The following is a 144,179-nucleotide window of genomic DNA, read 5'->3' on the forward strand; positions in this document are numbered from 1 at the left end:
CGAGGCGGCCGGCGGGTCACTTGGACGTATTCGGGAGCCGAATACGGTGTTTTGGAGCCAATATCTGGGAAACCTTACCCGTCCAATGCGAGCTTTTAACCCTCGCCCTGGCAGGGCATTTTTCATAACACCGCCTGGAAGGGGGGGTCGATGCGACCCCCCCTCGCGATTGGCTCCTATGGCACCTAGAAACACCAAATTTGGTAGGTAGGTGGGCCCCCTGGAGTTCTCGCCCCTGTGCCAATTTGGTTGCTCTAGGTCAATATTTAGGGGTTTTTTGGGGATATAAATATAAAAATTTCGCTAAAAACAGGTCAAAAGTTTTTTGCTTATAACTTTTGATCTAGTTAAAATAGAGCCAAAATAAAAGCACCAGTGAACTCAGCACATCAAGGCGCGTCGAATGATATACTATTTAGCTTGCTTAAGTGTACTTAAAGTTTTTCCTAAATTTTAACCCGCGCACCGACGGGGGGGGCGGATATCCGCCCCCCCTGAGGTTTTTCGCGGATAGCGGGAAAACCGCGGCGCGTAGCGCCGCGAAATTTTATATGACTATAACCTCATCAATTTTACACAGGGTGTGCAAGTTTGAACCTCCTAACTTTTAAGGTCAGGTCACCAGGTCACTTTGAATGACCCAACCTCAAGTCACTTTTTTGCAACTTTGTCACCGGGCCAGAGCTACAGTAGATGTCGGAGGCCTTTGAAAGTCGCAGGATGTTATTAGGTCATTAGTAGCTACAATTTGTATATCTCGGAATTTTGATGTCGGTGACCTAAGGTCAGGTCAATTTCGCGACCTCCCCATTATAAGTCAATGGGGGAAAAATCAACTCCCTGTTTTTACCACTAAAACGGGTCGGAATGGCCCCATATACCATACATGACTTCACATACGATCAACCTTCACTACCTTGAGTTCTGTTTTGCTGTTGGGCAGCTGTAAGGTCATGTGACGTCATCAAAGGTCACCAAAGGTTTTTTGCCAATAACTCCTTACAGGAACAAGATACAGCCGCGCGGATGGTCTCATTGTGTTCAGCTCGTCAAGACGCATCGAATGATATACATGATGACCTCGAGGTCACGTGACCTGAGGTCAACCTTTGACCTTGACCTTTCGAGGTCAACATATATATCATTCGATGCGGATTGACGAGAGGATCACGATGATGCCCTTAGTTTGTTCCTATCTTGACTACTTCGAAAGTTATTCGAGAAAAACCCTCTCCATATCTAGCGCCGCCATTTTGACTTTTTCGACCCCTGTGACGTCATCTTTGACCTGACCTAAAAATGACCTTTGTAAAAATTGTAGACCTTGTCCGTGCGTATCCGATGCCGTTTACCGCTTGTCGCTATCTTGCTTCGTTCTCGAGATCTCAGGGGGGGGGGGCGGTCATCCGCCCCCCCCGTCGGTACTAAGGTGGCGCAGACCCCCGTCGGTGCGCGGGTTAAGTAAACTTAAATTAATAAATTAAGTTCAAGTTAACCAAATTGCATCATATCGCATATCATTCGATTCGGCTGATCACGACGAACACAATGATACCATTTTTTAAGCTCTAGCGTCATTATGTGCAAAGTTATTAGAAAAACGTCATTTGACCTCAGTTGACCTCATTTGACCTGACCCATGGATAAGTACACCGAACAAAGAAGCACCAAGTGACCTGCTGTTAAGTACTGTGGTTTCAAAGCACAAAAGTGATAGAACGAAGCGGATATCTCCAGTATTTTCCGAGTTTAGTATTTTCCCATAGGCTTAACATTACGACGTAATGACCTCTAACTGACCTCAGGTCAGTGACCTCAAAAACCCGAACTATATGTTATACAACTCGGTGAACCTAGCACATCCTGAAAGTTTGAAGGAAATCAGTCAAAAACTGTGAGTTGGACAGGTGCAAAAAGAAAATTGAAATTTGACCATGACCTTGTACCGGTTTTTCTGACCTGGTGACCTGACCCAAGGTCACCCGGACCTGAAATTTTTAGGTCATATGTAAAAAGGTTGCCCCATAGGCTGTGCCAAATTTGGTGGCGCTGCGCGCCGCCGTTTTTACGCTATTTTCGAAAAACCTTAGGGGGGGTCGCATCGACCTCCCCCCCCCCTGCCAGGGCGAGGTTTAAGAGTCTGCATGCCCAAATTAACGTTGAGCGCGGCCGTTTTCGGTCGGTTCTCCCCGACCTTGTGGCGAAATCGCCTTATTTATTCAACCAGGGTGGGCTAATTCGTTTAACTAGGAATGAGGCGTTGAAGAGAATTATTCAAGGAATAGAGCTGTGTAAAAATATTTTTGTATTGTTAAAACTGTATCCGCCCTCGAACGATAAATATTGTTGACCCATCAGTTGCACGGCTGCCGCCGGCCGCCGCGCCGCCGCTCTGGCAGGGTGTTTGGCTTCATAATCTGTTGCTAGAAAAGTTGTGGACCGATTTACATGATTCTTGCATAAAAAGATCCGCCATTCAATTCTTAGCAGATAACGAAAATTTGACGTCAATTGCACGATGCGCTGCCCATATTGTGGTACTGCCATCTATTGACAAGGCTGGCGAACTAAAGCCGGGCGGCTATTTCCACTTTTGACACACCATGAAGTACCTACACTAATCTAAAAGACACAATTGTAATATTACCAACTCTAAAAAGGTGTCATTACTTCAGCCGTAAATCATACCTACTCACTGTGGATCGGTCCGGCTCTGTTCTAACCACACCGCAATTGTCCCAAAGCCGACACCGTCCCGTTCCGACTCTGACTCTACTGTCGACTCTACTCTACTGACTCTACTCTACTGTCTTCGACTCTCTCTGTCGGTGGGAGAACGTGCCCGAGGCTATCCCCCTCTCCCCCACTCATCCACTCCCTGCGCATGCGCGTTGGTGAGTTGACGCCCAGCGATGGGAGGATGGGGGCGCATGAGCGGAGTGAATACACATTCCTACAACATAGCGGGTCGGGATCCAGTGTTGTCAGGACATCGAAGTACTTCACGCTTGTCAATACTTTCAAAAACGAAGTATACATTTATTGGTTGTTTATCGGTAATAGCTATTTTGTTATTAACCCTCGCATGTGTAGGGGGGGGGGTTGGATGGACCCCCCCATGGTTTTTCGCGAATAACTCGCGTAAAAAGCGGCCGATCGCGACGAAACTTTCAGTACCCTCACATTGATCAATTTTACACCTACCCTGACAATTTTATTACCCTGACCCAAATGACCTTTGACCTGTGACCTCTTTTCCGAGACCATGTTTGGCCGGAATCGCGATTTTGCGTATGTCGGCTCGCATTAGCCGCGCGTTTGCAAGCTTTTCGTGGTTTCAAACGTTCAAACATGCGATTTGATGTTGCTTCCATGCATTAGGGTGGGTGTCAAGGTCACCTGAAGGTCAGGTCAGGTCATTGACCTTTGGTGACCTCGGGTGACCTCGGATCACTTTTTCGAGTTTTACATGTTTCTAGGCTAGTTTTTGGAGCTGAATTCGAATTTAGCAACCATTTGAACATTTACGAAGTAGTTTTGGTGCCTTCGTAACATGTTACGAAGCTGTCAGAGGCGGTTGACACGTACTACGAATACCCGTCACGACGCCTACTGGTTGACCTGACCTGACCTGACCCGACCTGGTCTAAATGCTTAAAGACATCATCTGTGATCAAAACTAACACGATATTCGTGATCAGCACCCCGAAAAACCCCTTAGCAGCCACACTTTACGACTTTCTAACAGGTCCCGATTTTCCCGACTTTGGGTCATTGACCTGACCTGGAAGGTCAACCAATGACCTAGGACCTTAAAATTGGGTATCATCGGCTTCCTCTCGTCACGGGCAACACGCTCGTTTTTTCCGCGAAGCTGTAGCTCGATCAGGGGCCAAACGGCAAGGGGGGGGGGTCCAACCGACCCCCCTACACATTAGAAGCTGGCAAACGCCGCACACATGCGAGGGTTAAACTAACACCAGTAATGCTTAACCAACCAGCTACTGGGAGGGGGTACATAAAGTTGACCCCCTTTACGTTTGATGTTATATCTCCGAAACCGAATTACGAAGCTGAAACTTGGCATAGCTTCAAATAAATACCTAGACATATTTGAGGAAAGCTCGGTGGTTGTAACACCTATGATGACATCACAGTGACGTCATAAACTTTTGTTCTTTTCCGATATGGAGCGTTTCTGATGTCGCTGAGCATGAAACGCAACGGTAAACACTGAGAAAAATCCTGACTCCGCATGACACCCCCAGGGGGAGCTCACCAAAACAACACCCCAAAACTCCCAGGTGGTACTCCTCATTACATATTGGGTGCCGTTGCGTGAGCATTGATAAGAGGTGAAAGTGCACTGCGATTTGACGATGAGAGGTTGTGTTGTTGTGTTACTATCACATTGTGTGTTATGCAAAAAAAACTACGTGTTATGTATGCAGGTCTTTGTCTATGATTCCGGGATAACCCGTCGACCGGCCCTTGCACTGTTGCAGGGCCGGTTGGCGGGCCAGGCCTGCGGCGCGCCGCTCAAGCGAGCCGGCGCGTCGCAGGCCCGGCCGGTGACAGGGGCGCCGCCCCGTGGCAGGTGTATCACGGGGCGGCGCGGGCGGGGGTGCGGCCCGTGCGGACCTCAGCTCTGGAGAGGTAATCTATAGCACTCCCCAGACGGGGAGGTAACCAACAGATCTCCCCGGGGCCGGGACGGTCCGAGCCGATGTTACCGGCGCCGTTCTCGGCCCGGCAGGACGGACCACACACACCAGCCGATGAAGGCCAGGACAAGTAATGTGTCGAATGATAAATGTATGTTCGTATGTGGAATAAATGTTCCTCAATCTGAAACAAACTTAACCCGCGACCAGGTGGGGGGGGGGGGGGCTATTTTTTGCCCCCCCCCCCCTCCAGACTTTTCGATATATCTCCAGAACCGCTGCGCCGATCGTCACCAAACTTTCAGTACCCTCCCGGACATCAATTTTACACATTGTGACCAAAAATTTTTCCAAAGGCTATGATAGGTTGGCCGGAAATGACGTCAGAGTGACGTCATGTATTGCCGTTTTCGACCCAAAAAAGGGTTTCGCGGGAAGAGCTGTCAGGCCTATAGCTTTGCAAATACAGAAAAATGATAACACATAAAAGCTGTAGATTGGACAGGGCTACAAAACTGCTATCTCGGATTTTGAAATTTTTGGATTTTGACCCCAAAAATTAAAAAATAGATTTTTTGGATATAATAATCGAAAAATCCAAAAAGTTTTTTGAATTTCGCAAAAACCGGAATACATGTGATAGTCCTTACCACCTTCCATCCACATACCAAATTTGAGATTGATACCTCTTCTTTTTTGGCGAAGTTATAGCGAAAAAACTGTTCAAAATTGATGACGTCAAATTTTCAAACTCAATTTTTAGCAATTCTAGACCCCGTAGCGCAAAACAAAGACCACCATAAGACTCCCCGTGACGAGCTGCATCGAATCAATACCCATTTTATGCAACACTATCAACTTTAAAATTTGACCTTTTTTGGCCTGACCTTGACCTGACCTTGACCTGAACTTCACCAGAAAGTGACCTAAGCCGTACCTGATAGTCTTATAACCAACACCATTGAGTTGGAAATGAAAAATTGGCCATAAAACATGTATCACACAACCTCAGTAAAGTTGGGCTCATGTGACCTGACCTGTGACCCTTGGTGACCTGACATGTGACCTGACCTGGTATTGCAATGTGACTTCTAATAGCAATATATCTACTAGGCAACTGACGCCCTACCGCTGATTCTCGACAAAAGGCGTTTTCCTCGGTGTTATAGTGCATTTTTTAGAAGACCCGTGAACGGTGAAACATTTCATCTTTGACCTGACCTGTGACGTCGTCGGTGACCCCGAGGTCAATGAAATTTGGTTTCCTTCGACAAATTTGACAGGCCTTTCGAACGCCGTTTGAATTTTGATGATCCGTCCAGTAGTTTCGGAGATACGAGGGGGGGGGGCAAAAAATAGCCCCCCCCCCACCAGGTCGCGTTATAAACAGACCCTACCAGGGCGCGGGTTAATCGGAATATTGCACCCGTCACCCCTCTGTATGAACCTGAGGTCATCTCTGGTCATGAAAGGTCACCAGCCGTTTTTTGACGAATTTTTGGGAGACGTGCCAGAGCGGTGAAAACACGTCGGATGTGTTAAGCTCGACGATACGGATCGAATGATATGAAACAAGGCCCTTTCCGGTCAGGTCATGACATTGACCTGAGGTCAAATTTTCAAAATGACCTTTTAAGGTCAACTTATGGTTCATTCGACGCGTCTCGACGAGAGGAACACGATACTGGTAAGATAAATGACGGATATGTTTTGTGCGCGGCAAACTGCCCCCCCCCCCCTGGGGACGCATTTCAAAACTGGGGGGCATGAATAGCCTCCCCTCAGTAGGGGGCGCGGATTAATATCGCAATCAGCATGTGCCGTAAAACGCAAGTGGTCGAAAACGAGCTTAGCATATTTTGAGTAACAGACAATACTATTACTTTATGCTTAGCAGCCTCGAGTCGACTCCTACTCCGCCTTGGGCCGGAAACGTCGTTCGATCCGACTCTGACTCCGACTCTGACTCGGAAGCACTGACCCTAAGTCTAAAAATGTTCTTTGTCAAGATATTCGACCTGACACCGGTTCTCGAGACCACGACACAGGCTCTATCATGATCATGCCACCGGCGTCGGGACCTTGCACGGAGCTGATAGATTGACCATGGTACGATAGTGCTATCAAAGGTGACTGCGATAACAGAGTAGAACGTCGGCGGACAGGAAGGGTCTCCCGGGTGGGGCACTTCTCCTCAGACGCTGTGACTGTATCCATCGAGGGAATCTTTCTTACCTACTGGTCTGCTGGAGACTGAATCAACTATCTTCTGCTTCGTGCCGGAGGCTCGGTAAGTAATTCATTATATCATTTTTTATAAGGTAATGATTAGCAATTGAGTTACCATCAACAATATCATCGTGAATCCGTGTTAACTCAGTTAAATATGTGAATTTAGTTAGTTATCATTGGATAAAACTAGATAGATCTCGAGGCAGTTCTACACTTTAAAATCAGGATTCTTTTTTATTTATCTACTTAGCTTTTCTCTACACTTGCAGTAAGTTCTTTGCGGAAAACCTCCAACTAAAATAGTCCCAGTAATTTTCACCAACACACACGGAATAAGATCTGAGCCTTGACCGGGAGCAAGTGTAGTTTTTTTATGGAAAAGTACACTTCTAGTATAAGTTTTAACTCGCCCAAACTGTGTTTTTTTAGTATTGATGATAACTGTACGCTAACTTTGGCATCACTCAATAGTGGGCTTATTGACTCCTGTCTTATGCCTCTCAGAACTCTCAGGCTGAATTCAAAGCAGGTCCAATGGCCCTACGTCGGCCTCTAAGAACCCCACGCCAGTCTCTAAGGGCTATACGACGGCCTCTGAGGACCCCACACCAGTCTTGAAGGACCCTCAGTCGTCCTTTGAGGGAACACATAAGGCCCAAAAAGCTTAACCCGGCAGGGGCGATGGGCCTCCCGGCCACCTTCCGCGCGGTGGCCGGTGGGGGCATTTTTTGCCCCCTTGTATCTCCGAAACTACTGGACGGATCCGTAAAGTTCGAACAGCGTTCGAAAGCCCTGTCAAATTTGTCGAACGAAACCTAATTTCGTTGATCTCGGGGTCACCGATGGCGTCACAGGTCAGGTCAAAGATAAAATGTTTGACCGTCCGCGGGTATTCTACGGAATGCGCTACAACATTGAGTCATAAAACGCATTTTGTCGAAAATCAGCGATAAGGCGTAAGTTGCCTATTACATATGTTGCTATTGAAGGTCACTGATGATACAAGGTCAGGTCAGAGGTCAGGTCACCAAGGGTCAGCACATGAACCTAACTTTACTAGGGTTGTGCGATGCATGTTTTATGGCCAATTTTTCATTTCCAGCTCAATGGTGTTATTATAAGACCATCAAGCACGGTTTAGGTCACTTTCTGGTGGAGGTCAGTGTCAGGTAAAAAAGGTCAAATTTCGAAGTTGATAGTTTTGAATAAAAAGGGTATCGATTCGATGCAGCTTGTCACGGCGAGTCTAATTGTGATCTTTGTTTTGCGCTACGTGGTCTAGAATTGCTAAAAATTGAGTTTGAAAATTTGACATGATCAATTTTGAACAGTTTGTTCGTTATAACTTGGTCAAAAAAAGAGGTATCGATCTAAAATTTAGTATGTGAATAGAAGTCACTAGGGGCTATTACATATATTCCGGTTTTTCCGAAAATCGAAAAACTTTTGGGTTTTTTGGCCATTATATCAACAAAAAAAAATTTGGGCGGGGTCAAATTCCAAAATTTTCAAATTTTCGAGATAGCAGTATCGTAGCGCTGGTAATTCTACACCTTTTATGTTTTTTTTACATTTTTTCTGTATAATCAAAGCTGTAGGCCTGACAGCTCTTCCCGCAAAACCTTTTGTTGTTCGAAAATGACAAAAATGACGTCACTCTGACGTCATTTGCAGCCAACCTATCATAGCTTTGGGAAAATTGTTTGGTCACAATGTGCATTAGCTACTCCCGGGAGGGAACTGAAAGTTTGGTGACGATCGGCGCAGCGGTTCTGGAGATATATCGAAAAAAACTAAAGGGGGAAATGCCCCCCACCGCCTGGAAGGTTAACCCGCGACCGCCTGTGGGGTCGAATCCGACCCCCCCCGTTTTTCACGAATAACTCACGAACCGCTTACGCCTCACGCTATCAACCTGAAAATTCGTATGCCTTCTCCTTCATCAATTTGACGGCTTTTGTCAAATTTTTATGCAAATTTTTCAAACACTTTTTTGAGATATATCGATTTTATTGATGTAACTACATGGATTTTTTATCAAAAAATGGTAAATGTTTGAAAAATCGCGAAAAATCAACGATTTAAGCAAATTGCAAATTAAAGACATGAAAAGACGCAGCTCAATGAGTTCTTTAAAATGGCTATCTCGCTTTTCCCATAAAGTGCGTTTTTGACCCCTAAAAACTAATAAAGACTATTTTTTAAACAGCTAATGAAATCAAAATTTTTAAAAACCTTAAAAAAACGGAATCTATGTTATAGAGCTCTATTAGAACCTTACATGTTTCAAATTTGGACTTTTTATCTTGATTTTTTACCCCCAAATTGTAAAAAAATAGCTCCAACATGTAGGTATAAGGCATGGTGACGTCATGCGCATTTTCGTGAGTTTGAGCCATTTCTGAACATCGCATGTGAAAACAAATGGCAGCATTAGATTCCTGGGACAAACCTCGTCTAGAAAAGTGCATTTTTATGTCAAAATAAAAAAATGAAAAATTGATTTTTTTCTTGACGTATAATATAACGTTAGGCGGCACGGGCGGACATCGATAGCAGCGCCTCTATCGGTCACTAGGGAAAGCTGGGCTGTAGGCGACGAAATACCGGCTGAGTTGTCACACGTTGAATAGGTTTATAGACATCCGTCTTGTGAAAAAGTTGAACTTTTGCCTTCGATATTTCTACAGGCAATTTTAGAAGTGTCTTCACATAGATTACAACACCGTTTAGATTATTGTATTCACTTCAAGCCTTCCCTATTGTTCTTGATGATGCGGGAACTATTTCTAATTAGTGTTTCTAGCCTAATAAAAGAACATATTGTGCAAACGATGAAAAAAGCATAGATGGAAGATTTTTAAATGCAATTTTCTCTAGCAATTAATGGTAAATTCTCTACAGATCAAGGAAAAGGTGCATGCTAACTGATAATTTAAAGTTCTTGGGGCCAGTTGTTTTCTTCTTTTCTTACGTCGCCCCAATGGCCGCGAATACACTTGTGATAACGCCTATCGAACGACTTTTTATGCTTGCTGATGACCAGAACAGTGACTTTGGGTTACATATAACCATGACCATCGGATTCGGCGTGAAAAATAAGCCATTGTCGCCGACCTTGTCGTGCCTCTGGCATTACCTCACCACTCTGGTCAAAGCGGTTTTGTAAAGTCCTGAGGGCTTGGTTGTACTATTGGTCTCAAGAGAAGGGTCCAGGCGGCCTGTAGGTTTGATGCGGTGAATACCCTCACCCTCGCCACAGCTGGAGTGGGGGTAGGGGAGGGGGTGCGTTCGGCCCGAGTCTGACAGCGGGGTCGCTCGCCGCAGTGTGGTGTCCAGCGGTGCAGTCGGAATCAGGCGGAATTATGCCGGCGGCGGTAACCGGTCGAAGGGCCTGGCTCAGTCGCGTCTCGAGACGAGTTACCGAGCAGGGTGTCAGCGATAGATGGGAGGGGTGTGGTCAGGGCGCTGTTTGATCACCAAATCAGCATGCTGTCAGTTTGCTGGCGTTTCTCATCTTCTCATTAGTCGTTGATGAACCACACGTGGTGTGTGCGATTGACCAATGAGAGACTAAGAGACGCCTGTAACTGGCTTCCATATATTGGAAAACCGACAGCAAGCTGAAAACACGACAGTGCATGGGGCGCGCTAGCTTTGAAGGTCGCTCCGCAAAAGCATAATTTTCCATAGATGAGGGTGACGGGTGTTACCTACCCCAGACTTCTTGCGATTGCTCTCAACAAGGAAACCTGAAAGCTGAAAAATAGCACACTGACACCTGACTTGATTCAAGCCGATTCTCTGGTGACACCAACGACCAATTACATTTTCAATTCTTGTCGAGTCACTGACCTATGACGTCATAAAAGACTTCACTCGGTCCCAAAATATTGCGGCTTGGCAACTCCGCCATTGCTAGGTCAACTTCTGCAGATTAATAAAACTCACATGACTTCATATTCTTCCGAGACCTTGCAACTTTTATGTCTCGTAATTTCTAGAAGTTCACGTAAAGCTAGGTCAATGACGTGACCTCCCTCACCATCATAATTCAACAAGGGAAATATTAAAATTTATGTTGATGACAAAAACAAAATGACTTAACCCGCGCCCCGCTGGGGGGGGGGCAGAATCTGCCCCCCCCCTCCCGTTTTTCGCCAATAACTTCTAAACGCGTTACGCCAGCGACGTCAAACTTTCAGTACCTTATTATACATCAATTTGACACGTTCCCTGAAAATTTGAACGAAATACGTCGGAAAATTTTTGAGAAATTGACGTTTTAGTGACGTCATGTTCGCCATTTTCGCCTCAAAAACGGCAAAATTTCAAACGCCGCTAACATCTTCATTTTTAAAGGAATCAAGACGTAACAAAAAAGGTTATACGTGATTCCACGTTGTCTATCAAATGGCTATCTCGGTTTTTTGAAAATTTTGGATTTTGGCCCAAAATTTTCCAAAAAACTGATTTTTTTGGGAAAATAGTTATAAAATTTAAAATTTTGAGTGTATCGAAAAAACCGGAATATATGTCAGAGAAGTGGTCAATGTGCATCTACATACCAATTTTCAGAAGAATCGGTTCAAAAATGTGGGAGTTATTCAAAATTTTATGACGTCACGACACACAAAATTTTTGAAAAATGATTTTTTTGGAAGTTCTAGACCTCGTACGGAAACTAAAATAGCACCATTCGATTCGCCGTGAAAAACTGCATCAGATAGACACCTTTTTGGGCCTTAACAACCAACTTCAAAATTTGACCTCACTTGACCTGACCTTGACCTGACCTCGACCTGAAATTCATCCAGAGGTGGTCCATATCACTTATTGAGTGTGCCTATTGAATTCTATGAGTAAAATGAACCATAAAACATGTGTCGCATATGCCCTTTTTTATATTTTGTTTTTGGTGACCTGACCTGACCTGACCTGACCTTGACCTTGACCTTTGAAGGACATTGTATGCAACGAATATTGTCTTGGTAGTCTAAGAACACGTTTTGGGCAATCAGTCTCAGTCCATTCTTCGGCAACTACGGTGCAAGGCCGATACTGTAGAAACTTGCATTTTGTACCCTTGACCTGACCTTGACCTGACCTCTGACCTACTTAAGCAAAAAATTTTGGGCTCTTAAGATCCGCCTTGTTGAGAGCTTTCGTTTGCCGTTTTCCCCGTCTTTCTACGACCATCGGTTCGGAAGTTAGACAGGGGGGGCAGAATCTGCCCCCCCCCCCCCAGCAGGGCGCGTATGGCTGAATAGCCCAGCGGGGCGCGGGTTAAGACTATCGTTTGCACATGGAGGGCTCGTGTCGCTTCACTCCTTGCAAGATCGATGCTCAACTTTTGCGTTGTGAACCATGTGCAACATCATAAACGACGTCACATTGATATTGGAGTTTTTTTGTCATTATCCCGCGCACCGTAGGCAGTGTTTACAATTGCTTCACGTGCAAAGAGAGAAAATTGTCAGCAGATGTCGTTTACCTCATTTTTTAAACGTCTAGACGTTTAACCAACTGTTAAACGTCTAGTAGACATTTTGTCTAGCCTGAAATATGCCGTATTTTTACATAAAATGTATTTTTTAAATTAAGTGACCGAAAGATGCCAGCGGTACGGGATAAAATTATTAAACCACTCGTAGGTAGAAAAATATTTTAAACGTCGAGCCGATAGGCGAGACGTTTAAAAAATTGTTCTACCTACTCGCGGTTTAATATATATTAACTACCGTTCCAACTGAAATACAAGGTGGTTATATATTAAACCTCGAGCAGTTAGAACAAATATTTTAAACGTCGAGCGGTTAGGCGAGACGTTTAAAATATTTTTCTACCTACGAGCGGTTAAATAATTTCATCCCGTACCGCCGATATCTTTCGGGCGCTTAATGGTAAAGAATAGATTTTATATAAAAATACGACATATTTCAGACTAAACGAAATGTCTACTAGACGTTTAGCAGTTTGTTAATCGTCTAGACGTTTAAAAAATCAGTTACACGACATCTGATAATTTTATCTCTTTGCACGTGAAGCAATTGTAAACACTGTCTACGGTGCGGGATAACCGCATTTAAACATCCACGCGCTATCCTCTAAATTACAGGGTCATCAATAAAAGATGACATAAAGTCAGCCCCGCCAGAGGCGTAAGACATATTGCATAAACAGCTCACCGTTGCAATGATAAATCTTACACATTTTACATAGCACAAACAGAAATCAGTTGTGTCGCTCGAAGAAAACTTGCTTCTCCGTGCGGCAGACCTCGGCCAAGACCTTCGCTCCGTGCACATCCTTGTATGGAATCAACTTTTGTGGATTCTTCGACGAAGGAGCCTGTATTATTCTTGCGGGTGCTTGCTGTAGCGCGAGCCACTTTTCGTCACTCAATATCACCCTTACGAACCATTCTTCCGCTTCACTGAGCCGTGAGCCAAAAGGTGCACGCTTCCAGCCTCGACACCATGCTGTCAGGGAGGATGACGGTCATTAGGATCGGACGATAAGTTCAGTTTCTTCTTGTGGAGGATTGTCCATATTAGAGATGTCAATCAAATACCAACTTTTTGGCATACCGATACCAAACCGATACCAACTTGGTATTTGACGTTTCGAGGCTAACACATTTGGTATTTTGTTGGTATTGTGAATCCTCGCTACTGTAAAAGAGACTGTGACTTTGGTAAAAAGTTGGCATTTCCCTGATATTCCCAAGTCGGTTCGGTTTCGGTATTTTCCCACGGTTCCTGTTGGTATTTGGTTTGGTATCGGTATCACGACTTTCTGTAATTGACATCACTAGTCCATATATTTAAAAATGCCTTCCCAGGTTTCTTAAGCCATTGCGAACGTGAATACTGGACAGATTACTGAAGAATTGCTAGACTCTCTTCACCTTCCAGCAACTGAATAAGATCCCAGCACCCCTGGTCACTCTGCAGTCTGCCGATTTTTCCTGCTTGGACTTCACCGTTTAACCTCAAGCAACTCAAATTGCGGAGCGAACTCAATGCACGATGGCCGGCGATCATTTGGGGCTCCAGCGGGGGCTTACTTTACGTCATTCGCTAATGAACACCCTGCATTTGTGCACGTGACCTGACCTCAGAGGTCACATGTTGATCTGACACTTTTAACTTTATTGTGAATCGCTGGGTGCAAGGCTTTTAGCTTAATAATGGGCGAAACGGCGGCGGGGTCCCCCCCCCCCCAAACACACACACTAGACCCCTCTCGGTATTCAGAAAGCCGATAGGTCCGACGAGGAATAACGGATACAACGACAACGAGATACGTGCACTCTTGAAATATGTTTGTTACGTGTGGATTTGATTTTTCAGAACGTTTCCTTGTCTTGTCTACAAGCTGAAATTCGCCAATCAGCCTTATGCATTACCTAGCTGCATCGCTTCGAGTCCCATCAGTGGGAATGGCTTCTACACTCTACACTATTAGTGCTTTCTTGGAATGATATCACGTTTGATAGAATTATAAAGCGAACTCATAGCGAACGGGGCTAGAGCAACACTTAACATACTGGTTATTGGTTAACCCTACCGGAGGTTTAACAATGCAGTTATTGAAATGAACTGTTCAACACTTGTTCAGCGCCATAAATGAAATTATATGAAACAGTAGGAAATTAAAAGTTATGAAGGTTGACATATGCAACAGCTAAGATAATAATGTAAATAGTTACGTTCTCGGTGGTATGCCGATCATGACAACATTAATTGCTACGTCCTAAACAAATTGCCACGTCTTACAGTCTAAGGTGAAACTGCAATGAATGATGCGTGAGCTACATGGTCCGGCACAAGTTTTATCCTAAAAAAAATGTTCTCTCTAAGTTACTACATAGGGGACAGCGATTCTCTTTAGCGTTCAGTTTATTCCCCACGAACAGGGACTTACATACGAACGCAAATTTGCATGTTGGCAACTAGGTTGTGCAGTAAGTACGGCTGGATTTTTTATCATGCCCGTTTGAGCTGTAACGACAAGGCGCCGAGGTTGGCCGCCGGCTTCTGTTTGTCCAGGTCCTGCTGGACGACAGCTCGAAGTTCGTCGATCAGGATGAGGTCCGGAGGGCAGCCAGCTAGCATCTCTTTCCTTCAGAAGTCTGGCACGTTCAATTCGCACCACTGCTAGGCCTTGGCAGAGCGATGAGCTGGCGCGCCGTCCTGATTGAAAATGCATGTCAACATGCCATTGACCATGCGTTGGCTTAGTATTGGGCCGAAGGTAGTTAATGAGCCTTGGAGAGCTCTTCCAATAGCGTCTCATGGTCCTGTTTGGAGATGTGATAGCGCTTCAGCGCGAGCCGCTTGGCCAATTTTGTCGCCAACTACTGGCCCCTCTTCCCGGTCGCCTTTTTCAATGCGATTTCTGTAACGTTTGAAATGGTAGGCGCACACCGGCAAACTGGAAGGATCAGCAACACTGCCAGCAGCCGTATGCTTAACCCACCAACACCGGACTGTGCAGACAGTTCGTCTATAATTAAGGCTTGCAAACAAAAACAACAGGCAGATGTCCCAACCAATCAGCAATGGCACGCTGTGTCAGTTCGGCCTGGAGCATGCCGGCTGTCTGTCTGGTTCAGCTTCCTTGATAGAAATTTCAGACATTCACGTAGCGACGCAGCCGTTCAGGTGGACAATCTCTGTGAAACTGGCCGTAGCTCGGTGATCCGTGACCCGAGGTTCGTTCGTCACCTCATGTTCTGCGGCCAAGGACCGTGCAATGCAGGAGTGCAGCCTGAATCGTCATCCCTCAGGTGTGGACACGATTAGGAACAGGAAAGTGTTGTCATAGGTAGTGGACATAACTTTTGCCGAACCCTATATTGTCGTCCTGTAGTGTCTTTCATTGTCAGCGAGACGCTCCATGGAGTCAGAGGTCAAAAAAACTTATTTTGTGTCGCCTACAAAATTTTTCAACCCTATTTGTGTCCCCTGCCCCCGGAGGCCGGATAAGTGTTGCACTAGGGTGGTAAAATTTGAAAAATTCTAGGGTTCATTAGGCCAATGTTAATGTTAGTGTCGTCAATGTAGTGTGGCCCTAAACCTGGATAATGTATTATTACAGTGTCCCAAAATTTGTTGATTTGGATGGGAAATACTGAGATTCATTTGCCACTCTCACCCACTACCAATTTCTAAGAGCATTAACCACTCTCAGCCAAGAACACCTTGTTACCTCAAAAGGCAGTTCAGGTCTGGTGGACTTGGACAGGTGGACAGGTGTGGTGGACTGAGTTGTGTGGATACTTGGAGTTGGTTTATGATCATAGATACTCATGGATAAAAATAAATGCTATTGATCTTTTCCCACTCTTTTTGTATCTAATCTAACCAGCAGTTTCCACCCTCTACCCCTTCTTGGTGGATAATATCCCCCTCTGATACCCCAGCCAAAACTCAACTTTGGGACACTAAATGCATTTGTGACTAATCTTGTGCAGATGCATTTAAGAATTGCTGACATTCTATTTTACATTTTTCCATAAAACCTTTAGATTTGTGTTCTATATGGTGAGATTTCACACCTGTTATGACATAACAAATAATAGGTGCCTATTGTATAATACATTATACCTACCTATGCAACATGTTGCAAAAGGTTCCTTTTCTACATCAAGGCCACTAATATTGTTAAACCAAAATTCTAATCATTAGATTTTTGGTACTAGTACACAATAAGTCAAAATAAAATAGGTGTAGGTGCTAGGTAGGTGGGTTGATGCTTCGGAGCTTGTCGGTTGGCAGGTTTAAGGTAGGGAAGTTGTAACTTGTAGGTAAAGGTAGGTAGAAGGTAGAATGATAGGCTGTAGGCTGGTAGGTAATAGGTGATAGGGTAGAAAGTAAGATTAGGTTAGGTAATGGTAATGTTTTTCTTTCATTCAGACTTCTTAAACACTTTACGCAAGAGTAAAAGAGTAGAAGTCGGAATGAAGGAAAAACAATTAAGCCTGAACCAAGCTTACATACCTACTAACCTACAACCTACCTACAACATACCAACACAAAACAGAAAACCTACCAGCCTACAACCTCCCAGCTTACAACCTACATAAGTACATACCAAACTACAACATTTTTTCGGATTCCTTGGACTGGTACTTTTACCAGCTAATGAAAATTGAAATTCCTGCTCTTCCAGGGCTGAACAAATTAAAATCAAAATGAAAGTTGTGTCAATATTAACACTAAAAACACCCATTCATTGACAACTTTGGCAAGTGTTTCAAAATCAGGCAACAAATCCACAGCCTTGCTTTTGATGCCCACCGGGCTAGCGTGTCCAGCTTTCAAGTACCTAAACCAGCAAAATTAGACAACCAAAGATTCCTTACTTCCAGTGTTATGTCCTGCCTTCCTTAAAACAGAAAACAATCATAACCACAGTAAACTCAGCTTTCATCACGGCGCCAGCCATTCCCCTTCTTCAGCATTCAAACTTGTTTGAAAATTGGACAAGCACTGAGCGCTACTCGCGGGAGTCCACTCCTGTTTTGCTACGTGTTCATGATCACAGTATACCTCTCATAGACGTGCGCCGAAAAGGCCCGCTCAAAATCTTTGATGCGTTGGCTCCTGGGGACTACAAAATCCACAGTGAAGGCTCCCTGGCGGCTGGGGCGTCAGCTCAGCGTTGTCCCCTCGTGTCACCAGCACCCGATTGGCTCGCTCGGGGTTATTCTCGCCGCGGATTGGCTGGTTAGTCTGTTCGCTAGCAGTGTGCGAAAACGCCGTCAACAAATGCGATGCAGTGTGTTAACCATTTTTGTGACTTTGTCACCAAATGTCTCTGATGCCTGTCAGCTTCTGTCGCCTACAATGTAAGCGAGTAGGAAGTTTTTTTTACCTCTGCATGGAGTTAAAATGGCGAGCGGCCCTCCCGCCGGAATGGTGAGCGTCCTTCTCTGTCAAACGCGGCGCTAGTTTCCGCCTAAGCTCCGCTGGCCCGCTCGACTGCTATGTCATGCGGCACAGTCTACAAGTACAGGTGACCGGTCGCGAGATCGGAGCTCCGTAGCACCGAGCGAGTGTGGCGAAGGCGGGGGTATTCACCGCATCAAACCTACAGGTCGCCTGGACCCTTATCTTGAGACCAATAGTACAGGGCTCCGTCATACAGCATGCCCGCGATCGCCCGCCTCGCCTTTCCCGCCACAGCTGCCTGTAGATGGGCCGTTCGCTCGGCATCACTGAGCGACGGTTGATTGTGGACGAGCGCGTGGAACAGGCCGATCCACCGCGGCCATTCTGAGGAGTCTCTTGTGTACACCGGAAGCTGGAGTTTCGGTATACTTTTCGCAAACGCAGATGCGTGCACCGATGGTCGCATTTCGGGCTGCGCTGGTGTCTGGTGATTGGGGAGTTCATCGATCCATGACTGCCTGCTCCGTTGGGGGCTAGCTGGGACGGGGTCATTGAATGATAGTTGAGGTTGTAGGAATCTCGCCACTGTCTGCTGTCTCCCCCGCTCGTCTTCTACGTCTTGTGGTGGATCGGTGTTGATATTCTCTCCCAAAAAGTCATCCCTTCTTTCGGCGTTCAGCTGATCAGCTGCGATCTGACTTCGAAGTTGTGCCTCCAGCTCAGCTTGTTCCGCTTCATGCTTTGGCGATTTGCAGCTCACGTCGTCCTCTTACTTCATCTTCTTGGCGCCTCATCTCCTCTTGCTGCCGCCTCAACTTCTCTTGCTGCCGCATCAACTCGTCTTCTTGTTGCTGCTTCAGCTCCACTCCCTGTCGCTCCATCTCCAGTCGTTTTTCCAACCGTTTCACATGCAGAGCCTTTTTTCGCGCCGTGATCTGAGCCTCAGCGGATGCGCCGGAGGCTGACGAACTGGAGCTCACCCGAGACGACGCGCGGCGGGCTGGGCCGTGACCCAGCTGTGAGTCAGGGCGCGGCTGCTGGAGCGTCGAAGTCTCCATGGTTTCTTCCCTTTCTTTCGTGACAGGAACTCCGCCGATAGCGCCTTCACTTTGCGGTTTCCCTTCTTGTTTTTCCATTTTCGATGAAGTTTCGTCCGCTTCTGTTTTCTTCTGGCCTGATCCGGCCCGGAGGACCATTAAATGTCGCCGACCTTGTCGTGCCTCTGGTGGAGCCCGGGACATTTATTGTAGCGGAGGAAAAACGTAGATGAATTTTGATGAATGTATTGAAGAATTCCGAACGATAGATGATGTTGAACGGTAGACGAGGGTGAAATTGAAGAACGCAGAGTAGACAGGTAGACCAGAAAACACACTAGCACTGTCGATGGTCACTGTTGTCCGCCGAGGCGGACACACCGGCGCCGCCGCGGACGGGGGCGCCGTCGGATTCACGCGCCGGTCGGGGCGCCGGCGAAATCGCGCACTGCCACTGCGCTCAGTGGCGTTCAGTAGGCACCGCGAACGGAGGATGCCGTCGGAATCGTGCTCGGTGGCACGATTCCGTCACTGTTCACTGTTCACAGCACCGGCGCACCTCGGGGCGCCGGCGGAGTCGCGCACCGCCACTGAGAACTGCACTCGGTGGCGTTCAAGAGACGACTGCCCGCAGCGACTCGAGGAGCCGCCGCGGGCACAAAGAGAACAATTAGGTTGTACAACTAAAAGCACTCAGAAAGCGAAACTAGAAAGTGGTGCGAAAAGTCAGAGCAGGCTCGCGCGGCACGTTCGGCTATACGATACGGTGCGCGGCGAGCACGAACAGCCGTCAAGTGAGAAGCGATAGCGCGAGTGACAAATTGTAGGCAATTAGAACATGAGACGAGAAACTAACACAAGAGCTGGTCCAGGCCCACGGGGCACGATCAGTACTGCGATAGTTCACGCGTGGCTGTCAAATGTAAAACGAAAGAGAAGAACAACAGGGCAGTTCATTTCGTCGGTGACGGCCATAAAACATGTGTCGCATGCCCATGTAGTAGAAAGTGAAAACCGTGACCTTTCGTGACCTGACCTGAGCTTGACCTGTGCTTAGTTGGACCCCTTTACGCACATGGTATCTTCACTAGGCCTTTGAAGTCATTTTTGGTGAGTTTCGAGCAGGAGCTATCGATTCCGCTGTCCGTAAGCCTCATCATGCAAAACCCCAAAATTTGACCTTTGACCTGACCTTGACCCGAAAGTTGACCTCAATCTTAAAATCTTAAGAGTGCTTTGGGAAGGTCACGCCGCCTCGCGGGGATCGATACGACCATTGGCTTTCGAGATAATGGTGCCGGGCTTAGCACTAAGCAGGGGGGGAGCATTCATTCTGGCCAGGGTTCATAATGTCCAGGGTACGCTATGCCCAGTGTCAAAATGGCCAGTGCCTTGAATGGGCCAGAGTTCATAATGTCCAGGGCCTAAATAATACGCACCCACCTGGTACCTGAGGCATAACCACGTGGAGCTCTGAGAATGAGTGCCGGCCACTGATGGCCCCACATCGGTCGTTGAGGACTCAATTTAGGACCATAGTGGTCCCTTGAGAACTATTTTATCAATACTCCTTACATTATGCAGTACCAATTAACCCGCGCCCGGCTGGGGGTCCTGGATTTCCACGCCCTGCTGGGGGGGGGGGGGTGTTTGAACACCCCCCCCCTTCTAACTCGGCTCCTGGGCCACGTAGCGATACGCGGAAGGCGGCGTTCGAAAGAGCGTCAAAAATAATGACGAAATCACTTCGGTCAATTTTTTGGTCAGGTCAAAGGTCAGGTCACCAGAGGTCATTGAAGGCAAAATTTCGCCGATTTCCAGGTCGAATGTCGAAAATTTCCAAGAAGCCAACGCATAACTCGAGAACCAATAGAGCTACAGCGCCGCGGAAAAGCGCATTCGATAGCCCTATTAAAGCCCTTTCTGAGTAATTCTCTCAGATTTGACCTAACGTCAACGGTTTTGCCTGCAGGGGGCAAAAACTGCAAAAATAGCTGATTTTTTCGGAAACAGTTTTTCTGCAATAACTTTTGATCCAAGCCTTGTACGAGCTTACTTTTACCGGCATTGTGTTCCTCTCGTCAAGACGCATCGAATGAACTATAAGTTGACCTTGAAAGGTCAACTTGAAAATTTGACCTCAGGTCAAGGTCATGACCTGACCGGAAAGGGTCATGTTGCATATCAGTCGATCCGTATCGTCGAGCTGAACACATCTAAGGCGTTTTCATCGCTCTAGCATGCCTCTATCAAAAGTTATTTGCGAAAAACTGTTAGATACCATTCGTGACCTAAGATGACCTCAGGGCATAAACAAGGGTCACGGACACCATTTTCATGTTCAGTGTGTCTAAACCACTTGTAATTCGGTGTTTGGGAGTGTTTATAATGTCTTTCGTCCAAAAGAGGAGCATTTCAATTTTCTCCCATTGACTTATAATGGGGAGGTCGCAAAATTGACCTGACCTTAGGTCATCGATATCAAAATTCTGAGATATACATTTTGTACATGCTATTGCTCTTAGCAATCGCTGAAAGTTTCAAAGCGATCGGTCACTCGGTGTAGCTATGACAGACATTGAAACTTTTTATGAGGTGAGGTCACTTCAAGTGACCTGGTGACCTGACCTTGAATGACCTTGGTCTGAAATTTTCACAACATGTGTAGAATTGATGTATGATAAGGTGTACCAAAAACGGCGGCGCTCCGCGCCGCCGTTTTTGAGATATTCGCGAAAAACCACAAGGGGGGTGTTCAAACACCCCCCCCCCCAGCAGGGCGCGGGTTAAAAAGGAACTACCGCAGAAAAAAAATCAAGGTCCAGCCTTCACTTTATAGCTTGTCTGTGACACACATAATATGATTTGGTATAGAGTAGGTGTGCATATTCACTTGGTCTATGTAAAAGAATCCTGCATTACAACAGCAAATGTGTATGTATACTAGTAATTATATGTAAGCTCACAAATAATGCTAAAAAAACTCCTTTTGCAGGATCATACCCAAGTTCCTGGGAAGATTCTAGCATGGCAACAACTGGTCAACCTTCTTCAGAAAGGAACACCCTGCCTATCACTAGCAATGTAAGTGAATGGGTGCGTTGTGCTTGCGAGCAATGTGTGTAAAAACATAACATCCCTATTTGACGAACCTGGCATTGTTTTCATTCTTCCGTATAAAATACAAAATAATTGAAACATTAACAGAAAATGTAAATAGTTACATAAAAAACGGTCGACGTACATATTTAAATTGAATGAAAAATGGCCTATGTAAGACATTTCACCTCAATAAACATTTCGACAGGAAAAAATCGACGGAGACGTTACCACCATTGGGAGCATGACGTTCGCCCAAAGCGGCTTCTTGGGAAAGGGTGCCTTATCTACTGTCTTTCGGTAAGCAGTAATTTCCGTCATAGAGCTTCTTACAGCTTTGATGTCGACCGGCTAGGGGCATTGATGGCGCCGTTTCTTGTTCTAGGCCTACATGGTCTCGGCTCATATCAAGGCTATATCAGCCCCCTCCAAAGTCATATGGCAGCATGGGCGTGACTTTTCCTACTAGCCCATAGGGTTGCGTGTTAAAATGAGACTTTTTGCGCTCGGTTTTCAAGGTCTCGTAGTGTGGGCAGCCACGTATAAGGTATGTTAAAAGATAGCTACAACATTTTTATTTCCATTTTTGGGACGAAAAGTTCAAGCCCATCCAACCGTTTTCGAGATATTCGTCCATATATGACCCCATGTTTTTGACTCATCCGAAGGTGCTGTGTTCGAATCTCGGACAGACCAAAACTTTTATCGTAAATGTGCGGCAAACCATGGCTGCAATGCAAAGTAGGGGTAAGCGCGCTGGTGATGGAGAGTTGTAAGCTGGTACACCTGACCTTTGACTCAAGCCGAATTTTGTGGCACCAACCTCATTTTCAGGTCAGGTCAGGTCACTGACCTATGGCGTCATAAGTTAACCTCTGCACGGTCGCGAAGACGTCGCAACATCGTAACTCCATCAATGCAAGGAGAGCTATCACAGGTAGATGAAACTTACAGAACTGATCAAACTCCCTAATTTTCAAAAGTTGTTAGCTTCGGATTTCCCCTAAGGGTCACGTAAGGTCAGGTAGGTCAGGTGATCTGACCATTACCGATAAGCCAAAGGGGGAATAAAGAGTTGTTTTGGCGCTGACAGTGATCTTAGACGGAAAAGACACGAATGGACTCAGAAAGACCTGCCGAATTGAATCATGTGCAACTTGACCTAATCATGAGGTCATGACCTGACCTGACCTTGAAACATCCTTAATTGATCTCACCCATACAAAAAGCATATCATTCGACGTGGCTGAGCATGACGAACACGATGGTGTCAAAATTGCAGCTCTGATACTATGCTGGACGACCACCGACCAATCCATCTACTGGTATGCTAATGCTTTTATTATCTATCGACGATGAACACTGAACATTCTCATATATGTAAACATCCCACTTTGGGTTACAGAGTAAGTGGTTCCCAATCGTGCAAATTACTTGTTCCACACATCACATTACCGCTCGTTCCAATGCAAATTAACTTTGGCTCTTTACAAATAAACTTTGGCATTGAAAGATGTCACTGTGTTACACTAAAGTTAAACATTGATCACAAGATACAGCTCATCCTCAACACATAAGACGGAGAACACTATGGTAACCCTCTCAAAAAAGTTTCGGCCATGGTAGGCAATGAGGCATAGCTGCGAGCACGATATTCCATCTGGGAACACATCAAGATGAAATTACATGAATCACACTTGCAATAAAAACAAATTCAGGTGGTACTTATGCTTCAAAAATCAGGATGAAAGAACGTGTACCTATCTGAAAACATGGCAAGCATTATCAGAGGAGTAATGCATGGTTATTTAAGTGACCTGTTAATCTTGGGTAGTTGAATGTTAAGGGGATCTTAGAATCTATAAGGTCGAGAGATGTTGTCTTCATAAGGGTTTCCATTTGTGGTCACACATTTTTGATGTTTACGGAAATGAACACTGGGTGGGCGGTGCACACCCTGAAAGCCACAAGTTCACACAAGCTGGTACCTATGTTGAAAGCTCAGCTTCCATCCTGTTCTGATTTATACAGCCGATCCGATGGCGCCCTTGGTTAGCTTTGTTTGAGGAAGCATTTACTCGAGGTTCGAGGTGCAGGTCTTATCCTGAAAAAGGATCAGAGGTATTTAGCTAGGGAAGTAATGAATGAAATTGATTCAGGCTGCTCTGAGGATGATTGACCACAAAGACATGGCTATTGTGAAAGCCCTGAAATAACTTTTAAACTGGTATGTGAGTTAAGTTGAATATCAAGAACGGCAAGAGAACTAAAAATTGACCTAAAAATTATCTTCCATGTTTAGCTTCAATCAACTAAATTTTACATTATTTCACTTAATTTAAAATTACAAGATATTGCATGATTATCACTAACAAGTGGCAACAAATGCTACTTTTTACATACTATCCACTTTCACCCGGATATAGAATGCATGTGTTTTGATTTCATTATCGCACCAACACAGTTGTACGAGATACTTACACAAAGTATGATGTAACACGTTGATGGTATTCATCTGGGACAGTTATTGTTGACAGATATTATTAAGTTTGTTCAAAAGACCAGCTTTATTTCTTAGTAATGATAGCTTTTGGAAGACTTCAGTCTTCCTTCGTCAGCTTGTCAGAGCTCTAAAAATGCATACAAACGACCAAAATAGAAAAGAAAATACACAAATATTGTTCGTAAGCTACCATTGCAAGTAGAGCAAGATAAAGCTGGCGTAAACAATCCTTGCAATACAATTATACTAACCGTGCTCAAGTTAAATCGAAAGATGTCTTCAGGTGTCCTTTGATAAAATTCACTGAACCTTTTTTATAAGCACATTGCTAAGTAACAGTGAGAGAATGAGAAAGCATGAGGCTGGCCCATCACCCAAATCAAAATTCAAGCTCAGCAGTTTGCAGATTTGCACACAACTGCCCGGAAAGCCCTTTCAGACTTTTCCATGCACGATGAAGAGCGGATTTTTATGCATACGATAGTTATTGATACTTAGTCAGCACAATTCTTAGGCCTTTAAATAAAGAGAGAACACCAATGAACACCCCGCGCGAAACCACAGGCCGCATTGTGTATAAATATTAGGCGCAATGTATCGAAACGCGAGCGCCAGCTGCGCCGCGCTAGAGCGCAGCCATATCCTGGGATTATTTTCGGTAGATAATTGTAAACTCTCAGTTCTAGTTGTTTTCTAGATGATATAGTAGGATTCTAGTATATACTAGGAACAACTTTGGAGTACCCGACTCTTTAGTGCCCTGGGCTATATAAGCCAGTTAGAGTTTTCCGGTTAAAAAATAGGCGATTCTAATGTCGCTTTTGGAGATCACTCGCGAGTACTCGCATGGACCAGATTTGTGTTGAATGCTACATAAATGCAATGAACGCCTACACTGGTTTCATATCTGTTTTTGCTAAGTCCGCTGCTTTTCTCCACTGTTACCCTTGCTGGACACATATGACGCCGTATTACAACTCTTCCCTGTACAGAGGAAAATGCGACAAGCGGAAAGAAGTGGCAATAAAGCGCATCCATTACCGCACCGAAGAGGAGCGACTGCTGATAGAAAATGAAGTCGACAACCTGTTGAAAGTCGAGGACTATGATGTGAAGGTCATCAGGTAAATCTGCTGTAGCAAATACAATAAACTCAATTGACCTGCATCTGAAGGTTTGCATATTTATGCATGTACGTAAGCACATATCTGTGCACATATCTGCAATAAGTAAGTCTGTGCACACAAGCACATATCTGCAAAAAAAAAAATTGTAGAAGGTCAAATAAAATGTCAACGCAATGAGGGAGCCTGCTTGTATACTTATCTCTTGTACTCGAGCTACTGACGACTTCTTTTGATTTGGATATCATGCGCATGTCCTCAACTTGCGAACAAAACACGAGATTGTGATTAACGATCATTGTTAGGGAAGATACATCCTGAATTGGAGTGTCTTAGATTGATGATTGTTTATCCCAATGGGGAAAAATGAACCAATTAAAAAACACTCCAATTTAGAATGTATGTTCCCTGATAATGACACCTGACCACAGTCTTGTTGATGTCGCAAGTTGAGACCATGCGTATTATATCCATTATCCATCTCAAAAGAAGTAGCCAGTACCACCCGTACAAGAGATACATATAACAGCGGCTCGCTCACTGCGTTTGCATTTATTTGACTTTTGTAATAAAAAAATCGGGCACTGTAGGTATTGGCGGAAACCCACAAGGTGGTGTTTAAACACCCCGCCAACAGGACGAAGTTAAAGGGACATGTTCATGTCTAACATGGGAAATGAAGTTCAGATAGCAGTTTTGTTCGTTACTATGCTAAAACCACGTAATCCGGAGCCATTCGTCTCAAAAATATAATTTGACAACACTAGAGAGCAAATTCGATGGTTTTTACCAGATCGCCAAGGTCTTTACCAGATTCGACCAAATGTGTATGACGTTGCCACGAAAGGACTAGATTTCAAGTTAAGGTGAGCCGTTCCGCCTAATAAATTCGCCACATGCTATTCAATTGTAAAGTCACTTTATCTTGTATCTTAAGAGCTATTTAATATACAAAACTGTCAATTTACAGGGTAGGTAGATAACGAAACGAAATACACCTTCAAAACGCATGCGCAATTATCGAAACTCACGCGCCATAACTCTGTAGCCAGGGCTGTCTCATCCCTATCTCCGTAACGTGTCGTGTGCGACCAATGACGTCACGGCATTGCGGCGTTCTGATTGGGCGACAGCTCTGAATCGCCCGACTGGTGGTCCCCGCTCGACAAGCGCACGTGCGCCGACTAGACATTTGTAGTGGCATTGACGGCAGAAAAAGTGAGGTAATGCAGAGCTCTGAATATACTTGAATAGAGTCTAAGCCGTTAGTAATACGTAAAAACGTCAGATAGGTTTCTTGTTCGTCTTGATTTGAGCTTTTATGTGATATAATTTTTACCTTAGTGTCGAGGTTGGCAGCTATGTGGGAGAGCCCTAAAGTTGGGTCATTTTCCATAGGATTGCATTACAGCCGTCCGACCCTTCGTACCAGTGACGTCACGGAAATCGCTGCTTCGGCCTAATGAGCATACCTTCTATATAGGGCCTTGCTCTGTAGCATTCGGCGACTAGGCTCCGACGGGTGCGGACGTGTTCTGCCACGGTCCGCATTAGTTAGGTTGCTCCGATCCGAATTGTGCGCTGGTTGGTTTGTTTCAGACAACAGACCGGTGCATTTCCCTCCCTTCTCCGTCATCTTGTTTTATTCAAGTCTATATTTCACTTTGTCTTCTAAATTATAACATTAATATTCACATTCTCGTTCTCCCTCCATCGGTTTCCGGCTCCACTCCATTCCTCGTCGGTTGCGGCCGGCCGCGGTGATTGGCCGACGCCGGTCACGTGATCGTGACGTCAGCCCGCCGGCTAGCGGCGTTCGCGCGGTTTCTTGGCGCGGTTTGTTGGCGCGCTTTTTTTCTAACCGCAGGCGCGCCTGGGCACATCGTCGCGGGTAATTCCAGTCCTGTTTTGGCCGTAATAATTTGTCAAGCCCTCTATTTTTGCCACTGAATTTGATCATTCTAATTTCTATTTCTAAGAAAACAAGGATGGCGCCCACGCTGTCTCGCCCCCGCCCACCTCTTGTCCTCCCTCTCATGGGCCCCTATCCATCTGAGCCTACCCCCGAACCCTTCCCTGACCCGATGATGGACCAAGTTCCAGAGGGCCAGTCCTTCATCCATTTGACTCCGGATGGCTCGTTCCGCCGCCTCTCCCCATTTAAATTGCAGAGGGAGATGGACCTACTAATCGGCCCGTGCGTAAACGCAAAAGTGATCCGGTCAGGCAACATATTGATCCGGGTTTTTAACAAGGACCAGGCTCGACTCGCCCTGAGCATCACCACCTTCTGTGGCACGGCCGTTACGGCCGCCCCGGCTACCCGCCTAAACACCGTGGCGGGCACTTGCTACTCCCCAGCACTCCAGTACATCGAGGAGGCCGAGATTCAGGCGGAGCTCCGCTCACAAGGAGTAGTAGAGGTGACGCGCCTCCGATCTAAGGGGCCTAACCCAAACCCGCTGCTTAAGCTGAGGTTCCTTGGCCTCGAGTGTCCCCCTGCCGTGTACGCCGGCTACGAGGTCCTGACTGTGAGCCCGTGGGAGGTGAACCCGCGACTCTGCCGGCGCTGCGGACGTTACGGGCACCTCCAATCGACCTGCCGTTCCAAAAAGGCAAACTGTCTCCGCTGTGCCACACTGGGACACAGTTCGGATGAGTGCCAGAGTGAGGAGGTCCAGTGCGCCCACTGTGGCGGCCCTCATCCCGCCTGGGATAAGAATTGCCCGGCGTGGCACTTCCACAAGGAGAAACTGAACCGGAAGTCGCCCTCCGCCCCTCCACCCCGCCCGGCCGGGCACTCTATCCCGAGCGAGCGTCGATACGCCGACGCCGTCCGGGGGACTAACCCCCGCTGCTCGGGACCTCAGGCTGGACCAGGGCAGCGCTCCGACCCGAATCTGACCCCGCCGCTCAGTACGGCAGTGGAGCTCCCTCGTCCGTCGCACACAGAGTCGACGGAAACTGTCACGGCACCAGTCCCCCAGACTGTCCCCACCCTCGACGAGACGGACACGGTCACAGAGACTCCGAAGGGAGCAGCTCAGCCTCTGGCCGAGGTGCCAACTGAGACCCAGCCAGACCACGTCCACATGACCCCTGCAGCAGAACAAACTGACGCGGTCGCTGTAGCCAAGGCATCTCTCGACGACTCAGAGTCGGTGACCCCTGTCAAGGAGATGCCCATTGAAACCCCTCAGACTCCGCTTCCCGCAGGCTCCGCGGTCCCAGAGACCCCAGACGTTGCCAGCACGTCTGTTGACTCCGCAGAATCTCTAGATTCTCTTGACTCGCCCAACGATACTGTCGTTGAGGCACAGTTCACACAGGAACTTTTCGAAACCCTCGTCTCCGCCGACCACCCAAAACCCAGGCCCATGTCTTCTCGAGCACCCTCTCCCGCTCGTATTCGAGAAAGGTCTTCATCTCGCTCCAGCTCTCGCTCCCTTTCGACGGGAAGACGACTTACTCGTTCGCACGCTTATACCCAAGAACACCAGTAAACAAACACACACACGGTAAATGACTCAATTTTCTGAATTCTTTCTCCAATGGAATACGAACTCGTTGGTATCCCATTGGGGGGAATTCAAGAACTATATGTTAAATAAAAAACCGTTACTAGCCGCCATCCAAGAGACCCATTTTAAAGATTCAGATACATATAATTACAATTTCAACATTCGTGATTTCTCTTTATATACAAATAACGTAAATGAAACCCACCGCCGGGGCGGCTCGGCTCTTTACGTTTCAAATAAACTTTTGCATCATGAAATTTTCCTCCGAACTACGCTTAACGCAGTCGGAGTAAAAGTTAAAATTGCACAACTAGACCTCACTGTCCTTTCGATCTACCTTTCACCTAGCCTCCCACTTTCCTGTCCTCTACTCCTAGACCTTTTCTCCCAACTTTCTCCGCCTTTTATAATCATGGGGGACTTCAATGCACACCACCGCACATGGGGGTGCACAGAAACAAACTCGCGCGGAACACAACTTCTTAACGTAATTAACTCACTCGATTTAATACTCATTAACAATCTCACGCCCACATTCACACGCACACGCAATGGAGAGGTCGTACACTCCGTCCTAGATCTCGCCATTACAGACACAAACACCGCGACACTTTTTACACAACACGTTGAAGATGACTCTCTTTTCAGTGACCACTACCCCATACATTATTTACTCAACGTCCCTTCAGGACAGACAAACTTTAATTTTTTGCCAAGGTGGAACTTTAAGAAGGCCGACTGGGTGTCTTTCCAAAAGTATATTGACGAATCATTGTCTACACCTCCACCAGATATAAACACATTTCTTAACGTCATTCTTGCCGCTGCGCATCAAAACATCCCCCATACTGGCCCCCCAAAAGAACATAGAAGAGCTCCCTGGTGGAATGCAGACTGCCAACGCGCCGTAGCCCTTCGGAAACGCGCACTCCGCCAGTTCCACCGCCGCGTGTGCGAAGCAAATGCGGAAGCCTATCGCAAAGCAAAACATGAAGCCTCTTTGATAATTAACCATGCTAAAACCACCGGCTGGCAAAACTTTTCAAATAACTTTAATCGTTTTACTCCTTTGTCCAAAATTTGGTCACTAATAAAATGTTTCTCGGCAAGACGCAGCAACCCTTACAAAATCCCTCATCTTCACATTAACAACACCCACTACACTATCCCTTCAGACGTTGCAACACTCTTCGCACAGCATTACGCGAACATCTCCTCAGCACAACAATACACACCGCAGCTCACCGAAACACTCGCACACGAACTGTCTACACTGAACTTTCACTCAAGCAACCGTGAACTGTACAACACACCATTTACGAACCACGAACTTACACATGCCATCTCGCGGTGTGGCAACACATCAGTAGGACCGGATCAGATTTCTTACTCCTTTTTCAAAAATCTGACTGAATCCGGTCTCAATACCTTTTTGTCTTGCCTAAACTCTCTATGGGAGAACAACAGCTACCCAGAACCCTGGCGCACCAGCACCCTTATACCTATCCTAAAGCCTAGGAAACCACCTTCTAACCCATCTAGCTATCGTCCTATCTCTCTAATTAGTTGTGCCTCTAAAATAATGGAACGTATGGTCAATTGGCGAATTAGGGCTTACCTAGAAACGAACTCCCTTCTCTCTCCGTTTCAAAATGGCTTTCGTCACGGCCGATCAACTGCAGACAATATAACATACATTGTAGATGATATCCAACGTGGTTTTCAAACAAGAAAATATACCTTTGCTGTCTTTATTGATCTCCAAAACGCATTCGATAAAGTAAATAAAATTGCCCTCCAAATAAAACTTCATAAAAAAGGATTGCGGGGCAGAATGGCCTCATACATTACGAACTTTCTGAGCAACCGAACTTTTAACGTAAGATGCGGCAACACATATTCACCTCCTTTCCGACAGGAGCACGGGCTACCACAAGGCAGTGTGTTGTCCCCGACCCTTTTCCTTGTAATGATTGATGACATAATAGAAACACATAATGCTAAACTTAAATTTTCAGTATATGCCGATGACATAGCCGTCTGGGTTACTGATTCATCTGTACAAACGGCGTATGCTTACATGAACACAGCACTTGATGATATTAGAAAGTGGTGCGACAAATGGGGACTTACCGTGTCCCCAATTAAAACAGTGGCAATGATATTCGCTCCCCCTAGAAGCCGTTTTACTAACCCCCCTAGACTACAGATAAACAACATACCTATTGAATATGTAAACCAATTTAAATATTTGGGAGTCACCCTAGACAATAAACTCACATTCAATAAACACTTCGAAGATATAGCCCAACGCTGCGAAAGACGTATAAACATACTTAAATGTATAGCTGGTAAGAAGTGGGGCGCAGATAGAAGCACACTTCTCAGACTATACATTTCCCTAATTCGCCCTATCTTGGACTATAATGCTTTTCTATTTGATGATATAGCTTCTAAGAAAATTGAGTCATTGCAAATAATCCAGAACAAAGCACTCCGCATAGTTGCGGGCGCGATGTCCACGACAAACATAATATGTCTCCATATTGAACTAAATCTGCCTCTACTTGTACAGCGTCGGAAATACCAGCTCCTTCGGTTCTTCGCTCGGTCGTGTTCCTTCCCCTCTCACCACACATATAAAATACTAAATAACCGTTACACTGAAGATCTGCAGCCGACTGCTCCTCAAAGACGCTTCCTGGTTATCGCCTCTCGAATTCAAATGGTACTCAACGTCTTTCGAATATCCCATCCGAACATCATGCCCTCACCTTCACTTTCCTCTTTCTTCTTACAACAAATCAAGCATATCGATTTCCTATTTACCGATAAAAAGACAAAAATTACAAAAGAGGAAGCACAACAGCTGTTCTTTGAATACAAAGAAGAACATCAGGCAGACGCATATATTTATACCGATGGTTCACGGAAAGACGGACACTCTGCCGCAGCTATAACTTCGCAAAATTATGAAAAAACAAACAGACTTCACGACAGCCACAGCATATTCAGCGCTGAATTGATAGCGATTAGTTCAGCTCTTAAATATATTGCAAGCAAACATTTTCAGAAAGCAGTGATATGCACAGACTCGGCTTCCTCTGTTAGGACTTTGACGACAAGAAAAACGGAAACACATCCTTTGGTATACAAAATAAAAAAGCAGCTGATTGCTCTACAGAAAGAACATAAAGAAGTAAGAATCCTCTGGATCCCCGCACATATGGGGATCCAAGGTAACGTACGGGCAGATAACCTTGCCAAAACTGGACTCCTCTTCTCGTCTCGAAATCATCTTCCTCTTCCAGTTATAGATTTCATCAACCATATTTACGTCTCCTTTATGCAACTTCGACAAAGAGACTGGGACACAATCAAACATCCACATCTCTATCCGATTAAACCATCAATTTCTCATTTCTCTTCTTCAAATCAACCTACAAGACAAAAAGAAACCGTGCTGGCCAGACTGAGGCTAGGACACACGTATCTTACACACTCGCATATATACGACCGTGTACCACCTCCAATATGTCACTATTGCCCCACACATCCAAGATACACAATACAGCACTTCATACTCCACTGCCCACGCCTACAGCACCACAGAAGACACATTATAAGACACATTACCACACATGGCCTCAGTCTGGATTTGCCAACTATCCTTGGCGACCATCATCCAGAGCTTCATGATTTGCTTTTTATCTTTCTCCAGGAGGCACGTCTTACTAACAGCATATAGAAACCACCTCACTGAGACAAAAGGAACCCCGAGCACGGGCATGAGTGGGCGCCGTGGGGACGATAGTAACGCGGCGCCCAGTTCCTTACTCGTACAACCTAAATCCCGGTCGTTTATTTACATTCTCCTTTTGATTGCATCGTGTGCTCGCGCTCTAGCCATTGATGTTTCTTGCACTGTGTAACTGGCATGTGTAACTGGCGGCCCCCTATTGCGCTCTCCGACCCGCTAAGGCGGAGTCGTTGAGAGCCAACGCCGACTGGCAGCCAAGGTGTTTACGCCTGTGGTCGCCGGGCGCCCCTCCCCAGCACGGGGCCGTCATTATCCCTTCCCTTTTACCTCCTACACATGAGATTAAACAACTGTAGGGGTTTTTCCCCCGCGCTCTTTGGCTTCAGCGCGGGGTTTTCCCCTTTGCAATAGGCGTCAGGTTTTTTGTTATTTAGGACTTTTTCCCTGACCAATACACCCCACACCAGTACACTGACACCTTACACAAGTGTATGAATATGTGATGTAAATAAATGTTACCGTTTCTTCATCTGTGTTTTGTTCCGGCTTTTTCGGCACTTCGGCAAAAGTAAGTTCCCCCATTAGATTTGCTCACACACACTAAGGATAGGCTCCCACGTTGCTATTGCTTCCGGGTTCACATAAACCGGCTTAACGTAAAACTTTGTTCCTGGCCAAAATTGCCAGATGTAATGACCCCCGGCTCCAGACTGGCTTTTGGCTGGCGGGGCAAAAAAAAAAAATAAAAAAAAATAACTCTGTAGCACATGGTTCATCATAACTTGTAGCGACTTGTAGTTCGCTATATTCACACCAGGTGGCTTTGTGTTGTTTATGACGTCTTTGCGATAACATACGTCATCATTTTGATTGTAGTTATTCGTTGTTTTCATCAAAATTCGGCTAATCAATGGCATGCAACCACCTATTTAGGTATTATTATCCATTTTCAAGTGTTCTGGAATCATCCACTTTATTTTTTCAAGGTGAACATATCCCTTTAATCTGAAAGACCTTTTCTACTCATTCTTTAGATACTTTACAACGCAAAGGACTGCCAACTTCTACTATATTGCGATGGAGTTGGCACTGGGTACAGTGGAAGACTACGTGGCGAGGAAACAGGACGTGGCCAAATCTGGTATGGACGAGCTTGATAATCTCGATGCGATCAGCATTCTCCGAGATTCATCCAATGCACTTGAATGGCTGCACGAGAAAAGTATCGGTGAGTTTTTAATCACTACTTTGCAATTCAACTCCAGCCTTCGTAAAAATTACAATAATGCATGACATGGTGGCTGCCCGACGCCCGTTGCAAGCGACGGAGGACGGTCAAATCTGAAAAAAAATCAGGATCGTCTGACCATTGTTACTTACTATTTGTAAAAATGCCATATGTAGTCAGGCTTGAGAGGTAATGATAATTTTACCTATGTTCTAAAGCAGACAGTTTTAGCGAGCTTTTGAGCTCTTGTTGCACATCCACTTAACCCGCGAGTTGCTGGGGGGGGGGCGTTAAACGCCCCCACTTTTTTCGCCGGGCCATAGCATAAAAACGGCGCGCCGCAGGCGCGCCAAATTTTAGGTACCTGTAGGGAATTGATTGAAGTTTATTGTGACAAAGTTTCAAAAAAATCGGTCGGAAAATTTTTGAGATATCGAGGTTTTAGTGACGTCATGATTTCTGAGTTTTCGACCAAAAACGGCATATGTTCAAAAAATCATATAAAATCACAGAATAGACATACAGACATGCCGTAAACGCCATTAGACTGCCAATACCATGATCAATCAAATGGCTATCTTCGATTATTGATTACCGTTCCGCATTTTCCATAATCTTGAACTGAATCTTGGCAATTTTTCGTGACTACTTTACGACCATGATACATACATGAATTTCTTAAATTGAACTTTTTTAGCCAAACACGTACACATATGATAAAATGAACGTCATCATCGTGTTCTACGCCCCAAATTACCTATTAAACATGTGTCACAGGCTGCGAATATCAGTTTTGATTTTCGGGGATATGTGCCTACCCGGTTGACCTGACCTTGACCCTGACCTATGCTTGACTGACCCCTACATGGAGCTGACACTCTTGTAGGCCTTATAAGATGGATTGTGCACCGTTTTGACAGAGTTTATGGCGAGAGGCGCCCATTGCGAAGTCCTGAAATCCATGCTACTGAAAGCCCGATTTCAGGTGTTTGACCTGACCTTGACCCGACCTGTGACCTCAGAATTCAACTTTAAAGTACTCATCTGAAGCGTCTCGTCGCGCTCTTTCGTTTGCCGCCTCGTGCGTTTCGCTGCGCCTATTGGTTCTCGAGTTATCGGCTGGGGGCGTTTAACGCCCCCCCCCCCAGCAAACGGTGGGTGGCGAAATACCCCAGCAACTGCCGGGTTAACCCGCTCCGTGCTGGTGGTCTGAAGTCCACTTCCCATGTCGTGCTGGGGGAGGGGGGGGCTCTAAAATTCCGTGAAACTCGGCTTCTTGGACACGCGGTAAGCGGCATGCGAAAGAGCTAAAAACACTGACGGAAATACTTGGGTCATTTCTTAGGTCAGGTCACAAGAGGTGATCAAAGGTCAAATTTGGTCTATTTCAACAGTTTTCGAAACACCCGACGAATAAGTCGGAAGCCAATAGTGTTACAGCGCCAAGGAAAACGCACTTCGATAGCTCTTTCACGGGCCTTTCTGATTATTGCCATCATATTTCACTTCCGGTCAACGGTTTAGCCTTCCGAGGGCAAAAACTAAAAAATAGTCGTCGAAAAAGTTTGTTCGGTAATAACTATTGACAAAAAAACGACATTTATTTTGCCAGCATCGTGTTCGTCTTGTCGGTTCAGAAGGTTGGCTGTCCAGCAGTTGGCCCCTTAATGCTGAAGACTGGTGAAATGAGCGACGATGCCCAAACCATGTCTGAAATGTTCGCATGATCGTTTGTTTATGTTTACTCTCCTAACAGCCCAAGGAACCCTGCTCCCCATCAAATGTTCAATGGAACGCTTAACAGTGTTGATTTCTCAACGGACGATGTCCTATCGGCACTGATGATGCTTGACCCCCATTCTGCCATGGGGCCCGACAGATTGCATCCACTGGTGCTGAAGTCTTGTGCTGCTGAGGTGGCATATCCCTTGCACTTGATCTTTCAGAAATCCCTGCAGGAAGGGAAGCTGCCAGCTCTCTGGAAAATGTCTATTGTAAAACCTATCTTTAAAAAGGGCCACAGATATGACCCCCTGAACTATCGGCCTATCAGCCTGACCTCGGTTGTCTGTAAGACTATGGAACGCTTGATATGTACTAAACTTAGAAACTACCTTGAAACTAACTTCCTACTAACTAGCCAAGGCCATCTATAGAAGGTACAGTCACTCCCCCGCCGACCAATCAGAGACAGATCCTGAGTGACGTCACCCCTGATGCTCGCAAGGGGTACTCCATTCCCTTACAACGTAAAAATGACTAACTTCATTTGAAGATTGTTGGCGACACTCTACACATATCGCTCAGCCGTTGATGTCATTGGAAAGTCCAGCTAATTTTCTAGCGATAAAAAAGAGCAACAATAACAAGCAACAATGCTAAGAAATGGCCAGTTTTGAAGATATAGAGGATTTAAAAATCCTCTGCAGTTGCAGGAAAGCAACGTAAAAACGCATCGAGCTTATATTTTTACTATGAATAAGTCATTTTCAGCAAGTTTCTAGATATGGTATCGATTTATTACAATATTTTTATTGCCTGGAACTTTATTTCAAAATAATATTTTCAAAAATGGCAACTGTTGGCAAGTAGCTTTGAAGCGATTATGGCGCATTATTGTCCTCAGGCCCCCTTATAATGTCATCAAAAGTGGAGTGACATGGGTGTGAACGTTTATGTTCGACCCGTGAGTGCGAGCTGGGTACGCCTCTGCCATCGGAGCGGCGCGGGGCGCGGTCGTGGCCGGAGTCAGCTGTTACAAGGGGTGTGGGTCACGGGCCAAGACCAAATACACAGATGGGTATCGACTCTCGGTGTGTGTGGACCGCGGTCGTACGTGCGGCGTTCAAGGAAGTTTCACATGGTGGCAGCGTGGTTGTGAACCCGGCATGGCTGGTGGTAGTGACCAGGACTCGGACAAGTCGGGCGACGTGAAGCACGGTGCGACTCCACCCTCGGTATCGCGCGCGGCGGCGGCTTTGAGCGTCAGCATCGCGGATTTTCCGAGCTATGATGGCTCTGTGTCGCCGGAGGACTTTTTGGCCCAGTGCCGTCGTTTGGCTGGGCTCGGTGACATCTCTCGTGACTCGCTGGCGTCCATCGTTGCTGCGCGATGCACGGGACGCGCCCTCTCCGTCGTCAACGAGTTGGAGCAGCGCCTCGGGCGACTCTCGATGGACCAGCTGGAGGCGTTACTAACGTCACATTTCTCGGCGTTACCGACTGCTGCACAAGCGGCGATGCAGCTATCCCGTCTGGTGAAGGGTGATCTGAAGGCTCGGGACTACGCCCAGCAGGTACGGCTCTTGGTGCGAGGAGCGTGCCCCGAGTTTTTCACGAAGGACGGAACAGTGAAGAACATCTGTACTCCGGCCTACAATGCGGCGCTGTTCAGACATTTTCTGGTTGGTCTGAGCGCCGAAGAGGCCTCTCTGATCTCCCGTCTCAAGGTTACGACGTTCGAGGCGGGGATAGACGAGCTGGTTCGGGAGGAGTCTCTGCCAAAACCTACAGTGGCAGCACCGGAGCCCTTATGGACACCTACACGCGCAGCGGATCGTGTGCACTGGGCGTCACCCATACGGCGCGCATCTCGGGACCAACCTGACTTCGACGACAGGGATGAAGGAACCGCCCCAGGGATCTACAACGATCGTCAGGGTTCTCCGCGGCCCAGCCGACGGTTCTCGGAGCAACATCGAAGCAGCGGCACCATCCGGAGCCGGGGGAGCATCTCATGTTCTCCGCGGCGCTCTGCCTCCCCCTCTGCGCGGTGGCGGCGCGCGCGCTCTCCCGGGCGGCCGGGGCCGCGCGCTGGCGCGGCAGCTGGCGGCGGGCGGCCGCCGCCTGCTGACCCGCGCGGGGCCGGGGCAGCGGCGGCGCCAGGGACGGCCGAGGAGGAGGATCACGACAGACGACCCGTCTGCTGGTCGTGCGGTGGAAGAGGGCATCTCAAGCGGCACTGCCCAAACGGGTGGCTGGCGGACGGGCGATAAAGTCACTCCCAATCGTGTCATGTACACTGAACGGCTTCCAGGTGAGCGATTGTTTAGTTGATTCAGGCAGTCAGCTTACTTTGATTGATTCCAAAGTGCGTGGCACCATTGCACCAAATGGGGAGTTGGAAGAGCCTGTCCGCCTCATGTCAGCGTCAAGGCACAATTTAAATGTGATTGGTACATGTCGTTTGTTTGTTGAAGTCCAAGGATTCCCACCGTGCGAATGGAAATGTTGCGTCGTTGAAAATCTCACTCATGATTTCATTGTGGGTTTTGATTTTTTGCAGGCCAATAACGCAGTCATTGATTTTTCACCCCAGCAGCAGGGGCCTAAAGTAAAGTTAAGGATATGCAAGGCTGTATCAGTTCCAGCACGCACTGCTATGTGTATTACTGCCAAAATCGATCAAAACTTATCTACTGATCATGCGTATTTATTAATGGGACAGTGCTCAGACCATGTTGAAATCCAAGATGCAATTTTTCAACCCTTTTCAGAGAAAGAAATCCCTGTTTACATTCGTAACAGGACCGATCAACTTGTTACCTTTCATAGACGTAGTGTGATTGGATTTATTGAAAAGCTCGAGGGTGATGTGAACTGTTTTTCGGTCGATGCTTCCGGCGCTGACTCGTCCGCTCCGTGTGAACCAGTGTCTGTGAATGTTGTGTCTGCGGCGGATGAAACGGTACCTGGTGCGCCGGCTACGCAGGGAGACAGTCGGCACTCGGTGTGCGCAGATGACAGTCGCTTTTTGGGGGCTAATACTGACGAGGTGTTAGCAGAGTTCAGCGTAGGAGATCAGATAGGCGCGTCACATCGGGACAAATTGGCTTCCTTGCTGAGATCTCACTCTGAAGTTTTCTCGCGGGGCTACGCCGACATCGGCTCTTACAAGGGAGAGAAAGTGGATCTGGAGCTGGAGCCTGGGACTCGTCCCCAATTTTCCCGACCATACCCGGTTCCGTGGGCGCGGGAATCTCAGTTGAAAGAACAGTTAGACGAGTTACAGGGCTGTGGAATCATTGAGCAGGGTCCTCCGTGCGAGTGGAACTCACCGATTCTGCTCATCGCTAAACCGAACAAGGGTGGAAGATCACCTAAGGAGTATAGAATTGTTCAAGATTTACGTTGTATTAACAAATGCTTGTTGGGGAAGAAGTTTGTGTTTCCTTCGATCGATGAGTTTTTGTTTTCGTTGCATGGGTGGCGTGTGGCGAGCTCACTCGACATTAAGCACGCGTTCTGGAACTTGCACCTCACTGAGAGCTCGAGCAAAATCTGTGCCTTTCACGCTTTAGGCAAAACATGGTACCCAAAACGTATGGTGATGGGCTGCCAGCAGTCTAGTTATTTCCTGCATAAAGCTATGCACAAAGTACTAGGTGATATCCCTGGTGTGTACATATATGCTGATGACGTGCTATGTGTGAGTGACGGACTAGATTCCCATTATAAGTTGCTGAACACTGTGCTGAGCAAGCTGAGAGAGGCAGGTTTCAAATTAAGCCCCGCGAAATGTAAATTTGGTGTCTCCCGTCTCGATTATCTCGGTCATCAGATCACACCAGACGGCATCTCCATCTCACCGGAGCGTATTGAATGCATTCAAAACCTCCAACCGCCACGGACCACTAAAGAAGCGAAGAAGCTTTATTAATGTTTGCCAGTGCTCTGGCGAGGAACATGATAGATACAATTATAAGAAAGAAAAACATTGACCTTTTTCCTCGAATCTATAGCAAAATTAATGAAAAATCACCTTTTTATTTACGTGATATTTCGGCCAACAGACCATTATCAAACGAAAGAAAGAACAATGTAGAAGACAAAAACGGTTACAGCAGACAGACGGCAGCCTATTTTCATATTTCGAAATTCATCTCGCGGTATTTGTTTACAGAAGACTTCAATGGAAAAACATCCTTGGTTATGCTAAGATGTTTCGGATGTACCGTACACACATATATAAAACGAGCGATAAAAAAAAAAAACGAGACAAAATCAGGACATATAACTCATCATAACACTTTTTGAATATTCGATACGATCGATGACTCGAATTCACACGCTGCATACGCTATCTTACACACTTACATGATAGGCCAAGACACAAGACGTTCGTTCAGGGAGGGCTCCAAATCTCTGATAGTGATGGACTCTGATATCTTTCTGTCTGGGTAGTCCAGAGCCTGGTGCAGTATCTCCACCGTAAGTGGTAGATCCGCCCCTCTGTCTAATGACAGCTGACCGTGAGCCACTCTGAAGTGGTCTCCGAGGGGGGTGTCGGGAGTCGCACTCAGCATGTTCCTCACATGTTCGTTAAAACGCAGTCTGACAGGACGTTTGCTCTCTCCCACATACACCACCGGCTGTTCCTTGCAGAGAGTACACGTGATCCTGTAAACCACATTTTTGGTCGTGCATCTCCCTGCTAAGCCACACTTACAGCAGTAGCACCCGCGACTGGCACCCGGACAGAGAGGAGGTGAGAAGGCTGACCTGACTAGCGCGTTTTTCAGTTTGTTTTTGTTTCGCCAAGCAAGTCGGATGTTCATTCCCGACCTGCGCACCACACCTTTCACCCGGCTCAATAATTTCTCGTCCACATATGGTAGAGTCAAGAAGCCATCTACATCCTCTTTTGAAAAACCCCGTTTAGTGCCCCCAGCTTTCGCTTCCCTTAGAGTTCTCCTAAGCACGTTTTCAGGGTACCCGTTGCTAGAAAGGAGATTCCACATTTTTGTCACGCTCTTTTCTTCCCTGTCCTTATTCGACGATACTGCTATGGCCCTTCTAAACTGGTTCCTAGCCATGCTAATTTTGGTCGAGGACGGATGAGCTGAAGAGAAATGAAGCACTATGCCCGAGTTGGTAGGCTTAATGTACAGTTCAGTGGCCAGAAATGTGATGTCATTGTCAGAAACGACAGAGACCAGGGTATCTAGGTATGGGACCCCCGAGTCCTGCTTCGTGAACTCCATCGTGAATTTTACTGTAGGATGAAGTGAGTTCAAATACGCTAGGAAATCTTTCAGGGCTTCCTCCCCGTGGGTCCAGATTCCCCCGTAATCATCAATGTATCGCAAGAGCAGGTCGGGCTTAGCCTCCCTGTTTTGTAAAGCCAGTCTCTCCAGCCTGTCTAGGAAGAGGATAGCAACGGGAGGGGCGCAAGGGTTACCCATCGCGATTCCCACTTTCTGTTTGTAGAAATCTTTGTCAAAGCAAAAGACGTTATTCCTCAGACACTGGTCCAGGAGTGTGCATACGTCATCGGGTGTCAAACCGAACATGTTGATATCAGTGACATGCTCCTGCAACTTTTCCCGAACAGCCTCCACTGCCTCATCTAAAGGAATGGAACCATACAGGTTTACTACGTCTATGCTGAAAAATATGATGTCACTTGGCATCGTGTGTTGTCGCTGGTAGTCAGCGAGATGGTCCAAAAAGTGTTTGGTGTCGCGTAGGTGAGTAGGCACATATCTCAGCAATTGGCTCAAAACACGTTCAATGAGACAAGATGTTTTCTCTGTTGGGCCTCCACAAGCTGAAATCACGGGACGAAGAGGGACCCCCGGTTTATGATCTTTGGGAAGCCCGTAAAACAAGGGGATACGGCTATGGTTAGGTGTTAGGTCATGAATGACATTGTCATCAAGCTTGTTACTGGTAACCTGCTTTAGGGTACGTTTAGTCAAGGCCTCTACCCTGGGAACTGGATTTCTTTTCAGTTGTTCGTAGTTGGATCGATCTCCTAAAATGTTGTTAGCTTTCTCAACATAGTCAGTTTTGTCAAGTATCACAAAACCCTTACATTTATCGCTAGGTTTTAAGATAATGGCATCATCTTTTTTTAGCATTCTCAAAGCCGACATCTCATCCTGGGTGACATTGACATGATCTGTTTTGTGGTGTTTATAGGTACGGAGTAAATCATCTTTAAGCTGTTTCAGGTTTCTCTCTGCCTGATTATTTGTCGGGGGAGGAATCCGTTTGTCCAAGTCGGGAAAACGGAAGGTCAAGTTTGGTTCGTCATTTTGTGACCGATGCGTACCGGTTGTCGCTGACCCCTGGGCGCCTGCACCGGTGCTATCCAGCGGACGCAATCGGTCTCTACAGATGCACAACAGGCACCAGGAGCTCCATCCGACACCCAGCGAGCACCGTCAGCTTCTGCAGGCGCCCAGGGGTCAGCGACAACCGGTACGCATCGGTCACAAAATGACGAACCAAACTTGACCTTCCGTTTTCCCGACTTGGACAAACGGATTCCTCCCCCGACAAATAATCAGGCAGAGAGAAACCTGAAACAGCTTAAAGATGATTTACTCCGTACCTATAAACACCACAAAACAGATCATGTCAATGTCACCCAGGATGAGATGTCGGCTTTGAGAACGCTAAAAAAAAGATGATGCCATTATCTTAAAACCTAGCGATAAATGTAAGGGTTTTGTGATACTTGACAAAACTGACTATGTTGAGAAAGCTAACAACATTTTAGGAGATCGATCCAACTACGAACAACTGAAAAGAAATCCAGTTCCCAGGGTAGAGGCCTTGACTAAACGTACCCTAAAGCAGGTTACCAGTAACAAGCTTGATGACAATGTCATTCATGACCTAACACCTAACCATAGCCGTATCCCCTTGTTTTACGGGCTTCCCAAAGATCATAAACCGGGGGTCCCTCTTCGTCCCGTGATTTCAGCTTGTGGAGGCCCAACAGAGAAAACATCTTGTCTCATTGAACGTGTTTTGAGCCAATTGCTGAGATATGTGCCTACTCACCTACGCGACACCAAACACTTTTTGGACCATCTCGCTGACTACCAGCGACAACACACGATGCCAAGTGACATCATATTTTTCAGCATAGACGTAGTAAACCTGTATGGTTCCATTCCTTTAGATGAGGCAGTGGAGGCTGTTCGGGAAAAGTTGCAGGAGCATGTCACTGATATCAACATGTTCGGTTTGACACCCGATGACGTATGCACACTCCTGGACCAGTGTCTGAGGAATAACGTCTTTTGCTTTGACAAAGATTTCTACAAACAGAAAGTGGGAATCGCGATGGGTAACCCTTGCGCCCCTCCCGTTGCTATCCTCTTCCTAGACAGGCTGGAGAGACTGGCTTTACAAAACAGGGAGGCTAAGCCCGACCTGCTCTTGCGATACATTGATGATTACGGGGGAATCTGGACCCACGGGGAGGAAGCCCTGAAAGATTTCCTAGCGTATTTGAACTCACTTCATCCTACAGTAAAATTCACGATGGAGTTCACGAAGCAGGACTCGGGGGTCCCATACCTAGATACCCTGGTCTCTGTCGTTTCTGACAATGACATCACATTTCTGGCCACTGAACTGTACATTAAGCCTACCAACTCGGGCATAGTGCTTCATTTCTCTTCAGCTCATCCGTCCTCGACCAAAATTAGCATGGCTAGGAACCAGTTTAGAAGGGCCATAGCAGTATCGTCGAATAAGGACAGGGAAGAAAAGAGCGTGACAAAAATGTGGAATCTCCTTTCTAGCAACGGGTACCCTGAAAACGTGCTTAGGAGAACTCTAAGGGAAGCGAAAGCTGGGGGCACTAAACGGGGTTTTTCAAAAGAGGATGTAGATGGCTTCTTGACTCTACCATATGTGGACGAGAAATTATTGAGCCGGGTGAAAGGTGTGGTGCGCAGGTCGGGAATGAACATCCGACTTGCTTGGCGAAACAAAAACAAACTGAAAAACGCGCTAGTCAGGTCAGCCTTCTCACCTCCTCTCTGTCCGGGTGCCAGTCGCGGGTGCTACTGCTGTAAGTGTGGCTTAGCAGGGAGATGCACGACCAAAAATGTGGTTTACAGGATCACGTGTACTCTCTGCAAGGAACAGCCGGTGGTGTATGTGGGAGAGAGCAAACGTCCTGTCAGACTGCGTTTTAACGAACATGTGAGGAACATGCTGAGTGCGACTCCCGACACCCCCCTCGGAGACCACTTCAGAGTGGCTCACGGTCAGCTGTCATTAGACAGAGGGGCGGATCTACCACTTACGGTGGAGATACTGCACCAGGCTCTGGACTACCCAGACAGAAAGATATCAGAGTCCATCACTATCAGAGATTTGGAGCCCTCCCTGAACGAACGTCTTGTGTCTTGGCCTATCATGTAAGTGTGTAAGATAGCGTATGCAGCGTGTGAATTCGAGTCATCGATCGTATCGAATATTCAAAAAGTGTTATGATGAGTTATATGTCCTGATTTTGTCTCGTTTTTTTTTTTATCGCTCGTTTTATATATGTGTGTACGGTACATCCGAAACATCTTAGCATAACCAAGGATGTTTTTCCATTGAAGTCTTCTGTAAACAAATACCGCGAGATGAATTTCGAAATATGAAAATAGGCTGCCGTCTGTCTGCTGTAACCGTTTTTGTCTTCTACATTGTTCTTTCTTTCGTTTGATAATGGTCTGTTGGCCGAAATATCACGTAAATAAAAAGGTGATTTTTCATTAATTTTGCTATAGATTCGAGGAAAAAGGTCAATGTTTTTCTTTCTTATAATTGAAGAAGCTTTATGGTTTTTTCTCTTGGTTCCGGAAATTTGTCGAGTCGTTCTCCACTATTTCGAAACCACTGATAGACCTAGCAAATTCGTCGTCATTTTATTGGAACGAGGAACTTGAGCAGACATTCATTCAGCTACGCGCGGCCTTGTTGAACAGCCCGGTTTTGGCTTATCCGAGACAAGGTGATTGCTTCATTCTGTATAGCGACTCGAGCATGACTGGGTCAGGCCAGGTACTGACGCAGATGCAGAACGGCCAGGAGAGAGTTATTGCCTTCAACGGCAGCAAATACAATAAACAGCAACGAAATTGGACCATTTATGAGTTAGAGATTTACTCATTCATGCAGGGGCTGCGCCGTTTTTACAAATTCTTATCTGGAGAGAAATTTATCTGGCGATGCGACTGTAAAAGCGCCTTGAAAATCTTGTCAAATCGAGACAACATGAATCCGCGTCTTGCTCGATGGCGCTCATTCATTGGACAGTTCAATTTCACAGTTGAGCATAAACGTGCCTCAGAGATGCAACACGTAGACTTTCTGTCTAGGCTTCATGAAAATGACACTGAACGTGATGACGTTCAAACGGACCATCAGCCCGCGAGCAGCTCGAACAGTGCGGTGGCGCCACCGGCGCAAAGCGCTGAGGCGACCGCACCAGTTCTAAGGGGCCAGCAGCCCGCGAGCAGCTCGAACAGTGCGGTGGCGTCACCTACGCAAAAAGCTGAGGCGACCGCCGCGACACCTGCAGGGCACGGTCACTCTGATTCGGCCCAGCATCTGCTGACTGACAGTGGAGATGCGCCGGAGCTTGACTCGATCCGCCTTGGGCAGCGACCACACAGACCCGGTGAGTCTGTGCCTTTGACCGGTGACAGGTCACAGGCAAAGTTGGTTCAGAGCGCGGGTACTATGACAGATAACAACCAAAACGACAGTGGTGACGCCTTTGACGATGACCAATTCGTTAATTTTGTCGCCACAGATTGTATCGCGGACATAGATATTGATCCGGCAGCACTAATATGGTACCAAAAGCATGATACGTATTGCCGCGCTTTGGCCTTTCGAATCAGTAGGGGTAAGTGGCCAAAGTACTGCCCTCCGGCGTTGAAGCGTGAAAATGCCGCTCAATTTCAGTTTGTGAATGGCATTTTATGCCGTTGCATTCCCGGTGCCGAGCATATGCAAGTGGTCTGGCCGGTCGCCAAACGTTTTGAAATTTTGTACAGGCACCACGATACTCCATTCGGATCTCACTGCGGCGGGGAAAAGCTTTATGAGGTCGTATCTCGACGGATCTGGTATCTGGGCCTTCGAAAGGACTGCCAAAATTACGTGGCTAGCTGTGCCCGGTGTAGTGCTAAGAAAGATGACCGTGGCCCACCGCCACCTCCTCTTTTGCCACAGCAGCCGGCCGGTCCAGGAGATGAGCTGGTCGTTGATGTAGTGCATATGCCAGCTAGCCGTATATCAGGTAGAACGCTGGTTCTAACATGCATTGACAAGTTCACCGGCTTTCTGACGTTTTATCCCCTCCAGTCCGGCTCAGCAGACGATGTGGTCCACGCACTCTCCACTCAGTTTCTCATGTTCGGCCCACCGCGCCGTCTCGAATGTGACGCCGGTAGCAACATGAAAAGCGGGAAGGTTCGCCGTTTTTGTCATTTTTGGGGAACAGAGCTCAGAAGCGCGGTCGGGGGACACCATGAAGGAATCGGAAAGGTAGAGAGACGTCACCGTGATATAAAGCGTAGACTGCGAACGCTTTCAGACGACTTTGGTGTAGACTGGGAGACACATTTGCCGGGAGTTGTGTTTTCGTTAAATCACGAAATGTCTGAAAGTCATAAATATTCTCCGTTCTTTTTGTTTTACCTCAGGCATCCCAATTCTCCCATCGACCGACTAGTTTCCCAGACGATCTCGCCGTATTCCGGGGACTTTGTGGAAGAGAAACTCAGGCTCCTTTCCAGAACACTGAAACGGGCTCGCGACAATTCACTGACCTCGCAGCAGAAACAAAAGGCCAGATATGATTTGAGACGCGGGGTTAGAGAGCCATTTATTAAACCCGGCGATCAAATTAGAGTTAAAACCCAGAGTTACCGACCGGGAGTCTCAGTGAAAATGGTCCCTCCGTGGTCACCGATTTTCGTGGTAGTTAGGTGGATTAGCAGACGTCATCTGGAATGTATGGACCCTGCTACAGGCCGAATGTGGACGACACATGTAAAGTTCGTTAAGCCGGTCACGGAAAGAACAGTTTAGTTCAACGATGTGCACGACGTGACATCGTTTAACGACAAACGGTGATGCCGTTCGTTTCCACCGTTACATGTGAACATTATGTTTAGTGTATCGCCCATGTATGTTATTGTGCTTGTTGAATTGATGTATTATAGGTAGCTGTATGTGGTGCTAAGAAGGAGTCGCTTTGTTCCAGTGAACTGCTGCCTTATCTTACGGGAGACAAGCAGGAGGAGATAATGTGAACGTTTATGTTCGACCCGTGAGTGCGAGCTGGGTACGCCTCTGCCATCGGAGCGGCGCGGGGCGCGGTCGTGGCCGGAGTCAGCTGTTACAAGGGGTGTGGGTCACGGGCCAAGACCAAATACACAGATGGGTATCGACTCTCGGTGTGTGTGGACCGCGGTCGTACGTGCGGCGTTCAAGGAAGTTTCACAATGGGCCTGTAACTAGCAACCAATTCGGTTTCAGACCAGGCAGGTCAACAATGGTCCAACTATTATTAGTGTATAACACAGTCTCAAAGATGGTGGATGCTAGACATGTCGTAGATATAATATTTTTTGACTTTAGGAAGGCCTTTGATGTAGTTAACCATGAGATCATGCTCGTAAAACTGCGATCACTGGGACTGCAGGGTTGTCTGCTTGACTGGTTATCCTCCTTCCTACTGGGTAGGTTGATGCAGGTCTGGGTGAAGGACTGTCTCAGCAAACCCCGTGCAGTTAGTAGTGGTGTACCTCAGGGAAGTGTTCTGGGACCCCTCTTGTTCCTTGTGTATGTGAATAGTGTTGCCTCCCAACTGAAAAGTGACTAAAATATTCGCTGATGACATTAAACTTTATGCCTGTGTGCCCTATGATCCATCCTCCTCCTCTCCATCCCTTGCTACACAGCAGATCCAGAAAGACATTGACACTCTACACTCAACGGCAGCATCATGGGGACTAAAGATGAACTCAAAGAAGTGTGTTGCTTTAAGGTTTAATGGCTCTAGTCCTAACATAGACCTACCGGGATACTTCCTTGATGGCCAGCAAATCCCTTTCTCTAAGAGTCATGTTGATCTTGGTGTGACTGTTGACTGTCGCCTGAGATTTCACGAACATGTGCACACAATTGTTCAGAAGGCAGGTGGCCTTGCCCAGAGCTTGCTAAAATCTACGGTCTGTCGCTCACCTGACTTCATGATGTTTCTTTTAACCACACACATTCGACCCTTGATGGAATACTGTTCGTGTATCTGGAACATGGGCTATATCGAAGACTTGCGTCTCCTAGAGAATGTACAGCGTAGGTGGACTAAACGAGTTGATGGGCTTGCTAACAAGAGCTACTCTGACAGATTACGGTCACTTAACTTGTATTCAGTACAGGGCAGGCTCCTTCGCTCAGACTTAATCCACTGCTGGAAGATATTTAATGGAAAATCCTGTATAGAGCCCATTGATGTGTTTAGTCGACCTCCGCAAACACGAACACGAGGACACACACACAAAATATTTCCCGTTTTCACCAGGCCCTGACACTAGGAAGCGTTTCTTCTTAGTGCGATGCATGCCTGCTTGGAATGCTCTGCCTCTGGAGGCTGTCTCAGCCCCAAACCTAGCAAAGTTCAAGGAAATGCTCCATCTGCACTTGCACGACAGACTATTTGACTTTGTGTAATTTTTTTTTTGAATCTTGCTTCCCGGTTGACCTGTGTAAAAACTCTTCTACCTATATGCTGCTTATCGTTTGTCTTTTTATGACTATGTTGCTGTTTACCGTACCGTACTCTTGTGTTCGTTACTTTGTGTTTAAGTGCCTTGTATTCATGCGTGTCACCTTGGAAGACGCTCAACTCCAGCCTTCGTACTTCATAATCTTCCCCAGACAAGAACTCAACTCTGGCTGGTGCGTCTAGGATTCAGGGTTCCTGTTCCTCATACCCACTTCTCACTTCCTTCCTGACTTCCTAAATGACACTGGGAACCCAACCAGGTGAGTATACCAGGTGAGTCGAAATGCGTCGAATGAATTATAAGTTGACCTTGAAAGGTCATTTTTAAAATTTGACCTCAGGGCAAGGTCATGACCTGACGGAGAAGGGTCATGCTGCATGTCAGTCAATCTGTATCGTCGAGCAGAACCCATCTGACATATTTTCAACGCTCTAGCACGTCTCTATAAAAAAAATATATAGGTAGTAAAAAACTGCTGATGACCTTTTATGACCTTAGGTGACCTCAGAAGCACAGAGGGACGACGGGTACAATTTTGCATTTCAGTGTGTCATGTTTACCTACAAACTGATGTTTGGAGTTTTCTTTTTTAGAACGACATTCATCCAAAAGAGGCGCAATTCAGTTTTCTCCCATTGACTTATAATGTAGAGGTCGGAAAATTGACCTGCCCTTAGGACATAGGCATCAAAATTCCTAGATAAACATTTTATGCTTACTGTTACTCTGAACAATTGCTGACAGTTTCAAAGCGATTATTCAGTCTGAGTATCTACAGCGAGCCTTCAAACTTTTTCTAAGGTAAGGTCACGTGACCTGGTGACCTGACCTTGAAAGACCGGGGGGTCTGAAATTTTTACAACATGTGCTGGAATTTTGTATGAACAGTTGTTTTTTAGATAATCGCGAAAAAAATGAGGAGGGGGGCGGCAAAACATCCCCCGGCACGGCTCGGCTTAACCCGCCCCGGGCCGGTGGGGGGGGGGGTGTTTGAACACCCCCTGCAGTTTTTCGCAGATATCTGAAAAATGGCCGTTTTTGGTATACCTGTTTGTGCATCTTTTCCACACATGTGAAAATTTCAGACCCAGGTCGCCCAAGGTCAGATCACCAGGTCACTCCAATTGACCTCACCTACGAAAAAATAGGACTCCTCGTCCTAGCTACACCGACTGAACGATTGCCTTGAAACTTTCAGCGATTGATAGGAGTAACAATATCTATAAAAAGTTTATCTCGGAATTTTGATATCTGTGACCTAAGGTCAGGTCAATTTTGCGGCCTCTCCATTATTAGGTAGTCAATGAGAGAAAACTGAAAAGCGTCTGTTTTGCACGAACGCCATTCTAGACACTCTCAAACATCGAGATGCTTGTCAAATTGACACACTAAACCGGAAAATGGCATTTGTGACCCCTCGTTATGTCCCCGAAGGTCATCTCAGGTCACGAATAGTTTTTGACAGTTTTTCTCGCTAATAACTTCTGATAGAGGCATGCTAGAGCGATGAAAACGCCTTAGATGTGTTCGGCTCGACGTTGCGGATCGGCTGGTATGCAACATGACCTTTTCCGGTCAGGTCATGACCTTGACCTGAGGTCAAATTTTCAAGGTGACCATTCAAGGTCAAATTATAATTCATTCGACTCGTCTCGACGAGAGGAACACGATGCTAGCAAAAGAAATGCCGTGGCACTTTAGAGTCAAAAGTTATTGCCGAAAAACACTTTTCGTAAAACGGCTATTTTTTAGGTTTTCCCTCTGGAGGCTAAACCATTGACCTAAGGTCAAATATGAGGGCATAATAACGAAAGAGCGTTAAAAGAGCTATCGAATGCGCTTTTCCTCGGCGCTGTAGCTCTATCGGTTCCCGAGTTAGCCGTTGGCAGTTTCCAAAATGTTGAAATAGCCAACATTTTACCTTTGGTGACCTCTGGTGACCTGACCTTTGACCTGACCTAAAAATTGACCAGAGTTTTCGACCTGATTTTTCCGTTCTCTCCGTTCTTTTTGCCGTTCTTTCGAATGCCGCTTACCGCGTGTCGCTACGTGGCCCAGGAGCCGAGTTAGAAGGGGGTGTTCAGACACCCCCCGGCCCGGCGCGGAAGTCGCGGAGCACCGGGCCGTCGCGGGTCAACCTTCGCCCCAGTGGGGGGGGGGGCATATGTTACCACCCTGTCGCGTTTTTTGCGTGTAAATAAAAAACCGCGGCGCGTAGCGCCGCGCCGCTTTGAGTAGCTTTTGGTACATCAATTTCGGACAATGTGTGAAATTTTGACCCCAGGTCATGTCAGGTCAGGTCACCAGGTCAAGTTAACTGACCAAGCCTAGAAAGAAGTTTGCAATCATGTCCAGCCTGCAGTGTTTGTCAGAAAGGTTTTAAACTTGGTGGATTGCATCATGTTATGGGCGCCTACAATTTGTATATCTCGGATTTTTTTATATCAGTGACCTAAGGTCAGGTCAGCGGCGTGACCTTTCCATTACAAGTCAATGGAGAAAAATAATGAAAATGCCTCTAGATCCGTGTGTACGCATAGGAGCAGTCCAAATATTTCAGAATCACAATGATTTGGACCACCCGTGATGACCATGGTGTCATTTTTGCTGATAGCCTCTAGAAAGGCCATCCGAGGTCATTTGAGGCTACAAACATATTTTTGCCAATAACTCGCAATTGGAAAGAGATAGAACGCTGGGGATGGTCTTATTGTGTTTGTCTTGCCGAGACGCATCGACTGATATGCAACATGACCTTTTCCGGTCAGGTGATGACCTTGACCTGAGGTCAAATTTTCAAGTTGACCTTTCAAAGTCAAATTATAGTTCATTCGACGCGTCTCGGCGAGAGGAACACGATTCTGGCAATAGAAATGTCGTGGCTTTTTGTAGTCGAATGTTATTGTCGAAAAACACTTTTCGTAAAAACAGCCACTTTGGAGTTTTTGCCCTCTGGAGGCTAAACCCGTGACCTGAGGCCAATATTGATAATAACCTTTTCAAAAGAAGAGTTCAAGAGCTATCGATTGCTTTATCATGCGTTTTCCTAGCTACCATAGTTTTTTGAGATAACGGCATGTTTTCTGAAAAATATAATGACCATTGGCAAATTTTGACCTTTGATGACCTCTGGTGACCCCAATATTGCTCTAAGATGAAAAATGACTAAATACTTTCAAACGTGCGCATTGAGAGCTATCGACTGCTTTTTACCGCGTCTTTCTAGCCCTCTTAGTTTTTGAGTTAGAGGTGGGTGGTAACATATGCCCCCCCCCCCCCACTAGGGTGAAGTTGGCTGAGACTGCCACTGGGGCGCGCGTTAAGGTTTGGCGTTTATACATCGATGATACTTTTGTATTGAAGAAGGGACACATGCTGAACAGCCTTCGCAAACGCGCTGGACAGTCAGGCAGCACTTGGGTTGCTTTCATGTTAGAGAGGAGGAAAAATGATGTTTAGCCATTCATGGATGTAAAAGCGGGGAGTCGGGATCTGGAAGACGAAACAGATGACAACAGCGGTGTAAAATGAAGCACCACAAGAACACTTATCTAAACTTTAACTCTTACCATAGTAAACAACACAAAGAGTCTCTGATTCGGTCGTTGGATATATTGCACGTAACGTTGCCGCTATTTTTTTCAGTGTGAGCGTTGTGTATGGTTAATCGAATATGTGTAAAATGTACATACATACACCTACATATATGTGCAAGTCAAGAATAAAACCAATCATATATGCGCCTTTGCAGTTCATCGTGACATCAAGCCGTCCAACCTGATGCTGGTGAAAAGCAAAAAAGGCGAGATCGTGACAAAGCTGGCCGATTTTGGCATATCCAAGGAGATGACAGCTACCAAAATACAAATGACCGCTGGCATCGGTACCCTGGATTGGATGGCTCCGGAAGCCCATACGGGTGGATATCAACAGGGAACCGTAAGTACATACATTCTAAGCCTCCATGAGAAGTGAGAACAGATGGGAAAATACCGGCTTACGACTTCCCAATAGATGTCATTTTCCGTTGGCGGAAATGGTAGATAATGTTTTGAAATTAACCCGCGCACCGACGGGGGTCTGCGCCAACTTCGTACCGACGGGGGGGGGGGCGGATGACCGCCCCCCCCCTGAGATCTCGAGAACGAAGCAAGATAGCGACAAGCGGTAAACGGCAAGGAATACGCACGGACAAGGTCTACAATTTTTACAAAGGTCATTTTCAGGTCAGGTCAAAGATGACGTCACAGGGGTCAAAAAAGTCAAAATGGCGGCGCTAGGTATGGAGAGAGTTTTTCTCGAATAACTTTCGAACTAGTTAATATAGGAACAAACTAAGGGCAGCATCGTGATCCTCTCGTCAATCCGCATCGAATGATATATATGTTGACCTCGAAAGGTCAAGGTCAAAGGTTGACCTCAGGTCACGTGACCTCGAGGTCATCATGTATATCAATCGATGCGCCTTGACGAGCTGAACACAATGAGACCATCCGCGCGGCTGTATCTTGTTCCTGTACGGAGTTATTGTCAAAAAACCGCTGGTGACCTTTGATGACGTCACATGACCTTACAGCTGCCCAACAGCAAAACAGACCTCAAGGTAGTGAAGGTTGATCGTATATGAGGTCATGTATGGTTTATGGGGCCATTCCGACCCGTTTTAGTGGTAAAAACAGGCAGGGGCGGTCGCAGACTTGGCGTTGGGGGGGGGGCAACTTGGCAAAGGGGCCCCTGCACTGACCCGGGGGGCCCGGTGCTAGCTTAAAGGGGCCCACGGGCGTAGTGCATGAGTGCAGAAATCCAGCCATGACGTACTATGTCGAAAAGGTAAGTTCATTTGGAAGCATTGGTAATGTCAATAATTCACGCAACTGTGAATTGACTACCGCAAAAAGTAAAACCGGCTAACTTAGCCATTTTGAAGATATCGTGCTAAAACTTTTGACAGTGGGTCATCGGTATGTGTTCAATCACATGTGTTCCGTTTCTTATTTTTCACTTGAGCACACATGTAAGTTTTGAAGACCATCACAGTAGCAAATGCATCGAAAGATGGATAGTACCTAGTGGGCAAAATATCCTGAATTTGTCGTGCTGCATCGAAAGTAGTGTTGATGAGAAAATGGGTTTTATTCCTGATTATTGTGGGTAGAGAATACATTGTCTGCACCCACTGGAGAATTATTGTTGGTGCAACTTCACCCACTGCACCCGTGGCTCCTACACTAATAGGCCTATGGATAACGCTTCGGCGATACCTATCGCATAGAGGCTGCAATGTGGCCCTTAGAGTACAGTGTCAGACCCCCAGAGGCCGGCGTTGGACCCAAGGGTCAGCGAAGGGCCTCAAAGGCCCCAGATGGGGCCCCAGAGGCTGATGTGGGCCCTCAGAGGCAAATGCGTGACGCCCAAAGGTAAGTCTTGGGCCCCCATAGAACAAAATACGGCCATCAGTGGCCGGTGTAGAGACCTCATAGGCCAGTTGGGGGCATATAGAGGCCAGTTTAGGGCCCTCAGAGACCAGTACAGGGCCTGCAAAGGGCAGTTTGAAACCATCAGAGACCGACTTGGGCACTCAGATGCTAATGTGGGTCCTTACAGGCCAGCATGGGGCCCTCAGAGGTTAGCGTGGCCGCCGTGGGGCCCTTAAAGACCAGCTTGGGTCGGCGTTGGACCCCAGAGGCCAGCCTCAAAGGCCAAAGATGGGCCCTCAAAGGTGATGCGGGCCCTAAGAGGCCGGCATCGGGTGTTCAGAATCCAGTGCGGGGCCCTCAGAGGCTAATGTGTGCCCTTACAGCCCAGCATGGGGCCCTCAGAGGTCAGAATGGGGCCCGGAAAGACTGGCATGGGCCGGCGTTGGACCCCAGAGGCCAGCAGAGGGCCCTCAAAGGCCAAGATGGGCCCTCAGACGCCGATGCGGGCCCTTAGAGGCCGGTATCAGGTCTTCAGAATTCAGTGCGGGGCCCATAGAGGCTAATGTATGTCCTTACAGGCCAGCATGGGGCCCTCAGAGGTCAGTGTGGGCCCTAAAAGACCGGCATGGGCCGGCGTTGGACCCCAGAGGCCAGCGGAGGGCCCTCAAAGGCCAAGATGGGCCCTCAGAGGCCGATGCGGGCCCTTGGAGGCTGGCATTGGGTCTTCAGAATCCAGTGCGGGGGGCCTCAGAGGCTAATGTGGGTCCTTATAGGCTAGCATGGGGCCCTTAGAGGTCAGTGTGGGGCCCTAAAAGACCGGCATAGGCCGGCGTTGGACCCAAGAGACCAGCGGAGGGCCCTCAAAGACCAAGAGGGGCCCTCAGAGGTCGATCCGGGCTCTTAGTGGCCGACATCGGGTCTTCAGAATCCAGTGCGGGGCCCTCAGAGGCAATTAAAGGCTAGTCTTGAGACAGAAATGAGGCCACCAGAGCCTGTGTGAGGCCCTCAGCCGCCGGTTGGGCCCCTGAGACCGGTTTAGGGGCCCTTAAAGGCCAGTGGAGGGCCGTCAGAGGTCAACGTGGGTCCTCAGCGGTTAATGTGGGCGCTTGACCGCCACTGAAGGGCCCTCAGAGGTGAGTGTAGGACCCTCAAAGACCGGTATGGGAGCTGTTAATAGCTGGCGTGGGTTTCGCGAGCCTCGTGACAATCGAATACGGGCCAGGGCCCAATACGCCCATGGGGGCCCATCGGTTGTTTGGGGGGGGCCAAATGATATGATGGCCCCCCCTGATTTGCCTTTGGGGGGGGCATGGCCCTGATGGCCCCCCCCCCCCTGCGACCGCCACTGAAAACAGGGAGTTGATTTTTCCCCCATTGACTTATAATGGGGAGGTCGAGAAATTGACCTGACCTTAGGCCATCGATATCAAAATTCCGAGATATACAAATTGTAGCTACTAATGACCTCATAACATCCTGCGACTTTCAAAGGCCTCCAACATCTACTGTAGCTCTGGCACGGTGACAAAGTTGCAAAAAAGTGACTTGAGGTTGGGTCATTCAAAGTGACCTGGTGACCTGACCTTAACCCGCGCACCGACGGGGGTCTGCGCCAACTTTGCACCGACGGGGGGGGGGCGGATGACCGCCCCCCCCCCTGAGATCTCGAGAACGAAGCAAGATAGCGATAAGCGGTAAACGGCATCGGATACGCACGGACAAGGTCTACAATTTTTAAAAAGGTCATTTTCAGGTCAGGTCAAAGATGACGTCACAGGGGTCGAAAAAGTTAAAATGGCGGCGCTAGAAATGGAGAGAGTTTTTCTCGAATAACTTTCGAATTAGTCAAGATAGGAACAAACTAAGGGCACCATCGTGATCCTCTTGTCAATCCGCATCGAATGATATATATGTTGACCTCGAAAGGTCAAGGTCAAAGGTTGACCTCAGGTCACGTGACCTCGAGGTCATCATGTATATCATTCGATGCGTCTTGACGAGCTGAACACAATGAGACCATCCGCGCGGCTGTATCTTGTTTCTGTACGGAGTTATTGGCAAAAAACCGCCGGTGACCTTTGATGACCTCACATGACCTTACAGCTGCCCAACAGCAAAACAGACCTCAAGGTAGTGAAGGTTGATCGTATATGAAGTCATGTATGGTATATGGGGCCATTCCGACCCGTTTTAGTGGTAAAAACAGGGAGTTGATTTTTCCCCCATTGACCTCCCCCAATGGGGAGGTCGCGAAATTGACCTGACCTTAGGTCACCGACATCAAAATTCCGAGATAAATAAATTGTAGCTACTAATGACCTAATAACATCCTGCGACTTTCAAAGGCCTCCGACATCTACTGTAGCTCTGGCACGGTGACAAAGTTGCAAAAAAGTGACTTGAGGTTGGGTCCTTCAAAGTGACCTGGTGACCTGACCTTGAAAGTTAGGAGATTAAAACTTGCACACCATGTGCAAAATTGATGAGAGAATAGTCGTACTAAATTTCGCGGCGCTACGCGCAGCGGTTTTCCCGCTATCCGCAAAAAACCTCAGGGGGGGGGGGCGGATATCCGCCCCCCCGTCGGTGCGCGGGTTAAAAGATAGGAGGTTCAAACTTGCACACCATGTGTAAAATTAATGAGAGAATAGTCGTACCAAATTTCGTAGCGCCGCGGTTTTCCCGCTATTCGCGAAAAACCTCAGGGGGGCGGATATCCGCCCCCTCCCGTCGGTGCGCGTGTTAACCAGGTAGGTAAGTACGTACCATTATTCGTACTAGTATCCTTTGCACAAATCATATATTTCAATATACCTAAGTCCTTTGCCCAAATCCTCTATTTTTAAAATCCGTATTTTCTGATCAAATTGCAAAGTGCCACGATTCGGCTATTTCTATTCCTATTCAGCATTCGGTCCTGTGGTGACAGGTCATGTTTTTTTTTTTTTTTTGGCCGGTCAGAAACAAGCCTTGACACGGCTGGTCACTCAGCCTCGGAGCTTCTATCCCGAGAAATAAACCTGTGTTTGACTTGCACTACAGCTTCTTACGGGAGGCGCATTTCTTTCAAAATGTGCAACATAGCTGTTTTCAGAGCCCAGAGGTTTGCTCTCGATGGTCTTGGCTATTTTCGGTAACGTTTGACAAGTTCATCCTAATCGTTTCCACCAAAAATCATTGAGTACCGTTTTTTGTTTGTTTGTTTGTTTGTTTGTTTGTTTGTTTGTTTGTTTGTTTGTTTGTTTGTTTGTTTGTTTGTTTGTTTGTTTGTTTTTTGAGATTATGGCCCTTTCATTTATTCCAGGACCACGGCAATTGAACTTTTGTAAACAAAACTGTAAAACAGAGCGAACCGAAGACAACGTATTTATCTTGATTGGCTCTATGCTGATGCTGATGATCATGATGCGGTTTCTTGATGGTGAAATCATATGCTTTGTTTCTTCAGTGTCATCAGCATGCTTCTTTTAGACAATCCACTAATCTATTCCCTGTGCATGTATATTTCTTGTTCTCAATGAATGTTCTAAAGTACCTCATTCATAGTCGGTCATCGTGATCTTTACCGTTTTGCACTAATATCTGGCAAAAACATTTTTTCTAGGAGAAGACAGCTGACATCTTTTCGCTCGGATGTGTCTTCCACTTCATCATCTTCTCCGGAAAGCATCCTTTCGGCGATCTGTCCGACAGGATGGCAAACATCCAACAGGGAAAACCGTGGTGAGTATACGTCTTCCTCTTAAGAGGGGTTTTGCTTATACATCCGCGAATGGCTTTGGTGATTTACCACTTACCAGGCTAGAAAATTAAAACAAACTAAATTATGCGATAAGCTATTACGTGTTTAGCTATGAAACATTAAGTACTAAATAGCAAACTAAACCTACATATATCTTAATAAATAAGCAATGCAGTTTTTTTATTTTTGGCAGAAATTCGACGCTGTGCACGGGCTAGTTAAAATTTGAGCAGCATACCGTGTCCTTCAACAGGGGCATCCATACAAAAGTTGTTTTAGCATTTGCTCTGGTGCTCATTTCTGCCGGACTTGGGGCTTATTATCCATTTTTAGGAGGAAAATCCACGGCACGTAGCGTCGCAAACCTTGAAATAGGCGAGACCGGGCTGGAGTGGATACCCTGGCGCTTTTCTCGAGGCAGCGCTTCATTTTTGAACTTGGTGAAATTCTTTCTATGTCAATGTGATCATCATATTGACATAGAAATAGTTACCCAATTTGATATGTCGTGAAACGCCTTCCTCCTCACAATAATAACCACCCGACTGGGTAATGCGTGACACTACGTCTCCCGCAACGGTCGGCGACCGTCGTTCCAATGCAGTGGTCGCTGAAAGTGATTGCGGCAACGCACACTCTAGGAGTTCGTATGACGCGTCCACTTCATCACCCGAATCAAAATCAGTCCCGTAGTGATGTCGACGGCACTTGACGGTGAACGTCACGATCCATCAGACACGGCGTCTCATTGTCCCCGCTGATCACGCGAGGCGCACCGCCCGCCTCCGCCCACGACGGCTCCTTGACGGTGTCCACTTGGAGAGCCGCTCGTCGTGAACTCTGGTATCGTCATCCAGACGGTACAGGACCGGATCTGTCTGCTGTACATACGTACGGTTTGTTGGCGTTCTGAAAACGAGCATGAAAATTGTCTGCTATGGCGTTGGCCTTCTTTTCTTTTTTGGTGGTGGGATGCGTACGCATGCAGTTAAAGCGCTTTTCTTCTCTTTTTAATTCTTTTCTTTTTAATTTGTGTGCGTCATTTTTTAATTTGTGCTTTCTTTTTTACGTAAAGTTTTCAGTGGCGTCGTGAGAGGTGGGCGGTGCTGCCTTTTTCGTTATTGTTTCTTTCTTATTTTCGCGTTGTTTGCGTTGGCGCTGTTCGCGGCACGGGTGTGCGGTGCGGATTTTTTTCTTGTTCATTGTTTTTATGTTCCTTTTTTGCTATCCCTTCAAGCGTTTGGCCCTGCGATGCTGTATCATAGCCACTCCGCGAAGAGTGACAATTGTTAGGTGATACATAACCCACTTCACATATATTTTTCCTAGTTGCTCCCGTGACTAACACATTCTAACCCTCGCCCGTAAAGGGTGGGGGGGGGGGGTCAAACGGACCCCCCCCCTCGGTTTTTCGCGAATAACTCGCGTAAAAAGCGGCCGATCGCAACGACACTTTCAGTACCCTCGAGTTAATCAATTGTACACCTACCCTAAGAATTTCATGACCCTGACCCTAATGACCTATGACCTGTGACCTACATTTCGAGACCATGTTTGGCCGGAATCGCGATTCGGCGTTTGTCGGCTCGCATTAGCCGCGCGTTGCGTTTGCAGTCTTTTCGTGGTTTCAAGCGTTCAAACATGGGATATGATGCTGCTCCAATGCATTAGGGTGGATGTCAAGGTTACCGGAAGGTCAGGTCAGGTTATTGACCTTTGATGACCTCGGTTCGCTTTTTCGAGATTTACATGTTTCTAGGCTAGTTTTTGGAGCTGCATTCGAATTTAGCTACCATTTGACAATTTACGAAGTAGTTTTTGGTGCCTTCGTAACATGTTACGAAGTTGTCAGAGGCGGTTGACACCTGCTACGAATACCCGGCAAAATCCTTGCTGGTTGACCTGACCTGACCTGACCCGTCCTGGCCTAAATGCATTCAGACGTCATGTTTGATCATCACTGACATGACATTCGCAATTAGCACCCCGAAAAAACCCATAGCAGCCACGTTTTACGACGTTCTAACAGGTCCCGATTTTCCTGACTTTTGGGTCATTGACCTGACCTGGAAGGTCAACCGATGACCTAGGACCTTTAAATTGGGTATCATCGGCTTCCTCTCGTCACGGGCAAAACGCTCGTTTTTTCCGCGAAGCTCTAGCTGGGGCGAAACGGCAAGGGGGGTCCAACGGACCCCCCCCCCCCCTTATACGTTCGTGGCTGGAAAAACACCAATACGGGCTAGGGCTAAGATTCCAATGTCAGAAGGAATAGCACTACCGTTTAGTAACATGTAACATTTAACAAGGTATTATCACGCGCACCGACGGGGGGGGCGGATATCCGCCCCTAAGGTTTTTCGCGGATAGCGGGAAAACCGCGGCGCGTAGCGTCGCGAAGTTTGGTACGACTATTCTCTTATCAATTTTACACATGGTGTGCAAGTTTGAACCTCCTAACTTTTAAGGTCAGGTCACCAAGTCACTTTGAATGACCCAACCTCAAGTCACTTTTTTGCAACTTTGTCACCGTGCCAGAGCTACAGTAGATATCGGAGGCCTTTGAAAGTCGCAGGATGTTATTAGGTCATTAGTAGCTACAATTTGTTTATCTCGGAATTTTGATGTCGGTGACCTAAGGTCAGGTCAATTTCGCGACCTCCCCATTATAAAACAAATGGGGAAAATCAACTCCCTGTTTTTACCACTAAAACGGGTCGGAATGGCCCCATATACCATACACTGTAAAAAAAGTTTAGCATTTGGGGTACTAACGGCTGCTATTCGTAGCACCTTTTAGCGTCAAAAGAACCCTACGACGTATTTACAAAGAAGCATGGTGCTAATACTGTGCTAATGATAGCTAGCATTCCCATGAAATATTATAAGTTTAGATCACCTATTCTTCTACTGAGCTTAACGTCTACTTCTGCTAGTACCCAGTCCATCAGTGAGTGCTTTTTCAAGCTGGATTTCTAATTAGAACCCTAGCACGTTTTGACGGCGCAGAGCGATATGCGCATGCGCGTGCCAGCTGTTTCCGGCCAGGTGTTGCGCCATTTTAGTGCAGTCCGTTGGTCGCGTGGTGGGAGTGTGTGCACGTGCTCCGGGATGAAGTGAAATGAAGTGAAGTGAAGTGCTCCGGGCACATGCCACCGAGTGATAGCTCTGGAATGATAGCTTAAATCAGCTATTATCGGTGGAATCCGTTGTGCGTGGCATGGGAGTGCATGCCCCTGCTCCGGGATGCAGTGAGGTAGAGGGAAGTGCAGTGCAGCAGTGCAGCAGTGCAGCAGTGCAGTGAAGTGAAGTGAAGTGAAGTGCTCCGGGGCCGGGTGGTACATGAGCATTTGCCACCGACACATGCCACCGACACCGACGTTGATCGACATTGGTGAGTCTGACACATTATATCTTTCGACATTATCTTATATTGTTTAAGTGCTTCATATTCCGACTTTGGCAAATCGCGCTTCTTGTCTGAAAGGAAAGTTGTGTTGTTTGTGAAAATAACTAAAAAAAAAAATTGGAACTGATCCAGTTTTTTTTGCTCCAGACATGGGACCTGGTCAGTTCTTCCGTCGACTGTCACTTATCAATGGAGGACAACTACGACAACAACACGGGGTCTCCGGTACCGTCTATCACTAAACGCCGTCTGGTCGTGGATGGGGTCGAACTCATGGCCATGAACGGAACGTCGGTTCAGCGACCCCCCCCCCCCCCGCCTCCCCCAGTCGATCTCGCGTTAATCGTCGGTCACTCATACTGCGAGTGAGCAGGAAATGAGCGACCTTTTGTTCTTTCCCGTGCGTTTGTTTTGTGTGTATATTTACACTTGTTTTTCATGCAGATGATATGAAGTGTTAATAAATGTTCTATTATTATTTTTCTTTTTTAGAATGTTTTGGATGCTTGAAAGATGCACTTAAACGGGAATGTTGCAGAATGTAAAACACAATTATTGAGACTGTAGTTATCACTGATCTAGGATATAACCGTGTTTTGCACGCCTTTTCGGCTTTTTACAATTTCCTTTTTGGTAATTGTTGAGTCCTTTTTGCAGTAACTAGTGAAAGTATATGCTGCTAAAGAAAGCAGTTTTTGCGAACTTTTCATGCAGCAGCTTTAACTAGTAACGATATTCTACTTTCAGCCCCATTGCTTTCGTTAGCATTATTCTTCTTGTCGTGGGGTAACAATAGCGCTAAAACGGTTCATATGTGAGTACGGAAGGTACTAACTGCATGCTATTCTTAGCACCTTTTAAAATTTAGCACCGCTAGGGTACTGAAAATTGGTCTAGCAGGTGTAGGGTACTACAATTAGTACACGGGTGCTAAACAAATATGAGTACTTATATTAGCACCTCGATACTAAACTAGATCTCAGTTAAGTACTAATAAAATGCTTAGCTTAGCACCGCTAGGGTACTGAAAATTAGTCAAATGAAAAGTACCTCTATGGTGCTAAACTTTTTTTACAGTGTACATGACTTCATATACGATCAACCTTCACTACCTTGAGGTCTGTTTGCTGTTGGGCAGCTGTAAGGTCATGTGACGTCATCAAAGGTCACCAGCGGTTTTTTTGCCAATAACTCCGTACAGGAACAAGATACAGCCGCGCGGATGGTCTCATTGTGTTCAGCTCGTCAAGACGCATTGAATGATATACATGATGACCTCGAGGTCACGTGACCTGAGGTCAACCTTTGACCTTGACCTTTCGAGGTCAACATATATATCATTCGATGCGGATTGACGAGAGGATCACGATGCTGCCCTTAGTTTGTTCCTATATTGACTAGTTCGAAAGTTATTCGAGAAAAACTCTCTCCATACCTAGCGCCGCCATTTTGACTTTTTTGACCCCTGTGACGTCATCTTTGACCTGACCTGAAAATGACCTTTGTAAAAATTGTAGACCTTGTCCGTGCGTATCCGATGCCGTTTACCGCTTGTCGCTATCTTGCTTCGTTCTCGAGATCTCAGGGGGGGGGGCGGTCATCCGCCCCCCGTCGGTACGAAGTTGCCGCAGACCCCGTCGGTACGCGTGTTATAATTACAGCGTTTAGTAACATGTATTGATTGTATAATGATACCTATCAGTGTTGGCAAATGAATTTTTGAGTAAATTTACCAGCTGCTGGTTTCGTCAATAGGTACATATAAGGTGGAATCAAATGCGAAAAATGCTTTTTGATTTTAGAAGTGTTCTCTATAGCTAAACTTAATCCAGTGCTGCTAATCTTTTCATAACATTTCTAACATTTGTGTTCTAATCCTTGCATTTTCAGCCTCGCGAACATTGAAGATCCCAAATCAGTGAGCGTAGCGACAAGGCATCTGATAGAAGAAATGCTACAGATAGATCCAACAGAAAGGCCATCGAGTACGTACGTGGTCAACCATCCGGCTTTGTGGACAACAGAGAAAACGAAGGAGTTTTTTCAGGTTAGCATTTGAGTAGTAAAGTAATATTGAGAATTTGACACATAACCCTCGCCGGCCGAGGAGGGGGGGGGGGGTGCCGCCCACCCATAGGGTTTTTTTTCGTGATAGCTCCGAACACGCTGGTGATAGAGAGCTGAAACTTGGCCTACCTAACTTTTGATGCAAGCCGGATCTTCTGACATCAACCGCATTTTCGAGTTAGGTCAGGTCACTGACCTATGACGTCATAAGTGAACCTCTGCACGGTCTTCAGATGTCGCAATTTCGCAAAGCCCTCAATGCCAGAGGAGCTGTCACAGGGAAATGGAAGTTGCAGGACCTGGTCTAGTATCCATTGGGAGTCTCACAACTTGTATATCTCGGATTTTCGCTTAACCCGGCCGGGCCCGGGGGGTAATCCCAACCACCGCAGCCCGGGGGGGGGGCGTTTTTCGCCCCCCCTGTCTAACTCCGTAAATAAGAGAGCTACGGAAACAAAAGCGATACCAAACGAAAGGTCCTTACGAGACGATTCTAATGCACCTAAAATTTTTGACCTCAGGTCAATTTTCAAGGTCAGAGGTCAAGGTCAAAGGCCAAAACCGGCACATGTGTAGTGATCTCAAAGTAAGCCTTCTAGAGGACGGCAGGCTGCATCAAACCGGCAAAATTGGGTGTCAAACGAAAGAAGAGAATCTGAGGATTCTGAAAATGTGCTCTAAATTAAAGGTCAAGGTCAAGGTCACGCTCAAAATTGACCTCAAACTTGGCACTTTTTTGCACATCTTGCGTGCTAACTTCCAAGATGTTTTGAAATGTTTTGAGGCTTATCAGTTCCCTATTTGTGGTTCATCTTACGATACAAGGCTGCTCAAAGGTCAAGGTCACACAAGAGTATCCCTGCTAGAGGCTATTTCACTTATTAAGTTAGTAATAATAAATAAGACAATTTTGCCATCCGGAAGCTCTAAATGAAGGCTTAGAGGAAAATAGATGCCAGATTCGTGATCAGCGGGTACAAATCCATCATAAACGACCTTTCATGTGTCAAGGTCAACCAGAGGTCATTCGAGGTCACATGAGGTCAACATGAAACTTGACCTTTTCCGAACAAAATATATATCATTCGACGCGGCTTGACAAGGCGAATGCGATGGTACCTTTGCCCTAGCTCTAGGACCATTTTTGTCGAAGTTATTTGCGAAAAACTAAAACCACATTTCGGGGTCGTTGACCTGACCTCTGACCTCAGGTCACCAAAACTATTTTTATATTTTTCTCTAGGTCAAACGCTACACAGCCGTGCTCGTAATTTGTCTTTATCTCTAAAACTCTATTTTTAGCAGCTATTTGAAGTTTGCGTCTGTGACGCCGAAGTTTGCCGTGCAGGGGTCTAAAAAAATGGACCTTGTGACGTCATCAAGGGGGCTAGGTCCAAATTTTTTACTTCAGAAGATGTCAAATTGATGGGAGAAAAGGTACTGAAAGTTTCGCCTTCCTATCCCTAAGCGTTCGGGAGTTATCGCAAATATTCGCCAGGGGGGGCGAAAAACGCCCCCCCCCCGGGCCCGCGAGGGTTAAGGTCATATGAGGTCAGGTCATTTTCGTGACTTCATCAATCATCATTATACCTAAGTCAATGGGGAAAAAATGAAAACTGTTATTCTTGCGCCGGGAACTATCTCCAACAAACTCAAGCACACATAATCATGATTTCAGGCACTACCTGCAAGGTTCCATGCATCACTTTTGCAATGTTGACCTTGCGTGAAGTCATATATGACGTCATTAGGGTCATATTAGGTTTTCGTCAATAACTCCCGATCAAAATGAGCTAGCGAGTCGGGAAAGCCTCCAATGGACTCAGGAAGACCTGCAGAATCGAATGATATGCGGCATGTACTTTATTCGACCAATTTCGTGACCTGGGGGAGCTGACCTGATCGTGATCCGAGGTCAACGCCCTACGTTGACCTCATCCAAACAAAAATATATCATTCGACGCGTCTGAGCGAGTCGAATACGATGCTGGCAAAATCGTGGCTCTGCGGCCGTTTTTCGCGAAGTTATTCACCAAAAATGGAACCGTACCTTGGGCCACTTGACATGACATCAGAGGTCACGGGGAATCCAGTGGTAGCCTTTGTTTTACGCTAGGTGGTTTAGAATATAAAAGTTGAGTTCGAAAATTTGACTTAGGTAATTTTGAGTAGTTTTTAACTTTGCTAAAAATTGAGCCATTAACCCGCGCCCTGCTGGGGAGGGTGTTTTTACGCTCCCCCTCCGGTTTTTCGCGAATGCCGTTTTTGCACACCTCATCAAACATCAATTCTACACATGTTGTAAAAATTTCAGACCAAAGTCATGCAAGGTCAGGTCACCAGGTCACTTCAAGTGACCGCACTTCATAAAATGTTTCAATGTATGCCATAGCTACACCGAGTGACCGATCGCTGTACAGTATGTACACAATTTATATCTCGGAATTTTTATATCGGTGACCTAAAGTCAGGTCAATTCTATAACCTCCCCATTAGAAATCAATGGGATAAACTTCAGAACCGTTTCTTTTGGAACTAAAGTCATTCTAAGCACTCTCAAACACTTAATTACAAGTAACTTTGACACACTGAACATAAAAATGGAACCCATGACCCTTCTTTATGTCCCTGAGGTCATCTCAGGTCACGAATTGAAGCTCACAGTTTTTCGCGAATCACTTTTGATAGAGGCATTCTAGAGCGATGAAAACGCCTTAGATGTGTTCAGCTCGACGATACGGATCGACTGATAAGCAACATGACCCTTACCGGTCAGGTCATGACCTTGACCTGAGGTCAAATTTTCAAGCTGACTGTTTAAGGTCAAATTATAGTTCATTCGATGCGTCTCGACGAGAGAAACACGATGCTGACAAAAGCAATGTCGTGTCTCTCTTGAGTCAAAAGTTATTGAGGAAAACATTTTCCTAAAAAGCGGTTTTTTTTGGAGTTTTTGCCCTCTGGAGGCTACACCGTTGACCTGAGGCCAAATATGAGAGCACTATACAGAAAGACCAGTAAAAGACCTATGGAATGCTCTTTTCTGCGGCGCTGTAACTCTATTGGTTCCCGAGTTGTCCGTTGGCAGTTTCGAAAAATATTGAAATAACAAAATTTGACTTTGATGGCCTCTGGTGACCTGACCTTTGACCTGACCTAAAAAATGACCGAGATATTTTCGTCATGGTTTTTGACGTTTCTCTAATGCCGTTTACTGCGTGTCGCTACGTGGCCTAGGAGCCGAGTTAGAGGGGGGGAGGGTGTTCAGACATCTCCCCCGGCCCGGCGCGGAAGTCGCGGAGCACCAGCCCGTCGCGAGATCAAGTGACCATCCCACCTTAAAGGGACCCTCCCAAAGGGGTGTCGTTTTCCAAAAATGATTGGTAGGGCCCAAAGGCGGCGGCCGGCCATATGTGGCGGGGCTTACAAGGTAGGGTACCCCCAAATCTGCCTTTCTCATCGGATTTCGGCCAATTATTTTTTCGCCCTGGTCATTGACAAGACAAACCAAAATCTAAATAAAAAAATCTTTGGATGTCTAGGTACTCACTGAGCCCCATGCACAAAACGTGCAGTTATATAGGCAAAAGTGTCGGAGGAATGCACACCATTCTGAAAGAGGCCCACGCCGACTTAACCCGCAACCGCCTGGGGGGAGGGGGTCGGATCCGACCCCCCCCCTCCGTTTTTCTTGAATAACTCATGAACCACTTGCGCTATCAACTTGAAACTTGGCATACCTTCTCCCCCATCAATTTGACGTCTCCTGTGCAACTTTTAAGAAAAGTTTTTCAAAAATTTTTGAGATATATCGATTTTAGTGATGTAACTACATGGCGTTTTCAGTCAAAAAATGGTAAATGTTTAAAAAATCGCCAAAAATCGAGGTTTTAAGCAAATTGCAAATTGAGGACATGAAAAGACGCAGCTCAACGAGTTCTTTAAAATGGCTATCACGGATTTTCCATAAAATGCGTTTTTCACCCCTAAAAATTCAAAAAAACTATATTTTTTTGGAAAACAGCTAATTAAATCCAAAATTTTGAGAATTTCAAAAAACCGGAATATATGTTATAGAGCTCTATTAGAACATTAGATGTCCCAAATTTCAACTTTCTATCTTGATTTTTGACCCCCAAATTCTAAAAAATAGCTCCAACATGCATAGGGCACGGTGACGTCATAAGCATTTTCGCGAATTAGAGGCACTTCTGAACATCGCATGTGAACACAAATGGCACCACTAGATTCCTGGGACAAAGCTCGTCTAGAAAAGTGCATTTTTATGTCAAAAATAAAAAGTTGAAAAATTGACTTTTTTCTTAGCCCTCGTTTAGTTATGTATGGTATAAACGATTTTTTTATGCTTTCAATGCACACTTATCACCAGCACTGTGACTTGGGGTCACATATAACCATTACCATCGGATTTGGCGTGAAAAATAAGCCATAAAACATGTGTCGCACGCCCATGTAGCAGAAAGTGAAAACCGTGACCTTTCGTGACCTGACCTGACCTTGACCCGTACTTAGTATGACCCCTATACGCACATGGTACCTTCACTAGGTCTTTGAGGTCATTTGTGGTGAGTTTCGAGCAGCAACTATCGATTCCGCTGTCCGTAAGCCTAATCATGCAAAACCCCTGAATTTGACCTTTGACCTGACCTTGACCCGAAAGTTGACCTCAATCTTAAAATCTTAAGAGTGCTTTGGGAAGGCCTCGTAGAGACCTTTCGAACACCGCCTCGCGGGGCTCGATACGACCATTGGTTCTCGAGATAACAGGGGGGGGGGGTCGGATCCGACCCCCCCCCCCAGGCTGTCGTGGGTACGGAAATAGCCCAGGCGGTGCCGGGTTAAAAGGACGGCTGTTCTGAAATGGGCCATGAACGGCTTTGAAGGCCCCAGCCGATCAAAAAAGGCGGCTGAGGGGCTAGGAAATGCTTTGAAGACCCACGCCAATTGAAGGGTTTGACAACTAACGAGGTCTCGAAACACCACGATAGTTAGAAAGACCTGCTTGCCAAAATAAAAAATGACAGTACGAGGGGCGTTCAGAAAGTAACGGACCCGACCATGAAGGAGCAGAGAGATACAGCATCGACTTATTAGACCAAAAAGTTCATTTATTCAAATAACCACCGTTAAGACAAACACATTTCGCGCAGCGCTTCGCGAGAGCACTCAAGTCTCCATAAGTAAGTGGGTCTTGGACACATCCTGTACGTCCAAGACGGCTGTTTTCGTCTCCCTGCTGTCAGCGAAGTTGCCACTGCTAATTTCCTTATGTTCGGGAAGAGGTGGCAACCAGAGGGTGGAGGGTTCTAAGAAAAAAAGTGGATGCGACAACTCTAAGCCACAGCTCACCGCTTCACTGATCGTCAGTCGTCACCCCGCGCATGTACGCAGATGCGTGGTCGTAGATCAGGTGCACACCTTATGTCTGCTTCACTATAGCCTCTCCTCGAAGTCTATCGAATGGACACACATCATCAATTGTGCGCCCCTGTTTTAGAAAGTTGACGAGTCAGCATCCCAAAATGCAACCACTATCACCTTGCCGACTAACTTCACCTCGTTGCACTTATTTGGTGGCCGTTACTCAGTGTCCTTTCACTTGCGCAACTCGGTCACGCCCTTAGGGTCAACGTGTGACACCCACAAATCCTTAACGGTAACAAGTTGCTCAATGACATTAGGGGCCAAAAACTTTGCGCTAAGCCTTACTTTCGAGCTTGCCTTTTTTGCCGAGTCAGCAAACGGGGGTACATCTTGCAGAGATATTAAACATACTAAGACGCTGATGAATTGCTTTGAGAAACCCGATAGACACCTCTGCTTCTTCACTGCGTGCTTCCAGACAAGAAACATTCGTCATTTTCCAACAAAAAGTGTTCATTTTTCATATTTCCTTGAATCATAGATAACATGATATATTCATGTTATATATGCATGAATCAATGCTGTTGATGGCTGACCACTGCGGGGGTCACATTCAATGATCTGTTGACCAAAATTGAGCAGGACGCCCACTAACTATTTGACGCTGCTGTAAGAAAGACAAACCTTGACATGTGTTGTTACTTGTCAGCTGTCACTAACTTTTCGTGAATAACGCTTGGTGCCTTTTCTGCAGTACCTACTATGAACCGAATCACTGCTCTCTTCTGGGCGTCGCCCATCCTATCCGAAATGGCAAACTATGTTACGATTAAATATAAGCAGCCCGAATCAACCACAGGGCAAACTTAAAGGGACCATCCCACCTTCAAAAAAGTTAATGAATTGGCATAAAAGTGATGTCCCTTGGTTCGGAAAGATCAAAAATGAATATCTACTAAATTTCAACGAAAATATTCACTGGTTTTCAAGATATTAGGCTTTTACTTTGTTTACTTTTTGGGATCTCCGCTGTTCCTAGCGACTTATTTGGAAGCAATATTTTGGCAGCCTCGAAGTGCGGCAGACGTTGCGCGCAAAGCAGTGTATACCACCACGTGTGTACGATGGTTTTAGTCTAAGATTTAAAAATCGTTAGATCTCCGCTGACGTCACAAATTCTAAGGGGGCATCCCAATGCATTAGCCCCTTAGAATCCGAAAACTGCAAGTCTGAAATTCCATATCTCCGAATTAAAGCATGTTCCGATGTTGTGAGTGCCCAAACCGGTATTTTCAGGCCATGGCCACCAATTTTGCTATCTCTCAAAACTAATGTTAACCCGCGCGGGGCTGGGGTCTCCAGCCGAACGCGCGGGGCTGGGGGGGGGGTAAATTTTACCCCCCCCTGTTATCTTCCGAAGTAATGGTCCGATTTGGAAAATTCAAACGCCAATCGAAAGATCTCATCACGAACAACTTAAAACATGTACTTAATTTAAAGTTTGAGGTCAAGGTCAAGGTCAGGTCAAGGGTACAATTTGCAAGTGTCTACAGTATCGGCCTTGCACCGTAGTTGCCGAAGAATGGAGTCATGGACTGAGACTGATTGCCCAAAACGTGTTCTTAGGCTACCAAGACAATATTCGTTGCATACAATATCATTCAGAGGTCAAGGTCAAGGTCAGGTCAGGTCAGGTCAGGTCACCAAAAAAAAAATATAGAAAAGGGCATGTGCGACACATGTTTTATGGGTCATTTTACTCATAGAATTCAATAGGCACACTCAATTAGTGATATGGACCACCTCTGGATGAATTTCAGGTCGAGGTCAGGTCAAGGTCAGGTCAAGTAAGGTCAAATTGTGAAGTTGGTTGTTAAGGCCTAAAAAGGTGTCTATCTGATGCAGTTTTTCACGGCGAATCGAATGGTGCTATTTTTGTTTCCGTACGAGGTCTAGAACTTCAAAAAGAATCATTTTTCAAAAAATTTGTGTGTCGTGACGTCATAAAATTATAATTAACTCCCACATTTTTGAACCGATTCTTCTAAAAATTGGTATGTAGGTGCACATAGACCACTTCTCTGAAATATAGTCCGTTTTTTTCGATACACTCAAAGTTTTGTATTTTATAATTATTTTCCCAAAAAAGTAAGTTTTTTAAAATTGGGGCGAAAATCCAAAATTTTCAAAAAACCGAGATAGCCATTTGATAGACAAAGTAGAATTACGTATAACCTTTTTTGTTACGTCTTGATTCCTTTAACCCTCGCCGGACCTATTGGTTTTCTACATACGCGCCGGCCGAGGGGGGGGGGGGGGCGGGTACGACCCCCCTCGCCGTTTCGCCCCTGGTGGAGCTAGCGCGTCGTGGAAAAAACGAGCGTGTGCGCCGTTACGAGACGCAGAGATTGGTACCCGATTTTAAGGTCCTAGGTCAACTGGTGACCTCTGAGGTCAGGTCAAGTGCCCCAAGGTACGGTTCAGTTTTTGGTGAATAACTTCGCAAAAAACGGCCGCAGAGCGCCGACTTTGGCAGCATCGTGTTCGCCTCGCTCAGGCGCGTCGAATGATATACTATTTGTCCGGGTCAGGTCAACTTGGGGTATTGACCTCAGGTCAAGGTCAGGTCAATACCCCCAGGTCACGAAGTTGGTCGAAAGAGGTCATGTCGCATATCATTCGATTCGGCAGGCCTTCCTGAGTCCATTGGTGGCTTTCCCGACTCGCTAGCTCAATTTGATCAAGAGTTATTGACGAAAAACTAATGTGACCTTGATGACGTCATAAATGACGTCACGCAAGGTCAACATTGCAAAAGTGACGCATCTAACCTTGCAAGGAGTGCATCAAATCACGATTCTGTGTGCTTGAGATAGTAAGAGATCGTTCCCGGCGCCAGAATAGCAGTTTTCATTTTTCCCCATTGTCTTATAATGGTGAGGTCACGAAAATGACCTGACCTCATATGACCTTTAGGGAAAATCCGAGATATACAAGTTGTGGGACTCATAATGGATACTAGGTCCTGCAAGTTTCATTTCCTTGTGACATCTCCTCTGGCAGTGAGGGCGTTGCAAAGTTGCGACATCTGAAGACCGTGCAGAGGTTCACTTATGACGTCATAGGTCAGTGACCTGACCTGACCCAAAAATGCGGTTGAGGTCAAAAGATCCGGCTTGGATCAAAGGTCAGGTATGCCAAGTTTCAGCTCTCTATCGCCAGCGTGTTCGGAGCTATCGCGAAAAAAACCCTATGGGGGGGCGGCACCCGCCCCCCCCCCCTCGGCCGGCGAGGGTTAAAAATGAAGATGTTAGCGGCGTTTGAAATTTTGCCGTTTTTGAGGCGAAAATGGCGAACATGACGTCACTAAAAAGTCAATTTCTCAAAAATTTCCTGACGGATTTCGCTCAAATTTTCAGAGAACGTGTCAAATTGATGTAAGAAAAGGTACTGATAGTTTGGCGGCGCTGCGCGCCGCCGTTTTTGAGATATTGCAAAAATTCGCGAGGGGGGTAAAATTTATTCCCCAGCCCCGCGCGGGTTAAAGCGTTCCGCGCCTGTGTAAACTAAAGTCCAAATGGAGTGTGCCAGCCAACCTTCTAATCACATCCCAATATTGATTGTAATGTTGGTTTCTTACTGTTCTAAGGATGTCAGCGACCGCATCAAAGCCGGTAAAGAACTTGGCTCTGCGCTGGAGGAGGCTGTCAATGAAGATCTTCCTCTGGCGTTCGTCGAAGAACGAGTCAAACTCACAAATTGGAAGAACGCAGTCGACACCACTCTGGACAAGGGGGCTTTCAAAAGCTACCCCGAGACCACGGCAGGCCTTCTTAGGTTAATAAGAAACAAGGTAAACTAGAATATTTATTATATTAACCCTCGCCCGTATTGGTGTTTTTTTTTTTCCAGCCGCGAACGTATAAGGGGGGGGGGTGTCCGTTGGACCCCCCCCCCCCTTACCGTTTTGCCCCTGATTGAGCTAGAGCTTCGCGGAAAAAACGAGCGTGTTGCCCGTGACGAGAGGAAGCCGATGATACCTAATTTTAAGGTCCTAGGTCATTGGTTGACCTTGCAGGTCAGGTCAATGACCCAAAAGTCGGGAAAATCGGGACCTAGTAGAACGTCGTAAAGTGTGGCTGCAATGGGGTTTTTCGGGGTGCTGATCACGAATATCATGTTAGTTTTGATCACAGATGATGTTTTTGTGCATTTAGGCCAGGTCGGGTCAGGTCAGGTCAGGTCAACCAGTAGGGGTCCTGCCGGGTATTCCTAGTAGGTGTCAACCACCTCTGACAGCTTCGTTACATGTTACGAAGGCACTTAAACTACTTCGAAAATGTTCATATGGTTGCTAAATTCGAATTCAGCTCCAAAAGCTGGCCTAGAAACATGTAAAACTCGAAAAAGTGAAACGAGGTCATCAAAGGTCAATGACCTGACCTGACCTTCAGGTGACCTTGACACCCACCCTAATGCATGGGGGCAACATCATATCACATGTTTGAACGCTTGAAACCACGAAAAGACTGCAAACGCGCGGCTAATGCGAGCCGACATACGCCAAATCGCGATTCCGGCCAAACATGGTCTCGAAAAGTAGGTCACAGGTCAAAGGTCATTTGGGTCAGGGTCGTGAAATTTCTAGGGTAGGTGTAAAATTGATAAACGCGAGGGTACTGAATAGTGATGTCAATTACGGAAAATCGGAATACCGATACCAAACCAAATACCAACCAAAACCACGGGAAAATACCGAAACCAGACCAACTTGGCAAAATGAGGGAAATACCAACTTTTTACCGATTTCTTAGCCTTTATACATGAGTGAGGGTTTATGATACCAACAAAATACCAAACACATTACGAATGAAAGACCAAATACCAAGTTGGTATCGGTTTGGTATCGGTATACCAAAAAGTTGGTATCCGATTGACATCTCTAGTACTGAAAGTTGTGTCGCGATCGGCTGCTTTTTACGCGAGTTATTCGCGAAAAACCATGGGGGGGGGTCCTTTCGACCCCCCCCCCACTATACGGGCGAGGGTTAACCCTCGCCCGCACATGCCATTTTCCCATCCTAGAAGGCACATGGGGGGTTGCCAGTGGATACCTGTGTGGTGTCAATAATTTTTAATCCATTCATTTTTGATGGGGTGGGCCGGGCTGGGCTTTGACGCTTTTACCATGAATGGGTTCGGGCTGGGTCGGGCTGTGAACCCATGGGCCTCGGCTGGGCTGGACTAGGATTTTGCGGCCCGTGGCGAACACTGGTGAGGAATAAAATAATCCAAGGGCAGGCGCCAGGCAGCATGTATGTTTGTGTGGATACTGTGCAAGCCAAAGCAAGCCGTAATCGCCACGCCATATGTGGAAGGCTTTTGGTGTCAATACATACATACATACATACATACATACATACATACATAGATACTTGCTAATATTAGTCCCAGCCAAGTCCAAACGCATTCCATCATGATGTTTCTGAATTGATGCGTCAACAATATTTATCGTTCGAGGGTGGATACATTTGTAATGATACAAAAATTATTTTTGCACAGCTCTATTCCTTGAATACCTTCAACGCCTTATTCCTAGTTAAAGGGACCATCCCACCTTAACATTAGTTTTGAGTTGAGATAGCCAAATTGCTGGCCATGGCCTGCAAATACCGGTTTGGGCACTCACAACATCGAAAAATGCTTTAATTCGGAGATATGGAATTTCAAACTTGCAGTTTTCAGATTCTAAGGGGCTAATGCATTGGAATGCCCCCTTAGAATTTGTGACGTCAGCGGAGATCTAACGATTTTTAAATCTTAGACTAAAACCATCGTTAACACGTGGTGGTATACGCTGCTTTGCGCGCAACGTCTGCCGCACTTCAAGGCTGCCAAATCATTGCTTCCAAATAAAGTCGCTAGAAACAGGGGAGATCCCAAAAAATAAACAAAAGTAAAAGTCTAATATCTTGAAAACCGGTGAATATTTTTCGGTGAAATTTGATAGATATTCGTTTTCGCTCTTTCTGAACCGAGCGACATCACTTTTATGCCAATTCATTCACTTTTTTGAAGGTGGGAGGGTCCCTTTAACCCGCGCCCCGTACGGGGGGGGGCGAAACGCCCCCCCCTGTCCTTTTCCGTCGATATCTCCTAAACGGCTGGAGATATCGCCATCAAACTTTCAGGACCCTTCCGGGCATCAATTCAACACATTGTTACAAAAAACATCCAGAGGCTATGATAAGTTGGCCACAAATGGCGTCAGAAAATGTCATGCTCTGCAATTTTCGACCGAAAAAGACCCTCACGAGAAGAGCTGTCAGGCCTACAGCTTTGAAGATACATAAAAATTATCAATACATAAAAGGTGTAGAATTGACAGGGCTACAAAACTGCCATCTTGGATTTTTGAATTTTTTTTAGTTTTCACCCCCAAAAATCAAAAATGCATTTTTTTATATATTAGCCAAAAAATCCCAAAAGGTTTTTGAGTTTCGAAAAAACGGAATAAATGTGATAGTACCTACCGTCTTCTATCTACATACCAAATTTCAGATCGATATCACGTTTTTTTTGGCCAAGTTATAGCGAAAAAACTGTTCAAAAATGATGACGTCAAATTTTCAAACTCAATTTTTGGCAATTCTAGACCACGTAGGGCAAAACAAAGACCACCATTGGACTCCCCGTGACGAGCTGCATCGAATCGATACCCGATTTATGCAAAAATATCAACTTTGAAATTTGGCGTAATATGACCTGACCTTGGCCTGACATTCACCAAAACATGACCTTAGCTGTCCCCAAAGGCTGCCTGACCCAAATAATTGCATTTGTCTTGTAAAATGGACCATAAAACATGTATCACACGACACTTTCATATTGTGACCCCCCAGTGACCTGACCTCTGTGACCTGACTGGTATCAGTGACCTCAGATAGCGAAGTATGTGTTTGACGAGCAATGTACCATCGTTGGTTTTCAATAACTTACCAATTTACTCGATTTCACAACACATTTCTTGAAATGCCTGTGAACGGTGAAAATCCGACCTTTGACCTGACCTGTGACGTCATCGGTTTGACCTAGGTCAATGAAATTTGGTCACTAGGTAGTTCCCCGGTGGGGCTATCGAACACCGTTTGAATTTTGAAAATCGGCCGGTAAATTTCCGAGATCTTAGGGGGGAAACGCCCCCCCCCCACCTGGTGGTAGGGTCCGCCGGTAGCCTTACGGGGCGCGGGTTAAGCGAATAAGTCCACCCTGGTTGAATAAATAAGGCGATTTCGCCAAAAGGTCGCGGAAACCTGACCGAAAACAGCCGCGCTCAACGATAATTTGGGCGCGTAGACTCTTAAAAAATCGCATTGGGCGGATAGAGTTTCCCAGGTATTGGCTCCAAAACAAACGTATTCGGCTCCCGGATACGTCCAAGTGATCCGCCTCGTTGCTAGCCCGCGCCGGGCCGGGCGGGGGGGTTGAACACCCCTCCTGCGGTTTTTCGCAGATATCTAAAAAACGGCGGCGAGGAACGCCGCGCCGCCGTTTTTGGCACACGCTGTTCGTATATCTTTTCCGCACATGTTGTGAAAATTTCAGACCCAGGTCGCTCAAGGTCAGGTCACCAGGTCACGCCAAGTGACGTCACCTCAGAAAAAAATAGAATGCTCGTCATAGCTACACCGACTGAACGATTGCCTTGAAACTTCAGCGATTGATAGGAGTAACAGCATCTATAAAACGTATGTCTCGGAATTTTGACATCGGTGACCTAAGGTCAGGTCAATTTTGCGGCCTCTTCATTATTATAAGTCAATTGGAGAAATATGAAAGGCGTCTGTTTTGCACGAACGCCATTCTAGACACTCTCAAACATCGAGATGTAGGTAAAATTGACACAATGAACCGGAAAAAGACACCTGTGACCCCTCGTTATGTCCCCGAGGTCATCACAGGTACCGAATCAGAGGTGAATAAAGCTCAAAAGCTGTCACCTACGCGATGTCTAGCTGTCGCCAATTGTTCGCAAGTCATCTTGGAACAGTAGGTACCTACCATTTTTTTGTCGTTTTCTCATCACCTTTGAGGCCTAAAAAAGTAAATTTGAAAATGAGGCTAGAATGTTAGAAATAAACTGATCTTTCAAATTTCAGCCTCTGGGCATTACAACGCATCACCACATTTCAGTAGTTACACAACAAAAAATTAATCACTATCATTAAACTTACCTATAGGTCTGATCGACTTCCTAGCTCGTCCTGGCTTCCTGATCCAGTTCAATCAGAACTCACGAAAGGATTGTCAGTTGTCACTGATTCACTTGTCTTTGCTTCAGTAGTCAAGACCAATGAGCAACTCTCCTACCAAGTTTCTGGGACCGATGGTAGTGGACCTCGTCCCAGTTAAACGCAGTTCACACTTGCCCGTAAGGTCTGCCGGTGACGGGCCCGACACCGTCAAAACGGCCGAAACCGACGGAGCGACGGCCGTCAGGTCGACGGGCATGTGTGAACCGGCAGCGTTTGACGGCCGGCAACAGCTGACTGCGCCGGCGCCGGACCTGACGGCCGTCGCTTTGGAAAGTTCAGCAATGTTCAACTTTTGACGGTGACGGGCCCGTCGGTTTGAATGTCTGCGTGTTGGAGGAAGAGGAAAAGGAAAGTTATCATGCAGCATGAAGCTTAAATGCATTTTTAAGATAATTTATATCATTTTCTATCCATTTGTTGAGATGAAAGTGTTTATTACGGCACGATATCTTGAGATTCGATCCCTGATTTAAGTCAGCGAACCGATGTGTCTTTCATTAAAATAAAATTGCAGCATTATTTGACATAAAAATGTAAAAGCGTGGTATTTTATTTCTGTAATTCAAAGAATGTTTTTAACTTCTCGGCCTCTACCCTCCCCAATCCCCTTCTCCCATCTGCGTCCATCTCGAAAATGGTGCGCCATTTCTGTCACAACATATGGCAGCCAATGGGAGCTACCAAATCTCAACTTTCGTTTGACGGGCTGCAGGCCGTCAGGTCGACGGTGACGGGCCCGACACCGACAGACTGACGGTCATGTGTGAACTGCGTTTTATGGCCCAGATGTGACGTCCCCCGTCCCAGTCGCCCGGTCCCTCCCTACTCCGTCGGCGGCCAAGGCCGCGCCGGTCCCCGCCACCGCTCAAGCGGCGACGAGCGGGGACGAGCTGTCGCGCTGTCGCCGTTTTTCCTGCGTTGTCTATGGCGCTTCACAACGCACCGGCTGTCGCACCGGCGGGATTTTTCAGCCCCAGCTGTCTACAAAGAGATGACGCTGTTAAATTTTGTGCCGTAGTCCATAGTGGTCTTCTACGGGAAGACAGCTCTGATTGTAGCGGAAACGGCCTAGTTATCTACTTTAACCCGCGCCCTGCTGGGGGGGTGTTTGAACACCCCCCCCCTGTGGTTTTTCGCGAATATCTCAAAAACGGCGGCGCGGAGCGCCGCCGTTTTTGGTACACCTTATCATACATCAATTCTACACATGTTGTGAAAATTTCAGACCAAGGTCATTCAAGGTCAGGTCACCAGGTCACTTGAAGTGACCTCACCTCATAAAAACTTTCAATGTCTGTCATAGCTACACCGAGTGACCGATCGCTTTGAAACTTTCAGCGATTGCTAAGAGCAATAGCATGTACAAAATGTATATCTCAGAATTTTGATATCGATGACCTAAGGTCAGGTCAATTTTGCGACCTCCCCATTATAAGTCAATGGGAGAAAATTGAAATACGCCTCTTTTGGATGAAAGACATTATAAACACTCCCAAACACCGAATTACAAGTGGTTTAGACACACTGAACTTGAAAATGGTGTCCGTGACCCTTGTTTATGCCCTGAGGTCATCTTAGGTCACGAATGGTATCTAACAGTTTTTCGCAAATAACTTTTGATAGAGGCATGCTAGAGCGATGAAAACGCCTTAGATGTGTTCAGCTCGACGATACGGATCGACTGATATGCAACATGACCCTTTCCGGTCAGGTCATGACCTTGACCTGAGGTCAAATTTTCAAGTTGACCTTTCAAGGTCAAGTTATAGTTCATTCGATGCGTCTTGACGAGAGGAACACGATGCCGGTAAAAGTAAGCTCGTACATGGCTTGGGTCAAAAGTTATTGCAGAAAAACTGTTTTCGAAAAAATCGGTTATTTTTGCAGTTTTTGCCCCCTGCAGGCAAAACCGTTGACGTTAGGTCAAATCTGAGAGAATTACTCAGAAAGGGCGTTAATAGGGCTATCGAATGCGCTTTTCCGCGGCGCTGTAGCTCTATTGGTTCCCGAGTTATGCGTTGGCTTCTTGGAAATTTTCGACATTGGACCTGGAAATTGGCGAAATTTTGCCTTCAATGACCTCTGGTGACCTGACCTTTGACCTGACCAAAAAATTGACCGAAGTGATTTCGTCATTATTTTTTACGCTCTTTCGAACGCCGCCTTCCGCGTATCGCTACGTGGCCCAGGAGCCGAGTTACAAGGGGGGGTGTTCAAACACCCCCCCCCAGCAGGGCGTGGAAATCCAGGACCCCCAGCAGGGCGCGGGTTAACCCGCGCCCTGCTGGGGGGGGGTGTTTGAACACCCCCCCTTGTGGTTTTTCGCGAATATCTCAAAAACGGCGGCGCGGAGCGCCGCCGTTTTTGGTACACCTTATCATACATCAATTCTACACATGTTGTGAAAATTTCAGACCAAGGTCATTTAAGGTCAGGTCACCAGGTCACTTGAAGTGACCTCACCTCATAAAAAGTTTCAATGTCTGTCATAGCTACACCGAGTGACCGATCGCTTTGAAACTTTCAGCGATTGCTAAGAGCAATAGCATGTACAAAATGTATATCTCAGAATTTTGATATCGATGACCTAAGGTCAGGTCAATTTTGCGACCTCCCCATTATAAGTCAATGGGAGAAAATTGAAATGCGCCTCTTTTGGACAAAAGACATTATAAACACACCCAGACACCGAATTACAAGTGGTTTAGACACACTGAACATGAAAATGGTGTCCGTGACCCTTGTTTATGCCCTGAGGTCATCTTAGGTCACGAATGGTATCTAACAGTTTCTCGCAAATAACTTTTGATAGAGGCATGCTAGAGCGATGAAAACGCCTTAGATGTGTTCAGCTCGACGATACGGATCGACTGATATGCAATATGACCCTTTCCGGTCAGGTCATGACCTTGACCTGAGGTCAAATTTTCAAGTTGACCTTTCAAGGTCAACTTATAGTTCATTCGATGCGTCTTGACGAGAGGAACACAATGCCGGTAAAAGTAAGCTCGTACAAGGCTTGGGTCAAAAGTTATTGCAGAAAAACTGTTTCCGAAAAAATCAGCTATTTTTGCAGTTTTTGCCCTCTGCAGGCAAAACCGTTGACGTTAGGTCAAATCTGAGGGAAATACTCAGAAAGGGCTTTAATAGGGCTATCGAATGCGCTTTTCCGCGGCGCTGTAGCTCTATTGATTCTCGAGTTATGCGTTGGCTTCTTGGAAATTTTCGACATTCGACCTGGAAATCGGCGAAATTTTGCCTTCAATGACCTCTGGTGACCTGACCTTTGACCTGACCAAAAAATTGACCGGAGTGATTTCGTCATTATTTTTGACGCTCTTTCGAACGCCGCCTTCTGCGTATCGCTACGTGGCCCAGGAGCCGAGTTACAAGGGGGGGTGTTCAAACACCCCCCCCCCCAGCAGGGCGTGGAAATCCAGGACCCCCAGCCGGGCGCGGGTTAACCCTCGCGGGCCCGGGGGGGGCGTTTTTCGCCCCCCCCTGGCGAATATTTGCGATAGCTCCCGAACGCTTAGGGATAGGAAAGCGAAACTTTCAGTACCTTTTCTCCCATCAATTTGACATCTTCTAAAGTAAAAAATTTGGACCTAGCCCCCTTGATGACGTCACAAGGTCCATTTTTCTAGACCTCTGCACGACAAACTTCGGCGTCACAGACGCAAACTTCAAATAGCTGCTAAAATAGAGTTTTAGAGATAAAGACAAATTACGAGCCCGGATGTGTAGCGTTTGACCTAGAGAAAAATAGAAAAATAGTTTTGGTGACCTGAGTTCAGAGGTCAGGTCAGCGACCCCGAAATGTGGTTTTAATTTTTCGCAAATAACTTCGACAAAAATGGTCCTAGAGCTACGGCAGTGGTACCATCGCATTTGCCTATATATATATATATATATATATATATATATATATATATATATATATATATATATATATATATATATATATATATATATTTGTGTAATTCGGCAAAAGTTCCTCTTTTATGGCCGTTTCATTGAAGACCAATGCACTTTTCGCTTTCACCAACTGGTGAAAGCGAAAAGTGCATTGGTCTTCAATGAAACGGCCATATATATATATATATATATATATATATATATATATATATATATATATATATATATATATATATATATATGGGGAGGTCGCAAAATTGACCTGACCTTAGGTCATCGATATCAAAATTCTGAGATATACATTTTGTACATGCTATTGCTCTTAGCAATCGCTGAAAGTTTCAAAGCGATCGGTCACTCGGTGTAGCTATGACAGACATTGAAACTTTTTATGAGGTGAGGTCACTTCAAGTGACCTGGTGACCTGACCTTAAATGACCTTGGTCTGAAATTTTTACAACATGTGTAGAATTGATGTATGATAAGGTGTACCAAAAACGGCGGCGCTCCGCGCCGCCGTTTTTGAGATATTCGCGAAAAACCACAAGGGGGGGTGTTCAAACACCCCCCCCCCAGCAGGGCGCGGGTTAACCCGCGCCCTGCTGGGGGTCCTGGATTTCCACGCCCTGCTGGGGGGGGGGTGTTTGAACACCCCCCCTTGTAACTCGGCTCCTGGGCCACGTAGCGATACGCGGAAGGCGGCGTTCGAAAGAGCGTAAAAAATAATGACGAAATCACTTCGGTCAATTTTTTGGTCAGGTCAAAGGTCAGGTCACCAGAGGTCATTGAAGGCAAAATTTCGCCAATTTCCAGGTCCAATGTCGAAAATTTCCAAGAAGCCAACGCATAACTCGGGAAACAATAGAGCTACAGCGCCGCGGAAAAGCGCATTCGATAGCCCTATTAACGCCCTTTCTGAGTAATTCTCTCAGATTTGACCTAACGTCAACGGTTTTGCCTGCAGGGGGCAAAAACTGCAAAAATAACCGATTTTTTCGAAAACAGTTTTTCTGCAATAACTTTTGACCCAAGCCATGTACGAGCTTACTTTTACCGGCATCGTGTTCCTCTCGTCAAGACGCATCGAATGAACTATAACTTGACCTTGAAAGGTCAACTTGAAAATTTGACCTCAGGTCAAGGTCATGACCTGACCGGAAAGGGTCATGTTGCATATCAGTCGATCCGTATCGTCGAGCTGAACACATCTAAGGCGTTTTCATCGCTCTAGCATGCCTCTATCAAAAGTTATTTGCGAAAAACTGTTAGATACCATTCGTGACCTAAGATGACCTCAGGGCATAAACAAGGGTCACGGACACCATTTTCAAGTTCAGTGTGTCTAAACCACTTGTAATTCGGTGTTTGGGAGTGTTAATAATGTCTTTCATCCAAAAGAGGCGTATTTCAATTTTCTCCCATTGACTTATAATGGGGAGGTCGCAAAATTGACCTGACCTTAGGTCATCGATATCAAAATTCTGAGATATACATTTTGTACATGCTATTGCTCTTAGCAATCGCTGAAAGTTTCAAAGCGATCGGTCACTCGGTGTAGCTATGACAGACATTGAAAGTTTTTATGAGGTGAGGTCACTTCAAGTGACCTGGTGACCTGACCTTGAATGACCTTGGTCTGAAATTTTCACAACATGTGTAGAATTGATGTATGATAAGGTGTACCAAAAACGGCGGCGCTCCGCGCCGCCGTTTTTGAGATATTCGCGAAAAACCACAGGGGGGGGGTGTTCAAACACCCCCCCAGCAGGGCGCGGGTTAAAGTAGATAACTAGGCCGTTTCCGCTACAATCAGAGCTGTCTTCCCGTAGAAGACCACTATGGACTACGGCACAAAATTTAACAGCGTCATCTCTTTGTAGACAGCTGGGGCTGAAAAATCCCGCCGGTGCGACAGCCGGTGCGTTGTGAAGCGCCATAGACAACGCAGGAAAAACGGCGACAGCGCGACAGCTCGTCCCCGCTCGTCGCCGCTTGAGCGGTGGCGGGGACCGGCGCGGCCTTGGCCGCCGACGGAGTAGGGAGGGACCGGGCGACTGGGACGGGGGACGTCACATCTGGGCCATAAAACGCAGTTCACACATGACCGTCAGTCTGTCGGTGTCGGGCCCGTCACCGTCGACCTGACGGCCTGCAGCCCGTCAAACGAAAGTTGAGATTTGGTAGCTCCCATTGGCTGCCATATGTTGTGACAGAAATGGCGCACCATTTTCGAGATGGACGCAGATGGGAGAAGGGGATTGGGGAGGGTAGAGGCCGAGAAGTTAAAAATATTCTTTGAATTACAGAAATAAAATACCACGCTTTTACATTTTTATGTCAAATAATGCTGCAATTTTATTTTAATGAAAGACACATCGGTTCGCTGACTTAAATCAGGGATCGAATCTCAAGATATCGTGCCGTAATAAACACTTTCATCTCAACAAATGGATAGAAAATGATATAAATTATCTTAAAAATGCATTTAAGCTTCATGCTGCATGATAACTTTCCTTTTCCTCTTCCTCCAACACGCAGACATTCAAACCGACGGGCCCGTCACCGTCAAAAGTTGAACATTGCTGAACTTTCCAAAGCGACGGCCGTCAGGTCCGGCGCCGGCGCAGTCAGCTGTTGCCGGCCGTCAAACGCTGCCGGTTCACACATGCCCGTCGACCTGACGGCCGTCGCTCCGTCGGTTTCGGCCGTTTTGACGGTGTCGGGCCCGTCACCGGCAGACCTTACGGGCAAGTGTGAACTGCGTTTAACTGGGACGAGGTCCATTACCATCGGTCCCAGAAACTTGGTAGGAGAGTTGCTCATTGGTCTTGACTACTGAAGCAAAGACAAGTGAATCAGTGACAACTGACAATCCTTTCGTGAGTTCTGATTGAACTGGATCAGGAAGCCAGGACGAGCTAGGAAGTCGATCAGACCTATAGGTAAGTTTAATGATAGTGATTAATTTTTTGTTGTGTAACTACTGAAATGTGGTGATGCGTTGTAATGCCCAGAGGCTGAAATTTGAAAGATCAGTTTATTTCTAACATTCTAGCCTCATTTTCAAATTTACTTTTTTAGGCCTCAAAGGTGATGAGAAAACGACAAAAAAATGGTAGGTACCTACTGTTCCAAGATGACTTGCGAACAATTGGCGACAGCTAGATGTGGCCAACCTATAATAGCCTCTGGAAAAATGTTTGGTCACAATGTGTACAATTGATGCCCGGAGGGGTCTTTAAAGTTTGGTAGCGATATTTGCAGCCGTGTAGGAGATATCGACGGAAAAGGACAGGGAGGGCCGTTTCGCCCCCCCCCCCCTACGGGCCACGGGTTAAGCACTTTGCCATTTTTTTCAGGTTCACCACTTCGATGAAATTCCTGAGGAGGGAAAAGAGAAGGCTGGCAACGACACGAATGGAATGGTCAACTACATCACTGGCGAGATCCCGACACTTCTTCTGCACGTGTGGCTGGCAGTAGCAAGCATCAGCAGCGATTTGAACACCTTGAGTCGCTTCTACACGGAGTCAAGACCTCCAAAGAAGTGAGTTTGATATCTGACACAAGATTTAAAGAACCCTAAACCTCTCACTTTTTTACAATCGCTTGTTTTTCACCATTCATTAGTCGATAAACCCTAAACGACAAACATTAATTAGATCAAAAGTTATAAGCGAAAAACTCTTGACCTGTTTTGAGCGAAATTTTTAATTAACCTGCGCCCCACTGGGGTCTGTGTATAACACGCCCCACTGGGGGGGGGGGGGGGCTATTCATATTCATAGCCCCCCCCTCCTAACTCCGAAACTACTGGGCTGATCGTCAAAGCATCGTCAAGCCTCGGAAAACTGTCGAGCGAAAGCTAATTTCATTGACCTCGAGGTCACCGATGACGTCACAGGTCAGGTCAAAGTAAAAATTATCGATATTTGGCTTGTTCACTTTTTGGGCTCTGGCTGCCGTCTTACGAGTCAGATCAGGCTGATTTTTGGTTTACACACTTGTGAACAGATGCTTTAGATACCCTGAGGGTACGAAACTTCTACTTTGATTTTCAGGTCAGGGTCAGGTCATCATAGGTCACGGAAATTTTATGTCATAAATCGGTCACGTGACACATGTTTATGGTCCATTTAGGCCATAGATTTCGAATTCGGTGTCGCCTGTGTCATTTGAGGCCATTTTAATCTGAATATAGCTGAGGTCAGGTCACTTTCAGGTAAAAAAAAGGTGAAATTTCAAAGCTAAAATTGTTCAACAAAAACATGTCTATTGGGTGCAGTTTAAGCTCTGAAACAAGATGGTGCTATTAATATTTTATATTTATTATTTATATTGGTGTACGATGTCAAATTCGTACAAAAAAAACGATTTGAAAAATTTAAAATTGTGAAATTTCTGCTATAATGCATATAACTTAGCCATTTTTTAAGATATCTGGCTAAAACTTGCTAGAATAAGCATGTGTTCTATCATATCTATTCCGTTTTTTTTTTTGAAAAGTAAAAAAAAAATTGAAAAAAGATAAAAATACAAATTTGAATTTTAATATATATGATTTGCGAAATTTTCACAATTTTGAAAATTCGACATAACAGTTGGATAGCGCAGTTTATTCTAAGTCCTCTTATGCAAAGAAATTGGATCTAGCTCAAAAACTGAGCTCTTGGGAGCGTTTCCCGTGGTCCAATGTTTTGCGTCGAAATTGGCCAAACATGACGTCACTCTGACGTCATTTCCGGCCGACTTATGATAGATACGTAGTTCAAATTTTAACACAAGGTGTCAAATTGATGCAGGCGATGGTAATGGAAGTTTAGCGGCGATACGTCAAGCGGTTTAGAAGTTATTGCAGAAAAACAGGAGGAGGGCTATGCATAAAGACATCATATGTAACCAAAACTAACATGATATTCGTGATCAGCACCTCGAAAAACCATAGCAGACTTTACGACATTTTAACAGGTCCCAATTTTCCCGACTTTTGGGTCATTGACCTGACCTGGAAGGTCAACCAATGACTTAACCCGGCAGGCGGTGGGCCTACCAGCCACCTTCCGCGCGGTGGGGGGCATTTTTTGCCCCCCCCCCCCCCCGTATCTCCGAAACTACTGGACGGATCCGGTAAATTCAAACGGCGTTGGATAGCCCTGTCAAATTTGCTGAGAGAAACCAAATTTTATTGACCTCGGGGTCACCGATGACGTCACAGGTCAGGTCAAAGATAAAATGTTTCACCGTTCACGGGGCTTCTAGGGAAAGCGCTATAACACCGAGTAAAACGCATTTTGTCGAAAATCAGCGATAAGGCGTCAGTTGTCTAGTACATATGTTGCTATTAGAGGTCACTGGTCATACCAGGTCAGGTCACAGGTCAGGTCACCAAAGGTCACCAAGGGTCACCACATGAGCCCATTTTACTAAGGTTATGCGATGCATGTTTTTGGCCAGTTTTTTCATTTCCAACTCAATGGTGTTGGTTATAAGACCATCAGGTACGGTTTAGGTCACTTTCTGGTGGAGGTCAGGTCAAGGTCAGGTCAAAAAGGTCAAATTTCAAAGTTGATATTTTTGCATAAAATGGGTATCGAATCGATGCAGTTTGTCACGGGGAGTCTAATGGTGGTCTTTGTTTTGCGTTACGAGGTCTAGAATGGCTAAAAATTGAGTTTGAAAATTTGACGTCATCAATTTTGAACAGTTTTTTCGCTATAACTTGGCCAAAAAAAAGAGGTATCGATCTCAAATTTGGTATGTAGATAGAAGGCGGTAGGGACTATCACATATATTCCGTTTTTTTTTTCGAAATTCAAAAAACTTTTTGGATTTTTTGGCTATTATATTCAAAAAATCTATTTTTTGATTTTTAGGGGTCAAAATCCAAACAATTCGAAAAACCGAAATAGCAGTTTTGTAGCCCTTTTAATTCCACACCTTTTATGTCTGAAACATTTTTCTGTATCTCTAAAGCTGTAGGCCTGACAGCTCTTCCCGCGAAACCTTTTTTTTGGGTCGAAAATGGCAAAAATGACGTCACTCTGACGTCATTAGCGGCCAACCTATCATAGCCTTTGGAAAATTTTTGGTCACCACGTGCGCTAGCTGCTCCCGGGAGGGTACTGAAAGCTTGGTGACGATCGGCGCAGCGGTTCTCGAGATATATTGAAAAAACTAAAGGGGGGGGGGCAAAAAAATGCCCCCCCACCGCCTGGAAGGTTAAGACCTTAAAATTGGGTATCATCGGCTTACTCTCGTCATGGGCAACACGCTCGTTTTTTTCTGCGAAGCTCTTGCTCGATCAGGGGCCAATCGCGAAGGGGGTCGTACCCCCCTTGTGCCATCGAAGGACGCAAAATGGCCTGTGCTCAGTGCTGGCGAGGGTTAATGTAATCCTTGTAAAATAACTCTTAGCAGAGGACATACAGATGACTCGCTTGGATATCAGGAACAAGCTCTTGAGCACATTAAAAGGAAACAATGTTCAAAACTTCAGCGACCAAAAATCTCACCACTGACTGGAATACGATAAAAAAGAATGGCATGCTATATAGGGGATTGTATCGATGATATTCCAGCGGTCCTGCGAAGTAAACATCCTGTTGGAGTAATGATCCATGGGTGGTCTTCAAGGAAGGAACCATCCCAGATCAGTTCGGGATGGTTTAGAAGCTACCTGGAAGGTCATAAGCAACAGGTCCGCTTGGGAAATGTGTTGTCGTCATCTAAAAACATAAATATTGGTACATTTCAGGGATCTTGTCTCGGCCCGTTGTTGTTTAATATTGCCAGTTGCCACTCTTGATTTAGCATTGCATCTGCCAAATTCGGTCAATGGGTTTAAGGTTATAATGACCACATTCGCTGACAATACACAAATCGGTGTCACGGGGCTCCGCACCCGCCTCGGAGAGCTACAAACTGCCCTTAGTCAGCTGCTCGAAATTATGGGTACCTGGTTCGCTCAGAATGGAATGAAAGTAAACGCAGCGAAAACTGAGATGATACTGATAGGTGATAGGCGTCAGCTGCAGTACGTACAGTGGATCTAGTAAGGATCTCCAGACGTAACTAGATGGCGTTGAGCCTCAGTCGAGTCCATGTCAAATTCAAGGGGAGGTCAGTACCGAGCTGGGCCCGGTGGGGAGGTGGGGAGGGGCGAGGTCACGGTGCGGGTGACCTGTCAAACAGTCCCGGCGCAGCTGGGCGCTGCCGCAGGCAAAGGAGCTATTCCAGCCGGCCCGCTGTTCCATATCGCGGTGGCGGGCGGGCCTGGCGGCCGGTATTCCGGCTGCTTGAAAGGAAAGGATAAAGGCATGGGTTTGCCGTGGCCGGTTCATCTATTGTCACTTATGACGCAAAGTAATGCATATGTGTCATGTGATGTTGGTTAATGGGATGATGCTGTGGTAGGTATTATTGTTAGTAATGATAGAGATGTTGGTAATGCAGCTAGCAGTGGAATGCTAGCGAATGCTCCGAGCGTCCAGTAGCTCAAAGGATTAAGATTATTGATATATCCTGAAATTTTCATTGTAGATAATTCCAGCACCAGAAAGATCGTTCGCCATCTTTGGACTGGCTGGTGTTTCTTGCGTAGAGCGCCTTTGGGCGAATCATTGTCATGGCCGGCGATTTTTTTTTTGTAAGACGGGTCACATCGGACTAAGGCCAAATTTAGTCGCTAGAAGATATGAGGACAAGTCAAAAGTAGACGAGTATCGCATTTTTGTGTATAAAGTTTCGACTTAAAAAATTATAAGCTAAAATAAGTTAAAAAACAATAAAAAACATTTTTAAAATATGACCTGAAACTAACTTCTGTTTTGTATGACCATGATTGGGTATTAGACCCCGGTCCAGCCTGATTCGGCTCCCTCATTTACCTTTGGCCTTGGCCTCGTGACATTCGCAGACGTCAGACATGATCTATCAAACAGCTTTGGCCGAAACACTATCCAGCAAGCTGTGCAGGGGCGCAGGGCGACAGGTGCTCGTAGCGTTGGGGCTTGGTGATCTGTGTGCCGAGTGCGATGTTGTGAGTTCGAGCCCCACCCGGCTCCGGTTTTATCTAGACAATAATCAAAACCTTTCCTTCTACTGCAACACTGACAAGCACGGTGATTAATCTTTCCCCGATATCCTCTTAACAATGTCAAAATTGTCGCACCTATATATATCTATATAAATGTTTTGCTGAGTTTCATTAATTTTGTTTTGTTTTTTCTCTGGACCCATTTCAACTCGTGATTCTTTTTGACCCGATAAAAACCCATCAAAGCTGAGTGTGCCAAAGAATGAAAGAAATTATGCAACTGAATAAAAATTTAGAAAGCCTAGGACATCATGAACATACCGACTGAAAATATAGGTCCTAGATTTCAATTATCATTGGATAACATTTTTGCTGCAAGTTTAAGACATTGTCTCTCGCTTGCCCGTTTGTTTGAGATAACTATTCCATTCAGTCGCATTCTTGCTGGCTTCACATGAACAGGATACCACCATACCTGAGTGAGCGCACCCGCAACCAGCATCCCCTCCCCTCAGCCGCGGGCAGTGGCGGGCGGCCCACTCCCGGCGCTACGCACGCTCCACGCCGCGATAGCAGCGGGTCACTCCCCTCCCTCCTTCCCCCACAATGACCGGTGACCTCACTTCCCTCGGGATTTGGACTCGCCCTACCCCGACCGCAGCGCCACGTGGTGGCTCTGGAGATCTTAAATAGACCCACTGTACGTAGGGGAAGGGCAAGATAATGTGCAGTTTTTAGACGAAACCTTACAGCCGGCCAAGTGTGTTCGAAACCTCGGTGTTAAAATGGACTGTAACTTGTCGTGGGAACTGCATGTCGAGTAATATGTCAGCAAATGTACCGGTATTTTAACCCGCGCCCTGCTGGGGGGTGTGTGTTTGAACACCCCCCTTGTGGTTTTTCGCGAATATCTCTAAAACGGCGGCGCGGAGCGCCGCCGTTTTTGGTACTCCTTATCATATATCAATTCTACACATGATGTGAAAAATTTCAGACCAAGGTCATTCAAGGTCAGGTCACCAGGTCACTTGAAGTGACCTCACCTCATAAAAAGTTTCAATGTCTGTCATAGCTACACCGAGTGACCGATCGCTTTAAAACTTTCAGCGATTGCTAAATGCAATAGCATGTACAAAACGTTTATCTCAGAATTCTTATATCGATGACCTAAGGTCAGGTCAATTTTGCGACCTCCCCATTATAAGTCAATGGGAGAAAATTGAAATGCGCCTCTTTTGGACGAAAGACATTATAAACACTCCCAAACACTGAATTACAAGTCGTTTAAACACACTGAACATGACAATGGTGTCCGTGACCCCTATTTATGCCCCTGAGGTCATCTCAGGTCACGAATGGTGTCTAACAGTTTTTCGCGAATAACTTTTGATAGAGGCATGCTAGAGCGATGAAAACGCCTTAGATGTGTTCAGCTCGACAATACGGATCGACTGATATGCAACATGACCCTTTCCGGTCAGGTCATGACCTTTACCAGAGGTCAAATTTTCAAGTTGACCTTTCAAGGTCAAGTTATAGTTCATTCGATGCGTCTTGACGAGAGGAACACGATGCCGGTAAAAGTAAGCTCGTACGAGGCTTGGGTTAAAAGTTATTGCAGAAAAACTGTTTCCGAAAAAAATGGCTATTTTTGCAGTTTTTGCCCCCTGCAGGCAACACCGTTGACGTAAGGTCAAATCTGAGCGAATTACTCAGAAAGGGCGTTAATAGGGCTATCGAATGCGATTTTCCGCGGCGCTGTAGCTCTATTGGTTCCCGAGTTATGCGTTGGCTTCTTGGAAATTTTTGACATTCGACCTGAAAATCGGCGAAATTTTGCCTTCAATGACCTCTGGTGACCTGACCTTTGACCTGACCAAAAAATTGTCCGAAGTGATTTCGTCATTATTTTTGACGTTCTTTCGAACGCCGCCTTCCACGTATCGCTACGTGGCCCAAGAGACGAGTTACAAGGGGGGTGTTCAAACACCCCCCAGCAGGGCGTGGAAATCCAGGACCCCCAGCCGGGCGCGGGTTAATAGGTCTAGCCAGCGCCCGCCACCTTCTTCCGCATCATCTCCTACCTCGAATTGTTGATGCACTAGTTCTGTCACACGTGCGCTATTGCATTCAGGTTTATGGAAGTGCCAACACTGCGCGAATTGCCAAGTTGCAAAAAGTTATAAATTTCGCAGCAAGAGTAGTATCAGGAAGACGAAAATATGACCACATTTCTGTTTGTATCGATTCATTGGGCTGGCTACCGGCCCAAAAGCTCGTCAATTACTCGGACCTGTGCCTTCTGCACAAGATCTGGGGAACAGGACAGCCGGATTCAATAGCTCAGTACCTTCACACTAATCGCGACAGAACGTTACGTGACACGCGCACATCGAACAATCTTAGCTTGCCACGTGTAAAAACGAATCATGGAAAGCGTACTTTTATTTACCGATCTGTTACACTGTACAATAAGCTTGTTATAGCCGAGGGTGCAGACAGACTTACGCTGAGCAAATTCAAAAAGCATCTAAAGCTTTCTAGATTACAATGATCATAGCTAGGAGAAGGTGATTTTTAGCTGTTTTATCGTCGCAGTATTTGATTTTAACAGTGTTGTGTGTTGTTCGTTATCCCGCGACCGCCTGGTGGGGGGGGGTCGGATCCGACCCCCCCCCTCCGTTTTTCTTGAATAACTTATGAACCGCTTACGCTATTGACTTGAAACTTGGCATACCTTCTCCCCCATCAATTTGACGTCTCCTGTGTAATTTTCAAGAAAAAAAACCGATTTTTTTAGATATATCGATTTTAGTGATGTAACTACATGGCGTTCTCAGTCAAAAAGTGGTAAATGTTTAAAAAATCGCCAAAAATCAGGGTTTAGGCAAATTGCAATTTAAGAACATGAATAGACGCAGCTCAGCGAGTTCTTTAACCCGCGCCCTGCTGGGGGGGGGGTGTTTGAACACCCCCCCTTGTGGTTTTTCGCGAATATCTCAAAAACGGCGTCGCGGAGCGCCGCCGTTTTTGGTACACCTTATCATACATCAATTCTACACATGTTGTTAAAATTTCAGACCAAGGTCATTCAAGGTCAGGTCACCAGGTCACTTGAAGTGACCTCACCTCATAAAAAGTTTCAATGTCTGTCATAGCTACACCGAGTGACCGATCGCTTTGAAACTTTCAGCGATTGCTAAGAGCAATAGCATGTACAAAATGTATTTCTCAGAATTTTGATATCGATGACCTAAGGTCAGGTCAATTTTGCGACCTCCCCATTACAAGTCAATGGGAGAAAATTGAAATGCGCCTCTTTTGGACAAAAGACATTATAAACACTCCCAAACACCGAATTACAAGTAATTTAGACACACTGAACATGAAATGGTGACCGTGACCCTTGTTTATGCCCTGAGGTCATCTTAGGTCACGAATGGTATCTAACAGTTTTTCGCAAATAACTTTTGATAGAGGCATGCTAGAGCGATGAAAACGCCTTAGATGTGTTCAGCTCGACGATACGGATCGACTGATATGCAACATGACCCTTTCCGGTCAGGTCATGACCTTGACCTGAGGTCAAATTTTCAAGTTGACCTTTCAAGGTCAAGTTATAGTTCATCCGATGCGTCTTGACGAGAGGAACCCAATGCCGGTAAAAGTAAGCTCGTACAAGGCTTGGGTCAAAAGTTATTGCAGAAAAACTGTTTCCGAAAAAAATAGGCTATTTTTGCAGTTTTTGCCCCCTGCAGGCAAAACCGTTGACGTTAGGTCAAATCTGAGAGAATTATTCAGAAAGGGCTTTAATAGGGCTATCGAATGCGCTTTTCCGCGGCGCTGTAGCTCTATTGGTTCTCGAGTTATGCGTTGGCTTCTTGGAAATTTTCGACATTCGACCTGGAAATCGGCGAAATTTTGCCTTCAATGACCTCTGGTGACCTGACCTTTGACCTGACCAAAAAATTGACCGATGTGATTTCGTCATTACTGTTGACGCTTTTTCGAACGCCGCCTTCTGCGTATCGCTACGTGGCCCAGGAGCCGAGTTACAAGGGGGGGTGTTCAAACACACCCCCCCCAGCAGGGCGTGGAAATCCAGGACCCCCAGCCGGGCGCGGGTTAAAATGGCTATCTCGGATTTTCCATAAAATGCGTTTTTTACCCCTAAAAATTAAAAACTTATAATTTTGGAAAACAGCTGATAAAATCAAAAATTTTGAGAATTTCCAAAAAACCGGAATATATGTTATAGAGCTCTATTAGAACATTCGACGTGCCAAATTTCAACTTTCTATCTTGATTTTTGACCCCCAAATTGTAAAAAATAGCTCCGACATGCATAGGGCATGGTGACGTCATAAGCATTTTCGTGAATTAGAGGCACTTCTGAACATCGCATGTGAAAACAAATGGCACCACTAGATTCCTGGGACAAAGCTCGTCCAGAAAAGTGCATTTTTATGTCAAAAATAAAAAGTTGAAAAATTGACCTTTTTTCTTAGCCCTCGTTTAGTTATGTATGGTATAAACGATTTTTTATGCTTTCAATGAACACGTATCACCAGCACAGTGACTTGGGGTCACATATAACCATTACCATCGGCTTCGGCGTGAAAAATAAGCCATAAAACATGTGTCGCACGCCCATGTAGCAGAAAGTGAAAACCGTGACCTTTCGTGACATGATCTGACCTTGACCCGTACTTAGTATGACCCCTACACGCACATGGTACCTTCACTAGTTCTTTGAGGTCATTTTTGGTGAGTTTCGAGCAGCAGCTGTCGATTCCGCTGTCCGTAAGCCTAATCATTAAAAACCCCAGAATTTGACCTTTGACCTGACCTTGACCCGAAAGTTGACCTTAATCTTAAAATCTTAACCCTCGCCCCGTTGGGGGGCCATTTTGCCCCCCCCCCCTGTGGTTTTTCCTGAATAGCAAGAAAACGGCGGCGCGCAGCGCCGCCAAATTTTCAATACCTTCCCGGGCATCAATTTGACACCTTCACACCAAATTTCAAGTCTTAGGTCACCTTAGGTCAGGAGTTATTGAGGTCAAACTGAGGTCATGTTCGAGCAAAAATGACCAAAAAAACATGCAATCTTGAAACGCTCACCAACTCTACAGTTATCAAGCAATTTCAAAGTTCTTTATATGGTGTAGTAGACAAAAAGCGGCGCTACAAAACTGCTATCTCGGATTTTCAAAATTTTGGGTTTTTGACCCCAAAAAATTAAAAAAATTGATTTTTTTTAGAAAAACTAAAAAAAATCCAAAATTTTTCCGAATTTCGAAAAAACGCAATAAATGTGATAGACCCTGCGCTCTTCTATATACATACTAAATTTCAGATCGATATCTCGTTTTTTGGCCAAGTTATAGCGAAAAAACTGTTCAAAAATGATGACGTCAAATTTTTGAACTCAATTTGTAGCGATTCTAGACCACGTACGGCAAAACAAAGACCACCATTGAACTCCCCGTGACGAGCTGCATCGATTCGATACCCATTTTATGCAAAAATATTAATTTTAAAATTTGACCTAATTTGACCTGACCTTGACCTGACCTTGACCAAAACGTGACCTAAGCTGGCCCCAAAGGCTGCCTGACCCACATAATCGCATTCGTCATGTAAAATGGACCATAAAACATGTATCACACGACACTTTCATATTGTGACCCCCCCGTGACCTGACCTCTGTGACCTGACCTGGTATCAGTGACCTCAAATAGCAAAATATGTGTTTGAAGAACATTTCCCCATCGATGACTTTCAATGAAATGCATTTTACTCGATTTTACAACGCATTTCTTGAAATGCCTATAAACGGTGAAAATTGGACCTTTGACCTGACCTGTGACGTCATCGGTTTGACCTAGGTCAATAAAATTGGGTCACAAGGTAGTTCCCTGATAGGGCTATCCAACACCGTTTGCCGCTTGTCGCTAGGTTGCGTGGTTCTCGAGATCTTAGGGGGGGGGGGCAAAATGGCCCCCCCCCCAACGGGGCGCGTTGCTCGGCAGAGCCCAACGGGGCGCGGGTTAAGAGTGCTTTGGGAAGGTCTCGTAGATACCTTTCAAACGCCGCCTCGCGGGGCTCGATGCGACCATTGGTTCTCGAGATAACAAGGGGGGGTCGGATCCGACCCCCCCCCCCCAGGCTGTCGTGGGTACGGAAATAGCCCAGGCGGTGCCGGGTTATGAAGTGTTTACTGACAACGACCAGGGAATAGCCCATTTTATGCGGATCTGGTTTGCTACTGTGACAATAAACAATAAATAAAAATAAGGTGCACGTGATGCACCCTACTTTACCGAGCCCGGATAAAATGAGCACCTCTGGTAAATACATCCGCATTCCGCACTCCGGCAGACTCACGTAGAGCCGTCGGAAGAGAGGATCACTGGCGTTTCAGATCACGTCTTATCACATGGGTTGTTTTGTCCCGGTTCTGTTCGGGATCAGCTACTGCTGTGTAACGTTATCCGTATCTGGCCGTCAGGCTGGTGCCACAAGGGCAGAAGGAGGGCGTCGAGATGCAGGTATCGCTACAGAAGGTACAGGTGCGCGAACATCAGGACCGGCTGAACCAGGCGGACATCAGGCTGAACCGGGCGCTGGCCGACCAGAAGAGGGCGGAGGATGACCTGAAGGTAAAAGACCTCTGCGTCCCACTTCGGGTTAGCATCGTTGAGGTGCAGTTTAAACGAAATTTTACCATAACAATTGCCAACCAGCTATTCTTTCGATGTTGGGGAAAATTGAGAAAATTTCATGAATTTCGGCAATTTGGAAGAGGTAAATCCCACAATTGTCCCACGTTTCTTTGATTCGCCAGTGCATGTGCTACGTGTGTCAGACATGAAGTGTGCGTCCCCTCGACCTTCGTTCGCGGCACATTTGCCCTCACGTTCCGCCCCATCTTCACTCTACAAATCTATTTAAGGAATCGCGCGCCATTAATACGGCCACGGAGACAAGGCTGCGCGAGACTAAAGCGCGCAATGACCACCTCATCAGCAAAACCAGCGACCTGGAGCAGACCAACGCCTCACTGAAGAAGCGTTTGCACGAAATGGAGCGCACAGTAAGTCTTCGACCGCTTAGCCACCCCATCCCCTGCCAGCAGGGCCTCCAGGTTGTATACCGTATAGGAATAGTGCAATACATAGCCTGACGGTTATTACGAGCGAGCGAAGCAATTGAAGTTTTACGTAGAATAGCAGAAATTTCCGGGTATGATCGGCCAGCCGGACGTGGGTGCGCTTTTGCGAAGCTTATATATCCGCAACACCACTGAACCGATTTACTTGCGGTAATTTTTTAGGGTAGCTCTTTGCCTGCTCCCAACCATAAGACTATGGCCGATGCATGTGGGTGACCATCATGCACGTACCACCGCCACGTGCAAAAACGAAGAGATGCCAGATTTTGTAATAATTGCAATCTCGGTAACTACTTGGCCGATTGCGGCAAAATTTGCAGTTGGGTAGGCACCCAATAGGCACCCACCAGACAATGCATTTCCATTTGTATGGTTGGGTTTGTAAGCTACCTCTGCACGTGCGCACGTGCACTGCAGAGGTAGCTTCCAGATCTAGAAGACGGTTGAACCGATTTCGCTCAACTTTGATACAAGGCTAGGGGCAGATAGAACGGTGCCGTGCAAAAGTCAGTTGGGATCCAGTTTGCACGTGCAAACGTGCAGGCTGCCGCTTCCAGATCTCGAGAACGGCTGGGCCGATTTCGGCAAAATTTGGTACACTGCCTTAGCCCGCGAGTTGCTGGGGGGGGGGGGGGGGCGTTAAACACCCCCAATTTTTTCGCCGATCTTTAGCATAAAAACGGCGCCAAACTTTGGTTACCTGTAGGGAATTGATTGAAGCTTATCCCTCGCCGGCACGCGCCATTTTGCGTCTTTCGACGGCACAAGGGCGTTGGTGCGATCCCCCTCGCGTTTGGCCCCTGATCGAACTAGAGCTTCGCAGAAAAACGAGCGTGTTGCCCGTGACGAGAGAAAGACGATGATACCTAATTTTAGGGTCCTAGTTCATCAGTTGACCTTCCAGGTCAGGTCAATGACTCAATCGTCGGGAAAATCGGGACCTGTTAGAACGTCGTAAAGCGTAGCTGCTAATGTAAGTCATTATCATAGATGATGTCTTCATGCATTTAGGCCAGGTCGGGTCAGTTCAGGTCAGGTCAACCAGCCAGGTATTCGTGGTAGGTGGCAACCGCCTCTGACAGCTTCGTAACATGTTACGAAAGCACCAAAACTACTTAGTGAGTGTTTAAATGCTTGCTTAATTCGAATTCAGCTAAAAAACTAGCATAGAAACATGTAAACTCGACAAAGTGAACCGATGTCATCAAAGGTCAATGACCTGACCTGACCTTCCGGTGACCATGATCCGCACCCTAATGCATGGGAGCAACAGCATATCCTCTCGTTTGAAAGCTTAACCCGCGCATGACTGGGGTATTTTCCATAACGCGAGTGACTGGGGTGGGGGGACTCTCCAGGGCTTCCCCCCTCTTATCTCCGAAACTACCAAGCCGATCGTCAAAATTCAAACGGCTTCTGATAGCACTGGAAAAAAACTGTCGAATAAAACCTATTGTCATTGACCTCGAGGTCACCGATGACGTCACAGGTCAGGTCAAAGTAAAAATTATCGGCATTTTTGCTTGTTTAGAATTTAGGCTCTTGCCGCCGGCTGACAAATCCGATCAGGCTCATTTTTGGTTTACGCACTCCTTGATATATGCCTTAGATACCCTGATGGTACCAAACTTTTACTTCGAATTTTTGCAGGTCAAGGCCAGGTCATCCTAGGTCACGAAAATTGTATATCATGTATCGGTCACGTGACGCATGTTTTATGGTCAATTTTACCCGTAGATTTCGAAAATAATGTCGTATGTGTCATTTAAGGTCATTTTAAGCTGAATTTACCGGGGGTCAGGTCAATTTCAGGTCATAAAAGTCAAATTTTGGAAATGAAATTTTTCAAAAAAGGTGCCTATAAGATGCAGTTTGAGCTCAGGAACACGATGGTGCCATTTATGTATATTTCTGTACGATGTAAAAAACGTACTGAAAAATGGTTTTGAAAAGTGTATAATTGTAAAATTTTGACAAAAACGCAAATAACTTGGCTATTTTTGAAGATATTCGGCTAAAACTTGCTAGAGTAGTTAATCAGTGTGCTTTCTATCACATTTATTCCGGTTTTTGCAAAAAAATCAAAAACTTTTGAAAAAAATCAAAAAGTATATTTTTTGTAATTGTAAAAACATTTTTTCGAAATTTTTAACTTTTGAAAATTTGAGATAGCAATTTGATAGCTACGTGTATTTGTAGTGCACTGATGTAAAGAAATTGGATCTAGCTTTAAAACTACGCTCATGAGAGTGTTTGCCATAATTCAATATTTTGCATCAAAATCGGCCGACATGACGTCACTCTGACGTCATTTCTGGCCAAACTATGGTAGATAGAAAGTTGAAATTTTAACACAAGGTGTCAAATTGATGCCGCTGAAGGTACTGCAAGTTTAGTGTTGATCCGTGAAACGGTTTAGAAGATATTGCCGAAAAACGGGAGGGGGCTCTGTAGAGCCCCCCCCCCCCCCAGTCATGCGCGGGTTAAAACGACGAAAAGACTGCAAACGCGCGGCTAATGCGAGCCGACATACGCTGAATCGCGATTCCGGCCAAACAAGGTCTCGAAAAATACTTCACAGGTCAAAGGTCGTTTGGGTCAGGGTCATAAAATTTTTAGGGTTGGTGTAAAATTGATTAACGCGAGGGTACTCAAAGTTTCGTGGCGATCGACAGTTTTTTTTACACGAGTTATTCGCGAAAAACCGAGGGGAGTCCGTTCGACCCCCCCCCCACACACACACACACACACACGCACTACACAGGTGAAGGTTAGCCCCTATCTGTCGGGCATTGACCTTAGCTGATCCTGACATAGTTATATATAAACGTACATATGATCTCGGAATTTTGATCTTACCTCATCTTTGGCCTCTGCTCCCACACCTTGCCATATGCTCTGACTTGAGATGTGACTAATGACCTGACCTTTCCCGGCAGCTGGATCACGAGCGGTCGTCGAGCAAGGACAAAGATGAGGAGATAAAAAGTCAACAGGAGGAGATGCAGCAGCAAAAGGAGAAGCAACAGGCTCTGATGAACACCAAAGTTGCACTAGATGCGGAGATATCTGCCTTTAACAAGCTGCTCGAGTCTAGGAATACCAGGTTAGTTCAGCCGCCGACGATGGGGTGAGCATTGCCATGTGTAGGTTTAGCTTCACTTCCATGCACCTCTACCCATTTGTGTGTGGCCTTCCAGGGCTCCCTTTCTTTCTGCTGTCTCTATCTGTGCGTCTGTCTTGCAGTCATGGTCTTCAGCATCTTCTTTGCCTGTGTACATTTTTCAGTTTCTGTCTCTGTCTGTCTGTCTGTCTGTCTGTCTGTCTGTCTGTCTGTCTGTCTGTCTGTCTGTCTGTCTGTCTGTCTGTCTGTCTGTCACCCCCTCTCTCTCTCTCTCTCCTCTATCTCCCCTCTCTCTCTCCCCCCTCTCTCTCTCTCCTCTATCTCCCCTCTCTCTCTCCCCCCCCCTCTCTCTCTCCCCTCTCTCTCTCTCTCTCTCTCTCTCTCTCTCTCTCTCTCTCTCTCTCTGTCCAACCCTCCCTCCCCTTCCCTTCGGCACCAACCCTCCCTCCCCTCTGCAGGGTAGCGCTTGCTTAGTTAATGCCCATAGCGCTATGGCTATGCTTATTTAGCGATTGATAGTTAGCAACAGATGACCGCCTCATTTAATCCTGACATCAATGGCTATGTTTTCAGCATAAAGAAGCTATGTTTCCCGCCGGGCCTGAGCGAGAAATCGCTGACAAACATCCTGCAGAATTCCGAGGGTATGGAGGAACTGACCGTGACTGCACCCTCCGACTCAACGGGGCAGTGGGTGCGACTACTTCCACCGTCCTTGGGGAAACTGGACGTTTTCGGTGAGATCCTGCAGAGAGAGGAACCGAATAAGCTCAATTCTGACTGGGGAGAAGGGAGCAGACAGTACATGTTTTATAATACCTAGCATCAATTGTAATATTTATTTAATAACAGTCTTAGCAAAGCATCCGATCTTTATTAAATTTCAATGGGAGTATCGTAGCCTCTCTCATGTATCAATTAGGCATTATCAGCATTACAACAGATTGGTAGGTATATCAATTGCAGTCGTTTTGCACTCTACCTGTATTGTGTTACATTCTATTTCAGATAAATTTCCTCAAATCATCATGTTGAGGTCAGAAGTCACCTCCATACTTTCCAAGTGCCAAATTGAACAATATATGTGTTTGTTTACGTATTATTATAGGTAAAGGTACTGACCAATAGCAATGCATCGCATAAGCACAGGCAATGCAAAACTGCTCAGCATTGTCAAGTCGGCTGTGTTGGTGTCAGTGTCGGCTGTGTCAGGTATAAGTGTCGTCTACATCAGTGTTTGACACCATAGTGTCAGTCGCATCCCGACCCGGCGGCAGTTCCGTCCGACTGCAGTCAGCTGACAGTTGACACAGCTCTCCCTCCGACAGGACCGGGGGAGACGGGGGAGCCGGAGACACTGGGAAGACGGCCCGACCATGGGCTGGTGGTCGTCATAAAACGGGCGGGAGATGACGTCATCAACCAGCTGGCCAAGGAGCTGGGACCACGGGTTACCAAGCTGGGCATGTTCTGTGAGTGGCAGTGGCACGGACGGGTTATCGGTATGAGTGGCTAGGTATAGTGATGATACCGAGTAGTTGTGCATGGTAACTGCCAACTGGTAACACCGTCGCAGCACAGGTGAACCGGGGACGTATGTACGGGATAGGTTATAGGGGTACGTCAGAGTAGTGTGATGACAACGGTTTATATGACAATATCAGGAGTGGTTATTTGAATATGTCGTTTCACTTACAGTCTTTCTCTTGTATTGGCTGTGTCGATTACATATTGTGCTATATTTCTGAAGTCATACATTGTGAGCAGCAGTGGCCAAACAGGGTATTGATATGAGTGGTTAGATATGGTGATGAACATATAGAGTAACGATGCATGGTTACACCGTACCAGTAGAGGAGAACCACAGGCTATGAACAGTATTGGCAATGACGTCACAAATGTGTATATGTTTGTATGTGTGTATGTGTGGCATGTTCGGTCGGGTGAATACCACCGACGACGGGTATGTCAATGGACATAATGCCACCCGTGCTGGGTATGTGGGAGTAGTGTGGTGACATTTAGGGAAACAAGTATACAAGTGATAAACATCACAATAACTCGACAGATATGTAAAGACAGATATGTCACTATACCTAGCCAGACCACTTCCAATGCTATTGACTGGGCCGATGACGCATTGTGCTATATGCGCACCACGCTAATGTGTATGTGACGTATATGTATTGTGCCATATGCGCAACACTCATATGCATAATGGTTATCATTTCCCACACCATTCACCTACCATGTCTGTATGTGTCTGTGTTTCCTAGACTGCCCGCGTGTCACTGCCGGAGCCCTACAGGGACTGCTGTCCGCCCTCACCGGCCTGGAAGACGTCACACTTGGCCGCTCTCTGTCCGGCGCCATCACTGACGCCTCACTGGCTGCCCTCCACGGCTGCTCCCAGCTGCGTAAAATGCAGCTGGGACGAGGCAGTGGACTATGTACTTATATACCGGTCACAGCGGTCAGCAGGTCAGTTAGCTGTACATCGAGACCAGACCCAGACCAGACCAGACCAGACCCAGAACAGACCCAGACCCAGACCAGACCCAGACCCAGACCAGACCCAGACCAGACCCAGTCCAGACCCAGTCCAGACCCAGACCAGACCCAGACCAGCCACAGACCAGATCCAGACCATACCCAGACCAGACCCAAACCTAGACCCAGACCAGACCAAGACCAGACTCGACACGACTCAGACCAACCAGACTTCAGACCCAGACCTAGACCCAGAACAGACCCAGACCAGACTCGACTAGACTCAGAACAGACTTAAACCAGACCCAGACCAATAGAAACAAGCACGCATTGTCTGTATGTGTGCTAGGGCTATGTACTATGGATATAACCAAAGCATTTATTGCATAAATATACATAAGCAAAACATTAGTTTTATCATAGATATCATGACATATACGGAAGTCTATGGTTGTATGGATTGGGTTGCCTGCACAATGCACGTTGCTATTATCATCCATAGGTATATGCACGTGATCTATGTAATATCAGCTAGCACACTGTCTACTGCATCGGCCCCAGTCTCAGACCGGACCCGAACGCCGAACCCCAACCGGACCGGACCTGACATGAACTGGCCCAGTGGAGACCGGACCCGTCCCCTACAGACGGCCGGTCGGCCGGCTGGTGTCGCTGACTGGCCTGTGTCCTGTGCTGTCGCAGACTGGTGGTCACCTGTCGGAAACTGGAGGCGCTGCTCTTTAACGCAACGGAGGAGCTCACTCAGACGGTCCTGGACGCCCTGGTCCGGGCAGACCTGGGGAAAAGAGATGACGGCACGCCGAGAACACTGAGGTTCTGGGTCCTAGGTAAGTGACGGCGCCGCCCAGCGCCTCTGATCAGTCCCGCAACAGACGGCTCGGCGCCACCGGCCTCTCGGAGCCGCTGTCGTACACTCTCTCAAGGGGTCGAGGTTAACACATGACGTTGATGTGACGTCAAAACTGATATAAACAGCATATTGGGCTTGGCATCATTTTTATGCATGAATGTGATCTGTGTGACACCACTGGCTGAACTTGGGGATTTGCATTGTGCAATATGCATGTCGGATATATCGTTGTCTTGTGTTATTAGAGCTCCACTGTGTGCATGTTTTGTTTACAATGACACACAATGTGAAAGTGACTTTTAGTGTAATTAGTGTAGGTAGTGCAATTGAAAACAACTGGAAGTTATTGGCTATGATGCTAATTTTTGTATAACCTTTGATTGAGCAAAGATGTAAACAAGAAATCAGTATACCTAGTGTACTGTACTCATTGTAATAAATGGACATCCAGCGTAACCATTGGTGCCTGGCTGTCAGCTGTAATGCTGTGCTTACTGCATGTGGCACCATATACCCGTTCATGTGTTGTTTGTGTCCCGGTGAGACGTCACATCAGACATTTACGTTAGAGTTATGTGTGACGTTGCATAATGTTTGCGCTTTGTGAGGCTGAATAAAGATGTTTCCATTTATACTGTGAGAGACCACTTCGCCATTGTGTATGTCGAGTTGTGGTCATCTTCGACAGTCTTGTCTCTTTATGTAACTCTTTCGCTTCGAACCACTACCTACCTATATTTCTCGTCTTGTCCACAGAACCTGCCTATGGGAAGCTGAGACAGAGGTCCACCAGCAGCATCAAAGTATTGAAGGTTATCTAGAAGTATCACTCAAAAATACCTCGGCGACTCAGAATGCGCCTACAGCAGTCATCCTCAGTAAGTTATGTTCTGTTCTGGTGGTGCTGCATGTAGTCCCTTCCATAGACAGGAGGGAACACACAGGTGGCAGCACCATACACAGTGGTTTCACCACCAGATGGCAGCAGCCTACGATGAATAAACCTCACATTCTCTAACCATGAGCCGGAAGAACGGCGAGTAAGAGTTAGAAACTTTAGTCGCAGTAAATTTATAATTGACCTTAGATATAAAATGTGTGCCCCCTATACGGTAACGTTGTTGTAACGACCAGCGGTAGTGACTGGTGAGTTCCGATGAGTGTGTATGAGATCAGGACGTTCCACTCCCGACTTCAGAGGTCATTGGCACGAGCGGTCACTGTCGTAGGATGCCGCGAATATTTTATCGGACTTGTCCAGTGGGCAGTGACGTCATAAACAATCATATATCGATGACGTCATTATGTCCATTCAGTCTGATATTGTCGCTGTGACGTCACTGTGGCACTATTCTCCCACTATGTCATATCGCACCTATTGTTCCTGTGTGAAGTCATATGCCACATGTTGTCCCCGTATGACGTCATACTCCACCCGGTACCGGCAGGCTCGTTCCCCCTTCTGATTGCCTCAGCACAAGGCTCCGACGTACCGGACAAATGGGACGACAGTCTGCCGGGCTTCATCACCAACTGGGAGCCGGTGAAGCTGCGCTCCTTCAGCACCGGGTGGACACGGTGGGGTCGAACACAATGCTTGCTCGTTCCTACTACGCTGCTTCTGCTTATGCGTCTCCTGTATCATGTATGATAAGAAACAATGACGTGATAGTTCGGTGAAAATCATTCAAATGATGTGAGCAATTGTAGCGATTGTGTGACTTAGGGAATAAAAATATGGATAAGATGCACAGTTAGATGATCGTCAATGTTGCCTTATCCAGTCCCGGCTTGTCGAAATATATCAGCAACCTAATTATGGTACCGAGTTTGTAGAATAGGTACACTTTTCCAAGGCGTTGGTATAAGACATTGCTATACAGATCCGCTAGGACAGACTGATCTAACAAATTGTCAGAGTACCCTGCTCTACGGAATCGATAGAATGAACGCACCATATGTCATTTACCTTTCGAACGACGCCTGTGAAAACTGGAAAGCTATTAGTGCGCTCAGTGTCTCGTATCGATACACGGTGCGGCGGTGTCAACAAACCCGACCGAGGGATGACTGCCAAGTTTGAGGGCCACCGAACCGCCTGACCTGGGGATGGGTGACGATGGCGGGGGGGGGGAGGGGGCGGGGTGAGTGTAGCCGGTGGTTCTCCGCCCCTCACATTGTCTGTGTATCGGTACTTTTGTGAGAGACTGTACATTCACATGGCGTGTGCTGTGGAATTTGCTGTTGGGTGTAAATGTGATAGAAACTGTTTGACGTGAGAAACAAATATAATAGAAACTGTTTGACGTGAGAAACAAGTGTAATTAATTGCTAAGTGCCGATGTTATGTACGGCTTTAGGGATAAGGGATAGGTAGTGGCTTTTTCCCACACTGTCTAAAAATGTGTGAATGATCTATGAGCGCGAAAGTGTGCAAATGAGTCACACTTTTAGGACACCTGTATCGGAGAAAGGTGAATGAACTACGCGTTTTTTTTTCTTACAGGACAAGAATTCTACACTTCACTCACATGATAATGCTTTTGCTGCTTGTGATTGCTCGCAATAAATGCATGCAAGTTATATCGTTTTTCTATATTTTTCCATACTTTCTTTTGCTACTTAACCCTATTAGTGGCAGGGGGTTGTTTTCATCCACCCCTCAGGTTTTTCGGGAATATCTCCGAAACCGCTAAAGCTACGATGCTGAAATTTTCTGACTTTTCCTACAACTAAATTGGGCACATTCCCTGAAAATTTTAAGTTCATAACTTAACCAGGGGCGGCTCCAGAGCACTGGGAATTGGGGGGTCCTATTCGTTCAGCGAGTCATTTGGGCGAAGATCACGATGCTGATGTATTATAACTGTTTACTGTATGCACCAGTTTTACGAACAGTGAATGAAAGGTATAATGTGATAACATATACAAAGTTATTGTGCATCCTCTTTTGACACGTTTTTGCTATAATAGGCGGATACAGGCGTCCAAAAGGGGGGGTTATGTTTTACCTCCCAACATAGGTGCCCTGACACCGCCTATGCATGACCAATACAATTGTAGTCGTTCTCTCATAAGAAAATTGTAACATAGCAAGACCATTACCACCCTTTTTAGAAACAGTACCAACAAAAACCTTATTTACTATACTTTTTGTGTACCCCCCATCTCAATGATCTGTATCCGCCTATGATTTTTGAGAATGCATATTTTTAGGATCCATGTGAATTCCTGGTTCATTCTCTATCGATCGGCAAAAGGTGCGTTAAGATTGGTTCAGAAACCTGGCCGTGATAAACAGTCTAAAATGTATCTGCAATTTGCCCGTTTTTACCCCCCTCTACCCCCCCCCCCCCCTATTGATATTTTTTAATTTTTATTTTTTAGAAATGTAGATCACATTTAGCGAAATCGAATGCCGTTTGAATGTTTAAAATCGGCCCGTTAGATCTCGAGATATCAAGGGGGGGTCGTAAACAGCCCCCCCCCCCTGCCACTAATAGGGGTAGCCAGGAGCCTGCCACTAATAGGGTTAACCCGCGCCGGGGGGGGGGGAGGGACAGAATCTTCCCATTACCATTTTTCGGCAATATCCATTATCCAGTAGGTTAACGGTCGATAACGGCAGATAACAATGTTGGATACTAGATAGCGATACTTTCCTAACGAAAATAAAACTTCGCGAAAAAACGAGCATGTTGCATGTGTCGAGAGGAGGCCGATTCTACGCAGATTTGTCCAATGTCCATGTCCTAGTTCATTGGTTGATCTTCCAGGTCAAGTCAGTGACCCAAAGGTCGTAAAAATTGGGGCTAGAACTTGGTACAGTGAAGTTGTCATTGGGTTTCAGGGTCCTGTCCAGCTCACGGATGTTGTTGTTGTTGTTGTTGTGTGTTCCCTCCAGCCGCGTCACCGCGGTGTAGCCGTGCGGCTCTGGAGGTCCCTCACGGCGGCCGCCAGGGCCGCCACCTCTCCGTCGTCGCGGACGTCTTCCGGGTTCGGGAAAATCGTCCCGTACCTCCGGAGACGCCAGCCCATGAGGGCCGGGCACCGGAAGAAGAAGTGCCGGGGCGTGTCGGCCTCCTCCCGGCACACGGTGCACAGGCCCGCCGCACAGTCGGTGTCAGGGCACTGGCGGCAATCATCGGAAGGGTTCCGTCCAATCCGGTGAAGGTATTGGCGGGATCCTGACCAGTGTCCCGCGCGGAGCTGGTGGACGTCGACGGCCGACGATCTGTCCCCCGTCGCGGCCGGCGGCGGCAGCCGGTTCCCCATCAGGGTCCGGTACCAGCCCTCCGGCTAGGCGGCGGTGGTGCGGTCGCGGGCCAGTCTGGCGGCCGTGCGGTGGGCGGTAGCGACGTCCACCGGGACCGCCGCCTAGGGGAGCGCAGCCGCCTCCTTGGCGAGCTGGTCGGCGCGCTCGTTTCCGTCGACGCCACAATGGGACGGCACCCACTGTAGGTGGATCCGGCGGGACGGACCGGCCAGGGCCGCTAGTTCGGTCCAGATGGCGGCTCCTAGCAGGGTCTTCTGGGACGCCGGGCCCTCTCTCAGCGTCGCGAGGGCCGACTGCGAGTCCGAGCAGATGGTGATCGGCGCGCTCGGCTGGTGCGGGTGGTCGCGCAGGTGGTTCAGGGCCGCGCGGAGTGCGACCATCTCCGCCCTGAAGCTCGAGCAGAGTTGACCGGCCGGGACGCGTAGCTCGTCGGTCGCACCGTCCGGCCACTCCACAAAGGCTCCTGCTCCTGCAGTCGTGCCGGTGACCTCGGCTGGGTCGGACGTGTTGCCGCGGGCTCCGGGCAGTGCGCGCGGCCATGGCTGAGTGAGCGGGGCGCCCGAGCGCCTGGGCGGTGGCGGAGGCCGGCAGTGCGAACGCCGTGTAGCTGTGAGCGAATGTGGCGACCGAGCGGCCTGAGTCCGGTGTTGCACTAGGCTGCAGTGACAAATGGTATCGTGGACCACGTAGGTGGCAGTGACGAGAGATAGAGAGAGGGATTCTCGCAATGGACTCCGAAAGCGGTGACGATCCTGCCTTTAGAGACTGCGTGGCCTCTGGATCTGAGAGTGCTAGTGGCAATACCACTGGCCGGGCGCGGCAATCATCAATGCCTGAGATGTTCCAGAAAGCTGCCGGGAGGCGTTCCAAGCGCCAGGCTGCGGCGCGAGGCCCGAGTTCGCCGCCTGACCCTCCTGAGCCCGCGGCAAAAAGGGGCGGACGTGGCGCCAGCGCCGGAGGAGATTCAGCTTAACGCAGCCACACTGGGTGAGATAAAACGCCTGATCGATCAAGGTAATGCGAACATAATTAAGGCGCTCGAAAACAGATTAGAGAGCATGGAAAAGAAGGTATCTATGCTCGAAGGCGAATGCATGGAAAAGGATTCGACGATTCGGCGTTTAACGTGCCAACTAAATGAGCAAATGAAAGCAACTGAAGAGTTGGATGCAAGGTTGGATGAGATGGATAACAATGCTAGACTCTCGTCTCTCATTCTGACGTGTGAGACCTTTGCGTCCCACCCGCGAAATGAAGACATCGAGCAGTTGGTCGTCTCTGAGTTGAGCCAAAGAATTGACGGGCTCAAAATGTCGAAGTCTGACCTGCAAGTGGCACACAAATTGCAGAACGACACGAAAGTCATTTGCAAGTTTGTGAAGCGACAAGTGAGAGACTTTGTGTACGACGCTCGTTTCAATATGGCGCGGCTCCCTGACCGCGCTGGCCGTCGGGTGCCGCCGTTGTACATCTCGGAATCACTAACGCCGAGAAATCGTCTGCTGTTCGAAGAGCTTCTGCTCGCAAAACGACCAGAGAACGGGGGGCTTATTGCCTCTGTTTTCAGCCGCCGGGGGATCGTGTGGTGCCGCAAGGAGAAGGGTGGCTCGAATTTACGTGTGTAAGATGCCGAGAGCCTCCACAGGATCCTGGGCGGCCGTATTGTCCCGGGATTGCATGGTCCAAATGTGGCCAACTGGCTGCAGATAGGGTAAATTCAAAGAGGCCAGGGTTCAAATTGTCCAGAAGAGGCCAAGGGGTTGAAATGTCCCGTGGTTGAAGTGTCCAGGGGATGTGCCGCCCCTAAGTGCGGAAATGATCGTTGTGGCCAGTGATTGAAATGTCCCGGCCAGATCAGCCGCCGTATAGACCAGTGGTGGAATTGTCCAGTGCTTATTTTGTCCCGGAGCCGATGTGCCCAGTGAACGCACGGTCCCGAGTCCATTTTGTAGGCATTGGCGGTAATGCTCTGAGTGGGCGGCGCCATATCCAATCAGGAAGGATGAAGCAGCGACAGCGATGAATCCCGACCAATCAGCGCCCACCACCTGTCAAGGGGCGGAGCATCGCATCCTGGCCAATCGGTGCCAAGGAGCGGAGCATCGAAAGCGTTCTGCGGTGACGGCGGGAAGTTTGAGCTATTGGTCTCAGATGAGCGGGGTCGTCTCCTCAGCTCTGAGGGCGGTAAACACACTCGCCAACCGGAGCCGGGGGATGGGTAGTCAAACGGTGCGGCGGCGATGGCGTGATGGAAAATCACAAGACCCGTACTGGCGTGGTTGCGACCAGTTATACGCCGTCCGATGTTGATCATGATCAAGACAGCCCATATTCAGCCCAGATTCAGCCCGGATCCAGCCCAGATTCGGGACACCTCCGATCAAGCTGAAACTCGCACACAATGTAGGCCATGACAAGCTCAATCCACAGTCCAAGTCATTCAGTGGCACTTCCAGCCGTTTGACCTACAGAGGTCAGCAAAGGTCACGTGACCCAAATTTGCACAGCAGATTGTGGCCCACCCAGTATAGATAGAGCGCTAAAAATGGCACCAATCGACTCGCCAGCATCTAATCTTACTTTCCCAATACTCATTTGACCTCTCAAGGTCATGCAATGACCTAAGGTCATTTGTGGGCTATGTCGAAAATACACTTGCACAGCAGTTTTCGAGTAGAGGGATTGACCGAATTCCAAATCAAAGCACATCATCAGGTAGCCCATAAGCCGTAGTAACTTTCCTTAAAAACCGCTTTTCGATATGTGACCCCGTTTGACCTCGGCAGGTCAAAATGTGCAAATAAACGACACTCAATACGTCGCAGGCCAGATTCAGCCCAGATTCGGGACACCTCTGATCAAACTGAAACTCGCACACAATGTAGGCCATGACATGCCCAATCCACAGTCCAAGTCATTCGGTGGCACTCCCAGCCGTTTGACCTACAGAGGTCAGCAAAGGTCACGTGGCCCAAATTTGCACAGCAGATTGTGGCCTTCCCAGTAGAGCTAGAGCGCTAAAAATGGCACCAATCGACTCGCCAGCATCTAATCTTACTTTTCCAACTCTCATTTGACCTCTCAAGGTCATACGATGACCTAAGATCATTTGTGGGCTATGTCGAAAATACACTTGCACAGCAGTTTTCGAGTAGAGGGATTGACCGAATTCCAAATCAAAGCACATCATCGGGTAGCCCATAGGCCGTAGTAACTTTCCTTAAAAACCGCTTTTCGATATGTGACCCCGTTTGACCTCGGCAGGACAAAATGTGCAAATAAACGACACTCCATACGTCGCAGCCCGCATTCAGGCCAGATTCGGGACACCTCCGATCAAACTGAAACTCGCACACAATGTAGGCCATGACATGCCCAATCCACAGTCCGAGTCATTTGGTGGTACTCCCAGCTGTTTGACCTACAGAGGTCAGCAAAGGTCACGTGGCCCAAATTTGCACAGCAGATTGTGGCCCACCCAGTAGAGCTAGAGCTCTAAAAATGGCACCAATCGACTTGCCAGCATCTAATCTTACTTTCCCATTACCCATTTGACCTCTCAAGGTCATGCGATGACCTAAGGTCATTTGTGGGCTATGTCGTAAATACACTTGCACAGCAGTTTTCGAGTAGATGGATTGACCGAATTCCAAATCAAAGCACATCATCCCATAGACCGTAGTAACTTTCCTTAAAAAACGCTTTTCGATATGTGACCCCGTTTGACCTCGGCAGGTCAAAATGTGCAAATAAACGACACTCCATACGTCGCAGCCCGGATTCAGCCCAGATTCGGGACATCTCCGATCAAGCTGAAACTCGGACACAATGTAGGCCATGACATGCCCAATCCACAGTCCGAGACATTCGGTGGCACTCCCAGCCGTTTGACCTACAGAGGTCACCAAAGGTCACGTGGCCCAAATTTGCACAACAGATTGTGGCCCACCCAGTAGAGCTAGAACGCTAAAAATGGCACCAATCGACTCGCCAGCATCTAATCTTACTTTCCCAACACTCATTTTACATCTCAAGGTCATGCGATGACCTAAGGTCATTTGTGGGCTATGTCGAAAATACATTTGCACAGCAGTTTTCGAGTAGAGGGATTGACCGAATTCCAAATCAAAGCACATCATCGGGTAGCCCATAGGCCGTAGTAACTTTCCTCAAAAACCGCTTTTCGATATGTGACTCCGTTTGACCTCGGCAGGTCAGAATGTGCAAATAAACGACACTCAATACGTCGCAGCCCGGATTCAGCCCGATTCATTTGAGTGTCGTTTATTTGCACATTTTGACCTGCCGAGGTCAAACGGGGTCACATATCGAAAAGCGCTTTCGGAGGAAAGTTACTACGGCCTATGGGCCGTAATAGCTTTCCTCCTATGGGATGATGTGCTTTGATTTGGAATTCGGTCAATCCCTCTACTCGAAAACTGCTGTGCAAGTGTATTTTCGACATAGCCCACAAATGACCTTAGATCATCGCATGACTTTGAGAGGTCAAATGAGTATTGGGAAAGTAAGATTAGATGCTGGCGAGTCGATTGGTGCCATTTTTAGCGCTCTAGCTCTACTGGGTGGGCCACAATCTGCTGTGCAAATTTGGGCAACGTGACCTTTGCTGACCTCTGTAGGTCAAACGGCTGGGAGTGCCACCGAATGACCTAGACTGTGGATTGGGCATGTCATGGCCTACATTGTGTGCGAGTTTTAGCTTGATCGGAGATGTCCCGAATCTGGGCTGAATCCGGGCTGCGACGTATGGAGTGTCGTTTATTCGCACATTTTGACCTGCCGAGGTCAAACGGGGTCACATATCGAAAAGCGGTTTGTGAGGAAAGTTACTACGGTCTATGGGCTACCCGATGATGTGCTTTGATTTGGAATTCGGCCAATCCCTCTACTCGAAAACTGCTGTGCAAGTGTATTTTCGACATAGCCCACAAATGACCTTAGATCATCGCATGACTTTGAGAGGTCAAATGAGTATTGGGAAAGTAAGATTAGATGCTGGCGAGTCGATTGGTGCCATTTTTAGCGCTCTAGCTCTACTGGGTGGGCCACAATCTGCTGTGCAAATTTGGGCAACGTGACCTTTGCTGACCTCTGTAGGTCAAACGGCTGGGAGTGCCACCGAATGACTTAGACTGTGGATTGGGCATGTCATGGCCTACATTGTGTGCGAGTTTTAGCTTGATCGGAGATGTCCCGAATCTGGGCTGAATCCGGGCTGCGACGTATGGAGTGTCGTTTATTCGCACATTTTGACCTGCCGAGGTCAAACGGGTCACATATCGAAAAGCGGTTTGTGAGGAAAGTTACTACGGTCTATGGGCTACCCGATGATGTGCTTTGATTTGGAATTCGGCCAATCCCTCTACTCGAAAACTGCTGTGCAAGTGTATTTTCGACATAGCCCACAAATGACCTTAGGTCATCGCATGACCTTGACAGGTCAAATGAGAGCTGGAGAAGTAAGATTAGATGCTGGCGAGTCGATTGGTGCCATTTTTAGCGCTCTAGCTCTACTGGGTGGGCCAAAATCTGCTGTGCAAATTTGGGCCACGTGACCTTTGCTGACCTCTGTAGGTCAAACGGCTGGGAGTGCCACCGAATGACTTGGACTGTGGGTTGGGCATGTCATCGCCTACATTGTGTGCGAGTTTCAGCTTGATCGGAGGTGTCCCGAATCTGGGCTGAATCCGGGCTGAATCTGGGCTGAATATGGGCTGTCTTGACGGACATCGCCGTCCGTCATATTGCGCCTTGTCTCCTTTTTACGCCCCCGTCATATTTTGCAAAGCTAATAGATCGACTGACGTTATTAATTACAATAATCAATTCAACATTTTTCGGCCTTCCGCCACCACCGTAAAGTCGCAAGCCGTGTACTATAGTCTGTTTATATATATATATATATATATATATATATATATATATATATATATATATATATATATATATATATATATATTTATATATATATATAACGATATATAACGATATATATATATATATACTACCTAACGATGGCGGATCGCTAAGCTCTTCGGTTAAAAGCGCATGAGTCGCATCAATACCTTCGACAATGGCCAGCTAAAACAATCACCTGAGTCTTGATTTTTATTTTCATGGGCGTAGGAACTAGAGGTGTCCTTTTTGGGGATCCAGGTAACCCGCCCCGCCCCGCAACCCCTCTCCAGGTAGGGTAAGGAGAGGTAACTTCGTGAAATCCTTAACTTCGTGATTCGCGATTTCTAAGAAATCTGAAAACTTGCAGTGTTGTCAACCATCTCTTCCTGGGGGGCTCGGGCAGTAGGTGGAGCAACACTTTGGTAAGCAGTTGTCTCTCCTTCTGTTTATATGGTATAACCTAATAGGGGAAGTTGGGGCAATGCCGGGGTTGGGGCAAAGCCGAAATTCGAGATATTTCGAAAACCGTAAGACATGGATGCCACCTGTCAGTGATGCTCTGAAGCTTAAGTGACTACAATTATCGCATGTTTGTTACGAGTCGTCATTCGGAATACTTCGGCTGTGAGGGCGCCAAGAGCGTTTTCAAGGTACGCGTTCCTTGTACTACATGCGCCTTTGAAGCTGCATTTCTTACTCATTATGCTACCGTTTGTCTGGCCAATTCGGTCAAGTAATCTTCAGCATGTCTTTGCATAAGTGTGCTGCCTATTTGAAATTTGTACGGCACGTTGAGAAGTTATGGGCCTGCAAATGAAAGTATGGCTGGCTGGGGTAATGCCGAAAACGTGCAATTACGCACGTTAAAGCACGCTACGTGGACTTGACTGCTGTAGAATAGCAACGCGAATTTTTAGTCAGACAAATTACACTTTCAACCGACACAACGGCCTGTTACCTATAAGGAATTATTTACCTGGCATTTTCTTATTATATCACACAATTATAACTTCCAGTGTGCACCAAGTGTCCTCAAGCTCTTAAAACGCGTGTCAGGTTTGATAAATTCTGGATAAAGTTTGAGATAAAGTGGCAAAACATCAATGTCGGCATTCCCCGTAGATCATTTCTCCCATTTTCGGCTTTCCCCGCAGTCCGGGGCAACGCCGAAAAAGTCACTTCTTTGATATTTTTAGTTTGTGCGCTTAACGGTATGCGAATTCATCAAATGCGCCTGGTATGTTTGAAAGGCAAAAGACTGGCCTCTCGAATGACACCAACAAGAATAGCTTATGTTGTCTACCGCGCGTGCTACGGGCGTCAGAAAAAAGTATTCGGCGTTCGCCCAACTTTCCCTATGTATTTTTCGAAGTCAATTCTTCTTTTTCTGGGTTTATTTAACCCTCGCCGGCACAGGCTATTTTGCGTCCTTCGACGGCACAAGGGGGGGAGGGGTTGGTACGACCCTCCCCCTCGCGTTTGGCCCCTGATCGAGCTAGAGCTTCGCGAAAAGAACGAGCGTGCTGCACGTCACAAGCGGAAGCCGATGATACCCAATTTTAAGGTCCTAGATCATCGGTTGACCTTCCAGGTCAGGTCAATGACCCAAAAGTCGGGAAAATCGGGACCTGTTAGAAAGTTGTACATACAGTGTGGCTGCTATGGGGGTTTCCGGGGTGCTGATCACGAATATTGTGTTAGTTTTGATCACAGATGACGTCTTTAAGCTTTTAGACCAGGTCGGGTCAGGTTAGGTCAGGTCAACCGGTAGGGGTTGTGACGGGTATTCGTAGTACGTGTCAACCGCCTCTGACAGCTTCTTAACATGTTACGAAGGCACCAAAGCTACTTCGTAAATGTTCAAATGGTTGTTAAATTCGAATTCAGCTCGAAAAACTAGCCTAGAAACATGTGAAACTCGAAAAAGTGAACCGAGGTCACCAAAGGTCAATGACGTGACCTGACCTTCAGGTGACCTTGACATCCACCCTAATGCATGGGAGCAACATCAAATCACATGTTTGAACGTTTGAAACCACGAAAAGCTTGCAAACGCGCGGCTAATGCGAGCCAACATACGCCGAATCGCGATTCCGGCCAAACATGGTCTCGGAAAGTAGGGTCACACACAGGTCAAAGGTCATTTGGTTCAGGGTCATGAAATTTTAAGGGTAGGTGTAAAATTGATCAATGCGAGGGTACTGAAAGTTTCGTCGCGATCGGCCGCTTTTTACGCGAGTTATTCGCGAAAAAAACTTAGGAGGGGGTTGCATCAACCCCCCCCCCCCCCTGTGCCGGCGAGGGTTAAACTAACGTACCGTATTCAACTTACCGAATTGGGAATTAACAAGCGGTGTTTGGTTTGCTGGGTCAATGTCGTGTACATATGTAAGTGAGCGACTTTTTTGTCTCGCTCCCTGAACTTTTGTAGTGCTGCCAAGGGTTAACTTCGTTAACCCTAATTTCGTGATGAAAAAAGTAAGGCAATCATTTCCTGAACAGTCACCCAGGTTCTGACAATGCCTTTTCCTAACAGATATATCCTTTCCATATCCAGATATTCACACTTTGCGCTGCCCACTGCGATTTTATGCTTCACCATGGGCAAGGAGGGCAATCATCAGTTATGGTCTGAAGACAACATGCGAGATGCGCTGACGGCTGTTGAAAGAGGTTAAAATCGGCGAAGCTTCTCGCTTTTACGGCATCCCAAGACAAACGCTCGTTTATTATCATCGAAAGATAATTCACGAAGTTAGGAGCAAAAACGCCTTTTTAAAAAAGCAATTTGCGAAAAATGATGGATGGCTGCAGGCAGCCATCGGCCATGACGGTCATCGGCCATCAGTCAAAGTTGCTGAGCGAGGGAAGGGGGAAGGGTGAGGGCGATACAAAAGACTTGCTTTGTATAATAATGGGTCCCATGATATTTGAAAGCGATTTTTATCGACTCAAGTTGATGATTTTATCAATTTTATACTAACATAATATTATGACCTAAGACATACTAAGCCAAAATATATTTTATTATTATTGTTTTAATATTTTACTGATGGAGTTTTTTAGCCGCTTTATTTGGAAACTCTTATTCAATTTTATATTGGCTTAGTGTATTTTTGACAGGAGCAAGGTCACATTAACATACAACTATGGAACTTCATTAATCGATGAATTAATTAATTAATCGAAAAACTACTTCCAAATATCAAGGGGGTCAATTCTGCCAGGCATGTTTTATGTATTGCCCTCGCCCTGTCCCCCCCCCCATCCCTCCCGCTCAGCAACTTTGACTACCCACAAGTCCCCCAACGTCAAGTCTAAGAGGTGGGCAGCATTAACACTGCCCACCTAAATGGGCCGTACAGGGTGGAAAGAAAAAGGGTGCCACATTTTATTTGTGAATATCTTGAACACCTCATAACATACACGACTCTGCATGAAGTCATTTTAAACAAAATCTGGGAGATTTTACTGATATCATTTTCATACATGCCCGACTGCAGTACGTGCTCGAAAAGAGTCCAGTTTCTCGTCAGGCAAACTTGAATACGTTTTTCCACTTCGCGATCAGCTTTGTAGCATGTGACTGCTGAGATCTTCCGTATCTCCTGCTTGACTCCCTGCTTGCTGAGCTACAGCAGGGTTTGAGGGACATTCCGATGCACTTTTCCTTGCAGGCAGCCCCCACAAAAAAAACTGGGTGGCTCTAAACTCTTCAGTGATCTTCCTCATCGATTTTGGCGGGTTCTGCTCAAGAGTGGTCATGCCTTTTTCAATTATCTCTGTACATATTACGTTTTGATTCTTGTCGACCGCTGTGAATCTTGCTTTGGCTTACAACTGAGCCTTCTTTCAAAAAAGCCTCACTGAGTCGAATAATCGTTTTTTTGCGTGGGCGTGTACCGAGACTTATTTGACTCGAGAGCGACGCTGTATTTCTACTATTGACTTTGTAGAGAAGTAGACATATACTACAAGTACAAGCTTCACCTTTTGGTCACCCTTACGTTCAAACGTCACTGATCTCACTTTTGTTTCACCGATCCCACTTTTGTTTTCACCGATCTCACTTTTGTTTTGTTTTACTTTACTTTTATTGCATTTATTTTTATGTATTTATTTTTTTTTATGTTTATCATCACCCCCTCGTGCTTCATTTGCACTCTTATTTGCATCTTTTCATGATTCATTTTATGCATCATGTATTTTAGCACACCTTTATCTTTGTTTTCTTCATTTTATACAATAGTTAGGAACTGCGGGCTGTGATGCGACAGGTAAGATGTTTACAATGTGTCTTATACTGTTTAATTGGTTTTATCTTTGACTTTCCCTGTCAGTGGGGCTTGTCCCTGTTGGTGATTTTGGTAAATAAACAAATAAACAAAAAGTCAGTCTAACGTAATCTCCCATGCGTTCTCTTTCGAACGATATATATGTTACAGGGAGTTTGAGAAATCCGTGAGTTTGCAAACTCCCTAGTGAGTTTGCAAACTCCCTGACCCATCAGTGACTTTGCAAACTCACTAGGGAGTTTGCAAATTCACTAGGGAGTTTGCAAACTCACTCACCGGTCAGGGAGTTTGAGAAATTCCAGAGCGATTGGGCAAATAAAATCAAATGTGTAAGATGAGGGTGGCATACGTGCCGTCCGTGATGTTAAAACAAAAGCGACTAGTGGTACGGCCTATATAACCGTCGCACGCTGACAAAAAGCTCACAGATCCTTCATTGTTTTACCGAAAAAAAAATGCTACTCGTGGCTATGTAAAGGGGAGGTTCGGATCAACGTGCTCCTCCGTTCCGTCGTTTCCATCCTCAGGAATTAGGATACTTAAATCCTTCTCGTCCACGCCGAAACCCCCACTCCGGGCTGGACAGGCACCTTTATCTCATGCGGGCTGCTCCCTTGGAGCGGCACCGCTGCTCCCGAGGGAGCGCACCCCGTAGCCGGGTGCAAAGAGTGCTTGGGGGGCTGGTCGGTCTGTCAATTCGGACGGGCTCAGCCCCGGCGACTCTGCATATAGGGTGTCTGCCCAGACCAATGTCTCCCCTATAAGTCCTATCATTCGTCCGACTCTGAAATTGTCTTGTCAGACCGAAAGGGCCTAACCCAACAAAACAAAAACAAACAAGCAGCGTGCGCCAGTCGCAGCTGGGCTGGCTGCCAGCAGCGCCGGGTCTCGATGACACGTCTATGGCGGAGTGGGAATGGGCGTGAATTGATGCGTGTGCCTGTACTTTAGCATAAGTGACCAACAGTCAGCTGTTTCTACTTTGATATATTTAGCCTGACTCTGGAATAGCCGCACTTGAGTGGAACGGGTCTAATTGGGACGTGAACTAAATAAATGTATAACTAAATAAAGCGGCGGTACATGCATGGGTAAGTCACTGAACAGTTTCAAATAAAAAAGGTATTTATGGTGTGCATATGATCTATAAGCTTTTTGTCAGCGTGCGAGGCCTTAGAGCTAGCCTCCTTTGTTTTAACATCACGGACGGCACGTATGCCACCCACATGCTGCACACTTGTTTTTATTTGGCCCAATCACTCTGAAATTTCTCAAACTCCCTGACCGGTCAGTGAGTTTGCAAACTCCCTAGTGAATTTGTAAACTCCCTAGTGAGTTTGCAAACTCACTGATGGGTCAGGGAGTTTGCAAACTCACTAGGGAGTTTGCAAACTCACGGATTTCTCAAACTCCCTGTAACATATACATTTATGTACCCGTCAGAAACAAAACAAATGTGGCACTTACTTTTTTCTTTCCACTCTGGTACCAACGTGGTACCATTCTTTTTCTTATCAGGCATTTATAACTGACCTTGTATAAATACCGACCGGCGAGCACTGGCGGTCGCAGCCGCTAGCAAAGGGGGGGGGGGGGTTAAAGTCACACTCGCGGGAAATAACATTTATCCGTCACCGGGAGAGGGGGGGGGGTGATCGGCTAATTTTTTACGTCCACGAGGCGCCGCACAGTTGGCATTACTTATGCTTTGTCCATCTCATTCTTACGTGAAATATTTAAGCTCAATTTAAGGCAAAATCACCAGTTCCATTTCCCGTCCCACGGTGCTTCCACCGGTCGGGCCACTGCACCATGACGAAGGATCGGTGTAGCATAGGTATACTGGAAGGTCAGGCACACGGATTCATGACCTTACCACTATAAAACAGTTCGGAAAAGTACAGATACCTCTTGCTTTGAACAAGCATGCGAAACCCAGAGAGCATTTTCAGACTATGACATTTACCCATATAGGTACCTAGTTGTGTGGCGGCGGGAGAGACTATAGGTACACCGACCTCTGAAGACCCCCACAGGTTCCGAGCTTTCAAAATTGGCATCTGAGGGCCGAGCGCGACTCCGCGGGGCTTCGCAACGGCTCTATTGGGGCTCACTCAACCTGCCTAGTCCTGCTAAAAAGACTGGCCCTGAGCTCTAAGGACTTCATCAGTCTCTGCCAGCCCCAGGACCCACACCGGCTCATGGGGTCCCGACGTCGAACTATGAGGGAATCTGCGCGGGACCATCAGGACGTAAAGTAATCTCGATCAGGACCAACGTAAGGCTGTGCCGGAGACTGCGTGAGCCCTCTGATCTTCAGAAACCCACCCATGTATGTTTTCACGTAGAGGCCAGTTTAGGGACCTCAGAGACCAATACAGGGCCTGGAAACTTCAAAGGCCAGTAGTTTGAGACCATCAGAGACCGAGTTGGGCTCTCAGAGGCTAATGTGGGTCCTTACTCATTACAGGCCAACATGGGCCCTCAGAGGTCAGCGTGGGGCCCTAAAAGACCGGCGTTGGACCGTCGTTGGACCCCAGAGGCCAGCATAGGGCCCTCAAAGGCCAAGAGGCCAATGCAGGCCCTTAGAGGCCGGCATCGGGTCTTCACCAGCCAGTGCGGGGCCCTCATTGGCACCTAAAGGTTCGTCTTGGGACACCAGAGACAGAAATAAGGCCACCAGAGACCGGTGTGAGACCCTCAGACGCCGGTTGGGCCCCTGAGGCCGGTTAGGGGCCCTCATAGGCCAGATGTGGGGCCTCAGAGGTTGATGTAGGCTCTTAGCGGTCAACGTGGGCGCTTGACCGCCACTGAAGTTCCCTGAGAGGTCAGTGTAAGACGCTCAAAGACCGGTGTGGGAGCTATATTAATAGCTGGGCGTGGGTTTTTTTGAGCCTCGTGACGATCGAATAATTGCCAGGGCCCCATACACCTCTATATGGGGGCCCATTGGTTGTTTGAGGGGGGGGGGCAAATGATATGATGGCCCCCTTTATTGACCTTTGGGGGGGGGGCATGGCCCTGATGCCCCCCCCGCGACCGCCACTGTGTACACATTACACACATGCCTCTGAGATTACATACTAGCTCACGCAAACTCTATGCAGGCCCCGGAGGTCCCACGCCAATCCCAAGAAACCAAGCCGGCATACGGCGTCACCACCGGGCTTCTGAGGTGCACAGCACCAACCCATGAGGTCTTACTTTAGTGTCTTAGAGCCAATCTAATCTCCTTTAGCAGGGCCCACCCGCCACCCACCCGCATGCGGGTTGCGAGTTTTTGTGTTTTCGGGTTTTGAAGTTAAAAAATACACTACAGAGTGACTCATAATTAACCGAACTCTACATTTGTATGCCGTATATAAAGCAAACGCTACGTTGTTTTTTCATTTTATTTCCAATGTGGCCGCCTTTGTCGAACGGCAGATGCTGTAGCCATGTTGGGTAAGACGCTGAGACAACTTGCGGGTTGACTGGTGCCGTTTTCCTGTGACGCCACGGCAATCAGCTCTCTTGGCTACCGGATGGATGGCGGATTTGCGGCCCCGGCCTGGCTTGCTACTGAGTCCTTGTCCCAGCTTCTCCCGCTTCAGGCAGACGAATGCAGCTGAGAGCGGCCGACGTTCAGCTGTTGGCAGACCTTCTTTGGGCTCATTCCGCCATGAACCATTCCGACAGAATGCGAAAGGATGCGCTATACTCTGCCGGCATTTTCCCTTGGCGCGGATCGGCGCAGGTATCTGCTGAGGTGAGCCGGCCCGTACTGACCGGTCGGGTCACGACCGGGACAAGATGACCTTAGGGGCCTATCGGGCGCAAGTATTGGAGCGGATTCGTCAAACTTGCTGGTTCATACAACTTTAAAGGTAGTGTGCCAGCTTTCTTGGACCGTATGGAGTTAATGGCCCAGATAAGGAGAACCGGATTTTTAGAACTTATCCATACCTTCAAAACTCATGGAAACGTCTTAAATTCTTCAAATTTTGAGTACCCCAGTGCGAAATTCGCCCCGACGGGTTGTCGGTCGTACCCCAACCACATTTCACACCACTATGAACAATAAATGCACACACTGAAATCGCTATTACCGATATGCTCATCCAATCAAGTTTCGATAAACCCGTTCATCATCATCTCCTGCGGTTTCGAACACGCCTGTTAGGTGGCTTCTGATGCTCGTCGAGGTCGGAATTTCCAAATACGCGTGGTGCGTCGGGCCGCGCGCTCTGACTTCGGCCAAGAAAAATGCGTCAGCTGATCATTGTCATTTCTGCCACTTGCGTGTGGTGAAATGGGGTCATAACCACGGACGTATAAATAAACTGGACCCGCAACCACCTCCATTCAGGTGAAGCCGACAAGGCGCCATTTTACGTTGCCAAAAAACCGTGCTCTGGAAGGTCATCGAGCCAATACAATTAGAATTGCGTCCAAATGGATGATCAAATCGAGATGCTGGTGGTACCGTTCGACGGGTAATTCCTTGAGGCAGGTGATGATGGATGTCACATGTCACTCGGTGTCACATGGCGCGTGCCACGTGCCGACAAACTTACAAAGGGCAAAAACCTTTAAGCGACGCTTCAAATCAAACGAAGGGCGGCACAGGTGCCAAACTCACAGGTCACATGTCCCAGTGTTGGACCACTAACATATGGTATGCTCGGCATCAGGGGGTGCGGAATGCACGCGCTAGTGGCGAAAAACATGTTTTGAGGAGGCATCCTCCGATTCCGGAAAACCTTGACCTAGGCACACCAAATTTGGCACACTGACACTACTGGACACGCGCTTTAAGGTGCTGTACAAATAGGCGTGCTGGGGTACACGGTGCACGTGCTGTGCACGTGCAAACCTTTTGATGTTGCACTCCAGGTGTCACATATGCGGGTAGGGCGGGTAGCGCTGGCAAGCTCAAAGTGCCAAATTTACACAGGCCACCCAGAACGCATTCCAGCATAGTTATTGAGCATATCCATCTCCTGGTGGCCCCCAAAGGTGCGCTCTGCACGTGCAAAAAATTATCCGCACCGGGCGGTGGGGATGCATGGATACCCTATGTGGATTTATGTAAGTATCTCGAAAACGGCGTTGTGTAGCGCCGCCGTTTTTGGCACACCTTTTCATACATCTTTTTCACACATGCTGCGTAACTTTCAGACTTAGGTCGCTCAAGTTTAGGTCACCAGGTTACGTCCAAGTGACCTTACCATAGGAAAAGTTATAGTGCCCGTCATAGCTACACAGACTGAACAATCGGTTTAAAACGTGCAGCGATTGATAAGAGCAACAGCATATACGTAGAGTACCTCTACCTCGGAATTTCAATCAGTGGCGGCGGAACACCTTCAATTAAAAGGGGGCACTGCCGACTTTTGGTCCCATTCTTTCCATGCAACGCCCATGGGCGTTGCATGGAAAGGGCTATGTTAAAATGCCAAAATCAAGGGGAGCACGGTGCCCCGGTGCCCCCCTCGTTCCGCCGCCTATGATTTCAAAATCACTTGCTTGCTCAATGCTCATTGCTCAGCTCGTATATTAAGAGCACTGCGGCACAGCATAGATGCAGGCGCTTTGCTACTGCCATCTATGGGTGAAAGATGAAGATAATGGTTATTGCGGTACAGTATTACTGCAGGCGCAAACAACGTAAATAACAAAGATGCCTATGCTGCGCTGGCCGGCGATTGAGGCGTAAATTTGCGTTGCTGGGTAGCAAAAAGTTTAGGAGCCCGAATTTGACAAAATAAATGATTTCCCGTGCTCGTGGTCTGAGGTCGCAAAATCAACAGAACCCTAGGTCAGTGATATTGAAATTTCGAGGTAGAGGTAGGTACTCTACGTATATACTGCTGATCTTCTCAATTGCTGCACGTTTTAAGTCGATTGTATAGTCTGTGTAGCTATGACGGGCATTATAATTTTTCCTAAGGTAAGGCCACTTGGACGTAACCTGGTGACCTAACCTTGAGCGACCTAAGTCTGAAGACTGAAAGTTACGCAGCATGTGTGAAAAATATGCATGAAAAGGTGTGCCGAAAACGGCGGCGCTACACAACGCCGTTTTCGAGATATTTACATAAATCCACATAGGGTGTCCAAGCATCCCCACCGCCCGGTGCGGATAATTTTTTGCACGTGCAGAGCGCACCTTTGGGGGCCACCAGGCGATGGATATGCTCAATAACTATGCTGGAATGCATTCTGGGTGGCCTGTGTAAATTTGGCACTTTGAGCTTGCCAGCGCTACCCGCCCTACCCGCATATGTGACACCTGGAGTGCAACATCAAAAGGTTTGCACGTGCACAGCACGTGCACCGTGTACCCCAGCACGCCTATTTGTACAGCACCTTAAAGCGCGTGTCCAGTAGTGTCAGTGTGCCAAATTTGGTGTGCCTAGGTCAAGGTTTTCCGGAATCGGAGGATGCCTCCTCAAAACACGTTTTTCGCCACTAGCGCGTGCATTCCGCACCCCCTGATGCCGAGCATACCATATGTTAGTGGTCCAACACTGGGACATGTGACCTGTGAGTTTGGCACCTGTGCCGCCCTTCGTTTGAGTTGAAGCGTCGCTTAAAGGTTTTTGCCCTTTGTAAGTTTGTCGGCACGTGGCACGCGCCATGTGACACCGGGTGACATGTGACATCCATCATCACCTGTCTAAAGGAATTACCCGTCGAACGGTACCACCAGCATCTCGATCCGATCATCCGTTTGGACGCAATTCTAATTGTATTGGCTCGATGACCTTCCAGAGTACGGTTTTTTGGCAACGTAAAATGGCGCCTTGTCGGCTTCACTATCTTCCATAGGAGGTCCATTGGGATTGTCAGTCCAGTTTATTTATACGTCCGTGGGTCATAACTTATAAGACGGCTTTTTCATATCAAGTATTTTACATAAAATCATATTTCAAACCATAAATAATGCTCGACAGCCAAATAAAAGAAACAATACCAATACGGGCTTACAGTTTAAGGCTCGACATTGTGTTGTCTACGATTAGACAGCTGATAACTCATTCCCGTACGTCGTATGGTCGTAACACTATAATGACCTTTGCTCATTGTCACAAGTGCGCCGCATTCGCGATTGTTGCCCGACGCCTGTTTGCAGGTGAGCCCACTACAGTTGTTATACATATCTAAAAACCGAAAAACTTTTAGGCGAAAAAGGCACTATTCCAGGCCCATTTTTGATTTTTTTGCGATATTAGGTAAAAACAGAAGCTTCTTATCCTAGGAAAAATAAAATGGGAAATATTTCAAAGGTGGCACACTACCTTTAAACGAGCGCGTTAGGAGAATAGCAACTTAAAAATATGAGTCCGGTTAATTTTGAGACACCCTGTACCTCTATGTTGAGCGACGCACATTACCATCTAACAAGCGAGTCTGCAAGTTTTTAACATGCGAGCCACCTCGCATTGCATTCCAAAAGTTGATTATGAGTCAATTTTTGATTTTCCTCGCTGCGAGGGCTGCGAGTTTTGGTGTGTTTTGTCGGAGTGGGTTGTTTGTTCGATGTGCTGTTATTGATACAATATTAATTTTCTGAAGGTGTACCGGCTTCACTGCATTCATGGAGTGACCATAAAAGAATGGTGCCATCACTCCATGAATGAGAATTATACCCGCAAACCCAAAACCCGCAGACTTGCAACCCGCGTGCGAGGTCCAGTGTGGGGCGGCCTTTAAGGTGGGACAGTCACTTTAACCCTCGCCGGCCGAGGGGGAGGGCGGGTGCCACCCCCATAGTTTTTTTTTTGCGATAGCTCCGAACACGCTGATATAGGGAGCTGAAACTTGTCATACCTGACCTTTGATTCAAGCCGGATTTTTTGACGCTAACCGCAATTTCGAGTCAGGTCAGGTCACTGACCTATGACGTCATAAGTGAGCCTCTGCAGTCTGCGCGGTCTTCAGATGTCGAAACTTCGCAATGCCCTCACTGCCAGAGGAGCTTTCACAGGAAAATGAAACTTGCATGACCTAGTATCCATTAGGAGTCTCACAACTTGTTATATATCTTGGATCTTTCCTAAAGGTCATATGAGGTCAGGTCATTTTCGTGACCTCACCATTATAAGTCAATAGGGAAAAATGAAAACTGCTATTCACCGGACGGTTAAAAAAAATACAGTTCTTACCTACACCTCACATCACCTGGACCTGCCCCAGGCTGGGGGAGGTGTTTTTCAGCATCCCCTATAGTTTCACACCGGTTCACACACCACCGAAATACACTAGTTCACTATCTCAAACTGTTTTTCGAAGTTATCTCAAAAACAACGGCGCGGAGCAAGCACCTGCCCAGCGCGTATTAACGTCTAACGCCATTTTTACGTAATGGTGAGCATTTAATGTACCGAATATACGTGCAAAATAGCAGCATAGCATCGCAGAAAATCGACAGATTTTCATAAATGATGCTTCTATATCTGGCTTTACCTGCGTAGTGCGCACTCACTTACAGGTTATATTTATATAATGATTAAGTATATTTGAGGTAGGGATGTACATACGTACCTTTGTTTTGTTGACCAGCTAAACCATGCCGGGTCGGTGCTCGGTGCAACCTTCGCGAGCCGGGGGGATTAAACAATCCCTGTCTAACTCGGCTCCTGGGCCACATAATGATACACAGTGAGCAGCGTTCGAAAGAGCGCCAAACATCATGAGGAAAGTACCAAAGCCAATTGTTAGGTTGGTCAACAAAGGGTTATCAAAGGTCACATTTTGTCTATTTCAACAAAAATTGACAAAGCGGCGTACAATCCAGGAACGATTAAAGCTAGGAAAGTGGCGGAGGCACACACTATTGTCTATTAGTGCCCTCTCTTTCTTCAAGTGCCAGAGGGGGGGGGGACACTGATATCTAGTGACTCTTCTTCATGGGACACTCCTTCATGGCCCCTCTGACCCCTGTTCATACATCTTTGGGCAAAACTCTGACTGTTTTGTATAAAATTTAGGGGACACCTCACTTTTGTTGCCTTCCTGGCAAAAGCAAGGGCCGAGTGCCTCGGTGCCCTCTCCCCCCCCCCCCCACCACCACCACCCCCCGTTCCTCCTATGCTTCAAAGGACGCTATCGCCATATATGCTCAGGAACGATTAAAGCTGGCAAAGTTTCGGTGGCACACACTATTAGTGCCAGGGATGCGGAGCCGTGAAAATTTCAGACGGCTCCGGCTCCGGCTCCGGGTGAAATGTCATGGCGGCTCCGGCTCCGGCTCCGGCTCCGACTCCGACTCAGTACATCCCCTATGCGCAGGGATGCGGAGCCGTGGAAATTTCAGACAGTTATATTTCAGATAGCTATATTATATCACAAAGTTATATTCACGTGGCACGTGCCACGACGGTCACCTAGATGCATCAAGAGTAGTCAATTACGGGGTAGAAGGGATGGGGCTTTCCGACAAAAAAGACTGCAGGCCAATCGGTCCAGAGGTTGCTGAGATATTATAAGCCTCTCAAAAGCGTTACAGACCGGGCAGGGCCGGGCCGGTCTGTACCATGTGCCGGTCAGGGGCACCACAAGCCTGTCAGGGGCACCAGAGGCCTAGCAGGGGCACCACAGGCCTTCCAGGGGCCTTACAGGCCTGCCAGGGGCATCACTGGCCTCGCAGGAACACCTTGGGCCTGTCTGGGGCACCACGTGCCTGCCGGGGACACTTCAGGCTTGTCAGGGGCACGTCACAGTCCTGTCAGGGCCCAGGGGCACCAGGCCCGTGGTGTCCCTGCTAGGCCTGTGGTGCCCCTGGTGGTCCTGTGGTGCCCCTGTCAGGACTGTGATACCCCTGATAGGCTGGTGGTGCCCCTGGCAGGCCTGTGGTGCCCCATGGGCCCCAAGGGGGGGGGGGGTGAATGCTCCATATGACCCCACCCCTTGGATCCGCCACTGCTCATACTTAGATTTTCCGTTATATAGAAAAGACTTCGCTTCGCTCGCTGTGCTCGCTCGCTCGTAATATTGCAGTAGCCACCTTATTTTTCATGACCTCCGAGGCGGACAACTATCTCGTAACTCCAGAAACGCCAGAAACTGACTACAATCGCTTTCAGCAAAGAGTTATGTCTTTGGGCGCTGTAACTGTCGCCTTGTAACATGGACATTAGACAGCGATCTCAGACCTCACAGCCTCGACAGCAGCGTCTTTTGGTCCACCAGAATCGCTGACCGTCCCAGGACGCCGCAAGGGCCGCTACCGCTGTCTGTTATCTGCCAAACGCATGACGTCAGCCGTCCTCCCCTGCGGCGCATAACGGTTCGCGGGGGTGGGAGGGGGGGGGGGGGTCGACCGACCAGTGTCAATAAGGGCGAGAATTCGACGCCGCGCGAGAGCGAAACTGGCCTTATCGGCATCGTCTGCCACCTGCCAAGCGGCTGACTGGACGGTGCTCGGCCGCCGCGCTGGGTGGAGGGGGCGCGGTTGGTCCCTCTTAAACTTCTCGGACGATTCCGTCGCAACGCGAAGAGATAGAGAAGCGAAACCTTGCACACATACTCGTATTCCTGAATAGCTAGCCCAAGTTTTACCCAAATTTGGTTTATTTGAAACGTCACAGTGACGTCAGTAGTCAAATTATAAAATGACGCTTATTGGCTTCCTCACGAAATATCCGATATATGGCACCGAATATATGGGGCTTTGTCAGACATTTGTCATCATTTGTCAGACAAATACGAAACCAGCGCAGATCTAAAGCCACGAACACCACTCCACTGTGGGAGTTCAGGCCGGTCTAGCCTCTTACGGGGCAAAAAATAAAAAACAAAAATAAGATAAAACAATAAATAAATAAATAAAACGAAAATTCCGTAAGTTTTTCCATCTTTGAAGGGTCCAACAAAAAGCGGATCACCAAATCATGTTGGATAAAATGTTTAAGACCCTTAACACTTCACAGACTTAAAAGCAGAAGCTTGTAATTAACTTGCTTGCTTTCAAACTGTGAAGAATAGATTAATATTGAAAAAGGAAGGTATCAATGCTTCAAGCTAATAAATCATAACCAACTTATATGTAAATGTTTACCTATCATATCTGTCCTGGACTTTTGGTTTAACCTCATTCCGGGCGAGCTGTGAAATGTTCGGAATCGGACCTTTTCGTCCCCCCCCCCCGTCAGATCTCGAGACCGATGAATTGGAGCGACAAACGGTAAATGGTGTTTGATTGTTCATTGAAAGAACTGCAACTTTAATAAATAGATAAAAAAACTTTTTGGGTCAGGTCACAGATAACAGTAGTACTACTGTTACTACTGTTATCTGTACTACCTACTGTTATCTACTGTACTACTGTTATCTGTGGTCAGGTCAATATTGAGATCACCAGATGTCATCCAAAATAAAGTATTCGAAACGGGTACTTGATGGCCTTGAAACGTCAACTTTAAAATTTGAATTAGCAAGGTCATAGGTCGATGACCCAAGAAGGTTACACTGGATACCAATCATTAATCAACGCGTCATGACCAGACAAACAGTTTGGTGCCATTTACAACTGTTTAGCACCATCGTATCGTGCTTTATTGGCTAAAAACCATTGATGACCTCACATGACCTCGCCCTCAGATGACCCTCTCCGGTGTCCCTGTCAGTAAATAGCACCTGGATCATTACAGATAAGATAATTTGCCATAATCCTGAAAAAATTGGTGGTTTTGACTCGTTTACTCGAGGCAGGTCGCATTTCAATATTTTTCCATAGGCTTGCAATGTAAAGATCACGACACTGACCTGACCTCAGGTCATAGATACAACATTTTGAGATATACAAACGACACATAGGTACTGGTACTGTAACGGTGACCTGAAGAGAGGAAATAGCTCCGTGAAAAACTCAAGCTCTGACGTCAGAGGCGGAGAATTAGGGGTTTAGGGGGTGCTCGAGCACCATCTGAGCCAAAAAGTGCACCAAAAGCACCCCTGAAATCTGCAAGTCTCCACAAAATATTTCACATTTTAATTTTAATAAAAAATGTTAACCCTAGAACGCCTAGGGGGGGGTTGTATCAACCCCCCCCCTGAGGTTTTTCGGAAATAGTGCAAAAACGGCGGCGCGCAGCGCCGCCAAATTTTGGGTACCTTATGGGGCAACCTTTGCGCATCTTTTGCCGAAAAAAAATTGATCGGGTCATGTCAGGTCACGGAGTTATGACGTCATAAGAGGTACAGCCTCCGGCCGGATTTTCACAAACTGAGTGCCAACGCCCGAGGTTTCCTGCCGGTGGTACGGACATCGGTTGATGGATCGTGATGAAACTTCCCATGCATGTTGGGGCAAGTATTGGCTATCATATGGTATAAGAAATTTGACCGGGTCAGGTCAGGTCACGGAGCTATGACGTCACAAGAGGAACAGCGTCCGGTACTATTTTTGAAAAGCGCCCGAACCACTATTTTGCTAATTCTTGTCACCTCAATGGGAATATGCAGCAATATTAGCTTCTACAGGGAGCAAATGGACCTCCCAAATCCAAAAATACAATCAGATTTCAAAAATTTAAATTTTGATTTTTCGAATTTCTGCCGCCGACTGTGACCTTGCCGACTTCTGGCGCTCCCAACGCGCCATTTTTAGAGCTAGGGAAACGAAATACATACCAAACGATAGAGAATTGATCAAGGAACACGATAGTGAAGGTTTCAAGTCGATATCTCCCACCGTTTTGCCGCAATCGCCGCCGAAAGTTGAAAAAAGTCTATTTTTCCGAAAATTTGACCTTTGACCGGTCAAAAGTAGGTCAAATGTTGACCTAGGACCAAAAAATATACCACCAATCGCGAGATCTCGTTGAAAGCAATCCGTTGGTCTTTTCCGCTAAGCTCTACGACCTTCCGTTTCGAAACGCCAGGGGGGGGTCGTAACAACCCCCCCCCCCTGGTCGTTCGTGTTATGAGAAATGGCCTGGTCGTGCGAGGGTTAAGAGGGTGGCATTTTAAATCAGCAGTAAACACGAACTGTGTGAAGCATTTACTGGAAGTATGCACCCACCAGATAGCACAGTTACCATTACAAGTTACCATTACAATATGCATGATGAAAATGATTATTATTGCTCAATCCTCAATCATTGTCCAACTGACCTGGGACTTATTTGTAAAAGAATTGTATGCCTCATGATGCTGTTTATTTTTTACCTGTTCTGACCACAGCCTAAAGAACAACGGGATTCGACAAGATGTTGGGGGATGAGTTAGCATTTTTCAGTAAACCTCACAGGCTCTACAATATACTACTATGAACTCATAAACAATAAATTAACCCGCGCCGTGCTCGGGGGGGGGGGCGTTTTTACGCACCCCCTCAGGTTTTTTGCGAATATCTCAAAAAACGGTGGAGCGCAGCGCCGCGTTTTTGTACATCTGTTCATACATCATTTTCGCACATGTTGTGAAAATTTCAGACCCAGGTCGTTCAAGGTCAGGTCACCAGGTCACGTCAATTGACCTTACCTCAGAAAAAGTTCAAAGGCTCGCGATAGCACACCGACTGAACGATCACTTTGAAACTTTCAGAGATTGATATGAGTAACAGTATGTATAAATGCATCTTTCGGATTTTTTATATCTGTGACCTAAGGTCAGGTCAATTTTGCGACCTCTCCATTATAAGTCAATGGGAGAAAATTGAAATGAGCCTCTTTTGGACGAATGTCGCTCAAAACGCTCTCAAACATCAATTCATAGGTAAAAATGACACACTGAATCGAAAATATGCACTTGTGACCCCTCTGTATGCCCTTGGCTATAACTTTTGATAGAGACGTGCTAGAGCGCGGTGAAAACACGTCAGATGTGTTCAGCTCGACGATACGGATCGAATGATATGCAACATGACCCTTTTCGGTCAGGTCATGACCACGACCTGAGGTCAAATTTTCAAAATGACCTTTCAAGGTCAACAAATAGTTCATTCGACACGTCTTGACGAGAGGATCACGATGCTGGCAAAAGTAATGTCGTGGCTCACTTGAGTCAAACGTTATTGCCGAAAAACATTTTTCGTGAAAACGGCTATTTTTAGTTTTTGCCCTCTGGAAGCTAAACCGTTGACCTGAGGTCAAATCTTAGAACATTACTCAGAAAGGTCTGTAAAAGGGCTATCGAATGCGCTTTTCCGCGGCGCTGTAGCTCTATTGGTTCTCGAGTTGGCCGTTGGCGGTTTCTAAATTATTGAAATGGACTAAATTTGACCTTCGATGACCTCTGGCGACCTGACCTTTGACCTGACCTTAAAATGACTGAAGTGTTTTCCTCCTTATTTTTGACGCTCTTTCGATTGCCGCTTACTGTGTGTCGCTACGTGGCCCAGGAGCCGAGTTAGACAGGGGGGCGTGAAACGCCCCCCCCCCCCCCCCCCCCAGCACTCGGCGGAAAGTTCGGGCCACCAGCACGGCGCGGGTTAATATAAAAATAACGCATTCTTAAGACTTGAAAGCTGAACCACATGTGAATAAGTGGCCTGCGCCATAATCGTTGCAAAAGCGCACCGATAGCTGATTTGTTGTTCCCGCCATATTTAAGTTTTCCCTTATCATAGAAAAGGCAATTTTTAAAGTATCATTTAATATTTTGCATTTATTCTCAAAACCTGACTTAATTTTGACCTTCTTTATCTGTCTTTTTGTGATATATTTTATTTAAAAAGGTAAATAATTATCATTTAGAAGAAATTGGCCTTTTTAGCATTGCATTCAGTATCACGTTCGTCAAGCTAGGAGCAGATTGATATTCGCGAATCTGCTGCTGGTAGGACGGGCATTCGCGGTTTCCGAATGTGCTGTTTTTGGCATGAAATAAAAGTTGGCCTACTCAAAGTCCAGACAAATTTTAGCCCTTCACTTCAAATTCAGTCCAAATTTTGATATAATATGTAAGAAACACTTGATTGTACCTTTCATACCAAGTGGGGTAAGAGCACGATGAAGGTTATTATTTCACTTTTATTTTAGTTTAATATGGGCTGAAAAGGGCCCATGTTTTTACATCTTGCCAGAAACAGCATATTCGAGACTCGAGAGAAACGGCGAATGTCTGTCTACCAGTAGCAGAATCACGAATATCAATTATTGCTAGAATAACCTATGAACAGTGGTAGGTTGCGACATTTGCGACAGCAATCTGTCGGCGACATGGAGCGTTTTATCAGGTCAAGCATAGCTCATATTGATGCCTCCCTGTTTTGTTTTGTAGGGCTAGGCTCTCTCGGTGAGCTGTACGTCGTAGCGGGCTCAGCCGCCCAGGAGCAAGGGCGCACACAAGGGGGGGCACACGGGCCCGTGCCCCCCCCCCCATTCGAGTTGGGGGGGCCCAACTCGAAGGAAGGGCCCCATTTGAGGCGGCCGAAGGCCGCCTCAAATGGGCCTCTAACTAATCCTTAGACCACCGAAGACCGTGTACAAAGGGCCCTCAAATGGCCTTAAAGGGCCCTCAGATGGTCTCAAAAGGCCCTCAGATGGCCTCGAAGGGCCCTTAGTTAGCGTCATAGGACCCTCATCTGGTGTCAAAAGGCCCTTAGATGGTGTCAAAGGGCCCTCAGTTGGCCTTAAGGAACCCTCAGATGACCTCAAAGGACTCTCAGATGGCCTTAAAGGGCCCTCAGATAGCCTCAAAGGGCCCTCAGCTAACGTCAAACGGACGTCAGAAGGCCTTAAAGGGTGTCAAAGGTTCCTGAGCTGGCGTCAGAGGGCCATGCCCTTGCGTCGAACGGCTCTCCGAAGGCTCTAAAGAGTCCTTTGCTGGTGACAGAGGGCCCCCAGCTGGTGCCAGATGGCCCCCAGCTGGCGCCAAATGGCCATCAGAAGGTCTCAAACGGTCCTCAGTCGGCGTCAAGCGGCCCTCAAAAAGCCTCAAGGGGCCCTTAGAAGACCTCAAGGGCCCTCAGAAGGCCTTAAAGAGCGTCAAAGGGCCTTGAGCTAGCGTCAGAGGGCCCCCAGCTAATGCCAGAGGGCCCTGAGCTAGCGTCAAACTTAAAGTGCCCTTAGCTGGTGTCAGAGGGCCCCAGTTGGTGTCAGAGGGTCATACATTGGCGTCTAATGGCCATCAGAAGGCCCCAAAACACGATCCTCAGCTGGCGTTCAACGGTCCTCAGCTGACGTCAAGAGGCCCTCAAAAGGCCTCAAAGGCCCCTCGACTGCTCAAAGGGCCCTTAGAAGGCCTCAATGGGAACTCAAGAGACGTTAAACGGCCCTCAAAAGGCTTGAAAGGACCCCCTGCTGATGGCAAAGGGCTCGCACCTGAGTCAATAAGAGCCTTGTCAAAAAACGGACCTGAGAAACCTTGCCGGCCCTTCTGCGGGACTCCTACACTTACCTGAGTGGCCCCCGTTTACTGAGGGGCCCTGGTATTGCGGGAGCTGAACACACTCAGACTCGATGCTTTACTGTATTATCGGCAGAGGCCCAAACAAGAACCACAGAGCCAACCGCTCGTAACCACGGTCTCCCTGCCTCTCCCGGGCCGCCGACCGCCCAGCCAGCGCCAGCCCTCGACCCCGCCCGAGGGCCACGCGGCAGGGGCGGCGCCGGGCGCGGCCAGCCGGGGAGGCGCCACGGGCGGCGCCAGGCATGCCACAACGGGCGGTCACAGCCGCCCGTAACACCCCTCCCCCCTCACGGAAACAATCATACATTGAACAATGCGACACTTACGACACGCTATTTACATTACAACTATATACACAATCGCAGCCTTCACCACCTCCACCACACTCATAGTCCCGCCTGGAACCTTTCAGGTGGTCGCGACACTCGGCCTGATCTGGTCACGTATGACATTGGCGGCAACATTCCCCTCTGAGCGACGCCCACATCACCAGATGGGCCAGCTCTCCCGAGTAAGTGCATTAGCGGCACCTCGAGCAGAACGCCATGCTCGTTACCACAGTCGCTCACGGGATCCACCCCCACGGCCTCACCACGTCCATTTGGACCACTCGGATCCTGAACTGGCCGCAAGTCGGTCCGACGAGGGATGAACTCCTTGAGGTCGTTGTGGTGCACGACGCGTGTCTTGCCGCGGACGTCCTGTATCCGGTAGGTAACTTCCTCCCCCGGTGTGCCTCTTCTCTCGACGATGGTCACCGGTCCTTTAAACGGCAGACCCAGCTTCGGTTTTCCTCCCACAGCGGCAGTGTGGTCTCGTACCCACACCTTCAAGCCCGTTGGGTACGCGGTAAAATTGAGTTTGCTGTCATGGCGAACCGCCATTCGAGCAGCTGATTGGGAGGAGGCTCTCCTCACCTGTGCGAAGACCCGCTTCATGTTCTTCAGCCGTTTGTTCAGGAAGGTTTCAGCTGGTATTGCGACCTCATCGGTTCCGTACATTACATCCAAAGGCAACCGAGGCTCAAAGCCATGGATCATGTAGAAAGGTGTGTGACCGGTGGTTTCGTGGAGGGAAGAATTGTAGGCCATGGCGTATGATCTGGTACTTTCGTCCCAGTCAAGGCCCTGGCTGTCGATGTATTTCGACACCATGTCTTTCAGGGTCCTCATGAAGCGCTCCACCATCCCGTCGCTCTCAGGATGATAAGGCGTTGTTCTAGTCTTGTGGATGCCGAGCCTCTGATACAGCTCACGCATCATCAGAGATTCGAATTGAGCGCCCTGATCTGTGTGAAGCCTCTCGGGAACACCAAGCTCCTGAACCCAGTGAAGGAGTGCCTCCATCACCGTTTCTGTCTTCTGATTCGGCATCGGGAAGATTCGTACGAACTTTGAGAAGTAATCCATGATCACGAGCACATATCGGTTGCCTCTTCTCGACACAGGCATCTCCGTGATGTCCATGGCTATTCTCTGGAAGGGTCGTGAGGTAACCTCGGTAACCATCGGTGCTCGTCTTTTGGGTGCCGGTCTGTACCGCCGCTGACACGGCGTGCACGAGGCACAGAAGCTCCGGATGTCCTCATTCATCCCCGGCCAGACGAATCGAGCCTTCACCCGGGCGATGGTCCGTCTGCGACCCATGTGCCCGCTCGATGGATCATCATGCGCCAGTCGGATGATCTCGGCCCGTTCAGTTTGAGGCACCGCCGCCTGGAACTGTCGACCCGAGGCAATGCCGATTACTCCATTCATGACGCGCACCTTGCTCCAGTGTTTTCGCAGCACTCCCCACCCAGCGAACGCTGCAGGCCTTGGCTTCTCCTTCCTCTCGTGTGCTCTTCGGAGAGCCGACAGCGTCGCGTCACTGGCTTGCGCCTGGGCGATTGGAGGGAGGGTCCGTTCTTGGACTGATTGTGACACAGCGACTGATACAGCAGCCGGTTCCTGCGTAAGCCTTGAGAATACAGCAGTTGGAGCTACAAGAGTCACAACCGACTCAGGCGAACCGCCTTCCGTCGGCGCGGGCGAGCCGCCCGCCACTGACCCCACCGTCTCCGTTCTATCTCCTCTCTCTGAGACAGAGCGACCGGGACACCACCCCTGGCCTTGGGCTTGACCAGATCGGACCGCAGACGCCATATCTGGTGGTCTGCGAGACAGCGCATCAGCGTTCCCGTGGGCCAGACCGCTGCGGATCCGAACATTGAAGTCGAAAGAACTCAGCTCGATCGCCCATCGACCACGACGTCCTGTGCCGTCTCGCTCTGCTGCGATCGATGTCGGTATGTTTGCCAGCGGCTTGTGGTCGGTCACCACTTCAAATCTGGCACCAACAGTGTACTGACGGAAATGTCTGATGCCATGAACGATCGCCCAGAGTTCCTTATCGTAAGTCGGCCATCTCGTCTGCTGCTTTGTGAGTGCCTTACTCTCATAGGCGATCACCTTTTCCTCATCTCCAATGCGTTCAGCCAGCACCACACCCACAGCAGAGTTGCATGCGTCTGTATACAGGACGAACGTCCCTTCACCTGTTGGCAAAGCCAGTACGGGAGGCGAGGACAGAGTGGACTTCAACAGCTCGAATGCAATGCGCATCGGTTCGGACCACCTGATTCGTCCCTCCTCTACTGCGGCGTCCCTAAGTGGCTTTGTAATCGCGGCATACCCCTGAATAAACCGCGCGTAGTACCCGCACAGGCCTAAGAAGCTTTTCATCTCCTCCTCAGATGACGGCTGCGGCCAGGCCAGGACCTTGTCCACGTTATGCGGATCTGGACGTATCCCTTCCTCGGAGACGAGATGTCCAAGGAAAGTCACCTCCTTGCGTGCGAATCGACATTTCTGTGCCTTTAGCTTCAGCCCGGCTTGCTGAATCCTCAGGAGTACCTCCTGCAGGGTAGCCAGATGTTCTTCCTCGGTCCTGTTGAACAAGATGACGTCATCCAAGTACACCAAACAGCTTTTGGTGTCAAGGCCTGCGAGAATCAGTTCCATCATCTTCTGGAAAGTGCCGCTGGCGTTCTTGAGACCCATTGCCATGACTCTGAACTGATGGAGGCCTTTTCCAGTCGAAAATGCCGTCTTCTCTCGATCTTCAGCCGCCAGTTCAACCTGCCAATACCCTGTGGCCATGTCCAGCGTGGTAAACCACCTCGCCCTTGACAGGGTATCGAGCGAGTCGTCGATTCGTGGGAGCGGCATGGCGAAGCCCTTCGTCACTGCGTTCACAGCCCTCAGGTCGACGCAGAAGCGGAAGGATCCATCTTTCTTGCGCACCAACACGACCGGCGAACACCACGGACTTTCGCTTTCCTCAATGACACCATCCTGTAACATCTTTTCTTTTTGTTTCTCTACCTGGTCTCGGACTTTCATGGGTATCCGTCGTGGACGTTGTTTGACTGGGACTGCATCCCCCGTGTCAATCCTGTGTTTTGTCACACCTGTACGACCAATGTCTCCCGGTCTTTTACTGAAGACGTCACTGTAGGTCTCAAACAAACCCCGTAGTTTGTTACGACCTCTCTCACTCAAGTCTGTCAGTTCTGGTGACAGGGCTTGCTGCACCTCCGGTTCCACCTCTCCAGGATCATGAGATGGATTACCTCCATCTCCACAGCTCGCCACATTGCAATCGGCACAGTCTGCCCCGGGACACAAAACACACAGGGCGTCTTCACCGCCCCCAAACGCAAGGAACGTCCCGACATCAGAGCCCTTCAAGAGACGGACGCCCTCCGCTCCGACATTCGTCAACCGGATAGGTATGGTGCCATTGGAGGCGATCACCACCACAGCCCGTGGAATCAATAGATCCTCACGCTCCGCCGTGCGGCTTGGCTCCATCATCCCACTTACCGAGCCTGCTGACGTCACAAAAGGTCCCTGGCCATCAAGTCGCTGCACCACTGCTGCTACCGTTGTTACCGAACGACCTGGTAGTGTTACTGCATCGCCAAGAATGACTCTAGCCCGCGGGGGACGGATCTCAGGGTATGTTGGAAGTGGAATCGTCATCCCTTTCATACGGATCACCCCCTTCTCATCGTCAATGATAGTTCTGTTTTGGCAACAGAAGTCACGTCCAAGGATCACGTCATAGACCAGCCCCGACACCACAGCCAGTCGTGGACACACAATCGACTCCTCCTCCACCTGGATAGGGACATCACGGAGCACCTCAACGATGTTCAGGGGGCTACCACCAGCTCCCTTCGCGGACCGCGTCGGGGTGGTGGCCTGACAAGCCAGTTCCGTTTTCAACCGCTGCTGGAGCCCATCCCTGATCATGGAAAAGTCGGCACCCGAATCGACCAGCGCCCATACTTCGAGGCTGCCCAAGTGGACTCGAATGGCTGTTGCAGTTAATCGGGACTGGATACACGCAGCCGGCTCTTGTCCCACAGGGCCAGCTGCCCCTAGTTTTCCGCCGGCTTATCAGATGGAAGGGCTTCCCTCGACATCAGCCCCCGACGTCCACCCATTGCTGGAGGCCCCTGCTGCAGGCGAGAATGGCATGCCGCCATCCAGTGCCCAGCCTCGCCACAGAATAAACAAAACGGTTGGAGCGGGGTGGCAGCTTGTACAGCCGACTGACAGTTACTCCGAATGTGACCCTCCTGCCCGCACGAAAAACATTTCACCCTGGTGGCTCTCGGTCCAGTTCTCGGCTGACCACGGCGTACCACCGGGCAGTCACGCCGAAAATGGCCGGGGGCACCACACCCGTAACATTTGACAGCCTCAGGCAGGTGGTCCGTCTTGGCAACGGCGAACGCCTCCAACGAAGACCGCAGCTGGCCGATCTCCTGCTGCAGCTGAGCTATCCTTGCATCCTGCTGCGACCCACCTCCTACCTCTGCATGAACGGCTGACGCTACAGCACCCAGGGGAAGGGGCCCAGTACCTGTATGCGTCGATGGGTTAGCAGCGCGTACCGCCTGGACGACCTCCTGGCGTTTATGCAGCTCTCGGATCACCGCTACAGCCGCAGACAGTGACTCAGGATTACGGTGGCACAGTTTCGTCTGGAGCCACTCATCCCGAAGTCCACATATGAACCGACTCGTCAGGGTTTTCATCACGAACGCCCTCTCTGCATACGTTTCCTCAGGACCTTTTCCCTCCCCTGACGGACCGGTAGAATGAGGGAACGCAGCCCGCCCCAGTCTCTTAATACGGTCAGCGAAGCTCTCAGCTGATTCCCCCGGCGACTGGGAGGCGCGCCCCAGCTCGGCCTGCGCCTGTAAGGGCTCGATTAACCGACCAAACCGGACCCCAAGTCCTGACTTTATCTCAGAGTACGAACTGTCACCCTGATACAGCGAATGCGCATAATCGAGTGCGACGCCATCCAGCAGAGGCAACAGCCGCTTAACTCGCTCAACGTCTCCGAGTCCCACCGTTAACGACTCGAAACGAGATATCCACCGCTCCCAATCATCTGTCTCTATACCCGCAAAACGAGGGGTTCGCGATACCAAAATAGTGTCGTTGAAATCCATGGCCAGCGGAAACAATTCACCAAATTATTCAAAACTGCACCCAGGCGGACCGCCTTATTCCTAACGTTCCCCTCAGAACAGAAAATATCGGCGTTCTATTTTCGAGCAAACCGCCCGCTTTTTGTCGAGCACAGACTAGTTACGACAATCAACATTCATGAACTAAATTTCAATAAATATCATCAAATGAAATTAATGAACTCACCCTTTGTCGTCTTCTGCAGTCCTACCGACCGCGCCAAATATTGCGGGAGCTGAACACACTCAGACTCGATGCTTTACTGTATTATCGGCAGAGGCCCAAACAAGAACCACAGAGCCAACCGCTCGTAACCACGGTCTCCCTGCCTCTCCCGGGCCGCCGACCGCCCAGCCAGCGCCAGCCCTCGACCCCGCCCGAGGGCCACGCGGCAGGGGCGGCGCCGGGCGCGGCCAGCCGGGGAGGCGCCACGGGCGGCGCCAGGCATGCCACAACGGGCGGTCACAGCCGCCCGTAACACTGGTTATTGATGGGGTTCCTCGTTACTTAACGCCTGGTTACCAGAGGGGCCCATGGTTACCTGGTGGGCCCCTGATCAATTGAAAACCCCTGGTCATCTGAAACGCCCCTGATTACCTAAAGGGCCCCTAATCACTTGGATTCAGTGACATAGCAAGGGAGCGAGGGGGTACGTGCCCGTTCTCGGGTTTAGGGTTCCTTCAAAACCGAGGGGCCCTGCGGCGCCAGTTGGTAGCAGAGGGTTCGCGCTGGCCGCACTTCAACTCGGAAGGACACCACAGGGCTTGTGGGGGCACGTTATTGGCTCCTATGTAGCCACAATTATCTTCATAAAGGCCCAATGCCGGTTTCTGAGAGACCTCGCCGGCCGCTCAGGGCCCTAATAACGGCCAACGAGGGATTGGCTGCTATGGCTCCACATCCGTCTGTGATAGACACACGCCCATACCAGTGTTTCTAAAGGCACCCACAACGGCAACTGCGAGGCCCCTCGCCCCACCTCCAAGGGACCCCCACCAGCGCATCTGAAGGGCCTACATCGGCGGCTCTGAGAGTCCCCACACCGACGCCTCTGAGGGCCACGTACCAGTGACTCTGAGGGCCTCTTACCAGCCTCCGAGTGTCCTTGCCAGCCTATGACGGGCCACTTTCCACTTGCAGGCCGTTTTGCAGGGCCACACACATGCCAATGATGGCCCCACCAGTGTCTCTAAGCCCTAAGACCCCGCAACGGCGCCTGTGAGGACCCAACACCAGCGCATCTGACGGCCTTTCACTGGCACCTCTGAGCGCGCCACACACCGGTGACTCTGAGGAGCTCGCTCGCTTCGCTCGCTCGTAAAATACCATGTAAATTAGGCATTAGTGTACATTAGGCACACTCCTCGGGCATAAATGATGCTTTTGCTTGCCGATTTTCCACATTTTCTCATGCAAAGACCGTTTTAAAGAGACGGGTGTTCACGGGCACCGCACACTGCTGCGTGCGGTGTGTGCGGAGCGTCCAGCAGGCGTGGGGGTAGGGGATGGGTAGGCGGCTCTGACGTCACGGCTGCGTGCGGTGGACGGTCCGCTGTGGCCAGTCCCGACCGGCCACAGCGGTCGCTGTGTGCGGTGACGGAAGGCTGACGTAGGGACGCAGTGGGCGGAGCTTGGAGGCTGTGTGCGGTCCGACCGCACACAGGGCCCGTGAACAGCCCTCCGTCTGCCAGTGAGACTGGACCCACCGTGCCTTCCTCCTCCCATCGAAAGGTCCTGGATACATCCTTGCCTGAGCTGACCCCGGGCCACCGGGTGACTCGCGGGCCCGGGGTCCGCGAAAAAAAAAAACATGCTAAAAAAATATGCTAGCGTAAAAATATATATGTTTTGAAAATTAAGCTGGTACCGAAATAATTGTTTTACCTACCATGCATTGACAAACCAATTGCTCAAGCTTCAAACCAACCGAAATATAGCCCCGTGGGCCGTATTTTTTTTTGGGGGGGGGGGCCCTTCGGCATGGGGGGCCCAGTTCGAAGGTCGTGCCCCCCCCATTCAAAAATCCTGTGTGCGCGCCTGCCCAGGAGCCCCAGGTTGGCCGCCCAGACCAATCTTCTTTCCGATTCTTATCATCCTTCCGACTCCGCAAAGGTCTAGTAAGACCTTAGGCGGCCAACCGGGGGCTCCTGAGTGGCTGAGCCCACTACAGAGAAAAAAATTGACTCCATATGGGTCAAAACTCTTGAAAATGCTCCCCTGAAAACTCCTTAAAACCATTGATAACTCCCTTTCCAGCAGAGTTATCGAGTGTGTTCTAGGGTAACTTCGAGCCTTCCTCATTTTGCGAAAGAGTTTTCAAGAGTTCTTAATGGATGGCGAAATGACTCCATGTGTGACACCCCATAACTCTGTGACGCAACTCTACATTACTCCCGAAAAACCTTTCCCGAACGTTCCGACAGGAGTAAAAGGGGAGTTACGAAGGGGTTTTAGCATACCTACGTCGCGAGGCTGCCGCGGTGACCGCCATCTTTTGCGCTTAGTACACAGCACGTTGTGCGGGGCGGCGGGCGAGGTGCTAGTGAAGAGCGTGTTGACTTAGACGGACCTGGCCTATACAGTGACGGATAATTGGACCTTACTTTGGATTTAAAGGTAAGCTTAGCTGTATTTCTCATCATGCTTTTATAGTGCAAAGTGTTATAATGCTGTGATGAGAACATATGTATGGTAACCCCATGTTCTTGATGGATTTCTTCCTTCCATCTTTCCTCGCTTCCTTCCTCACTCCCTCTTTCCCTCCCCTCTCTCTCCCTTTCTTTCTTCCTTTTTTCCTTCCTTCCTTCCTTCATCCGTCCCTTCCTCCTTCATTATTTCCCTCCTTCTCTTTTTTCTTTCTCCTCCATTCCTCCCACGCAATGTTAACCCGCGAGTTGCTGGGGGGGGGGCGTTAAACGCCCCCACTTTTTCGCCGGGCCATAGCATAAAAACGGCGCGCCGCAGGCGCGCCAAATTTTGGGTACCTGTAGGGAATTGATTGAAGTTTATTGTGACAAAGTTCCAAAAAAATCGGTCGGAAAATTTTTGAGATATCGAGGTTTTAGTGACGTCATGATTTCTTAGTTTTCGACCAAAAACGGCATATGTTCAAAAAATCATATAAAATCACAGAATAAAGATACAGACATGCCGTAAACGCCATTAGACTGCCAATACCATGATCAATCAAATGGCTATCTTTGATTATTGATTATCGTTCCTCATTTTCCATAATCTTGAACTGAATCTTGGCAATTTTTCGCGACTACTTCACGACCATGATACATGAATTTATTAAATTGAACTTTTTGAGCCAAACACGTACACATATGATAAAATGAATGTCACCATCGTGTTCTACGCCCCAAATTACCTATAAAACATGTGTCACAGGCTGCGAATATCAGTTTTGATTTTCGGGGATATGTGCCTACCCGGTTGACCTGACCTTGACCCTGACCTATGCTTGACTGACCCCTACATGGAGCTGACACTCTTGTAGGCCTTATAAGATGGATTGTGCACCGTTTTGACAGAGTTTATGGCGAGAGGCGCCCATTGCGAAGTCCTGAAGTCCATGCTACTGAAAGCCCGATTTCGGGTGTTTGACCTGACCTTGACCCGACCTGTGACCTCAAAATTCAACTTTAACATACTCATCTGAAGCGTCTCGTCGCGCTCTTTCGTTTGCCGCCTCGTGCGTTTCGCTGCGCCTATTGGTTCTCGAGTTATCGGCTGGGGGCGTTTAACGCCCCCCCCCCCCCCAGCAAACGGTGGGTGGCGAAATACCCCAGCAACTGCCGGGTTAAGTGTACCTATAATTTCATGGTCATTAACATTTTGCAGGGGATGAGCTGGAGAGCCTGCAATCCCGCAAGACACGTCGGAAGCCAACGGAGGCCATCAAAATATCCATCCCACCATCGTGAAAGCCGAAAGGAGAGCCGGACGAAGAAGACGCAGTATTCGTCGAGGCCCAGGAGGTGGTAGGGTAGCGGCACCACCAGACCAAGCATTCCCGCTGTGGTAGGCCGCCTTTTGGATTCTTAACATCAAAACTCGCGACCGTGAAGCATATGGAGTGAGATCCCCGGAGAGCGTGCCGCGGCGGGATGTCGAAAGCGTTTGAATACACATTTCTTGAAATATATTTTTTATCTGTACTTCGGTACACGAGCTTTGGGTGGTTACGCTATTCGTCCAATATTTATTTTCGGGGGGGGGAGGGGCTGGAGTGGAGTGATGGGAAGTTTGGGTGGGTTTGATGGAGAGTAACAAGAAGTATACCATGAAGCTGTAAACGGAGTTTTGGGGAATAATGGAATGGAGTAATCGGGAGTAATTATGAGGCAGTAGGAGAGTCATTGAGAGTAATGGAAGGGAGTTTCAGGGAGTATGTTGTTTGTTTTGATAGGGTAAGGGAGAGTAATGAAGAGTTTTCTAAAACGGTAGGGAGAGTTACAGAGAGTTTCTCGAGGGAAGTTTTGGGGTGTAATGGAGAGTTTTGGAGGGGGTGTAATGAGGAGTACCACCTGGGAGTTTTGGGGTGTCGTTTTGGCAGTGCACACACTGGTCCAGATTCACGAAGAAGTCGATCAAAAATAATTTTTGAGTGAACTGAGTTCAAATCCACATGAGAAGGATCTATAAGCATAAACATGACCGAATTTCTACATTTTACCTCAGAAACCGAAAATAACGAGTGATTTTAGTTGGCCAACTTCAACAAACACACTGATTTGTAACAAAACTGTTTATATGTCACATCATAACACACACTGAAAGTTGGCAACTTTATGGCTCCCCTCCCCATCATAACACACACTGAAAGTTCATCCCCGCGACCAGCAAGACAACCACCACTGCACCACCACCCAGGCTCTACAGCTTCACCGATGGAGCCCGAAGGAGGGCCAGGACCTCTGAAGGAAACTGGTCCGTGGCCGTGGTCGTCGGAGTCTTCAGCTTCCGCATCCGGAGGGGGCTGATCAAGCCGGGTCGGAAGTCTCAAGAAGCCGGTGGACCAGGTCGGTGTTGGACTGAACCCGGGACATCTGGCGCAAATGGTGCTCCCGGATTGCCTTGAAGTCCTTGTTCCTGGCTTCTTGGGCTTCCTCTGACCAGGTGGGTGACAGCACGTGATCGCCTGAGGCGGTGGGGGGTAGAAATATTTTCGTCATTTAATGCTCAATGCAATCGCTGCGACTTTTTACAAGACCTTCTCCTCGTCGTTGTTTCTTGCTTTCAACGACTGGTCC

At 47.4% G+C, this 144,179-nt stretch overlaps 1 protein-coding gene across 1 annotated transcript; it reads left to right on the forward strand.

Annotated features, from left to right (window-relative positions):
* Positions 1-6,846: 6,846 nt before the first annotated feature.
* Positions 6,847-104,943, forward strand: LOC122363868 (serine/threonine-protein kinase/endoribonuclease IRE1-like). Its single transcript, XM_043333668.1, has 19 exons — positions 6,847-6,954; positions 21,830-21,918; positions 22,142-22,233; positions 25,429-25,560; positions 33,876-34,069; positions 52,364-52,551; positions 57,634-57,752; positions 63,071-63,227; positions 72,282-72,485; positions 84,225-84,412; positions 95,412-95,562; positions 95,856-95,996; positions 99,014-99,180; positions 99,772-99,935; positions 100,527-100,670; positions 101,475-101,679; positions 102,391-102,536; positions 103,316-103,437; positions 104,008-104,943. The coding sequence occupies exons 2-18, from the start codon at positions 21,862-21,864 to the stop codon at positions 103,378-103,380; spliced, it is 2,514 nt and encodes an 837-aa protein (XP_043189603.1). The 5' UTR covers positions 6,847-6,954; positions 21,830-21,861; the 3' UTR covers positions 103,381-103,437; positions 104,008-104,943.
* Positions 104,944-144,179: the final 39,236 nt, after the last annotated feature.

The sequence above is a fragment of the Amphibalanus amphitrite genome, unplaced genomic scaffold (genome assembly GCF_019059575.1).
Source record: "Amphibalanus amphitrite isolate SeventyFive unplaced genomic scaffold, NRLGWU_Aamphi_draft 000645F_arrow, whole genome shotgun sequence".
Classification (NCBI taxonomy): Eukaryota; Metazoa; Arthropoda; class Thecostraca; order Balanomorpha; family Balanidae; genus Amphibalanus; species Amphibalanus amphitrite.

What these genes read in the sequence shown, in the direction of transcription:
- LOC122363868 (XM_043333668.1), top strand. Translation starts at nt 21,862, where the DNA reads ATGGCAACAACTGGTCAACCTTCTTCAGAAAGGAACACCCTGCCTATC. An exon ending in TATGATGTGAAGGTCATCAG is followed by an intron (nt 25,561 to 33,875) that starts GTAAATCTGCTG and finishes CTCATTCTTTAG; the next exon opens with ATACTTTACAACGCAAAGGA. An exon ending in CCGGTCACAGCGGTCAGCAG is followed by an intron (nt 101,680 to 102,390) that starts GTCAGTTAGCTG and finishes GTGCTGTCGCAG; the next exon opens with ACTGGTGGTCACCTGTCGGA.